The sequence below is a fragment of the Stegostoma tigrinum genome, chromosome 24, assembly GCF_030684315.1.
Source record: "Stegostoma tigrinum isolate sSteTig4 chromosome 24, sSteTig4.hap1, whole genome shotgun sequence".
In the NCBI taxonomy this organism is placed as follows: domain Eukaryota; kingdom Metazoa; phylum Chordata; class Chondrichthyes; order Orectolobiformes; family Stegostomatidae; genus Stegostoma; species Stegostoma tigrinum.
The window spans coordinates 30239061-30354405 of NC_081377.1; the positions used below are offsets into that span (position 1 = coordinate 30239061).

Sequence of the window (115345 nt, forward strand, 5' to 3'; positions counted from 1 at the left end):
ATTGTCAGTCCATGGTATGCAGGTGTATGCGCCTTTCCACCAGGTCCTGAAAGTGTTGGACCTGGCTCTCCATGGCAATGTACTCGGATGGTCCCATGATGTGGCCTCTGGGTGATGAGGGCCATAAATGTCCCAGGTGCCTGTCTGCTACTGCTGCTCTGCTTTGTGCATTGAGTTGGTGGACTGGAGGTTGGGAGTGGTGAGAGTGGTGGAGGGGATGGTACAGTCTAGGAGTAGCAGAGCATGAGCATTGACAGGAGGTGGGTACAGAAGTGGGGATAAAGTAAGTGTGTGAGATAGAGAGAAGAATATGGCCCTTGCCCTGGAGAAGCAGAGAAGGCCACTGCTAGCTGCTCTTCAATCCACGGTGACTATACTGATCCAGACGGCCAGATTCAGGTGGTGCCAGTCGTCTGGGAGGAGGGCTCCTCTCCCTTGCACCATTCCCTTGAACAGGTTTTCAGGTCTCTGTCAGAGAATGACTGTGTCCCATTCTCCTTTTTCGCTGTATTTTCGGGGAGGTGATGGCATAGTGGTATTATTGCTGGACTGTTAATCCAGAGAACCAGATAACATTCTGCAGATCTGGGTTCAAATCCCACCAGGGCAGATGGTGGAGAGATAATGGGAACTGCAGATGCTGGAGAATTCAAGATAACAAAGTGTGAAGCTGGATGAACACAGCAGGCCAAGCAGTATCTCAGGAGCACAAAAGCTGACGTTTCGGGCCAAGACCCTTCATCAGAGAGGGGGATGGGGAGAGGGTTCTGAAATAAATAGGGAGAGAGGGGGAGGTGGACCGAAGATGGATAGAGGAGAAGATAGGTGGAGAGGAGAGTATAGGTGGGGAGTTGTGAAGGTGATAGGTCTGTCCGGGAAGGACGGACTGGTCAAGGAGGCGGGATGAGGTTGGTAGGTGGGAAATGGAGGTGCGGCTTGAGGTGGGAGGAGAAGATAGGTAAGAGGAAGAACAGGTTAGGGAGGCAGGGACAAGCTGGGCTGGTTTTGTGGTGTAGTGAGGGCAGAGGATGAGACGGGGTTGGGGTGTGAGGGATGTGTTGCAGGAAATGCGGGAGACACGGTCAAGGGTGTTCTCGACCACTGCGGGGGGGATGTTGCGGTTCTTGAAGAACGTGGACATCTGGGATGTGCAGGAGTGGAATGCTTCATCCTGGGAGCAGATGCGGCGGCAGCAAAGGAATTGGGAATAGGGGATGGAATTTTTGCCGGGGGGTTGGGTGGAGGAGGTGTATTCTCGGTCGCTGTGGGAGTCAGCGGACTTGAAGTGGGCTTGAAGCCACACCTCCATTCCCCACCTACACTCTCCTCTCCACCTATCTTCTTTTCTCTCCATCTTCGGTCCGCCTCCCCCTCTCTCCCTATTTATTTCAGAACCCTCTCCCCATCCCCCTCTCTGATGAAGGGTCAAGGGCCAAAACGTCAGCTTTTGCACTCCTGAGATGCTGCTTGGCCTGCTGTGTTCATCCAGCTTCACACTTTGTTATCAGGGCAGATGGTGGAATTTGAATTCAATAACATACTACCAATCTAATGATGACCATGTACCCTTTGTCACTTGTCGGGAAAATCCATCTGATTCGGGAATGTCCTTTACAGAAGGAAGCTGCTTTCCTTACCTGGTCTGGCCTACATATGACTCCAGACCCACAGCAATGTGGCTGACTCTCGGCTGCCCTGTGGGTAGTTACTGATGGGCAATAAATGCTGCTTAGCTAGTGACGCCGTCGTCCCGTTAATAGAATAAGAATATTCTCATAGATAATGGGAACTGCAGATGCTGGAGAATTCCAAGATAATAAAATGTGAGGCTGGATGAACACAGCTTGGCCTGCTGTGTTCATCCAGCCTCACATTTTATTATCTAAGAATATTTTCATTGTCGTTCCATGTGCGGGCCAGCTTTGGAATACCAGTGTTCATCAGGGTGCGTGGCGGGCTTTTAAACATGGTGCGGATGTAAGATATGTCCTTTTTGGAAGATATTCAGGTATGGTGTGTGGTGAGACGGGTTGCAAATCCGGCGTGACAGGCAGCCATAGACACTGGGTCGGTAATTAATACCGTGAGCGTTGTAAAATACAGCAACACAACAGGCTTGGTCTCGATCTAAGAAGAAACCCTTCAAAATATTCGATGCAACTCAATCTTAAGAGAGAAAAAGACATTCAGCCCGATGTGTTTCATAGCCTCAGAACTTCCCAAAAGCACGCCATAATCCATAAGAACCTTTTTATTCTGAAATGCTATTACACTTGTTATTACATTAGAGTTTGGGAGACATACAACTGGTACATGTTGCCTGTAGATAGGATATCGGATCACATGACCTCAGTCATCTGACATCTCCAAATTAAGGTCCGTAAACATGAACAGAAATTGCTGGAGAACCCCAGCAGGTTTTGGCAGCGTCTGTGGGCAGAAAGCGGAGATAACATTCCGAGTCAGCGACTCTTCATCAGCATGTTCAGAATTAATTAACTGTCACTGGACTCGAAACGTTAACCTTCTGCTTTTCTCTCTCCACAGATGCTGCCAGACCTGCTGGGTTTCTCCAAACAAAAAATTCTACTTATGTCGGGGAAAACCAACGGCAACCTGGGATCTGGATGAGGGAAAACTGAGTTGGGAAGAAAGTTGATTTTTTCCAATAACTAATAGTCACGCACTGGAATTAAATCGAGAATTAATAAGACCGGGAACATTCAGATTTCCTTCAGCAATAGCACGATAGCCCACTGTTACTCTAAATGTTATTCAGAAGTAGTTGTATTGCATTTCTAACAATTGGTGGTCCGAGAACCCATTGTTCACGCTGAAACTACCGCCGCTTTTGACAGATCCGATCTCATTCCCGGTCTCAGTGGATCTGGTTTGAACTGTGACTGTGAAAGACCACGACTCTGAGCTGGGAATCCCAAACCCCAAACCAATCTGAGAGATTAGACAAAATTGGACTTGATGCTTGGGCCATTTCTCACAGTATCCTAACCTCAGATCAGCATCAACATGTCTAACGTAATCCCTGATGTCAGACTAAATAAAAGCTAATTTTTACAAAATGATAAGAGTAACAATACAGTTGACCCCCTAGCGCCTTTGACGGCGCCATCATTCACTGCAGTGTACCCCGTTTCCCCGCCAGATCCGTTTATATTCCTTCTTTCGTAGGACATTAATCCTTTTAAATTATGTACAGGATTATTGCTTAACGTTTGTGCTGGGCTGGGCAGTGGAATTTAAAGCAATCACTGTTTTACATTCCCCCGGGTGTTTTCCGGTGATCCCTGCTGGAAAGCACATGCGCTTGTCTGAACTTTCATTGACAACAGCAGCGAATGAGGAGCATCTGTGGAACTTGGAGAACACGCACAAAAACGAGAGTGGGGATCCGCCCGTGTCCCCGACCCTCCCCCGACAGAGATCTGCTCCTCAGCCAGGCTAATGTGAGAGAGGGAGAGAGAACGACTGGCGTTGAACTAGACTGAACAACAGATGAAGTGCCCATTCTCAGTCCCACCACTTCAAGTGATATCTGATCGTTATAAATCTCATCATTCTCCGTCGTAAGACTGGCCAAAATGCAAATTCGGCTGTGAACAAAAAAAGTTTTGAATAAAAAAAATCTTTCGGAAGCATTTTAGCTTTTCATCCTACTCCCCTACGTTCTCCTACAGTCTTCCCACTCAGCCGTTCTGCGGCTCTTAAACCACTCCGGTGTTCTCTTACCCCCTTACTCTTCCCACCCGCTCCTCTACCTCCAGTCTCTCTTTCTTCTCCACTCCTTCCCCCTCCTCCCCACTTTAGTCCATTGATCTCTGTCTCTCATTTGCTTTCATTTTCACTCCCCCACCCCCCCCACCCCGCTTCCGTCCAACTCAGATGCCAAGCTTGCTTCCCACCAGGTCTATGGACTCGTCAATTTTACACCTTGTCTGTTATTATTCCAACAGTCACGATGGAGAAAGGCAATTCCTACCTAACTTGAGAACTCTTATTGGGTCTGTGTTCTGTTTTCAAAGAGGTTTCCTTACCTCAGTCCTTACTTGGATCCAATGTGTGCAGACAATGATTACAGCTGGCTGCAATATGACGACGAGAAATCTAGTACTTCCGGAAGTGTACTGGTGAAGGTCTGTTCTGCCCATCTAACAAGTCTTGTGATCAGTAACAAAATAGAAAGAGAAACTGCCCATCAGATTATGGGACATGAGACAAACACGATAAATTATATATTGTTGGATTCATTGAGAAAATTTGTTTCAAACACTGACAGCAACTGTCCATAAAAATGCAACCCCTGCCGTGGAGCTGAGTACACCTGGAATAGTACACATCTCAGTTCCAGACCTGTGCCCAGTTGATTCATCTGTTTATGCCTCAGCTTTCCAGTATCCACAGTTCTTCGGCTTTTTGTCACTATACTTTGATGCATTTGTCTTTTCCAAATAACGTGGACCTTATCATTGCCAATTGCAAGGATAATCATCCCACCAGTCAGTTCTGTCTGCAGAAACACAACAGAGGAACGTAACGCATGAGAAAGAACGACTTTTTACAATCTCTGCACTGATAAAAGCAGGTAAAACCTGCTAAGGATTAGACATCCTGCATTTTCTTTATAACCACAATTAGGTCATTCACACCACGTGAATTGGTTTCCGTTCTGTCTGGGAACCAACTATCGAGCATTACACAGACTTGAAAGCAACTTTCTCACATGTAAACATCAAGAAGTGATATGTTATAGAAAGTCTAAGGGTGCCTTTTCAACTTATTGTTAAACAGACATTAAAAACAGGGAATGGTCAAATTAAAAATGAATTGGAATATATTGTAATGAGAGATAATGGGAACTGCAGATGCTGGAGAATCCAAGATAACAAAGTGTGGAGCTAGATAAACACAGCAGGCCAAGCAGCATCTCAGGAGCACAAAAGCTGACGTTTCGGACCCAGACGCTTCATCAGAAGTGGGGCTTAGACGCTTCATCGGAAGGGAGAGGATTCTGAAATAAATAGGGAGAAAGGGGGAGACGGCCTTAAGATGGATAGAGGAGAAGATAGGTGGAGGAGAGTATGGGTAGGGAGGTAGGGAGGGGATAGGTCAGTCCGGTGAGGTCGGACAGGGCAAGGAGGTGGGATGATGTTACTACGTAGGAAATGGAGGTGTGGCTTGAGGTTGGAGGAGGGGATAGTGAGAGGAAGAACAGGTTAGGCAGGCAGGGATGAGCTGGGCTGGTTTTGGGATGCAGTGGGAGAAGGGTAGATTTTGAAGCTGGTGAAATCCACATTGATACCATTGGGCTGCAGGACTCCCAAGCGGAATATGAGTTGCTGTTCCTGCAACCTACGGGTGGCATCATTATGGCACTGCAGGAGCCCCGGGATGGACATGTCATCTAAGGAATGAGAGGGGGAGTTGAAATGGTTTGCAACTGGGAGGTGCAGTTGTTTACTGCGAACCAAGCATAGGTGTTCTGTAAAGCAGTCCCCAAGCCTCCGCTTGGTTTCTCCAATGTAGAGGAAGCCACACTGTGTATAGCAGATGCAGTATATCACATTGGTGGATGTGCAGGTGAACATCTGCTTGATATGGAAAGTCATCTTGGGGCCTGGGATGGGGGTGAGGGAGGAGGTGTGGGGGCAGGTATAGCACTTCCTTCTCCTCTATCCATCTTCGGTCCGCCTCCCCCTCTTTCCCTATTTATTCCAGTTCCCTCTCCCCATCCCCCATTTCTGATGAAGGGTCTACGCCCGAAACGTCAGCTTTTGTTCTCCTAAGATGCTGCTTGGCCTGCTGTGTTCATCCAGCCCCACACTTTGTTAATTGGAATATATTGACCTGGAACTGAACAACTTTACATGAATTGAGAGCAGTAATGTGTAGTGTCACAGACAAAAGGGAGAGATAAAAGAAAGTGTTATTGCTGTTTTCTTTTCCGACCTGTAACACGTTTTTTTTTAGAAAAAGTTAATAAATCCTTTTCTCTTTTAAAATGAGATGAGTGGTGGTGGCTTCTGGTGGGTGGAGAAGGTGGGTGACAATGGGGATTATAGGGAGAAGTGTTTCCCTAAATGTTGTACCTGAAGCACAATTTTAAAAACTGACTCTTAGCCAATTCTTCAGGTTTACTGAAGCATTCAAAACCTGGAAGAATTGTTCGCTACACACATGCATGAAAGAAACAAGATAAAGTGAAAGAAAAGAAGAGGAGTTTTGAGCCCATGTCCCCAAAGGTTCTGGATTTCTACCTGTGTGTCCTCCTTCGCTGAAATAGGCTGTAATGAAGATACATCATACATCATAATCCCAGCAATGGGCATTGCTTCAATTACAACAAAATAGCAACCAGTGGAGACCTGAAGAACCTTCCGACACACAGTCTTATGAAGGCTGATTTTGCAACAGAGAGCAGCTGAAAGAGTGGAACTTTCCAGAACATCACAGAAGAGAAGCTTGTGGCAAGATTCTACAAGGCAGATTCTATAGGTAATCAACCTTTATTTGCATCTTAAACTGGCTGGTGGGGGGTAGGTCTCAGCTTAAACATGAGTTACAAATTGTTTCTGGTACTAATCATTTTTAAGAAACAGCAACGAGTCTAGGTTCAGCTGAAGAGCAAACTAACATTGGAGAATCCATGATTAAAGTTGAATTCTCTAATGGCAATGGACAAATATTTTTAAAATGTGTGCAGTTACTGGATAGAAAAGATAAAAATCACACAAAGTGTCACAATTCAGATTGAATGTCACTTCTGCTGTTAGGAGACTCAAGGCATAACTATGCTCAGGGAAACTGAGGACTACAAAGACATTTAAAGTAAGTTCACAGGAAGATTTAATTTCAGAGCCAAATAAAAGACAGGGCTGAGTTTTTTGGATAAAACAATTCGTAATTTATACAATAGCTTTCAAACAACAGCAAATTCCTTCAGCTGTATGCAACAAGCAAGGTGCTGACCATACACAATAATGATGCGGAGGTGCTGGTGTTGGACTGGGATGGACAAAGTCAAAAACCACAGGACACCAAGTTACAGTCCAACAGTTTATTTGAAGACACAAGCTTCTGGAGCCTCACTCCTTCTTCAGGTGTCAGTGAGAAAGGCGGCATCGGACACAGAATTTATAAGCAAAAGATGAAAGGGTCAAAGAACTGATGCAGTATTGAATAAACCTAAGATGGCTGCTAAATCTTTAATCAGTTAGAAAGGATTAATATGCAAACTCCTGACTTACGTTCAAGTCACTGCATTGAATCCTTTCTAACTGATTAAAGATTTACTGGTCATCTTAGGTTTATTCCACACTGCATCAATGCTGTGATCTTTTGATCTTTTGCTCATAAATTCTATGTCCAATATCTCCCCTCTCACTGATACCTGAAGAAGGAGCGAGACTCTGGAAGATTGTGTCTTCAGATAAACCTGTTGGGCTATAACCTAGTGTTGTGTGATTTTTGACCTCATATACAACAAGGCTGTCCTTGCAAATCTCTTAACGTTCTCCAACATTAGGTGTGATTGTTCAGGATTATTGAGCAAATATTGTCAAACTGTGTATGTGAAGAATTATGCTGATGACCAATTTAGAATTATCAGTTTGGCTTACAGAGTGGTACACTTGTATGTACTGGAAGCTGCATATATTAAGGTTAAAGTGCCCTGTTCTTTTCAGGCAGACAGGAAATGTACACACATTGTGCCTGTTTCAATCCAATAAAATACTTGGCAGCTATTTGCCTTTCTATTTCTCAAGGCAATGCCCTGACCATATAGAGTGAATGTGCCTGCAATTTTTTAAATTGGCAGGGAACTGTCAATAATCATAAATTGGTGCATTCTCCATGACAGCACTGCTACCAATCAGAGCCTACCTTCTAAATAATCTGCACATTCTTCTCATGCAGTGTAAAGTGTTAGTTTTCCCTTGAATTGATATTGAAAATTGTCCGAATGAATGCAAGATGAAAATGTTCAACAAAATGTACAATTTTTCAAGAGTGCATAAATTTATTAAAAAACAGAATGGATGTTAGATTTGCTGACAATATTTTATTATAGTAGTCAAATAAAGATTTGACTTTATAGGAAGCCATTAATTTGCAGAGTGAAACAAAGCTAAAAAAAAACACGAATACTGAAAGAGAAGGATCAGCTATATCACAAATGATCTGCAGAATCCATTCAGCTTATAAGATATAAAAACCCTAAAGATATATGTGAACATTCAACACAGAATAAGCCAGACAGTGGATACTAAGAGTCAGTGCTAGTGTTGCAGCGCCAGGAAAACACATAGGCGCAAGCAGTGCTCAAATGTTTTACAGCGAAAGCATATTAAAACAAATGTCATTTTGAGTAGAGGTGCTGAATTAGCAGAATAGCAGGAAGTCAAATAGCTACTAACACAAAGATGTTCATGAGGTAAAACAGGGTACAATAAAAAGAACAGCCAAAGATATTCCTGGAGAAAATAGGAAACAAAGACTCCACCTTTTGACAAAATGATATTTATGTGAATGGACATGTGTTTAATTTTAAATGTGATACAGGAGCAAGCGTCACCAAATTATCAGATAGTGTACCACGTATGAAAAAGTTGTTATCAGTCTACAGTATTGTAATCACATGATCCAGGAAGTATAACTGGTGCTAGATGGTATACCACTTAAAGGTATACTAGAAGCAACTCTGCTCTACAAGGGATGTCACGTAGTAGAGAATGTCCAAATAATCCTCACTCTTCTGGATGCCTTCATCTTTATTCAAATGATATTAGGTGTTAAACTAGTTCAAGTCAAAAAGCTATTGGTCAAGGAATACTATGGTAAGCTAAAACTGCTTGAGGAACAGCCAGTCATGGAATAACTGGTCAAATAACTTTTTAAGGGATAATTAGTGGGCAATTTTATAGTGCTTCCTAGATTCATAGCAGGAGTCAAACAGAATACAACATTGACTGAGATTAGGCATGTTGGCAGGAGAGAACTCTTTTTACTAAAAACAGGATAGAAATGTATACACACAAATTTTATAGGGTTGGCATATACGTTTCCACACTTATCAATACAAAAATGTAATCAAACTGCAAGAATCAGTAAAATTTTTAAGTGAACTTAAATTGTATGAGTGAAAATGAGCAGTACCCCACCTGAGCCCATTCTTGAATCTTCAGTTGACATAATTCTGACTGCAAAACAGCTTAGTAAACAATTAGTAATGTAAATTCAAATCTGATGTCAGATGCTTAAAGTCACTCAAGATCAAACAGAACATTTAATTCCTTTTTCTTCCCATGAGCCAGCGACTGAGATCATGCCAAGAAGGAAGAAATAGTCAAGTAGTATGACTGAGCAAGTGAACATGTTAATTTCAGCAGTCAGGTGGATCACCTATTTCCTAAGGGAAAATGAAAATGTCCAATCCAATGAACAAGTTGAAATAAAACATCTACATACTTCAGAACAGATTTTCCAGCAGTTCGATAAAAAAAATTCTGTTCATATTAATTGAAGATGTTCTGTATATTCCTCCGCAGAATTTACCTCTTAGATGGGACCACCAATTGCTTGGCCTGGAGATCCAGTACAATGCAAAAACAGAAAGATTAGCAGGATATTCATCTCCCACATAGGAAATCCAAGAGATAAACATCCTCCAGTTTTGAGGGATTTATAGACATCACACTGTCAAGAGCAGAATCAAATTCAACAGTCATCAACTTTTGGAATACTGTGTACCATTCTAGCTTGCCTACTATCGGAAGGGTGTTCTGAAACTAAAAGGGTTTAGAAAAAATTGTTGCCAGGGTTGGAGGGTTTGAGCTATAGGGAGAAGCTGAATAGGCTGGGGCAGTTTTCCCTGTAGTGTCAGATGCTGAGGGTTGACCTCTATAGATTTATAAGATCATGAGGGGCATGGATAGAGTAAGTAGGGAAGGCCTTTTCCAAGGGTCTGTTTCCATGCAAAATAATTCTAAGTGTTCCAGAGCCTGTGGGCTATCCCTCTCTGTCAAGAGTCTAAGATAACTTGGAATGTGAGTCTCAAAAAGATCAGCCATGATCTTATTAAATGGCAGGGCAGGCTCGAGGAGCCAAATGGCCTCCTCCTGCTCCCAGTTCTTATGATTGTGAGATGGACACAACGGATGTTGCCACCTCAACATCATCTCCGCCTGAAGAGGAGAATGAATTAATTTCTTTGGAGATGCTCTTGGCATAAGGGGCAAGCTACTGTGTGTTACATGCCACCAGTATCGACGGAGTTGGAGATAACATTCTCTCACATTCATGTGATACAGCCACAAGTGCTAAATCCCAAAAGGGATTGCATAGTCCCCAAGCTAATCACCACCAACCGACACTTGTGGGAGCAGTGAGGATAAATGGTGCAGCAGGATAGAGGATGGGGTTGGTATGGTTAAGGATTGTGGAGATGTGTGAGCACTGCAGGGGTTTGGTAAGGTTTCACTGGGGGTCAAGGTCACAGGAGTTTTAAATCACAGAGCGATGAGGATTGTGGGAGAGGGGTAAGTTGGGCTTGTAAGTGATAGGGTAGGTGTGCGTGTTACACCCATGGACTGAAGTAATTTCAAGTCTATAAGCAATGTGTACCTTTAACATAGACATGCTCTTTATAACCAACACTCTGCAAGATAACCCACACACAATGTGTCTGTAGTTTACATGATGTTTATGCATCCATATTCAGCATTGTATCTATAACCCACAAGCACAAGTAGGCAGAATCTTATAGGGGTCTGAGCAGTATGTATGACGGTGTGATTTGTATTGGATTCAGATGAGAAGTCCAGTGCGGCCCATCTCAAAAGCAGAGCATCTCGCTCCATCTTTGTTGCTTTTCATAGGCAACCTGGCATCTTTCTCTATAGACAGTGGCTTGTCGCCAATGAAGGCATATTTTTCCTTGTGAAATACTTTGTTCATGGCATAACTCACCTCAATGATAATCAAACTCCAATCATGCAAACTCAACAAGAAAGCGAGTTGTTGAGAATGCTTATCCTAGAAACTGGAGCATGCACCCTGTGAATTCAGTTTGCTGCTTCCTTAAAGAGCCTCCATGCTGCCTATGGACAAACTGCATTGCAGAGCACAGTCCATAGGCAATAGTTGCACGCACCCCTTGTCCATGGTAATTGCCAACTCCTCACAAACCATCATGGCACCTCTCTAATCCACTAGCCACTCAAGCGCAGACTTGCATTGCTGGGAACATCAACAAATGGCATTGAAAGACTGTAGCAGGGACACTTTGTGCAGACAAATTGGCACCCAGCTCAAGTTTTGGACAAGGTCGCATTGCTGAGCTGCTCATCTTCTCTCTAAGCACTTGTACAATTAATACTCACCTGCATGCTCACATCATTCATGTCTTGGATTGTCATGTTATGCCTGTGCGTGTACTGGTGCTTCAAACAGAGCCAAAGGCTTTCGGGGTTGGTGTTTGAACGTGCTCTTTGTGGACAGTGATTTGTCTGTCATGCCAGTAGCATCTGCCGGCTGCCTAGATGGCAAACATGCTGCTGATGTATTCAACTAAATGTCTGTGTTTGAAACTTGTGGGAGCTAAGCAAGAATAGGTTGCTGTTAGTCAGGTGAACACCAGATCAGTCATAGGCACAGTCTGCACAGCATCCAGGGGATCACCATAGTCAACCATCTACTTTGGGATGCTCAGTCAAGGGAACGGCCTGGCTCCAGTCTGAAGTATTCTGCAGTCTGTTCTGTTGGACCAGACTAAGGAGTCAGTGGAATCATCTATTGTCATAGAGGGAGCTACAAAGACAGCAGTCAGGTCGATTATAGCTGGGGATTGATCGTCAACATCAGAATTCTGGGGTAAATACAATCCTCTGTGTCCATCCATCCGGCATTAGGGAGGTTTGATGGGGATCCTGTCAGGGCAGCAGGCGATCACTACCAGAATAGAAAGGAACGTTAAGGTTTGTGAGGAAAGCAAAATGTTTGTAGAAATGTGTATGAGGACAGCAATGCAGGAGAAGGTCAAAGTAATGGCGTGTTTATTGACAGTGGCATTCACAGGGTGAATGTAAAGTAGCAGGGCTGGCATCATTAGTGTGAAAAGCTGGGGTTAAGGAGGCAGCAATAATTTGTCAGTGAAGTTCAGTGGAATAGGTCACGATAGTGGAAGGATGGGGTGAAATGGGTTGTCAGGGTAGTACAAAGTAGAGGGAAAATGGAGAATCTAGGGAGGGTGTGGGTTATCTGGCACCTGGGGCAGGAGGAATGTTTGGCACAATTCATTCCCATCACAAGCTGTGTTTCTTGCCATCACTACCTTTTCTCTAGATGGTAAGTGCAGCTTGAAATTGGCTGGGATGAGAATCAGTTTAATTGGAAAAAGTGTCTGTTTGCTGGACTCAATGAATTTGTGGCAACAAACACAAAGTGGCTATTCGCACTGTGCAGCTACATTTAGTCTGCACACATCCAGTCATCCATTTGCTATGCATGCTGACTGAAGGTGGTTAGATTAGATGTTGGTCAAAGACAATTTGTGACATGCCATTGGTGCTTGCAAATTGAACTGGGGCATCTCAATTATGTGATGGTAGCATTAATAATGATTCAAAAGGTCACTGCTACAAAGCCATTGCTGGCTGGGGGGCAAATTAGTATTTGCCCAACTTCTAGGGGTCCTGTGTGAGCCACACAACACCACAACCTTACCTATCATGCAAGTGTAATTCTGGTCTGTACTGAATACAGTGAGAAGTTGAGCATTTGGCGTATCTTCAAGGTAAGATTTTGGAGCTCTGCATGAGCTCCCTTCCCATGGACATTGGGTGGTCACACAGATAATGCAGCACTTTCACTTAGTTGCTGCACAGTCCTAACCTGAATACAGATGGATGAAATGGATACGTCTCTTGTACCTGAATGCAGCATGTTGCTGTATAAAGTGAAGTGTGCTCAGCCTTCATCTGCAGACGTGGAAGATCATCTCCCAGTGGCTGTGAAGATGATGACAGTTCTAAAATCTTGGAAACTCTTGTGCTGTTTCTATCCAAATTCAGGAGCTTTCCACCAAGAGACATGGGCCATGCTACAGGTGGGATGTTACAGAAGGTGAAGACTGATGCAGGAGGACCACAGCTGATAGCAACACACTAGCGTAAGGACAAGGAGCACCCAGTTCAGTGAGAGGGCACAGCCATAGGGTGTCTCAGGAGACATGGGCCTAAGCAGAGGTGTGGAGGTATCTGATCCTTGCTCCATTTTGTGGGGACAAACGAAGCACTGTCCCATCTGTCCCAGGACACTCTCTTGGAATTATACAGATGCTGGAGCAAGGCCTGATGGCTGCAGGAATGGAAGATCCTCTCCCAGTGGCTGTGAAAGCAACTGCTGTGATAAAATTTGATGTAACTGGCTCATTCCAGGCAGTTTTGGGTGACCTATGTGGCATCTGTCCTGCATTTTCAAATGAACCAGGACAGTGACTGATCCCATCTGTGGAATGTCACACCAATTCATTTTGTTCCCCTATGATGTGGCCAGTGCTGCAACCTGAGCAGGAGGATTCAGAAACAAAGCTGATGTAGGGTTCCAGTGACTACACATTCAGCTCTGAGAGGCCTGTGTCACAAGGCAGGAATTTGTTCTGTTTAATTAAAATCAGGGCATCTGTGGTCACTGTTATCACTTCCTAGAGGAGTGTGCCCACAATGCTGACAGCTGCCAAGACTAGTTCATTCTGGAGTACTCTCATGTATCTATTTTGAGAGTGGGTACCTTTGGCTGATAAGAGCCACTTGTGGACATGGATGACAGTGTTGCATAACTCCGAGACTTATGTGGAGTACATATTTACTGTTTCTATGCTTCGACCAAGGCCACGGTGGAGTAAATGATAGACATCATGAATCTTAAGTTTCTTTTGTCTAAACTCAAGTTGCCTTGAGGGTTTTTTTGGAGGGTTTCCTGGTTAACTTTTGTTGTTACTCAAAAAAACTTTGAAATGGGAACTAAGTTACATCTGTTTCCCTGGTCCAATTGTTCCTGCCCCCTTTTCCTGCTTCTCCTTTCAATGCATTACATAACAGAATGCAGTGAAACCCAGGAAACAGGTACAGACATCATTACCATGACATATCTCTTGCAGTGGTTGCAATCACCATCTCCCTCAGCAAACACCTGCCTCTTCCTACAACCATCCATTTGTACTTTTGACCCTTGCCACTCCACAGTCCTGATGCAAAAGAGGAAGGTTTTCCCCATGCTAACCATCCTTCTTGTCATTCATATTTACAATCACCAAAAGCCTTCCTACAGCCTGCCTTTCCATTTCACTCCTGGCATCTGATACCTTCAATACATTCTTTCCACTGTCATATCCCATGCTCCAAGTGCAACACCAACCCCAAAAAATTTCCCTTCCTTTATTACCTACTAGTCTGTTTTCAAGAGTCTTCAATTCTGCAGTCTGTATACTGCAGGATAGTTTCACATTCATGGGACAGATCTTGAATCAGCCAGCAGAAATACTAATGAGATCTCCTGACACCCCTTAATGACTTTTCCTACATTATATCAGTAACCTTCCTGCTAACGCTCTTCAGGGCATCCTGAAATCATGCAAAGTGTCACTTCCCATCTTTCTATAAATCTTAAGCAGCAAAAGTGCCGACTGCTCATGGTTCTGATTCAATTTCAAGTTTGTTAGACTTCCTGATCTCAGGCTTCAGTTGAGTTGCTATAATTGGTTTCAGTGGCCTTGGCTTGATGAAAGGGTAGAACTTAAACCATGGAACTCCCATTAGAAATTGCACATGTGCAGGCATCAGTTCATGGCAGAGCTAAGCTTGGTAAGTGTATTCAAATGCCAAACAGTTGACATTCATTGTCAATCTAGATGTAAGTGAGAACATAAACAAAGTTGCTGGAAAAGCTCAGCAGGTCTGGCAGCATCTATGAAGGAGAAAACAGAGTTAATGTTTCGGGTCTGGTGACCCTTCCTCAGAATTGATGGTGGCTGGGAAAGTGTCAGTTTATAAGCAGAAAATATAGAGGTGGGGGGTGTAGGGAGTAAACATTAGGACAGAGCCCAAAGAAAGAGAAGAATATTTTTTAACATTTGAATTATTGTTAGCTAGAATGCACTTCCTGAAAGAGTGGCTGAAACAGACTCAAATTTAACTCTTAAAAGGTAACTGGATATACACTTTACAAGGAAGGATTTACAAGCCCTCAGACAGCAGGAAATTCAGCCTTATTGGGTAGTTCTTTTAGAGAACTGGAAAAATTGCCAGGATAAAAATTACAAAAGTAAAAGTACAAGTGTAAATACACGGGCCAATTTGCTGATTAATTGTCTGCTATTGTATCACTGTTTAAAATGCAAACACCTGCTCTCTAGTATCTAATTAACCTCCCAATTAGATCCTTTTGAAAGAACATTTCATGCCCCTGTCTCCTGAGAGTTTGATTCACAAAGCTGCTGACAAATTAGTACCACATTTTGCAGTTCTTTCCATTTTTATTTCCATTGAACTCTGTGAATAAAAGTCAAAGAGGCTGTGTTAAAGACTGGAGCTGAATCTTATGTTTTCCCAACCAGTGGCTTTGATGGTGGGGACCAGATAAAATCCAGCAGGTAGCCTGTCCACTGTATATCTCCCTAAACCCTGTCTCACAGCGATCATACCAGTGGCAAGGGTTAGGGTCATGCAGTCTGTGCACTTGTAGAACTATTCAGCCCTTGCGTGGACAATTAATGCTGGTGGAATATAACTTGCATCAGGGCCCTCTTGTGGCATGGTGGTAGTATCCCTACCCCTAGACTTGGAGGCCCAAGTTCAAGTCCCACCTGCTCTGGAGATGTTTAATGACATCTCTGAATAGGTTGGTTAGAAAAATAGATTTAAACTGCATCAGGAAGGTTGATGCTAGGAGGCCAGCCCAAAAGGTTCCACTGTGCTAGGTCATAGATGGATGGAAGGCAGGCTTCTTAATTGGACCATCATTGGCAGTCTCAGAGTTACCTTCCCTACAAGCCCTCTCAAAAAGGCTAATGGCACCTATCCCAAAGCAGCCAAAAAGTTCTGATTGATGGCAGCCCACCTCACAATAACAAGAGTGTAGTAATGACCGCAGTTCTCTCTTGGGGGACACACAATAGATGTTTTACCTTCGGTGGGATGGGAGAGGCAGGGATCACGGTGTTCCATAAAATCCAGTCCATGGAGTGAGGATCAAACTCATGATTTTCTCATAGAAAGAATGAAGGTCATTTGATTAAGTTGTAATCAAATCTTAATTATATTTATTCCCCTGACTTCTGAAACCGTTAACATGCCTGCCCAGAAATATATCACTGTCAGTTCTGAAATTTAGAAACAAGGAAAATAGGAACAGAAGTAGTCCATTCAGCCCTTCAAGCCTGTTCTGCCATTCAATATGATAATCATCATGATCAACTTTCTGAAGAAAGGTCTGGGGCCAAAACATCAGCTTTCCTACTCCTCTGATGCTGCTTGGCCTGTTGTGTTCATCCAGCTCTACACCTTATTATCTCAGCTTCCTTGGGGAGCGAAGTTTAGATTTCAATTGCACTTTGTGTAGACTCAGCTACAACATCACCCCTTTACCTTTTCAAACCCTTTATCTTAAACAGCTCAAGTAGATCATCTTCACTCTCCCTAAACTCAGGGAAATACAAGCCTCATTTAGAGAATGTTGCTGGTCTAGTAATCCAGAACCCCACGTTTATGTTCAAGGGATGTGGGTTCAAATCTACAATGGCAGGTGGTGAAAAGGGAATTCAATAAAACTAGAATAAAACCAAGCTCAATGGCAAACATATAAGCACTGCCAGTCATCTTACATACCTATCTGGTTCACTAATATGCTTCAGGGAAAAAAATCTGCCTGGTCTGGTCTACATGTGACTTCACTTCCAAAATAATGTGGTTGACTCTTAATTGTCCTATGGGTCATTAGGGATAGGAAATAAATGCTGGCCTAGCCAGTGACATCCACATCCTGTGAACAACTTATTTTAAAAAAACTATCCTTTAAATTTAACCCATTAAGCTTCGCTTTCCCTCCGCAAGAATGGTTCCAGTGAAAGATCACAGCAACACAGCTCTCTGTTACACAGAATCAGGAAATTGCTGGAGAAACTCAACAGATCTGGCAGTTCTTTTTCAGGACCCAGTTTTGACAAAGGGTCACTGGACATGAAATGTTAACTCTGCAATTTCTGTTTTTGTTTCAGATTTCCAGCATCTGCAATTTTTTATTTTATTTGTGTAACACAGAGACAACTTTGAAAAGGCAATGGCCGTGTTCATTTTTAAATAGATTAGGTAATAAAGAAGACCGCATGAAAGTATGGCACCTTGAGCATTTCAAGGCAAACCTCTTGGATGTGAATAACACGTACATTTTCTCTTTCTCCAAGAGAAACAAATTGATGAGCACTTTGCAGAAAGTCATTTAACCTTTAAAATTACTTTGACTTCCCCAATCCTGCTATCCTGTGAATTTTATTGGGTTTCAAAAATATCTTTGTTTACACAGTTGTGACCCTGTCAAAAGATTGAGTCAAGTTATTAAACCGACTGTGCAAAGGAACTATGTTAGAATCAAATCACCAACAGTGTCTGAGTCAGCACAAAGTTTTTACAGCATGGGAACAAGCTCATTCAGCCCAACAGGTTAATGCTGGTAGATAAGCTCCACAGAAACCTCCAGAGATTCTATTTCATCATACTCCATCAATATATCCTATTCCTGTCTCATTCATCTGCTGAAATAAATTCCTCTTGAATGGAAGAATGGATGAGGTTTTATAGGACCTGAGCAACATGGTGAGATATGTGCCACAAAATGAGTGGTCGGTTGACGCCTACCTTCACTTTGGGTCCAACTTGCTGCATCACTTCCATATTTGAGGAATGGCATGGTAGGTTTTATCCACTTTAAACGAACAAAATTAGATGAATCAGAACGTAATGGGGCACACTGTAACAAAAATCCAAACTAACGGTGAATGGAAGCAAATGGAAGGAAATGGAGAAAGGTGAGATTCTCCTAGACAGTGGTGAGTTGCCAAGTAAGGGTTGTTAAATGCCTTATTAACTCCACATCCCGCCTCATTAATATTCAGCTTTGTATATTGTCAATTGCACCAAACAAGTTAAATGTCAAGGATTCCTGATATGGAAGTTAGAGTGGGTGACTTCAGCTTATTGTCGACTGTGAGGAGCATTCACGTGCCTCAGCACAACAGCACCTCACACAACCCATTGGTACCAGCCACAAGCACCTCTCATCCACAGACATTGATTCACATTCAGGACTCTCGGGAAGCACAGAGCTGCACTGCAGGCTGCACAGGCAATTAACATTGAATGGCTGCTCCATGAACAGTTTGCACACAGGAACAGGCAACCAGCTTATGGACTGGACCAGGCTGCATCTTATCTACATTAGTGCTCAATCACCTGGACATTTACAGGATCCCTGCCTTGCCTTGCCAATTAGTCACACACCAGGCAACTTGCCTTGCCATTCAGCAGGTCTCAGTCAAGGGTTACATGTCTTGATCTATGGTAGTGTGTCATGCCAATGTCACAGGTGCCCCATGTGCCAGCAGCTTATGCCGCAAACACAGTGCATGTGCAGTAAGCAGACAACTATGTCTCAATGACTTAGGGGAGTAGTCCTTGCCACAGTCCTTGGGGGTATCCATCGTTTGGCGGTCCTGGCACACTAGGACAAGGGTAAAGCCCCCATGTCAGTGCAGGGGTTTGCCCATGGTCAGGCATTATGAGTGAGGTAGAGAAATATGTGACATTTATCCTGGTGGAGCGGAGAAGATCACCGGCCTTCTAATAGCATTGCTGGCCATTCCACCAAACTGTGCATATGTCACTGACCCAGGTAGCAACTTAGGGCCAGGCTGGCAGGATCGAGTGGACTCCTCCACCATATACAGTGGAAGCCACAGAAGACTGCAAATTGATCAAATCTGTACTGGTTGTTTTCTAAAAGGACCTGAATGGAGACATCTGCCCTCACCACCTGCTAATAAGATTGAACTCCAACACTCGCCTCACAAACTGACTTGGGTTAGAATTGCCAATTCTGGTTTACTTCTGAAGATTTTATTACAAAACTTTGTGCCTTGAACTGCACACCCTCACACTACTGTCCATTCCCTGGGAGCACTCCTTTCCCTCAACCAACTGGAAATAGAATAAACACTTTGTTCCCATTGGATGATTCTTGACTGTTAATCAAACAGGCTATCTCGTCATCTGCAATATTTTTATAGCTAATAAGTTGTGCATTGAAAATGAATGAAAAAGGTATTTTTTATGGTCTGATGATTTTTCTGCTCGAGTGGTGCTCTCAACACGTAGCCTAATCTTCAGTTGCTGGGAGGTTGGATAACCTTTCTTTCAATGCTTGCTGTTACCTCATCCTTTTCAACCTTTGTTTACATCTCTGATACTGTACAGCCTGCTGGATAAACAAGACTCAGTCAGGGAAATATTACTCCCCTCAGTATCAGGTCCCATGGGGTGCCAATCACAATGACTGCTTAACTTCTAACCCTCCCCACCCCCACTCAGTTCCACAGTAAGCAAAGTCATGAGATGTTTACGACTCTTGGCAGGTGAATGCTGAAATGCAACTTTCACCATGGGGCACCCATCAGCTTGCCATGCTAATACTCTAACCTGCAATGAGCAGACTATACTGATCTTGATTTGGATAGATCATTTTCACTCTGGTTTTACCTTAGTTTCAGATCCTTCTCATCAAAATACAGTAAATCTTTTTAATTAAAAACAGGTCAAACAGCAGCAATAATTCATCTAGTGATACTTGAGATTTGTACATATTATTTAGGTCTGCAATTCTGGTTTGGCATTTTCCTGGAGGTTTCATCACATGACCTCAACACCACACATTGCCATCTATAGGCTGTCTGACACGCCTATCCTTGAGATATATGCTTTCCTGTAGCCAATTAGTAAACAAAGAAAGTTTTCATAAATTAGTTGATTCTTAACTGTCAAACATATGTCCAATTTTTTTCAATAAATAAAAATTATTCTGGTTTTAAAAATTTGTTCACAAGATGTGGATAGCTAGGCCAGAATTCATTGTCCAAAGAACCAACAATATGTTATCAGTTTGGAGTCACATGTAGGTCAGAATGCAGTTTGCTTTCCTAAATGATTTAGTGAGCTAGATGGGTTTTAATGACATTTGGCAGTGCTTATACGGTCACCATCAGGACTGCTCTGTATTCCAGATGTCTTTTTATTGAATTCAAATTTCCCCATCAGCACTAATGGGATTTGAACCGCAAACATTGGCCTGGGTTTCTAGTCTCTGATATAGCAACATTACAACAAAACCATTGCTTTCCTTTTGAGCTGTCGCTGGGGTCTTCAAGACTAATCTTTCATTTCTGGAACTTCTGCAGAAATTTTACGACATACCAAAAATTCTTTTAAAGTGCATTCCCTTTCATTTATACTATTTTATTCATTCTCAGGATGTGGGCACCACTGGCAAGGTGAGTATTTATTGTCCATCCCTGTAGAAACCGGTGATATGCCCTTTCTTGAACTTCTGCAAGTAGTGGTTTGATATAACTGAGCACCTTGCTGCACCTGTTCAGGAAGCATATGAGATAGCCTTAGGTGTGGGATTAGGCTTGCATATAGGCTGGGGTTGGTTAAAGAGGGCACAATTCTTTCCCTAACGAACACTAGCGAATCATGTATTTTTATAATAATTCATCGCTTTTATGGATACCACGTTGGTATTTCCCACTTTTCTAATCTGAATTTTTATTCTGAAATTTCAATGGTGAGACATGGTCACAAGCTTAAATCTCTCGGTAAATAGCCAAGTGGCAAATCGTTACACTAACCAGAAATTTGGCTTCAACCTCTACTGCAAGATTTGGAACGTGATGTGAATCAGATGAACAATCAATACTGAGTAGTTGCTATGTGTCTAAAGTAACAAATTTCAGATAAAATATTATTTAAAAATGGCTCTAGAATTTCAGGTAGATATTGACAAGCCCATGACACAATTTGAAGAGTATGGCTTAGTTGAAATTCTTCCCTCAGCCTCAAACCATGGTCACTTATCTAACTGTTTTATATGGGACTTTGATGTACGCAACATATTAGTCTTTCCTTTCACAGGAATATAAGATATTGTTTATATTCTAAGCACTTTCATACGCTTTTGAGAGATTCAATACAAGACCACAAAAATATAAGACCTTTTTAACCAAGATGGGGAATATCAATTTCAAGAAATTGGATATTTTTCTACTTTTTGTAAGTAAGTATTTTGTTCTTTCCATGTTAAATATTTCATTCATTATTTGTAAAGTTTTATTATATAACAGGTCAAATTCGACATGACAAGTGCAATAAGATCAGTTACTTCAGTTCAGTATTAGAGGTCCTCGCTACCCTTGGCGTTGCAGGCTATACTTACAGTGTACACTTGCATTTAAAATCAAACATGTTGTGGTGAATAGAGCTCAGTTGCTTTTTGGCCCATGGTATAGTGTAGTGGAAGAGTGTTAGTCAGTGACCTTCCTTAATGAAATGAGCAATGGCTATCCGAAGCATTAGTGCATCCTTTGGCATGTACCAATCATCCTGAAGGTCTGTCTGTAGCACTCACTTTTCAATAAATGTTTGCACGGCGAGAGCAGCAAGGTTCAGTCAAACTGAAAAGCAAATTTCACCAAGTCAATTGTCCTACTGGAGCAGTTGATCTTTATCTTAGTACGTGCATTTTTATAAGCAACATGAACAACCCTTAGTCACTTGTTTCAGAGCTACTTGGGATGAATCGCGATGAAAATCCCTTCTTTCTTTCCAGACCTACTTTGCAAAGGCACTTTCAGAGGAAGTGGATATTAAGCACTCCCTGGGTATATTTTTAAAAAGCAACAGATGTAGAAAATATTGATCTCTACATTGCCCCAGTATTTCTTTATTCCTTCATGGAATGTCATCAGATTTTCATTGGTGATGCCTAACTCCCCTTGAAATGAACTGTTTGCTAAGGCCATTTCAGAGCACAGTTAAGAGTCAATGACATCACTGTGAGTCGAGTCATGCATTGGCCAGACTTGTTGACGATGGCAGATTTCCTTCTCCAAAGGACATTAGTGAACCAAATAGACTTTCACAACAAATGATAGCTTTTGGTCGCCATGACTGAGATTAGAAACAAAAACAGAAATTGCTGAAAAAAACCCAGCAGGTCTGGTAACATCAATGGGATAGAAAGCAGAGTTAATATTTCAGGTCCAGTGACCGTTCTTCAGAACTGATTTTAGCTAGGAAATGATTGGCATATGTGCCAAAGTTGGGGTGAAGGCAGCTGGCAGGAGCAAACGCTAGGTGGAAATGGCAGAAAAGAAAAAGGTGAAAAAGGCAGAAAGAGCGTTGCAAGGACAAACGAATGGGTAAAGATCACTTTGGGGAATCAATACTTGCTAATGGGTCGTCTGTGGTAGCAGTCCATGTGATAACAAAGTCTGGTGTGTGGAGTTTGGGGTAAGGACATGAGAGAAGATGCCTTAAAATTATTCAACTTGATATTGACTCCTGCATGCTACATGGTCGCCAAGCAGAAAATTAGGTGTTGTTCTTCCAGCTTGCGCTAAGCTTTGCAGGAGCCCTGCAGCAAGCCAAAGTCACAGATGTTGGCGAGGGAACATGGTGGTCTGTTGAAATTGCAAGCTCATTTTTGCAGAGAGAATGTGGAAAGTAGTCACCCAGTCTTCATCTTATCTCCCCATTGTACAACAGGTGACATTGTGAGTAGCGAATACAGTAGACTAGATTAAATGAAGTGCAAGTAAATTGCTGCTTCCTCTGATAGGGTGTCTGGAGCTTTGGATAGTGAGGAGGGAGGGAGTAAATAGGCAGGTGTTGCACTTTCTGCAACTGTGTGGGAAAGTGCTGTGGGGGTGTGGGGAGGTTTTGGTAGTGGAGGAGAAGTGGGACAAGGTGTCCTGGAGGAATGGTCTTGCAGAAGGCTAACAAGGGAGGAAAGGGAAATACATTGGCATCTCACTGAAGGTAGCAGAAATGGCATTGAATGATCCTTTAGATGTGGATGCTGGTGAGGTGATAGGTGAGAACCTGTCACTGTTGTGGAAGGGAATAGAAAGAGTGATGGAAGAGGTGAGGGCCCTATCAATTATGTGCTGGGGATTCCTCAGTTGAGGAAGATGGTGGATATTAAAGAAGTTGGCATCTTCAAAACAAAAGCAAATTAAATGGAGAAACTGGGAGAATGGAATAGAGACTTTACAAGAAGCAAAGTGTAAGGATGTATAGTGAAGGGAACTGTGGGAGTTAGTCGGTCTGTTTCCATTCCTGGGGAGAGGCTACAAATGTCAAGGAAGGGAAGGGAAGAGTCGAGATGGAACAAGTAAAAGTGAAAGCGAAGTGGAAATTGGGAGCAGAATTGATCATTTTTTCCAATTCCAGATGAGAGAGGGCAGTAGCACCCATGATGTCATCAATATACCAAAGTAAGAGTAACAGGTGGCACCCAGAGTAGGATTGGATCAAGGAATGTTCCACAAAGCCCACAAAGAGACTGGCATAACTGAGGACCGTGTGGGTACCCATGGCCATCCCATGACCTGACAAAAGTGAGAGGAATTAAAGGAGAAGTTATTCAAAGTGAAGGCAAGTTCAGCCAGACAGAGAATAACAATTCAGTCTTTTCTTATCCAGGAAGAATTGGAGAGCCCTGAGACCATTCTGAAGGGGGATGGACATGTAAACAGTTTGCAGGTTCATGGTGAAGAGGAGACAGCTGGACCCCATGTACTGGAAATTCTGGAATGAATGTAAAGCTTGGGAAGACACAGGACAAGGGAAGAAAAAATAAAGTTGAGATAGGAAGTGGTGAGTTCTACGGGGCAGGAGCAAGAGCAGGTAAAAACAATGGCTCAGCCTGGGCAGCCCTGTTTATGGATTTTGGGAAGGAGGTAGAAACGGGCTATGCAGAGTTGGGGGACTATGAACTTAGAGACAGTGGGGTTGAGGTCATCAAAAGAAATGAGATTAGTGACAATAGCCTGGTGCGCCATCGTGAGGTCATCATCCAGGGGTGGTAGCATGAGGTGTCTAAGAACTGGTGCTCAGCTTCTGCAACACAGAAGTCAGTACACCAGACAACAGCATCCTTGTCAGCAGGCTTGGTTACAAAGTCAGGATTGTGTCTCAGAGCTTGGAGTGCAGTCAGTTTAGAGAGAGAGAGGTTCAAATGGGTAAAGGGGGCAGAGAAGTTAAGGTGACTAAGGGGTGGCGTGCTGGCTCACAACAGCAGTGTCCTGTGTTTGATTCCAGCCTTGGGCAACTGTCTGCATGAAGTTTGCACATTCTCACTATGTCTGTGGATTTCCTCTGTATGCTCCGATTTCCTCCCACAGTCCAAAGACATGCAGGTTAAATGGATAGCCCAAGGTAAAATGCAGGGTTACAGGGATAGGGTGAGGGCTGAGTCTGGCTGGTACGCTCTTTAGAGGGCTAGTGCAGAGTCTTTGGCCAAAATGGCCTCTTTCCATACTGTAGCGATTCTACAAATGTCACATAAACTGCTCTTGCTGAACAGGTCGAGTGCAAGTAGAAGGCTTAAATTCTAATCCTGTTCTAAACTCCCTCTACGGCCTTGCACCTCACTCTTTCTGTAACTTTCTACCCTTCGAGATATCTTCACTTTTCCAATTCTGGTCTGTTGTTTGTCCATAGTTTTAATTGCTCCACCATAGCCATCAAGTATTTAGGCCCTAAGATCTGGAACATTCTTCTCACTCCCTCTCTCTCTTTCCTCTTTTAACGCACTCCTCAAAACCTATGTATTTGGCAGAATTTTAAACCATGTGTTACCCTAATATTTCTTCATGCGACTTAGGTGTCAAATTTTGTTTGACAGCATTCAGGCAAAGGCGAAGGCAAAGGTGCGATATAAATACAAGTTGATGTTGCTAGGGTGGAAATGTTTGCTAACGGTCATCCTTAATTTAAGTGCTGTTCTTTTTTCCCTCAGTGGTAGGTTTCCAGAAATTGCAACAGCAGGAACTATGTCAGAGTCTAGTTGTTGATTCACTGTTTGCCTCCAGTTGCTATCAGAACACCTGTTATTTTGTGTTGTCTCGATGTTTGTGTTTGCGCTATTTAAAACATTCATGGGCAAGAGCCCTGGTTTGAAGAAGAAGTTGGTGAACAGCAGATTGAAACGAGACACCAAATGTGCCATATCACTTCCTTACCACATTGCAGCCCGAGACACTAAGAAGAACAATTATGTTTTTCTGTATCAGTCCGATGAAATTCTATTAGTTTATTTCAGGATTTTTTAACAGCAGTCCGAAAGCTACTAAATGGGGCACGATTTTGTCTTACTCACATTCTCGGTCTAACAACTTCTTTAAAATGCTGACTTGTACTAAAGATGTGGAAATTCCATCTCTGGCAAAACAACTTGCATTCACATAGTGCCCTTTACACAGTAAAAACATCCCAGGGTATTTCACAGGAGGCACATTAGCAGCTATTATTGACAGGTGACCAAAAGGCCTGGCTAAAGAGGTAAGTTTGAGGAAGGAACAGCTCTGACGCCAGGAAATAGAGCCGAAACACTGGGTGGAATTGGTAGACAATAGAGATTTTAGTCACTAGCAAGTGCCCCCGCATTGCCCTTTTCCAGCAAGGCTCAGCACTAGTATATGTGCAAATCGTGCAACTGATAGTTGGACAATTAGAAGGCCTTTTTCAATCAGGACCCTGCAGCAGAATCCTAGCTAACTTAAAAATATTGGCTAATCAGAGACTAGCAGCTCTTTTGAACAAATGACAATAATTCACAGCTCCGGACCCAGGCCTGGGTTTCAGATATCAGGAAGTCATTCCCGGGATGGTGTCTATATTTTGGGATTTGGCAACATTTGTATTGTGTATGTCTCTCTAGGGTGGGGAGGGGGGTAAAGAGTAAACGTTAGGGTGGGGATAGAGCCTAGAGAGAGAGAAGAACAGTTTGACGGACAAAGGAACGGATGACGATCTGGCAAGGAGGATGAACAGCTATTGATTGGAATGTTAAGTGGCTAACAATAGACTAACAAAACCTGATATTTTAGTGCTGCACTGATGGAGTGCCACATTGCCAGCGGAGTCACTGTTCCAAACAGATTTCTGTTCAAGTGGCGAGAAGGATGTTTGACATTATTCACAAAGATAGGGTAGTTCTCCCAGAGCACTGACTTCCTAACTAATGAAAAACAGACCCATCTTGTTCTTGTCAGTGAGAAAATGAAATGAGAAAACGGTCAGCACACTGTCCTACAAAACAACTTTTGTACTTTAATGCAGTTCACTGTGTTTCAGTTCCTGCCAAACATTTCTGACAGAAATAAAAACAAAGTTGCTAGAAATGTTCAGCAGCTCTGGCAGCATCTGTGAGGGAAAAAACAGAGCTAATGTTTCAGGTCCGGTGACTCTTCCTCAGAAGGGTTCTGAGTTCAGAGGAGGAGTCACCGGACCCGAAACATTAACTCTGTTTTTTCTTTCACAGATGCTGCCAGACCTGCTGAGTTCTTCCAGCAACTTTGTTTACCCCTGATTTACAACATCCACTGTTTTTGCAGTTTTTATTTCTGACAGAAATGCTGTATGAATCGTTTCTATTATACATCCTTCACACGTTGTGAAATGTTACCAATGTGAAATGAAGAAGTACCCCCCTGTAACAGTACTAAAAACTGCATTTTGTGACCTCAGGATTTCCAAAAGCAATTTATAACCAATGAACTTCTTTCAAAATGTGGTCACTGCAGTAAAACACAGCTGCTAGTCAGTTCTGAAGAGTCATGGGACTTGAAACATTAACTCTGTTTCTGTCTCTACTGATGCTTCCAGGCTTGCTGAGTTTCTCCAGCATCTTCTGTTTTTATTAACACAGCAGCCAACCTCTTTCCAGCAAGGTCTTACAAACAGCAATGCAACAACAACTAGATCATCAGATTTGGATGTTGATTGAGGAATAAATATTGGACAGGGCATTGGGGAGATTCTGCTGCACTTCTTCAAAATAGTGCCAAGGGACTTTTTCTCATGCCCACCTTAGAGACCAATGGATGATCTCAAATAATCATCTCAGCTAAAAGATGGCAATTCTGATTGTGCAGTGTCCTCAATACAGAGCTGAAGTGTGAGCCTAGGTTATGTGGTGCGGTCTCTGATTTGAGAATTGACCCTTGAACCTTTGACTTTGAGGGCTATCTAATGAGCCTGGACTAAAATCTTGTAGGTATTTTTCAAATTGAGGACCCTAGGTATTTGGCAGGATTTGTATTTTTGAAGCCAAGCTGATTTGGTTGAAGTTACAAATAAAACATTTCATTAATTCTGCAACACATTCAGTGGTTGGTAACGAGCATACAGCACTCCAATTTTCTAAGTAATGGCACAACTGTTACCTGGGAGGCTTCTACCAAACATGAGGCCTAGGATGATTTATCCAGTGTCATCGTGTGTGATCCTTTTATGCTGCTGAGCGTCTCGCTCTGATTTTCTGGTTGCCAGCAGTGCCAATCTTGAATTAGGTATAGGAAGGTATTGATAATCAATAATGATCCCAGTAAACCCTGATAAACTGGAAGTAGCCCCTGGTGCCTATCAGTCAAGTACAGGACAGGTCTAGCTTTGATGTATTCTCCCATCAGCTATCTTGGCTCACTCTCACACTGACGAACTCAGTGAGTTACCTCAAGAAAGGCAAGGATCTCTGGAACAGGAACTTCGGAGTCAATGTGTGTGAAGGGAAGAGGGGTAAAATATCCTAACGCTAAAGTTTAAAATGTATCCAGTGAGCAGCTGCAGAGCTATGTTAAACACATGGCAGTCAATTTATTTTATTTTGATGGTCCTTGGCTATGGTTGTCCAGCTGCTCACTCAGGCAATTTTTAAACAGGCAGTATACTCCAAAGAAACATAAATGGGAATAATGCAGTCTCATCTGGTCACTCAAATAGAGAGGGACGGAAAGCTTACTGGAGATTTAAGCCTTTTTTAAACCATGTCTCAAAGAGCCATCTGCTCCAGTGATACAGTATTCCCCCTTGGCTGCAAGCCAGTTTAGGTAGATTTTAAACTCTCAAATAAACAGGCAGCTCCATTTATAGGGATGAGATTTGACTCACTCTTAGATGACCTTACAAGTTTCTAAAGTCAGTTTGACAACACCAGTTACTGTAACAGCTGTTACACTTCTTTTATTGAGGAAATAGGGGGTGGAATTGTCCCAGGCCCTGTTTGACATGGGCATTGGTGAATCATTTGGGAAAATAGGATGAGATTGACAAATTCTCGACAGCAAGGGGAAGCAAAGTCCAATTCTCTGACCAGGTATTGAACGGTGAAGCCAGGATCTCATTCATGAAGGGCAAAGGACTAAGTTACATCCATTTGAATGCATTAGAATGCCATTTTAACTAATTCCAACTCCCTGAATTACAGTTTCCAATCGTCCCACCCACCTGTTAGAAACTAATCATCAACATGTACGTCAGAGCGATTCCGGCTCATTGTTTCCACCGCCAGACCTCCAACTCAGCAGTTCTCAACATCTCATGGCACATTTCATGGACAATAGCCACAAACTTTGGTTTTGGACACCTCCCAGTTTCACCACATCTCTGAGCCAACTACTTCGGCACTTGAATGCTGTTCTCTGGAATGCTCCAGCACCTCTTCCTAGAATGCTGCTGCCAGGACTTTTTAATGCACAGGTACAGGCACCCAGCTCATGGATTTGACCAGGTTGATTCTTGCTTGTTTTCTCACTTGATCTCATAACACTCACTTACTATGAGCCTACTTGGATCCTCACAGTATGTCTGCCTTTTTGTGTCTTGACCCCTTAGCCAGAGCTTGAAGGCTTACTTCTGTCTAGTGCAGAGATAAAACCAAACAGCTTGTCATGATTGTCAGCAGTCATCTGTCAAGGGTAAAGACATCTTGTTGTATGGCATTGAGCTATATCAATCTCACTAAGTCTCAGCAGCTTATGTGCCAAACACATTGCAGATGCATCAACCAAATGGCTATATCTAAAACTCTGTGGGGAGTAGTCTTCAGCCAGGGCAAAGGAGACAGCTTTCAGACAGGAGGTGCCAGCACAGTAAGTCAAAAGCAATGTGCAACATCACTTCGGTGATTCGGATCTGCCTTCGACTGCTTAGAGCAGTAAATGTTGGAGTCCTTATCACTACAGTCCAGGGAGAGGGACATGGTCAGTCCTGCAGGTTCAATACAACTATTCTAGGCTTTAGTGGTAAATCAGGGGGGAGGTTCCATCAAGGCTGTCAAATCATTTGGTCAAAAGCCCAGTTTGCATTGTGGGATGTTGTGTGTGTATCTTCTACAACATTTCCTACGTTACAACGATGAAAAAAATTCATATAAAGAATAATAAGATATTTATGGGAAGTCATGCAAGGTTCTATAGCAATGCAAGTCTTTTTGATTTAGAATGGGGAGAGATAAAGACTGGGTTTTAGGGATTATCAGTGCAATGCAGTTCTACAGTCAGTAGCTGCTGCCACTCCACTGGTCAGTCCACAGGACACACCGTCAGTGTTGACAAACCATATATAGAGTGAATGCAATTAGTCTTCCTCAAAAGTCAGCCTAATATTCTTGGGCTTTACAATCCAGTGAGGGGCTTTCAGTTATTTTTCTTTAATTGGCTTGACAGTAGACTCAACAATTAGATTGTATCTGTTATGGACTAAAAGCTGTGATTTTTATTGCTCTCCTCTGCTGAAGTGTGTAAACTATGTCTAAAATTAATCTAAATCATGGATGTGTCAGCTATGGCTCAGTGGACAGTACAACTGTCTGCAGTTCAAAAGTACATGAGTTCAAATTCCAACTTAGACGCTTGAGCACAAAATCCAGACTGATGTCCCTTGTACAGGACCATTAGAATGGTGCTATTGGAGGTGCAATTGTTCAGACATGGTCTTGTGTGAAAGCTCTGCCAGCTACCAAGTTCAATTTAAAAGATCCCATTGAATTATTGTCACAGGAATTTGGGATGTGGCTAAACAATAAATTTGCCAATTACCTGCAGAAGGTTCATCCATTGCTTTGCAGATGATAAACTGTAATATATATCCCAGCAAGCTGAAGCAAAGGGCCCAGCAGATGATCAAAGGAGCTAAATAATGTACAAGTGATTTAATCATCCAAGAACATTAAGTAGATGTTGTAACACAGATGGTGGAGCTATCAACTCTAATGTCATGACTGACATGGATGGTTCAAATGTCTGTTAGACTTGTCACTGGACTAAAATGCTTTGAGCTGAGAGCAATTGGCTTACAAGTTTACAAGGTTGAAAGGACAACTCAGTTTTTAAAAATAATCCCCAAACACTTTCTTCCAATGTCCCCATGATCCTGGGATGAGGAGTAAACCGTGCCACATGATTTCCATTTTTTAACTGACTTCGGATGATACTTCAGTGCAATTGTTCTGTCAAAACCATCAATCTGTTCTGAAGCACTAACTCCACAAGTTAGGTATTGTATCTGTAGAGAGGAATTGCCTATCTGCTTCTTTTAGTATTCTTTTAGAATATGTTAAAGTCCAGGCCAGCAGTATGAAGGCTACACTCATTGTTCTAACGATTAGATTTGTGATAACAAGTGAGAACTAGTTCTTATTCAATACCAATTATAATACCTCAAGTGAAATCTGCTATAAAGCAAAGAATAGTAATCAGCAGATGTGCAAAGTGATGTAAAATGTATGCTTTTTACAGGCTTGTGAATGGCTCAATTTAAAGCCAATATCAATTGTGCCCTTAACCACTTGACAGACTTCAAATTTACAATATAATATTTAGACTGTGAAGTTGTCAGCTTCAATATTGTACACAGTGCATTTTATTCATTAAATCCTATTTGGGGCAGCATTGGTTCATGGAGACCCTAGTCAACAAAATTAGTGCCAAATGTTTCCACGGTTACAAATTGCACAAAACATCATCTTATTTAATTACTATTTTCCCATAATTCCTAAATATCCACGTGGTTTTCTGTTTTTAAGAATGCCCTTAATTCCACAATGCAGAGGAAGACAAATTTCACTCCAAGTGTTCCACTCTGATAACTAGTTACAGAGCACAGCAATATCAGGTCAGGTGCATGGGCTGAGCGTGATGCCAGGGGAGCATTGCAAATGGGGAATGTTACAAATTTCAAAGGGTTAGTGGAACAATTTTGGCACATGGATATTGAACAGTAGGAAGGATAATGTGCGATAGGAAGTAGGGATGACACTTGGGACCATTTTGATGGCCTTCTCCAATCTGATACCTTCATTTTCCTTTGACTCTTCACTAATGAGATAATAATGGAATTAGGGATTGATTGACTGGCAGTGAAGGGGAGAGGATCATGAATCTACCCTGGCTCTGCCACTGTTAAGGAAAGTGAGACATAGCACCATCTAATGCCATTTTTTAAAATCACTATTGAAGCTTAAGTGAATAACCATCTAACAACTTTACATTTTCACCCTTTTCTGTAGCGAGAATGGTGAGAATGTCCAAATCCATTTCATATGGAGTGCATAAAAAAGAGAATATTGATGCATGAAGCTTAATGTACACAGAAGGGATGAGGGAATATATTGAGATGGGCAGGTTGGGAACAGGCTATTGGAGGGATGGTGGCTTGTGTCAAGCATTAATTCTGGCATAGACCAACTGAGCCAAAAGGTCTTGCTGTAGATTTTACTGCAATATTTTGGGAAGGTTATGGAGTTTTTTTCAAGTGGTGCATTATGTTTTAGCCATATTCCTTGGAATTTGCTTGATTAACCTAGGAAATTAAGAAGGAAATTCCCACAGATTTACTTTTCCAGAATTTGGCTCATGGTTTGTTTCTTCAAGGAAGGTTGAAGTATAAGGTTTACTTGACAGAGGGAGCACGTTTATACCTTTTCACATATAATTCGGTATGAAACAGAGAGGCAAAGCAGAGTGTGCAGCAATTAAACTCCCTTCTGTGCCATAAACATATGAAAGTAATGACTTATTTTGAAAGTTCTACTAAGTCTTCAAGACGTTGAATTGGGCTGTAATATCCACTGAAAGCAAATGTCTCAAATCTCCTTATTTAACTGTGTTGTAGCGGCTATCATACTCCTGGTTTAATGGACTGTTTTCAGTATATATGGTGTATGGCTGATCCAAGATAGGGTTTGAATCATCTGAAACAGAAAATAGATGTAAAGTTCAAGATAAACATATTAAAACAATAAAGATTTCTCAGTAGGTAGTACTTTACCCTTGATGCAGAGATTGAGAGTTCAACTTCCACCCAATAAACTTGAGCATATAATACAAGGCTAATCCTTACAATGCTGTAGTAAGGGAGTGTTGATTAATATGTTAAATTTCAGTGCCACAATGATATACAAATTAGTTGATCCCTTTTCCATTTGAACAATGACTACACCTTGTAAGTATTTCATGAGGTGTGAAGTTCTTCGGGTCATCCAGAGGTGTGAAAGGTGTTATCTAATGCAGGTCTTTCTTTCATTCAGTTAGGAATTTATACTGTACAAGTGTTTAATGCTACCATCTGTGTAGCACTATTCCTCAGAGACTGGATTGTTATTGGTTCAATTTTTTGCTGAATTAGCTCATTTCAGCTGGGGAATTGGTTAAAATTACAGTGACAGAAAAATAAGTGAAAAGAAAAAAACCATTTGTCTCATCAAGGCCAATTCCTGTAGCGTGCAAACTCCCTTCGCTACCTCAACTCTCTACTAGAATCCAGAATGCTTCTGGCAAAATTGTCTACATTTTCTCTTTAAATATCCTAACTCCAGTGCTCATCAACAACTATCTGGCTCTCTAGTATTAAAACACTGCAATCACCATCCCTCAAGTGACCTCATCCTTGCATTGAATACCATCCCTTCAGTACTTTAACTCCCCATAGAAATCCTTTCTTTGTTTGTTCAACTCTGATAAAAGATCGCCCCATCAATAACAACTTTCCCAATTAAACCGTTCCTCCCATATCTTTTCACTCAAACCCCATTCTTCCAGTACTCTAACCAACCCATCAAAACACATTCCTCCTATATCCTTAACCTTCCATTAAACCCACTCCTCCAGTATCCTAACCCTCCTATTGAATCCTATTTCTTCAGTATCCTAACTCTCCGATTGAAACTCATTGTTATCTGTGCTATTATTCTGATGTACTTATGTAATATGATTTATTATATATATTTCACTGTATCTTGATACATGTGACAATAATAAATCAAATCAAAGATTTGTTAATCTATTATTCACCTCAGCAGCAACCTGTAGACTAGGGAAGTGTAAGTTCCTGCTTCTAATCATATCTTATTCACTGTTTGTTTTATTTGCTCATGAGATGTGGGTATTACTAGCTGGCCTGAAATTTGTTGCTCATCCCTAACTGCTCTGGAGAAAGTAATAGTGAGCTGCTTTCTTGAAACACAGCAGTCCATTGGGTCCAAATGCACCCACACTGCTGTCAGGGAAGGCGTTCCGGAGATTGACTGTGACAATGCAGCAGTCCTCTCATTATGACCAGCTCCCTTCTTGAGTCCATTCACACGTCAATTTGTACAGCTCAGAGCACAATGGAGGACAATATTAAGTTATCATTCATAAGTACAGGAGTTTTTCAGATATCATGTCTTTAACACTTACACCCCATATGTGACCATGTTAGTAAATTGGGGGTCCCCTGTAGTTCTAAATCAGGGTGGCATGTGGCTTGGAGGGGAACATGCAGATGTTGGTTTTCCCATATGCCATTTTAGCTAACAAAGTCCCAGTTTGGAAACTTCTCCTAACAGACCCTTGTTGAATTGCCGCATTGCATCTTGTAGATAATGTATACTGTTGCCACTGTGCATCTCTCGTGAAAGCAGGGGTGCTTGGAGAATGCATAAGACCATGTCACGTTCAGCTATAATAGGCCATTCAGGGGTGATGTCAGGAAGCAGATCTTCACACAACGGATAGTGGAAATAGGGAACTGTCTCCCAAAAGGTGATGTCTTAATGGAATAAAACATGGACTATTAATTATCTAATTCCATTGTCCAATTTAAAGTTGGGACTTTTGTGGATTGAAATGATGTTTTATAAAAGGCACCAAAAACACAGACTCAAAATGACCACAGCAATCACCTATCCACGTAGGTTGGCTAAGTTTCATGAGATCAATGTGGGTTAAACAAAGGACAGACAAGCTGAAATTAGCATATCTTCCTAACGGTAATGAAATCAGCCAGGAAGCCCCTTGAGGAAGTGTTAAAAAGTTGCCATTAACCAGTTTGATTCATTCTTTTTGAAAATGTTCGTGTGCAACCTCACCTCCAGTTAATAAATGTGAGAGCATAATGTCTACAAAGATGTAACAAAACCAAGCTGTGTCTCAAAGAGTTGTTTTTGACTGAGAGAGAAGATGAAACTAAGGAATCAGCACTGAACGTGGGCTATGGACACTTTTTTTTCAGAAGGAATAAGTACCTAGATTGGAGAGAAATATCAGGACACTGAGAACTCAAAGGATAACTACATTATACGTTATTGTTAATCCTGCTAGATACCAATAATCAACTATAGTGTTAAGTTAAAACTTCTACCTCAAACACTCCCTAATGATTTTAAATTGTATATTCTTTTATCTTACTTCATACTGGACCCCATCTCCTTTCAACTTTCTTTTGTGTGTGTCTCCCTGTGTGATTTCATTTGAAGTTCTATGATGAATTTGGCAACTATTATTTTTCTCAAGGTTAGTAGGTAGTTGCTTTTCCTTTCACTCAAGAAAGCTTTGTAATTGCCTCCTTACTGTTTACAGTAAAAAAAGTCAGCTACATTTTGATTGGAGAAAAAGTGTACCCACATGCTAAAAAAGAACATAAATCTTTGTTGCAACCAACAGGGAAATTAAAAAGAAGGAAAACATTTCACCCATCTGTACTTGGTCAGAATGAAATCAGAAGCTCAGTGTCTGGGACAGCACTACAAACTAGTGAAAGAATTAGATAGGGAAACTAAACTTTTCCTTCACAATCTATTTTAAAAATGTTTAAAAAAAATCTTCAGTCTGTAGCACTACAAGGTGACAACATTTAGTGTCAATGTTTTCATAGAACAGGCTGAAATAACTTATGAACCTGGAAGCAAATTACTTCCTGGTTTCCTAGTTAAAGGGCTTGTGGGAAAATGTATGGAGGGGCCACGGGTTAAAGTTTACTAGGAGAGTGAATTTAAGCCTCTGGTAACAGTGGGGATAGTCCCAAGTCTATTATGTTTCTGAGTCAGCAGGCAAGAAAATTGCTCTTTCTTTCCCTCAAGAAGACCTTTGTAATTGTCTCCATTTTGATCCCGATGAAAAAAATTAATGACATTTTAATTGAGGAAATGAATAGCCACATGCTGCAAAGAACTTAAAAACTAGAGAACTGCAGTTGTTGGGAATCAGAAATTGCTGAAAAAACTCAGCAGGTCTGTGGAGAGAAAGTAGAGTTCATGTTTCGGGGCCAAATCTGTTATGACCAATTAGCAAGGCTGGAAAGAAGGGAGCTGATTCGCACTCACACTTTTTTGTAACTATGCTGGTGAGAAAATTGGAGCTTTAAAGATGAAAATTGATAGAATTTTGGTGAGTAGGGATTGTCAGCAAATAAACAATAGGAGTATGATACAAATGAAATGTGGAACAAGCTTGAGGGGCTCATGGTCTCCTGTTGGAGAGATCTCTGTACCCCGGCAGGAATCAACTTTGGAAGGGCAGGATGAAAATCAGAAGGATAAATACAGGAGTTAGCATTTTCATATGGGTCTGATGGATGTTTAACTTGCAAATCCATTACCATGTGTTCCTCACCTGTGGGAATGTCCTCAGAGCTTTCTGCGGTTTGATCAGCCTTCGGTAAACACTTGCCACAGCAGAAACAACAACACAAACAGCAGCAACAGCAAGTGATAATTGTACAGAAATAGGCCAAAAACTGCAAGAGAAGCAAAGCTTTCAGTACACAATAGGGGAGAAAAAAATGAGTCATATAAACAATGAGACCAGATATTACAACTGCCCTACATTGAAACCCAAGGACATTAGTCCTAATGGTAAGAGCCTGAACAGCAGTGCCAATATTGGATAAGATGTATTCAATTCCTTTTACTGAAGCCACTACCAACAACTTCCCTTTTGTATTCATTTCTTTACTTAAATTATCCAAGAACATTTTTGCCAGTACCTGATCTCATTAAAGTTTGATCAACCCTTTGATGGAAGCAAGTCCTGTAACTTGCAACAAATCCTCGGGAGATTAACAGCCCCAGTGTAGACTACATAACATAATGTAGGGCTATCCACCTTCTGATTGCAGGTGGTCACAGGAGAGTTTGACATCTTCAAATAGTTAGATAAATGTGATAGGAAAGAGCTATATTGTTCAGATGTGAGGGTTACCAGGCAAAATGAAATTGTGCAAAGTGATGGAGAGATAACATCCTGCCTAATGGTTCAATGGCGTTTGTTATTTCAGTAACTGCCTTCTGCATAAAATTTGATGGACAGACGAATCAGAATGTGTAATCAGCAAATTTATTGGTAAGGGAATGAAAAATATTAAAGGAATGCTGAAACAATATGAAGTTAGGAAAGGACATAAAAGATTGGATGCAAGGGAAGAGAAATAAAAATTAATTTGAGGTCTGTTCGACCCTTAACTTGGGACTGTTAATGTGCATGGACTTTCCTGTGAATTTGCAATGTTTAGCTGTATTTAATTAATGTCAAGAATAGTTATTGCCATTTAGCAAATAAATCTGTCCATAATGACCTGGAATACTATAAATACTACTACTTTGACTAATTTGAGAAAGAACACCCATTTCCCTCCCCCTCATTTAAATAATCAGAATAATATTGCATGATAAGAGGCCATTCAACCCATATTGCACCCAATTAGCCATACTGCCTTTCCATTTCCCACGATACTGAAAAAAAATTCATTTCATGGTTTTATCCAATTCCCTTTTGAAAGTTGATACTAAATCTGCTCCCACCCTAGTTAACTTAAAAATATAAATAGAAAGCGTATCAAAAACCATTTTTCTAAAATATTTTTCATCTGACTTTGTGTTATGAAATTGTTAGTTATTCAAGTTTTCATTTAACTTTTATTAGCTGCAAGGAAAATATCAGGCAAATCTCCAGCACATTCTGCAGTAGTCCTGGTGGAATCAGAAGGGCCGAACTTTATCTAAGATTACAAAGGGAACTTGAAAAATTAGACCAATGGACCGAGGAATGGCAGATGAAGTTTAAATAAAAGCAAGATATTGTACTTTGGTAAGATGATCAAGGGCAAACTTGATATCATTAATGGTACGGCCCTGAGTGATGTTGAACTGAGAGACAGGGGTTCAGAGTACGTAGTTCATTGAAAGTTGCATCATGGTTAGACAGGGTGGTAAAGAAGGCATTTGGCATGCTCGCCTTCATTGTTCAGACCACTGAGTATAGGAGTTGGGATGTCATGTACAGAATGTTGGTGAGGCCACTTTTGGAGCACTGCGTGCAGTTGTCGTTCCCCTGCTATAGGAAGGTTATTATTAAATTGGAGATGCTAAAAAAACAAAGACGTTACAGGACTGGAGGGTCTGAGTTATAAGGCATGGTAGCTCAGTGGTTAGCACTGCTGCCCACAGCGCCAGGGACCCAGATTCGATTCTATCCTCAGGTTACTGTCTGTGTGGACGTTGCACACTCTCCCCATGCCTGCATGGGTTTTGTTCGGGTGTTCCAGTTTCCTCCCACAGTCTGAAGGTGTGCAAGTTAGGTGGATTGGCTGTGCTAAATTGCCCTGCAGTGTTCAGAGATGTGTAGGTTAGGTGAGTTAGCCATGGGAAATGCATGGTCACAGGGATAAGGTAGTGAGTTGGGTCTGGGTGGGATGATCTTTGGAGGGTCAGTTCAACTTGATGGGCCAAATGGCCTGCTTCCATACTGTAGGGATTCTATGATAGTTTTAGGATATTTTAAACTGGAGCATAGGAGGTTGAGGGCTGATCTTATAGAGGTTTTTAAAATCATGAGGCACATAGATAAAATGAACAGCAAATATCTTTTCTCTAGGGTTGGGAAGTTCAAAATTAGAGGGCCTAATTTTAAGGTGAGCAGAGAAAGATTGAAAAGGGACCTGAGGGGCAACATTTTCACATAGAGGGTCATTCATATGTGAAATGAACTGCCAGAGGAAGTGGTAGACGTAAGTACAGTTACACCATTTAAAATACATTTGAACAGGTACATGAATAGAAAAGGGTTAGATGGATGTAGGCCAAACACAGGCAAATAGGATGCATTTAGCTGGGAAACTTGGAAAGCATGGATGAGTTGGACCGAAATATCTGTTTCCATGCTGTATGGCTCTATGACTGTATTCCCTCAGCATTACATAAGAAATCAGCCTGGATTCCCTTGTCTCCGAAGGTGGATGTGCTATCACACTGCCAAGTTTCCATGAAACCTAAGTAAGAGATGGAGAATGTGTAAGATAGAGGATTTAAGGTTGAACTGAACAGGAGAGGGAGGTTCCTCCTCCAATATTAAGGGGAGGACAGGACTGTGTTAGACTGTGATCGTATATTTGTGAATAAACTACCAATCGGCCTATATAATATAGTAACATGACTAAGGTGCTGGAAGGCACCCAATGACCATGGATAGTTAACTAATTTAGGAAAGAGAAGGGGAGGAGAGAGACACAATTGGGAACATGATTATCATTCACTCCATGCCAAATCATAGCACTGTGCCCAAAACAAGCACAATCATGGTCTCAAGTATCAACCGGTTGGAATTCAAGTTGCATCTCCCAGACACAGAAGATGCAAGAGGGGACAAAAAAATTGGAATGTTAACATAAAATGGTGTATTATTTTAATTTATTTTGAACACATTTATTTAATCCTTACAAAAATATCTTGTAGGTTTTGGATAAGAGAGATTCCATAGGCTACCAGTCAAGAATCACCAAATCAGATCATCAAGATTGGATGGAAAGGTTGGGCAAAGCTAGGAATGACGTGTCATGTGACCAATAATGGAAGTGTGAGGGCAGAGTAATTAGGTGATGAGAAATGGAGGAAGGGCAGAGTTCAAGAGACAAAATCTCCTGGAATGTGTCCAACAAATGTTGATAATGGGAGATGCAGTGCACGAGCAACATAGCTTACCTTTATGCAGCAGTTATTCTTTGAGGCTAGGATGTTTTCCCCATCGTCCCCAAGCATGGAGGCCATTTGCAGCCCGACTGAGCCATATGAGTCATAGATACGCTTCTTCTTTTCATCAGACAGTATGGCATTGGCTCTGTTTATTTCTTTGAACAGCTCAGCAGCTGTAGGGTCATCTGGATTTTTATCTGGGTGATATCTCAGTGCCAGCTTTCTACATTACAATCAGACACAGAATCAGTGGCAGTCAAGAACAACTGACAGAGGCAGCAATTATCCTTCTTAAAATATTCTTTCTGGAACTAGTTCTTCTGGATGGTTTCCCATTTTCCTCCCTCCATAAATTTAAACTCACATAAACCCTGCTGCTCTGATTCACTGTAAGACCAAGCCCCATCTCTCAACTCATGCTATTTCCTGATCTGCATTGATTCTCTGTCTGTCTATACCTGAATTTAAATATTCTGCATCTTTATCTTCAAATCCTTCCATAGCTTCACCCACTTCCTTCCTTTGTAACTTGCTCCAGTCCTATTATATTCCAAGGTTTCAGCACACCTTCAATTCTCATTTGCATCACTGCTCTGCCAAGTGTTGGCAATTCTTTTAAGCTGTCCAGACCCTAAGCTCTGAAATTCCCTCCATGAACTTTGTGGCCTCTTTAGCTCTTTTTCTTTCTACAAGATGCTGCTTAAAATCTAACTCCTTGGCAAGCTTTTTGATCACTTGTCTTAACATGTCTTTATGTGACTGTCAAATTTTGTTTGATAATCGTTGCTGTGAAATGCCTTATGATGTTTATCAATGTTAAAGGTGCTTTATAAATGAAAGTTGATGTTAATTTCAATTAGCTGGTGAATGTGGCATGCAGTGTTGGCCACAATCTTTCAGATGGTGGCTCATCCCAGATATTCAGTCTGTAATGAATGAATGGTTTACCAAGTCACCCAATAGTGAAATTATCAGCATCTAATTTAACAAGACTAATCTCATAAAACTCATAAGGTGGTACATGCTACCCACTTGTCTGTGTGCCTCAAACAATGTTAAAAACCTATAGAAGAAAATAAGTATTTGAAATGTAGATGCTAAGATCTACGCTAAAAATTACACACAAGAGAAAATGACAAGGCAATTGAAATTATAAGACCAAAAGGACTGAAATGTTCAAAACAAGCCAGTGTTAGGATTTAGGCCATGTGCCCCAAGGTCTCTTTTGAGAGGTCAAAGTAGAGGGCTGTAGAATGAGGGGTCAGTCTAAATGTCGCTAGGTGACATGGACTGGTGGCAATAGCCATGTGAGCATGCTAAAGAGCAGGTGAGTGTGGCACACCATGAAAGCAGATCTCTTGGCAGGAGTGATTACAAACAGCAGCAAGAAATTGATGACTGGGGCAATCTGAACCAGAGGTTCAAGGCAACAAAGTGGAGGGATGGTCAACTAGGGAGAAATTATTCCCTTTGGCAGGCACAATGTCAAAATTCAAGATGGACCCTTTGAGAGGATGATCGCAAAGACTGGAGTTTACATTTTTCATTGGGATGTCATATATGAGTATCAAAGATAATGGGGCAATGCCAGAAAATAGAGGGAAGACATAGATCAATTATGGTACAATTTAATGATAGAACAAACTCGCGGACCTTAAAAGCCAACTTCCATTGCTGTGTTTCTACCTGTACGCTGCTTTAACCTCTTCTGGCGTAGATTTTCTTGGCAAATGTAGAATCCTATAGAGAGTTTCGCCACTTGTTGAATTTGCTCGCTCCCGTCTATAGGCCATTATAGTTACCTTTGAAAAGTGAAGACAATGAGATAGTTAACAGTTGGTTATCAAAGTCCCATCTGTCCAGAGGACTTCTGTGAAGGCCGACCATACATTTCACAGTTGCTGCTGTCTGCCTGCCTACCAAGAGCAAATGTACATAAATCCTTAGCTGACCCTAATCTACAGTTTAGAAGAGCACAGGCAACGGTTTTTGTCTCAGCTTCTACTGCACAGCTTTAAAGAAAATCTGACAGCCAGGGCATGAACGTATCGAAATTTCCTTCCGCTTCCTACCACTGTCACTTTACTGGATATGCATTGTTGGAAGATGGGGAACGAGTGTGGTTGTTGAATCCAACTTAAGGGCAGCAGCACTGGTGCAGCATCAATTATGATCATTGCCCCGAAAGAGCAGGTCCAAGAGCTAATCTTCCTTCTTTAGTTTTCTAGTGAAAATCCTCCTTTTTACCAACAGCATGGTCTCTGGCTGCTTCTTACTCAGTGACAATCCCACTCATCACTTTGCTGCTTCTGTAGCTGCTGCTATTCTCTGCTCTTCAGAAAATGTCAGCATCCATTCTCCAGTATTTTTTTCTTCCCAAATAAAAACATGAAATTCTCAGTAGGTCATGCAGTAGAGAGAAACAGAGTTAGTGTTTTAGATTGATGACCTTTTTTCTCCATTCTCCAGCCTTCCCTTCCAACAATTCTCCAGTCTATCTCATTCTCTCCCACGATCCTTTCTTAAAATCCTGATCTTCAGCATCCTCTCCACCCTTAATGTAACTATAACTTGGCAAAAGCTATAGAATTGATAAATCAATTCTTTAATTGCCTGTTCCACAATATCAAACAAACTCAAAATTACTGCCAGGCTGTCTAAAATTGTTTTGAAAATAATTTGTAAAAACTGTTTTTCAAATTTTCAAATTCCTTCACTATTGTTCGCAGTTAACTAATCTTTGTGTACATATTGAAAATACTTAAGCTATAGTTTTTTTAAAAAAGCTTTTGATGCTTTTGTTGTATTTACAGTTTCCCACTTAAATTATGAAAATTGTTATGAAAATTTTAAAAAAACATTCTAGGACTTGAGAACATAATCCAGACTGAAACTCCTGTGCTAGTGCAGAGGAAATGCCCCATCAAAGATGCTGTCTTTCAGATGAGACATATTCTGGACTCTCATTTTTCCTCCCAGGTAGAAGGAAACGATTCCATAATCTGATTTTTGGAAAGGAACATTGATGTTCTCCTGGCCAGTATATGTCCCTAAATCAACATCAACTAAGCTAAATGATACTATTATTGCTTTGCTGTTTCTGTGACTTTACTATACACAAAATCGCTGCTCCTTTTTCTATATTTCAACAATGACTATATTTCAAAAGTACATTACGAGTATAAAGTGCTTTGAGAAGTTTGTGTTGAATGGCACTGCAGAAGTCCATACTTATATTTCCATTTACAAACTTTTGGGCTAGAATCTCCGACACAGCACAGCAATAGTGATCATCAATGACTGAAGTGCAGATTTCTAATGGTATCCGAAGTAGGGCATTTCTAGGTGGTGAGCGCACTTGAACTTGGTCCTTTTTTTATCATGGAAACTGGAAAGCAATTAAGAGATTTTTTTCCCTGAAGTCTTTCCTATGCCCTCTGCTGGGAGGTGTGTGTGATTACAGGAACATTCAGAGACCACACAGTTCCCTTTTCAACCACCCACCACAGACACTGACCACCCTGAGCCACACTTGAAGGACAGCAACAAGAGGAGTACACAACTGGTGAATGTGGACCATAAAACAGATGAAATGGGAATGGGGGGCAGCGCCAGAAAAGAAGTCATCCTAAAATAGTGATAACAAAGTGTGGAGCTGGATGAACACAGCAGGCCAAGAAGCATCTTAGGAGCACAAAAGCTGATGTTTCGGGCCTAGACCCTTCTCTCATCCTAAATTAGTGTTGGGAGAAGTTGAAGGTAACTGCAGTTGTTACAGAACTCAATGTAAAATGTCCATTCTGTCATACCACATCCAGTGCACCATTGTGTGATCCTTGCCAATTTCACCCAAAGGTTGGATAGTTCATCATTTCTAACATTTGAATGCCGCTGTTAAAAATCATGGGGTGGCACAGTGGCTCAGTGGTTAGCCCTGCTGCCTCACAGCACCAGGGACCTGGATTTGATTCCAGCCTCAGGCCACAGTCTGTGTGGAGTTTGCATATTCTTCCCGTGTCTGCCTGGGTTTCCTCTCGGTGCTCCGGTTTCCTCCCACATGCTACGTTACCTACAGTGTTCAGGGATGTGTAAATTAGGTTGTTAGCCATGGGAAACACAAGGATATGGCAGGGGCAATGTGTCTATGCAGGATGCTGTTCGGAGGGTTAGTGTGAACTTGTTGGGCTGAATGGCCTATTTCCATACCGTTAGGATTCCATGTAATATGTTGACTAAGATGCGGTCTGTGTTTTTTTTCCCATACTGATTTATGATGTGGGAAAAAACAACTATTAAATTTTTAATCCCACTCCTCTGCTTTCTCTCTCCTCTCCTTCCTCTCCCAACCCTCCTTCTTTGCATTCTACATTCCCTTCTTATACATAATTCCCTTACTTACTCCACAGCTGTCCCACTCAGCTCCTCTGCTGTTCTTCGTCTATCCCACTCCATCTGCATATACCCCTTTTCCTCCACTCTCCCTCTCCCTTCCTTCCTGACTATTCCTTTTCCAATCTTCCACTTCCCCATTCCATTTCTTCCCCTTTACTTCTGCTTCCTTGCTGTCTTCCCCTCTCTCTCCCACCTGTCTGTAATACTGCTTCTTATCCACTCTACTCTCCTATCCCTGTTCACTTGCCCCCTTTTCCTTCTCTCCCTTGCTCTGGAATTATCCTTCTACTGTACCTTCCAGGTTTGCCACTCTTTATGTTTTATAAATTGTCAGGTTTATGCCTTAACTGTTAATACCGCAGCAAACATAAGCTGATTATGGCCCACAAAGCAGCTCCAGCTCAACGCATTTGTAAGGAGGCGTAACTGAGAGCTCTCACTGGGGCTGTTCTGTATTTTCAAAGTTGTTTCCTTACCTCAGTCTTTGCTTGGATCCGTGTGCAGGCAATTATTCTGCTGGCTAGAATATGAATTGGTAAGAAACCTTGTACAAGTACTTCCTGAAATCTGCTGTTGAAGTTCTGTTATGTACATGTAACAAGTCTTGTGATCAGTAAGAAATAGAAAGAAACTGCGTTTTGGATTAGGAGCATAAGACACACCCTCCTGAAAATCAGATGCTATAGCAACTGCTTTACTATCAGAACCATTGAGAAAACCTATTTCACCGCCCTACAGCGGCTGTGCTTACATGCACCACTCATTGTGGATTTGAGATAAACCCGACAAAGCACGAATCTCAATTCCTGACCTGTGTCCATTTAATTCAACAGAACTCATAGGGGTACATATTTTTATTCAATCTGGGCAGGCATGTTATGACACACCTCTGGAGCAGTTGGGACTTAAACCCAGTCCTTCTTGCCCAGAGGTAGGGGCACTAGCTCTGCATAATGACAGCTCTCGATTCTTGAGGTACTAGCAGTGCACAATTGATCACAGTGGGTTTTGGAATCCATGAGGAATCAATCAACCTAGGCTCCACACATGTAATCAGTATCCATGAGGTAAGTGTGTGATTGTCAGGTGGCTTAGCTTGTGATGCTCCTGTTGAATAGCCGTGAAGAACATCTGGCCTCTCAAAAGGATCACGGTTAATTGGGCAAGCTACCACTAGGTTGGAATATCATATAGCTACATTATTCTTTAGTTTAAGCATTCAATTAAACTATCTAAAATCAATAGGTTAAAATAGAAGGCAAATGAATTTCATATGAAATCCAGAGTTGCATTTCAACTTACAAATCTTTACAGTTTAAAAATTACTTCAAAGCAAATAAAACCAGAGCATTCTATCGCTATGGACTCATTGAGAATGTAACTATGATGTCAGCATATTCTATCACCGTGATTTCATGTATCGAGTCAAATGGGCTTCATTGAGTCTAATGGAGAGCGGGGTCTTGTGGCACAGTCAATGGTGCCCCTGCTGCTGATCCAGAACTTCCAGAAAAGCGCACTGATGGTGCATCCAAAGACGTTTGAGCAAATGGCACGTTAAGAACAGAACAGTTTTCTTTTGTTCATGGGACATGGTTATCACTGGCTGGTCTAGCATTTATTGTCCATCCCTAATTGCCCAGACAGCTATTAAAAGTCAACGACACTGTTGTGGGTCTGGAGTCACGTACAGGCAAGACCACGTAAGGACAGCAGATAATCTTCCCTTAAGAACATTAGTGAACTAAATGAGTTTTACAACAATAGGCAGTGGTTTCATGGTTGCAATTAGGATAGACTTTTATTGAATTCTAAACTTGACATTTGCCATGGTGAGATAGGAACCCTGGTCCCAAAAATATGGTCAGCTATGTGATTGAAAGAGATTGGAATCTCTAACATCACCGACTATTGTTCCAGGGTATAATATGCATGTTAAAGTCTAAGTTGTCAGAGCAACTTGGATTGCAGGATAGGACGCCCTGTTGGCACACGACCTGTCTGTTTCAGTTTGGTGCCAACAGCACAGAGTTCAATCTCATTTTGGCTGGATGGATGAACGAATTGCCTGCTTCCAACCCAGGGTGGAGATTGTGGTGCTATAGGTCTGATCTACCTTCAAACAGAGAATTCAAGAAGGTTTTTTTTATAGACTTGTGAGACATGGATGTCCCTGGTTGGCCAGCATTTATTGCCCAACCCTAGTTGCCTTTGAACTGAGTGGCTTACTAAGCCATTTCTGAGGATAGTTGAGAGTCAAACACATTGCTGTCGATCTGGAGTCACATATAGGCCAGACCAGAATGACAGATTTCCTTCCCCGAAGGACATTAGTGAACACTGGTGACATTAAGGTTTATTAGGAAGGTGCTATGGTTGTTTTTAAAACAAGCATGAGATAAAATGGATTGCAAGACTTCTCTTATGTATTAAACTCATAAATAACCAGCAAAGATTATTAATTGCTAGAGTGTAGATTAGTACCTGTGGACATGCTCTGCAAAATTAATTATCATCTTTAGGAGGGGTTGTGGAGAGAATTTTGTGAGAAACATGAATAAATGTCCGAAGTGGCAGAATTGGACAAAGTGTGGCTCAGTGGTTAGCACTGTGCCTCAGAGGGCCAGGAACCTAGGTTCAATTACACCCTTAGATGATTGTCTGGGTGGTGTTTGCACATTCTCCGTGTCTGCGTGGGTTTCCTCCGGATGCTCCGGTTTCCTCCCGCAGACCAAAGATGGGCAGGCTAGGTGGATTGGCCATGCTAAATTGCCCCTAGTGTTCAGGGATGTGTAGATTAGGTGGGTTATAGGGGGATGGGTCTGGGTGGGATGCTCTGAGTGTTGGTGTGGACTTGTTGGGCCGAAGGACCTGTTTCCACACTGCAGGGACTCTATGATCTATGATCACTGATTAGTGTTCTGGACACTAATAATCTCATTCACAATTACTCTTGTGCTCATTTAATTAACATTGGCCCACAGATATCAAAGTCCTGATTTCAAAATGGTCCTCATCTTTGTTACCAAACCTCTGTACAGTCTTTCCTCCACTCCATCCCTATTTCTGTAAGCTACTTCAAGACCTACAACTTTCTAAGTTCTCTCATTCTGTCATCTTGAAATCCTTGATTTTAAGCTCTTCACTTTTGGCATCTAAACCTTCAGATATCCAGAGTCTAAGCTCCAGAATTCCCTCCTTTTGCATCTCCACTGCTCCATCCTCATTTAAGACACGTCTTAAAGTCTCTGTGATCAATTTTAGGTCATCGGTTACGTCAGCACAATGTTTTGTACATGTCTCAAAGTAAAAATTTGTTTGATTATCACTTTTATGAAGTGCCTTAGTAAAATATCCTATGTTAAATGCACCACATAAAGGGGGGTTGTTTTTATTGTTACAGCTGATAAAAATACATCAATTCTGGGTGATCCTACCAAAAACCAAGCTGAAAATGTGGAAAAATGTTTACTGATAATTTTTCAAGTAAATTTGCATTTAGGCAACACCATATCATATCCACGGAACATCCTGAACATCCTTCCGGCCAAAGATATACTTTTAAAATCTGTTAATGCTGGAAATGCAGCAACCTATTTCCATACTGGCCCCACAAACAAGTCAATCATCTGTTTTTAGGGATGTTAGCTCAGGGTTAAATATTGGACAGGACACTGGGCTTGTTTTTCAGAAGAGCACTAGGAGATATTTAACATCCAGCTAACATAGCAGACTGGGGCACAGTTTAATGTTTAAGCTGAAAGGGAACCTCCAATAGTATGGTACACCTTCAGTACTTCATTGGGGGGTATAAGCCTAGATTTTGTGCCTGAATCTCTAGAATGGGAGAAATTCTGAACCTTCTGATTCCAAGACAAGAATGTTATTGATGAATGGTAGCGGACACCCCCGAAGTATGGTGCACAGATATATTTGCTGACACCAACTTTCCAATAATGATCACTGACCACACATGTTCACTGCCAACTATTTCCATGGTATTAAGTCAGTTTTTAAAATTTAAAATGAAAGTTCTACATTGTTTAACACTCTTCCTTTACCTGATATACTGTTCCATTATAAGTTATGTTATTATTAAATATCATCACTATTTGTTAAACCATCTTTAGGGGCAACATTGCTGCTAACGCACATTCTCCTGGGTATCAGCAAGTGCAGACACAGTGCAAAGAGTTCCACAGTACATTCTAAAATTACATTGCAGCAATTAAGGCATCTAAGAAAAGGACTAGATAGGGCTACATAGATTGAACATGTTGTGCACATATTAAGTATTGGATCATAATAAGCTGTGTGGGCGTGAGAACATGTTTCTTGTGCTGGATTTGATTTATGAGTGGGATAGTGACCCCTAATGTATGCAAGTGGTATGTGACAAGGAACAAGAATTTTTTTACACATCCACATCCAGGGCTCCCAACCTGTGGTTAGTTGTATTCCTTGAGGTTTCATCACATAAATTGCCTTAAGCACCATTCATTTGTCAACCAACACATTTTGACTTTCCTGTACCGATTAGAAAGCGCAAGACTCATCACCTAATTAGATGATGTTTGATCACTAGCCAAGATAGTGCCTATTTTCAATATTTTCATTTCTGACATGAAGAAATGTACAAAGAAAATGATTTTAAAAAGTCTCTTCTTCTGCAGACAGCAGTGACCTGGACATAGAACTTCAATTCCTGGAGCACTGGAATAGAACGCTATCTGCAACATTTGGGCCTGCCACATTTTTGCTAAATGATATCCAAGAATAGTAAACTGACAGCAAGCAGGAATCAGCATCATATATTGAGCTGTTGCTAAAATTCCCAACATCTGTGGGATTTTCACAACATTATATTCACAAGACAAAGCTGAACATTTGAATATACATTCAATGTTGGAAGCACAAACATTAAAGTAATGCAAAGAGTGGCGGTGATGAATAACTCCCAAGTGAAATTTTGATACTAATGATGGTAAGATAACGGAAAGCCTCCCCAAGTGTCTTCACATCACTAAGGATCAATGTAGAAGTAATTTCTTTTAATTTAAAAAACAGAGTTCTGTCTGGTGTATGGATTCTATTTTAGAAATTCAAGACAAAAGTCATTATTTTCCATTCAGCAATGAGTGTAAAGCATTAAATATATATTCAAATTCATTCAATACGCATATAATTTCATTCAATAAAAGCAAATTTCAGCGGCTGTTGGAATTCTGAAAGTCTTATGAAGTCATACCAGAGTCGTCACATTAACTCTTTTTCTCCACTGCTGCCAGATCTGCTGAGTTTCTCCAGTATCTGTTTATAATTTCCTTTAATGCAGTTTATATGCAAAAAAATTGATTAAAAAGTTTCGAAGACTTGTTCCTTCTGTGGTCCACAAGGAGAATTTAGTTAAGTGCAAATGTCCCGAGCATAGAGGAAATGAAAATAAAAGCCATTTCTGTTGCGTTTTGCACACTGGCCAAAACGCTCGCCGCAAATTAAATATTTTTTGGAGTGTAATTGTTACTTATTCTGGTTCCCGGGAGTTAGAAATAATCGTATTTTAGACTCAAGGCTGGAATTTCATATTTCTTGCTGCTCTCGGTGTAATTGATTGCTTGATACATTGTTATTAGGCACGTGGGGCCGTGAATACGACACCCAGGATACATAATATGTAACATTTAGTTCCCATCCCATGACGTGTACTATACTGTAACAGTATAGCAGAAAATTACTGTTAGAAAATAGGAAATATGGCTGGCATCGTGGGAGCAATCAGATAATCTACTGAGTAGATTTTTTTGGGAACATACAATAATCAGACAAGCAACAAAATAGTCCTAAAGTAGCTTTTTAAGGCACCAACTTGGGCAGATTCTGTGTTTCTTACACATTTTACTCATTCTTTCCAGCATTAGAACTTAGAATTGGAGAATTAGAGTTCTACAGTGAATCCAAAACTGAAAAGATTGGGAGAATATGTTTAAAAATAACAGATTGCGGATGCTGGATATCTGAAGTATATAAAAAACTTCATCTGTGAAGAAAGAAAGTTATGTTTCAAATCCAGTCTGACTCTTCTTTAGAATGTGACTTTAAAAAAAGTATTTTCTTGCCAGACGTAAAAGAAGTCTGATTTAAGGATATTAAAATATTTCGAAACAAATGTTTAACAGGCGATCTCAAATTATTAAAGCGTGAATTACGTATCACAATAAATAATTAAAATATGGAGAACCAAGGAAAAGTGGATGTTGGAAAACTTATGCAAAAACAGAATTAGAAATTTCTGGAGAAACTCAGCACGCCTGGCAGCATCTGTGGTAAGAGAGAGAAACGTCTCGAGTCCACTGACCTTTTTACAGATCCGCTAAATTTCTTTAGCAATTTCTAATTTCATCGCACGACGGTAAGCCCTTGCCAGTATTAAAAATGGCGACGCCAGGATAGACACGATCTAAAACGGGCCGGAAGGCGGTGCTGTGCACGTGATGATGACGTGACGCCGTGAACGTGATGGCGTAAGGTCGCGTCGACGCTGGCAGGGAGACGTTGGTGACGGAAAAGCGCCGAAGTAGCGACCGCGGGGCCTCGGCCATTTCTCGGTTTGTTCAGCGGCGCCTAGAGCCCGCGGGTGGGCCTCTCGGCCCCGCAGGCCCCCTTGGAGAAGCTAGCGCGTAGGCGGGTGATTGTTCGGAGCGAGGTAGGAGGAGGGAGAGACGGTGAAGATGGCGAACGCGGCGGAGGTGAACGCGGTGCCTGTCGGGGATGTGGTGGTGGTGAAGGCCGAGCCTGCAAGCCTGGAGGGGGAGAGCTCGGAGGAGAGCAAGACCCAAGTTATCTTGCAGCTGCAGCCGGTCCAGCACGGGTAAGCATCCCGCGCTGGCGATGGGCTGTTGAGGGGTTGGGGCGCGGAAGGTGTGAGGCCGATCAGTTTGAAATGCCAACATTGGACTAGACAGAGCTTAATACTCCACATTATCTTCACATATCTCAAACGGAACCATTACACTGAACAAACTGAATCAACGCCAAAAGCGCAGGGGTTGAGGCGTCGCCTCTTTTGCGCTCCACGGCCCCGATCGGAAATCCTGACGAGATCAAGCGCAGCCTCCCAACAGGACATTTTAAACTTGCTTCAGGGCTGATTTGCCTCTTTCCTTATTTGCCTCTTTCCTTCCTCCCCACTCCCCAGCCAGGTTTTATACATTGACCTCCGTGTTGGAGTCTTGGGGTGCAGTCTGAAGATGCTGACCCCTGCAAAGTATGGTGTGACGCGGTGATTTTTTTTTTGGTAGCGAAACGCACCCCCCCCCCCAACCAGGCCTGTGGGCAAACCCCACCACCTCCAACCAGGTCCCCTGTGTGCGAACGCCCCCACCTCCCAAACCAGGTCCCCTGTGTGCGACCCCACCAAAAACCAGGTCCCCTGTGTGTGAACTGCCATCCGCCAGGTCCCCTGTGGGGTGTGCAGGGCCGCTTCCTCTTTCACCAGGAGACCCGTGCTCTCCTCCCCCCTGCCCTTTTCTCACATGTCCTCTGATGACCCTATGACCCCTGCCCCAGTTTCCATGCATCCCCTCAACAGCCGCAAAGGTTGGGGGACACCAATAATTACCTCTTGTTTTGGCTAATGTATGTTGAACTAATTTTTAGTAGGCCTAAAGCATTAGAAATTAACAATGAACAATAAATATTAAATGAATACATCTAAAGATTAATTTGAGCTCAATAGAATGTATTAGAATCTATTAACACCAATGCAAGCGCATAAATATTGTGCTTTCCAGGCATATTCCTTCTGACACTTTTTTCCAGACTTTGAAATTTGTCATTACCCTTTGCTGAGAATTGTTAAAGTGGGAGTACAACTGTTATATCCTGACATTAACTCCACAGCGGCTAATGCTGTGTCAGCTCACCAAGCCCCTTTTAGGTCTTGACTGTTCAGATACCAGCCCTAAACTGTTTTACATACAGATTTTAAAAAAAAATTCATATGAAGATTAAATTCCCACTATTTGTGGGTGCACACCTGTCTCTTCAGTGACTTGATCACAAAAACCAGTTTGTTAACCCAGTGCATTACTGTGAACTTTGCAAGGTCAGGGTTGAAAAGTTAAGCCAATGGCCTATCTAACCCCTTCAGATGGGTATAAAGGTTCAACTGGCAAGATTAGAATATGTATAGGGAGTTCTGTGTCCTAGGCAATGTTTGCCATTCTACAAATATTGCTCTTTTACAAATCTGCTCATTATCCCGTCTGTGAGTGAATTGCTGCTGTTACCTATATTACAATGGTGAGCTACACTTCAAAAAAAATCTCACAGTAAAGCACATGGGGGGGAAAAACAAAATCCTGGAAATAAAAAAAAAGGAAATGAGATAACATTTCAAACCAGTGACCATTCAGAAACAAAACTGTATGGCAGCGCAGGATGTTCACCCTCATGTGCTCATGTAATAACCAGACCTTCGTTTGGAGCTACTACTCAAATTTTATTTCCTTTATCATTCCATTTATATTTCTTTTAATTCTCAAATGCCATATTCCCTGTTGCTTGATGTTATGGTCTGTTCTTCCTAAATTAAAATTCATGTTGATTTGAATGCATGGTATTCTTTTCAGACAATGCTTTTGGTGAGTGTTTGCGAAAGTACTTGGAACAACTGGGAGATGGTGGCATAGTGGTAAAGCTACTGATATAGGAATCTAGAAGTGCTGGCTGATGATCGGGGACGCAAGTTCAAATTACTGCAGCTGTGGAATTTGAATACAGTTTAACATATCTGAAATGTACAGGTAGTCTCAATGGTGACCATGAAACTCATTGGCGAGCCCACTGAGCTTTTACAGCAATGTCCTGTGCAGAAGGCAATTTACTCTCCTTATCCAGTCTGGCCCATGTGTGACTCCAGATCCTGAACAATATGGTTGACTCTTAGCTGCCCTCTGCAATGGCCTAGCAACCTTGCAGTTCAAGGGTACTTGGGGATGAGTAACAAAATTTGGCTTACTCTTGGTATACCACATTACAAAGAATACAGAACAAAGAGTGAGAAATTTCAAGTGGAGGTAACTGAGCAGGTGATGGGCAATGGATAGCCAAGAGTCCAATTTTTGACTTTGATAATACTAGAGCCTGAGATTTGGCAATTATAAATATATAAATTATTATTCCAGTGGATCGGGTGGGAAGCAATTCAGTTATTTGTAGAAAAATGCTGAGCAGCTGTATACTTTTAGTGCTTACACATGTCCTGTCCTGTGCTTTTGTGTATGGGATGATAGGACTCTTTTTTTTGTTTTTAAATAGATACCTTTTTAATCAAACTGTCCAGAGATTTTAAGGCACCTCTGGAGCAGGTGAAACTTAAACCCAGTTCTTCTGACCCAGTATTAGAGAAACTGCCACTGTGCTGTAAAATCCCCAAAGAATCTTTTAATGCACTTATTGCAAGGGTATGGATGATGCTGACATGGTCAGAATTTGTGGCTGAGTGTGCTGAGAATGAAGTCTAGTGTGGGACCAAAAGCACACGGGCCCAAGCAAGCAGACTTAAGCCATCTACCCTGACTGCCATGAGTGAACCAGTTGGGTATTTTAAAACACTTGTACCAGTTTTGTTTTACCCGGTATCGTCGCACAAACTACCATATTTTGCTTTATCTTTTCCAACCCTGCCATGATGAGAGTTGAACTCTGGTTCGAGATTGCTAGTTTACCAAAACAACTACAAGACTGTCATACCAAAAACTAAATTTCATAATAATAGTTTTCTGCATTTGGTATGATGATAATCCATTCTGGCAAGTGAAAGTGTCATTTCTACATTTTTAGGTGGATTTTTACTGTTCAAACAGGACTCTGTCATTACAAGCTCCTTTTCTCCTGGGTCATATTCTGTGATAGTATGCCCTGCTAGTGCACTGGGTCATATGTGGTAGATGCTGTTATTTTCTTGGCCTTCTCTTTAACATTGGCAAGGATGGAGTGGCAGCTTCTAAGAAGCCATTCTGTTTCTCATTGGAATTCTTCTGCTTTTTAAAAAGGAAATGTAAATGACTGATCTCATTCTGGTTCTACCCATGACCCTTCATCCCAATTCCAGACTTCTTTGATCACAAATCTAGAAATTTTGGAGCTGTGCTGCTGAGAAAATAAATTAGGGTACATCTGTACAGTGACAGCATTTGTCTAACTCACCTTTTTTTAAAACGTAGGTACAAGCAGAGTGTGGATCATTGACTGGATTATCCCAGAGATTGAGCTGGTTTTTGCAATTTAAGATTTTCTGGGAGGTCCATATTTCTACCATGAACCCCTGCCAAGAGTTCACACCTGGTGAAATCCGGCACTGCTGTATATTTGATTATTAAGCCAGGGCCTGCAGTGCAAGTAACTGAGCTGATTGTGAGAGTGAGAATGAGAAGATGGTTAACTGTGAATCTAAGAAAGATTAGTGATTCTGTAAAGTTGGAAATGTTGGTGTATGGTTGCTGCAGATACGATGAGTCAATGGCCTCCTCCAGAATGCTGCTTGCTATCATTTAAACCTTCCATCCTGTATTTAAATCATTTTCAGAGCAGTTTAGGAGCGAGGACAGTTGAGATATTATAATGAGGGTGCTTTTAATTGGAAGGCAAATGTATATTACTCCTTATATGGACAATGTTCTCTGTTCTGAAACAAGGAATCTGAATAGTGTTGATGTTGGTGATACACCATTTTCACTTTGCGTGAGATGTTGGATGTTTCCATCTAAATCAGCAGATGATGGGGTGGAATTTTGTTGCCTCTACCCCAACATTCAGCATCTTAGCCAAAACAGGAAAAGAAGGAAATTGAAGGATATCACAAGATTGAACTGTGAAGCTGTAACATTAGTATATTCTGATATTAATCACATCTTGCTTGCTACAGTGCAAAGTCAGGAGACACTGGATATAGTTCTTATTATGCTGATTTAGTCATCAGAGACAGAAGTACTGCAGTTCATCTATATCTTCAAGTCTGTCTTCTGATATGTTGATCCATCGCTAGAAAACATGAGCATTATGTGGAAGAAGGTGGTATCAAACTGAGCTCTGTAATGGTCAAATAACTAGCTTAGACTTCATTAAGATCCAGATATGAACGTAGTCATGTGGATAAAGTACTGAAGATCTTATTCTACGTGAGTATACCGCAGAACTATGTTGCAACAAAACTCTCTTTTGCGGGGTGCAAAGGAGAACATATTGAAGTTTCTTGAGCAAAACTCTTAAACCCAAACATCTACTTTGGTGTATTGCTGACAGTTGAGCACCAGTGTATTAACTTGTTATTTGGCATCTGAGCTTGTTGATATCAGCATAGTTATCAACAGTGTTAAATACATACATAATACACATTGGTTTGTCTGAGTTTTAACTTTTTCACTTCTGTGTTAGGAGGCTGAGAATTTATTATCAGGATGTGAGCGTTTAATCTAAGTTGACGCTAGAGTGCAGTACAACTTTTAATTTGACATTGAACAGTAATCTCAAGTGTTATGACATCAAAACACCTGTGACACTCTTTCAAAGCAGTGAATGCAGCAAAATGTAATTCATTGTGTACATCACAATGTGCTGAAATGTAATGTAAATGTTAGTTTTTGATGTGCCCCTGTCTTTTTGATGTGATCTTCATTGATTTATCATTTTTGCATTGCTTCCATGATATCAACGTGTTTTCCATAGACTTTGTTAGAAAATCATAGAAGCAAAGCTATTTGTCTTGCACTCGCTAGGAGTGATATGCAAGAAATCAATCTTACAAAGCGAGCATCAATTTTTACATCATAAGGCAAGGGTGCTAATTAGTTGGACCATGCTAGGAGTGGAAATATAGCAGAATATGTTGATTATCATGCTTAGTTCACTGAAAAGCTTGAGACTAGGCAGAAGTCCTCTTGTTATGATATGAAGAATATAGTTGAGTTGGCAACAAAATTCCTTTCAATTTTGTTTTTCATCGCACGCACAGCAGCAATGTCCAAACCCAGAAGTCAATCAAAGCAGCCGCACAACTTAGAGGAAACCCTGGTTGGCAGTCTTTGTGGCCCTTTCCTCTGAAAAGTGTGAATGACTTTCTTTCCCCTAGGTAAAATTGAACCCTGTGTGATGTATTAGTTCCTAACCTGTGCAAGTGCATCACACTGCAAGACAGATAATCTTAAATTAGTTTTCTGTATAATTTTTGGCATTAATGGGGTTATTTATTCCAAGCAGTTATTCCTTCTCTGAAAATACTTCTTTTAGAGACAGTCTCAATTTGGTTGGAGAGAACTCCAAAGTTGTTGGTTCTCTTTTCTACATAATTGCACAGAGTTGGAGGAAATGTTTCAAACACTAAAGGTTGCACTAAGTGTTACGTGCAGTAAATGTGACATTTCACAGAAGTACCTATTATATACCAAATTCTCAATAAACCAGCACCACATTTTGATAGTGCGTTTCACTGAACTCCCAGTGGCAGCACTGTATTTTGTTTTGACTGGACAACTTTCTATTTATCTTTGTGCAGTTGTTGATTCCTGTACTGTGGACTGACCTTCGTTTGAAATTATTCCAATAGCATGTGTGAAGAAGGAGCAGAATCGAATTGCAATGCTTCGGTCGTGACCGTGGAGACGCACACTTTACAGAAGCTAGCAGATGGGGAAGGTAAGAGATTAGGCTTCGTAACATAAAGCATTGGATATTGTCTGAGTTCTGGTTACTTAAATTTAAACACCTAATCAAACATTGCCACGTAAAATGAGGTAACAAAAATTCTGATTTTTTTTTAGTATTATTGTCTGTTAAATGCCTGCAACTTGCAGTTTTAAACACTATCAAAACCATGATGCATCCTGGGCACGTGCAGAAATTAGGAATAGACATAGGTCAGGCTGCTCCTTTAGCCTGCTCCACTATTTAATAAGGTCATAAGATCTGATCATCCAATGGTCCTGCCTATCCCCAATACCTTTCCCTTTTTTATAAAGAATCTGTGCACCTCCTGAATTAATTATATTCAAATACCCTGCTTCCACAGTTTGAGGAAGAATTTCAAAAATTTGTGACCTTTAGAGAAAAATTCTCCCAATGAGCCTTTAATAGACAACCCTTCTTTTGAAATACTCACCTTTGATTCTAGATTATCCAACAAGAGGAAACGTTATTTCCACATCTCCCTGTCAAGATTTTGCAGGGGCTTATAGTTTCAATCGAGCCGTCTCTTGCTGTTCTAAACTCTAGTGAATATAAATTGAGCCTGTCAAATCTTTTCTCATAACACGGCCTACTCGTTGCAGGTATTAGTCCAAGTAAATATTCTGAACTGCTTCCAGTACATGTACGGCCTCCCCTCAGTAAGGAGGCCAGTGTTATCCACAGCTCTCCAAATGTGGCCTCTCTGTACCCTGTATAACTGAAGCAGAATCACCTTTGTTTTGACTTTAGTTCCCTTTCTTCTAAATAAGAGTCTATTAGCTCTTAGTTACGTGCTGTACCTGCATACACTAATCTTTTGTGATTCATGTCTTAGAACACATCTGAGAGGCCTTCAATCTCTCACTATGTGGGTAATGTGCTTTTTTTGATTGAGTCATATCAGAGTTCAAGGGACGTTATGGAAATCATAGAACATATAGCATGCAAGGAGGCTGTTCAACTCTGCAGCTAGTTTTTGGAACAATCTAATTAACTGAGTTTTCCAGCGCAGAAACATTTTTTTTTAGTCCAGCTGGTATGTACTAGTGAGTATGCTCCAAAAGAGCTTCTGTTCGCTCCCTGTTCTTCATCTAACCCTATCGGCACATCCTTCCATTTCTTTTTCCCTTGTGCATGAATCTGTTTTGTTCTTAAATGTATCTATTTCATTTACCATTATTCCATATGGTGGCATGTTCCACACTGTAAACACACTCTGGTAAAGTAGTTTGTCATGAACTCGTTGTTGGAATTAAGTGTTTTTCTAATGGTCCCTGGCTTTGGACTTGCCTACAGAAAGGAACAGGCAAGCTTTTAATTCATTCCAAACATACCCATTTACACAATTAAAATTTTTCTACCTATCCTCAAGGCAGTGCTGACTCAGCTCCACTCTTTGCAGGGGTTTTATTAGCTTACTAATAGTAGTACTTTGTGCAATGTTGCTCTGACTTGTGTTCCTTTGTCTTTCAGACATTGGCACCTAGTATTGACTGTGCTGGTGTTTGTCTCTTTAAATGTTTGCTCGGGCCAGTATTTGGTCAGTTTGGCCAGTGGTATGGGCCAGTATTTGTTGCTCGTCTCAAATTGCAGAAATTGAGATGTCTTCTTGCACTGTTGCGGTCCTTAAGTTGTAAAAACATCAGGATAATCATTGCTATAAGGAAGGGAGTTGCAAGATTTTGACCTAGCAACAGTGTAGAAAAAGTTAGTTGCAACTCCGGGCGGAATGTGGAATGGAAGGAACCTTCAGGTTCCCGTGCATCATCTGCCTTTGTTCTTCCAGGTTATAGAGGTTTTGGTCTTTGAAGGTGCTATCAGGCGAACCTTAGTAAGTTGATGTAGTATGTATAATTTCCACTGTGCATCACTGGTGAAGTGCATGAATGTTGAAGATGTTTATTAGGGTGCCAATCAAGCAAACTGCTTTGTCCTGGGTTGTATCAAGCTTCCTGAGTATTGTTAGAGCTGCACTCATCGAAGCAAGTGGAGATTATTCCATCACTACACTATTTTTGATTGTGCTTTGCATATGATCAAGCACCAGGGAGACAGGAGATGAGTTACTTGCTGCAAAATTCCCAACCACTAACCCTCTCTTACAGCCATTGTATATTTTGCTGATCCAGCTCTGTTTCTGGTCATCAGTAACTGCAGGATATTGATAGTGGGGGATGTTTAGTGATGGTTGTGTCATTCAATGTTTTGGGGGAAATGTTTAAATTCCATTGATTTGGGCATAGGCATTGCCACTTAAATGTCAGGCAAATAACATTCTGACCACATCAGCCCAAGCCCTGATGTCCATGATGTGTTGCTTATGGGCATGAACTACTTCAGAATTAGACTTTGATGTCAAGCATTGTGCAATCGTCAGCTAACATCCTCACTTCTGACTTTATTTCTGTGGTGGTCACAAATGAAACAGCTGAAGATGGTTGGCCCAAGGGCACTGTGCTGAGGACTTCGTAAGTGATGTCCTTGGGCTGGCAATATTGGTCTTATTCGACCACCGCCATCGTGGAACAATCCCTCTTCCATACCTTAAACCCCACCTCTTCCTCCATTACATTGACTGTATCGGCGCCGCCTCTTGCTCCTATATGGGGCTTGAACAGTTCATCCACTTCACCAACACCTTCCACCCCAACCATAAGTTCACCTGGACCATCTCTAATACCTCTGTCTTCTTCCTGGATCTGTGTCTCCATCTCAGGCAACCACCTACAAACTGATACCCATTTCAAGCCCACTGACTCCCACTGCTACCTAGAATACACCACCTCCCGCCCACCTTCCTGCAAAAATGCCATCCCCTATTCCCAATTCCTTCGCCTCTGCTGCATCTGCTCCCATGATGAGACATTCCACTCCCATACCTCTCAGATGTCCTCGTTTTTGAAGGACCGCAACTTTCTTTTTCGCCCCCCACCTGAGTAGTCGAGAACTCCCTCAACCGTGTCTCCCGCATTTCTCGCAACTCATCCCTCACACCTCTTCCCCGACATAAAAAAAAACCAAAACAGCATCCCCCTCGTCCTCGCGTACCACCCCACCAACCTCTAGATCCAGCGCATCATCCTCTGACACTTCCGCCATCTGCAATCCGACCCCACCACCAAAGACATTTTTCTCTCGCCACTCTTACCTGCCTTCCAGCGGGACCACTCTGTCCGTGACTTCCTTGTCCACTCCTCGCTCCCCTCCAGCCCCACCACGCCCAGCACTTTACCCTGCAACAGCAGGAAGTGCTACACCTGCCCCCACACCTCCCCCTTCACCCCAGCCCCAAGCCCAAAGCAGACTTTCCGCATCAAGCAGATGTTCATCTGCACATCTGCTAATGTGGCATACTGCATCCGCTGTTCTGGTTGTGGCCTCCTGTATATTGGGGAAACCAAGCAGAGGCTTGGGGACAGCTTTGCAGAACATCTACACTCGGTTCGCACTAAACAACTGCACCTCTAATTGTCAACCATTTCAACTCCCCCTCTCATTTCTTAGATGACATGTCCATCCTCCTGCAGTGCCACAACGATGCTACCTGACGGTTGCAGGAACAGCAACTCATACTCTGCTTGGGAACCCTACAGCCTAATGGTATCAATGTGGACTTCACAAGCTTCAAAATTCCCCCCCACTGCGTCCCAAAACCAGCCCAACTCGTCCCTGCCTCCTGAACCTGTCTTTCCACCTATCCCCTCTTCCCACCTCAAGCCCCACCTCCATCTCCTACCTACTAACCTCATCCTGCCCCCCCTTTACTTGCCTGCCCTTCCTGGACTGACCTATTTCCTCTCTACTTGCCCACCTACACGCACCTTTACTGGCTCCATCCCCACCTCTTTGACCTGTCTGTCTCCTCCCACCTGTCTTCTCCTCTATGTTCTATCCGCCTCCCCCATCTCCCTATTTATTTCAGAACTTCCTTCCCCTCCCCCAGTTCTGAAGAAGGGTCTAGGCCCAAAACGTTAGCTTTCTTGCTTCTCTGATGCTGCTTGACCTGTTGTGTTCATCCAGCTCTACACCTCGTTATCTCAGGTTCTCCAGCATCTGCAGTTCCAACTATCTTTCACAGCCATCTTCCTTTGGTCCAGAATGACTCCATTCGATGGATTTCTCTCTTCCCCCACAATGGTTCCCACTGATTCCAGAGCTCTTTAAGGCTGCTTTGATATTAAGGGTGGTCCGGACCTTAAGGGCTTCATGACCTTCATGACCTAGTGTATCTGGACCTTGTTGATCACTTAATGTAACAACTTGATTTTGATTAGCTGCCACAAAGTAAGGATGGTTTCAGAAAAAGTTGGTGCGTGATATGATATGCTGTTTGTGGTTAGATAACTCCAAGGAACAAAATATGAATCTCCACCATATTTATTGATCTGACCAAGACCAGTCAGCCATTAGGGCTTTGAACACGTCATAAAGAAATTTAGCTGACCTGAGAGATGTGGCACGATGGTTGAATAGCTTGTCCTAAATGCTGGTGAATTTTTTTTGACCCATTCCCAGTCAGGAGGAGTTAACAGGGAGACATGCTAATGCCAACCTTTTGTGTTTTCCATTGTTTTAATGATGGTGATCATCAAAGAGGTTTCTGACTGTGTCAACTTCTGCCTTACAATTAGCATAAATAAAACTAAGTAATATACTCGCCTGCTCGGAGAAAACCCTAACTTAAGTCCAGGGTTTCAGTCCTTGGACAGACCCTGTTAACAGTGGATAAGTTCATTTGTTCTAGCAGGACACTGTCTCTTGAGCCTTGCATGGTGAATATGTAACACAGAAGAATTGTCAAAGTCAGTATAACCTGTTGGCAGATTTTGAATATCAGTCTGTGAACAAAGAGTAAGTCACTGAGTTAGATAAGACTGAAATAGGTTCTTGATGAGTAGAGAGATCAAAGGTTTTGGGGAGAAGGCAGGAGGATAGGGTTGAGAAATGTATCGGCCATGATCAAATGGCAGAGCAGATTTGATGGGCTGAATGACCTAATTCAACTCCTGTAAGTAATGATCTTACAGTCTTAGTCTGCTGACCAAACTAAGTCTCTTGATCAATGGACCTGTCCACTTTGGTCTATGCATACAAGACTTGTACTGTGTGCCACTGTCATGTCAAGAAGCTCAACTGACTTTCTTTTGAGCTGTTTTTGGAATCTTCTGAAAGTCAGACGGTGTGGCTAAATACCAGTTATTGAGGTACTCGCATGAACTTGCAACCATACTTCCACACTGTACTGAGGCAGTTGTAACTGATTTGGGCTGGCCATGTGGCCAGAATGTGAAATACTCGCTTGCCAAAATGAATATTCCATGGAGACCTTGAGCCTGAGATGCACAGTTATGAAGATCAAAGGGGGGAGGGGTCCAGGTACATCCGAAGGTTTCACTTAAGAGTTTTGAAATTAACTTCAAGTCCTGAAAGAAGCGTTGCCAGTAGCAGCATGGTGGCTCGGTGATTAGCACTGCTGCCTTAGACAAGAGGGTCTCGGCTGACTCTGTGTGGCATTTGCACATTCTCCCCATGTCTATGTGGGTTTTCACTGGATGCTCCAGTTCCCTTCCACAGTCCAAAAATATGCAGGTTAAGTAGATTAGCCATGCTAAAAGTTAGGTGGGAAATAGAGTTACAAGGAAAAAGGAGTGTTTGGTCTGGGTGAGATGCTTTTTGGAGGGTTGGTGGACTCGGTGTGCCAAATGGCCTGTTTCCATACTGTAGGGATTCTATGATCACTACAGCTAGCTAAACCATATAAAAACAAAGTATGAGTTTCTTAGACAAGAGCATATATTAAGCCGAGGAAATCCCAAGTCAGCAACCCAACCAAAATAGAGAACATCTCCTGTCCTAATTCTGCAGAATCTTCCAGGCTCGGGTAAGCTTTAGCACTCACCTGTATACCCACCTGAACCATACATATATGATAAGTCATTTGCATCTTGAAGAACAAAGCAGAAGTGGATCTAGAACATAGAACATAGAACAGTACAGCACAGAACAGGCCCTTCAGCCCACAATGTTGTGCCGACCATTGATCCTCATGTATGCACCCTCAAATTTCTGTGACCATATGCATGTCCAGCAGTCTCTTAAATGACCCCAATGACCTTGCTTCCACAACTGCTGCTGGCAACGCATTCCATGCTCTCACAACTCTCTGCGTAAAGAACCTGCCTCTGACATCCCCTCTATACTTTCCACCAACCAGCTTAAAACTATGACCCCTCGTGCTAGCCATTTCTGCCCTGGGAAATAGTCTCTGGCTATCAACTCTATCCATGCCTCTCATTATCTTGTATACCTCAATTAGGTAATTTCTATTGGAAAGTTTTGATGTGTTCACAGTTTAAATACATCATTGCATATATCTGTATATATCTGATGCCAACCGATCCTGGTGTTCTGATTTGGGATTTACTCAGCAATGAGGCAACAATATTAGAAACAGCACTTGCCAAATCTTCTGACTCTTAGCAAATCAGACAGGATAAGTCAATGATTATCAACACCAGGTGTAAATCTGAGCAAGTTTCCTGCCATTTAGGCCCAGATTGAGATGCGGGAAATAGAAGCAAGCATAGGTAATGCTGATTCTCAAGCCTGCTTTGCATTTAAAAAGATTATGACTGAATTATTCAGATCCATTATTCTGTCCTAGGCAGGGCATTGCACACACTAATCAACATGGACATCCCTTCGTTGGCTGATATGAATCTGACTTGATCTTTAACACTTGCCATCAATCCCTACAGAGCAGAATGAGGCTATTCAGCCTGTCAAGTTTGAACCAACCAACCCACCCCGCCCCTTAAATTCATCTCTGTAATCTCCACAGTTTGTTTTGCCATGGCCAATCCTCCTAACTTGTGCATTCTTGGACTGTGGAAGGAAACTGAAGCACCCGGAGGAAATCCACTCAGACATTCGAATATGTAAGCCGTCTGCCAAGGCAGGTGAACCCAGCTGCCTTGTGCTCTGCCGCCCCAGCCACTTCATCCAGCCTAAATTTACTAGATGTATTCTTTTTCTTAGCACTGCGCAGCACCAGTGTTCCAAAAACTTACAATCCCCTCGGTGGATAGCCAAAGGGGTGGGGAATTTTGGCAGAAAGATATTATCAAGCAGTGGAACCTTCACTTACAATCCTATTCAGATGAAATCACAAGTTATTCACTGATATTTATCTTGTTTATCTTGATCCAGTGTGCATCACAAGATGTGACTTAGAAGCTTGCGGATTCAAGGCCAGCTCCAGAGAGTTGAACAAAAAATCCAGCTGACACCCCAGTACAGTACAAAAGGAATGCTTTGTCAGAAGTGTTGACCCTTGAATGAAACATTTAACCATGGCTCCATCTGTACCATCAGATTAAAGTAATATATCCAATCACACTTTTTGAAAGAAGACCAGGAGAGTTGTTATCAGTATCATCACCAGTGTTTATCCCGCATTCATCATAATTGAAACATATTATCTGTTTGTGAGACCTTGTTTTGCACAATTGGCTACTGTATCTCTTGCATCACTATGACTTTCCAAAATAATAATGCCTGGAAACTTTTTGAGGTGGTGAAAAGTCATCCATTATGTCCTCTAATTCAAATTTTTTTAAACATGGCAGCTAATCTATCTAAAAGGATTTCAGACTACCTCCACCAGTCACAATCCTGAATGATATAAGTTAGTCTCTCAAGTGCATTATTCTCAGCAGGCAGACGAAGCTGACTAACAGTGTCAGACATCAGACCTACCTGACAAACTGAGATTGTTGATGATCTCTGAGGTAATGACTAACCTGTCTAATAGCTTTCAGATCTCATGTTGCAAGGTACAGGCATATCTCCCTGCCACTTATTGTGAAGATGTTGATGATCTTTGGAAATGAAAAAGACAAGGGGGTTGAAGATGAGAGAATGGAAAAGAACAAGGAGGCTGGGGGGATAAAATTTGGCATTTGATTTGGTTTGACTTTATTCAAAGTTACTGAGACTATGCATTATTGAATGCCTTGCCCACCAAGAGCCTATTCGAACTGTTTAAAGTGCACAGATCTTCGTGTCCTGCCCCAGTTAGTGAAATCGCTGCCTAAAACTGAGCCATGTTACACAGAAGACCATGGGTTTGATTCTCAGTTCCTACTGATTCCAGGCTGATTGTTCAGTTGGGCCTCATCCTCATAAGTCAACAAGGCAAAATCCAGCATGATTCCTGCTACTGATCACTGTCAGAAATGCAATCAGAAAGTTTGCATATGCTCTTTCATGTCTGTAATGCCATCTTGCCAGGACTCTTCAGCTACACTTGAAGCATTTATCAGAATCTGTTACCTGTCGCTCAGTAACTCAGCAACTACCACATGTATGTACTATCACATTGAATTGTAGTTTTTCCTGTTTGTTCTTGTATGGGGTATGGATGTTACTGACAATACTGATATTTGTTGCCTGTCCTCAGTTGTCTTTGAACTGAGTATCTGTGTTGGCCATTTGAGAAGGCAATTCGGATTCAACTACATTGCTGTGGGTCTGGAGTCACAGGTTGGCCAGACCAGAAAGGGGCAACAAAGTTCTTTCCCTGAAAGCCAATAGTAAACCAGATAGACTTTTATGACAAGTTGACAATGGTTGTATGGTTGCTGTGAGTCTTTTCTTTAATATCATTGAACTGTTGAATGCCAGTTGCCTTGTTGGAAAGCAAAGCCATGTTCTAGGAAAGCGAGCGTTAGTTTATTAGCCCAATGATGTGACTATTGTACCATTGTCTCTCGAATCATTGGGATGGAATAGTGGTGGGAAACCTTAGAATTAATTTGATTAATGAATATAAATTACACCAAGAGACTGGATTTTTTTTTTTAATAAATCATTTGATGTAACTGATGTATTAAAATCAAGTAACATAGACCTTTTTGTTAATATTAACAATCTCCTCTGAATAGGAATGGCTTTGCGCTCCTGATGATTTCTTCCTTTTAATCTTGTGGGTATGGTTATTGCTCTTCTTGCAGTGGTTAAACTCAGACGTTTGTAGGTAACTTTTCATATGTTTAGGCGACAATTGCAACCCTTCAGATCGGCTTGTTGCCATCTCTTGAGTGGAGTGTTTTACTGCATACTGCATTAGTTTTCTGGGCACTCGTTTACATCCGTTTCCATTCCCTCACCCATATACATTAAATTCCCAATACTGGCCCAGAACAGCATTACCCATGAGAAATAGAGAGGGGGGAAATTGTCAGCGGAATGGCTAGAGTGGTTGTTTGGACATGGGATGCCTCGCCATTTTGAAAACTGGATAATGGGGGATACAGGACATTAAGAAACTTGGATGTTTAATTTTTTTGACTAGTACTGTATTTGTAAATTATGATTGAGACACTTTTTTCCAGTAAATTTCTCAGGTATCCTTGAAGGTGCTGCCCTTGGGTGGAAGACCAGTTTCTTAATAATAGGCTTTCTTGTTATTTTACTGAAATAAATATTCTTTAAATGCATTTATTAGGCAGCGTTCTCCAAATTTTTTTTCAGTTGCACGTCCTAAATATTTCCTTTATATGACTTGATCTCAGATTTTCATCAAGCACTCCCATAAAGGAGACTTCTTTAAAACATTGTCAGCCACTATATAAATACAATTGTTCTGTTAGATGGACGGAATGGGACTTGGTGGGAGTGGAGCACCTGTTCTACCATAAAGTGCATTACAAGTTAAGTTGAATTTGACACTTGTAAGTCTTATTATTCAGTCTCTGGTTGTAATCTAAGATCTGAAGGGAATCAGATGGTGAACAGGAAGCATGTTAAGATAACAACGTGTGGAGCTGGATGAATACAGGAGGCCAAGCAGCATCTCGGGAGCACAAAAGCTGATGTTTCGGGCCTAGACCCCATGAAGGGTCACTATATAAATACAATTGTTCTGTTAGATGGACGGAATGGGACTTGGTGGGAGCTTTTGTGCTCCCGAGATGCTGCTTGGCCTGCTGTGTTCATCCAGCTCCACACTTTGTTATCTTGGATTCTCCAGCATCTGCAGTTCCCATTATCTCTGAAGCACGTTAACTTGTTTTTCTGACTGGCCAGTTGTACTGAAGCCTGTCAAATCCTTACCAACAGAAAATCTCAGATATTAGGCACAGACATTAAAAATGATACAGTCTATTATTGTGCCCTTTCTGTTCTGCATGGTTCCGTAGCATTCTTTGATGTACTTTGTGATCAAACTATTCTGGAGCAGCTAACGTGGAGCATTTCTGACAACCTCCCTATCCTAAAGTAAGTTGGGTTCTTCTGTATAACAATGTTAGTTACATAAAAGCAATAGATTAATATTTGATTCGATTTTGAGAAATTACTTGGTGTATTTAATTCTGTACTTATTTCTGCTTGCAGTTATTTGGAGTTGGCTGGCTAACTACAAGTTCAATGTTCTGATCTTTTGATACCTTTTCTAGCCATGTTCCCAGTTATGGTGTTGGTGTAACAGTTATTTTAAACTGAATCCATTTCATCGCTCTTTTGCTGAAGTGATGTTTATATGCTGGAAATTGGCAATTACTGGCTAAATATAACTTTCAAGAACTCCATAACTGTGCATGGAAAGGGCTGAATGGTAAAATCCACTCTCATTTCAAATCTAGACCAGACTGATGGGAAGAAAGTCGTCATTCAGTTGTGAAATGCTGTGTGAAGTGAATTTGAGATTGCAAGCCAGTTGCAGGTGAATGAAAGTTCATATCACCAGCCTCTTACTAGAGTCTCTCAAACTGCAGGATACCTATTGTGCTGAGCCATGCTATCAAAATGACACTGGTGCATGCAGTGGATGGCAGATTTTGGATCTTTTCAGTGCTGTGCTTAGTTCTTGCTATGCCTGAAGTGTCAAAGGGAACTTTACACTGCATATTAATTCATATTTACCTGGAAGTACTTGAATAAGGCAGCGTCGAAGCAGCGGCTCCTTACATCTAGCCTATCTTTACCAAGGAATGCTTTGTGCTTATTTTAGGTGGTTTTATTTCACTTCTGTAAATTCAGGTTATTGTACCCTTACCAATACTGCTCTAATATAAATCTAAAATACTGCTGCACACTCCACCTTGCTTTTTCAAAACCTGCCACCTGCCTGTAATTTGTGCTGTCCCTAAAGCACTGGATCTCTGTACCCCTATTTCTGACCTTTGCTTTCTGGACACTATGCTCTGGAATTCCTTTCGCAACTTTCCCTGCTTCTCTATCTCCATTGCATTTTAAGGTACTCCTTAAAAGCGGCGTTGTCACCTGTCCGTTTCCTTTTGCGACCAGGTGGCGGCTTTTATTTGCTAATGCTCTCTTGAAGTGTTTTGGGCATTTTGCCAAGTTAAAGGTGTAACACATATTTAATTGTTGCAAATTTACCAGTGAGAGAACTGCATACAGCTTGTTTGCATTGTAGGGGTTGAAAGAGGCAGATAACTTTGGCAATGGTTTTCACCAGATAAGACCTCGCCAACTCTCAGATTTTTTTATCCCCAGTCATTTTTCAAAAATAAAACTGAAATTGTTTGAGGCTATGAAAAATTAATTTTTTTTAAATTTCAGATATCTGCAATGAGATCAATGAGGAAGTTGAAATTGCTTATCCCATTACTTGTGGCGAGAGTAAAGCTATTCTCTTGTGGAAGAAATTTGTTTGTCCGGGTATTAATGTGAAATGTGTAAAGGTAAGAGAACAGCTAAAGCTAAAACATTGTTAGCTTTATGACATTTCTTGTTAAACTTGCTGCTTATTATCTTGTTGAGTCAAGCAGGCCACTGAAGTCTCATTATGATTTCTGGCTGATGCAGTGTTGGCAGACATCAAATGAGTTGGCAATAGGGGCCCTTCAGTTGATCTAAGACCCCTCTGATCAGGAGGGCTAACACAATCAGATTGGGCTGCTACTTCTGGCTGTTAATCCTCCTCCATGTGTCTGAGGTATGGTTTTGTTGTACTGTGTTTAAGGGTAGAATATTCTACTGTTATCGAGGTACACAAATCCCTCTTGAATCCCTTATCCCTTGTGCAGCATACAGAGGAATACACACATTCCCCAGCATGAGACTGCCTTAGTTCCAGAAGGTGCTTCAGCTGCATTGTGTTAGTGTGGGATATCTCTATATTTTTGTATTTGAGTACACGCGTGCATGTGGTATCCTGGTGCTTGTATGGAAATCTCTTTGTCTCTTAGTATGTGACCAAAGATATCTATATTTTCAGCTCTGGTTGACTGAATTATTGGATTTTAATTTTTCTTTCAGTTTAATGATCAGCTTATAAGCCCAAAGCAGTTTGTACATTTGGCAGGGAAGTCTACACTGAAAGACTGGAAGCGGGCAATTCGAATAGGCGGTATAATGTTGAGGTTGGTACCTTTTTTTTCAGGATTGCTTTTTGTAATCTCCTTTGTATGATCTTGAACCCAGGATAATGCTGTCTTTGTGCTTTGTTTATTAAATACTTCTGTACCTTGACATCAGCTTTCTTGATTCCTTTTCTCTTAATCATAGCAAGCTTCTTAATTCTCTTCAAAATCGTTGTCATCTCCCTACGTTAAATTATTCAATCCATTCTTTTGTTGTCCCATTTCTAATGAATTAGTAAATCCGAGGCCATGAAATCCCAAGTTTGATTCCTAATCAGTGGTTGATGAGCTGAGCTTCCTCTTTGGCCACTCTGCAGATTTTATAGTCATTTCGATCCCTGCTGTCTGCAAGTCATATCGAAGTGCACAATCTTAGCTAACACACCAGCCTGGCACTTGGAGTGCTGAGCTTTAGTTGTGCTGAATATCAGATGAGATGTTGAAGTCAGGCCCTGTCTGTCTTTGCTGATGGGCACAAAAGATCCAATGAAACTGTTTTGCAGAAAAGCAAGGTGTTTCCCCAGTGTCCTTGTCAATACTTATCCCTTGACCGACACCATGGAAGGCAGATTTTATTCCTTACCTTGTGTGCAAATTGGCTATCCAAATTTCTGTCTAACATCAATGGCAGGAGTTCAGAAATGTTGATCCTATATCCTAATCTTTTAACATTGATGCTTTCTGTAATATTTAACCTATTCAACTAGGTTTATTTTATTTAAAATATTTAAATTTATCAGTTTTGTCTGTTTGTAATTGAGGTAATGACTCCTCCCTATGCACCTAGGTGTTTGTACTTGGATTGTATGCTTATAATTTTTTTTGAGTGAGTGCGTGAAAGATGCCTGTGGGAGCCTTGGCTATGTCTTTCTAAAATTCTGTCTGTCAGCTTTTCTTGCCATCTCCCACATTCATTTAATAAACACTATTTTGTATCCTGTTTAATTGGGAGTGGCCACCACCAAGAATGTTACACTGAACTACTGACAAACACGTTAGTATGCAGCATTATAGAGTCAGTCTTACAGTATCAAAGCAGACCCTTTGGTCCAACTCATCTGAACTAATTAGGCATCCCAATCTGACCTAGTCCCATTTGCCAGCATTTAGCCATATTCCTCTCAACCCTTCCTATTCATGTACCCCCCCCCCCCCCGATACCTTTTTAAATATTGCAATTGTACCTGCCCCCACCCCTTACACTGGCATTTCATTCCATATATGCATCCAGTTTGTGTGAAAAGGTTATGCTTAGATCCTTTTTTAATCTTTCATCTTTCATCTGGTGGTCCTAGTTTTGGACTCCCCACCCTAAGAAAAAAGACTTTAGCTATTAACCCTCTCCATGTCTCTCATGATTTTAAAAATCTGTACAATGCCATCCCTCAGTCTTCAGCACTGCAGGGATGAAAGCCCTAGCCTATTCAAATCACCCCCAGCTCAAATCCTGCAGTCCTTGCCACATCCTTAAATCTTTTCTGTACCCTTTCAGATTTAGCAACATCTATGCTATATAGAGACAACCAGAATTGTACACACTGTATCCTGTAGAGTAGCAACATGACACATTTGATGTTCTGCCCAATGAAGGCAAGCTTACCAAACGACACCTTCACTTTCCTGTCTACCTGTGACTCCACTTTCAAGGAAATATGCGTTTCCACCCCAGGCCTCTTTGTTCAGCAGCACTCTCCGTGTCCTTGCCATTAACTGTATAAGTCCTGCCCTGGTTTCCTTTACTAAAATGGAACAGCTTACATTTATATAAATTAAACTTCATCTGTCACTCCTCGCTGCTTTGCCCCATCTGATCAAGGTCCTGTTGTACTCCGAGATGATCAATTTCAGTGTACACTGCACCACCTTCTTTAGTGCCATCTGCAAACTTACTAACTTTCCTTCTATATTCACAACCAAATCATTTAAATAAATGACAGAAAGCAGTATACCCAACACTGATCTTTGAGGCACGTCACTGGTCACAGGCCTCCAGCATTTTCAAAAAAAAACAGACAACCTTCCACTGCCACCTCTGTTTCCTACCTTCAAGTCAATTTGTATTCACTTGGCTAGTTCGCTGGATCCCATGTGATCTAACCTTGCTAACGAGTCTATGATGTGGAACTTTGTCAAACATTTTGCTGAAGTCCATACAGACAATGTCAACCATTCTGCATTCATCAATTTTCTTTGTCACCTCTTCAAAAAAACTCAATCAAGTTAGAGAGACCTGACTCCCTACCTACAAGAGATAATGGGAACTGCAGATGCTGGAGAATCCAAGACAACAAAATGTGAGGCTGGATGAACACAGCAGGCCAAGCAGCATCTCAGGAGCACAAAAGCTGACGTTTCGGGCCTAGACCCTCTCTGATGAAGGGTCTAAGCCCGAAACATCAGCTTTTGTGCTCCTGAGATGCTGCTTGGCCTGCTGTGTTCATCCAGCCTCACATTTTGTTGTCCCTACCTACAAGCCATGTTTACTATCCCTGATGAGCCCATGCCTTTTCAAATGCATGTAAATCCTGTCCCTCAGAGCTGCCTCCAGCAACTTACTCCACTGACATAAAAGGCCCACCCGTCTATAGTCCCTTGACCTTTTCTTGCAGCTTTTCTTAAATAATGGCATCACATTAGCCACCCTCCAGTTTTCCAGCATCTCTCACACGGCTATCAATGATTCAAATACCTCAAACTGGGTCTGTTTTCTTGACAGGCATCATGAATGAGAGGTGATCTCTTTGAAGCTTGCAAAATACTTTATAGGATATGTATAGTATGCAGCTAAGATATTTCCCCTGGTTGGGGAGTCCAGAACCAAAACACAATTCTAAAAATTAGGAGGATGCCATTTAGGCCGAAGACAAGAATCTTTTAAATCAGTGGTGAGCCTTTAACATAAACGTAGAACGTCTGTGCTTCCACAAGATGTCAGATTCTGGTTACCAGTGGCCTACAGGGTTTTGGGCATGGTGTGAGTAAAAGGGATTGATCTCACTAAGCATGCCCTGCTGTTCAATGGGTTGAATGGCCAACAGTTCCCCTATACAGGAGCAGAAGCTCTCTATTTGAAGCAACCAGTGCACTATTAGCTATGAAATACATTTAAATTTGAGGTTCACTTCCAGTATTCATGATACAGTGCTAAGCTACAATAGTCCTAACGCTAATGACTATCTTGGCTCACACTTGGAACAATGAGGCACTGCCACTGCGACATATTTTAGGTAACAGTACCTTCAGACAACAGGACTTGGGAGAACCTTAAAGAAAAAATTCCAGTGGACATCACAGGTTGCTGAAGTGATGTCTGTGTGAACTGGAAACACTTGGATTTGTATCTTATTCTCTGCTGTATTTTAAATTGAGGATTGAGGCTAAGATACACAGTGCAGGGCACTCCTAACGTTGTTAATATTTTTTAAAAGTTGGGGAGTTTGTAATTGAGTGCCATTTTTTTTTTAAAAACTGAATTTTCAGAAGAATACTAAGGGAATTCCACAGTGTTGAAGCCGTGGGAAAGTTTGGGAGATAACCAGAGCCATCTGCTTTCAAAAAAAAATTCAATTGAAGAATACCCTTCCTGTTTGTGTGGAAGCTAGGATAGCTAACTGTCCTTTTATAAAAAGCAAAGGAAACCATTTGGCATGTCCTGCCGATGCTAGCTCATTGAAAAAAGACAAAAAATGAAACTAAATTCTTTGCATGTGTACAGCATTCATAAAACAAATTAATTGACTCTGCACATTGAAGTGAATAAATATATAGTATCAGAGCCATTGTGGAAGCATGGATGCTGATGATGTAGATTGAGTTTAGAATATTGAAGGGCATATGACATTCAAAAGGAAAAGGAAACTAGATAAATGTGAATGGGTAGCACACCAAATCAAAGATACTTGATGCTGTAGTTAAGGGTGACCTTGGTTCAGCATATCAGGATATTGAATCTGGTTGGGTGAAGGTGATCAAACTTTGGGAAGTGCAAGTTATCTGCAGACTGGATGGTAACAGTGACGTAGGAAGAAGGGTACAAGAAGAAATCTTAGATGCTTTTGATAAAGAGATGGCATTAATCATGGTATTCAGACTAACGCAAGCTCTTAAAAAAAAATTAGATAGGCAATCAGAGTCTCAATGACAAGTTCATAAAGTGCTTTTCAGAGTTTCTTGGAGCAGAATGTTCTGGATCTGATCATAGAACAAACTATACTAGATCTGATTGTATAATGTTACAGAATTAATTATCCCAAAGTAAAAGCATGTCTGTAACAGTGACCACAACATTCAATTATACTTCCTTTCAGCAGGGCAAAGGATGGGTCTAAGGTTAGTACAAAACCTGAGCAAACTGAAGTGATTTGACTTTTAAGTAGAAATAGCTCTGTAGAAAAGCAGTGACAGACATTTAAAGGGATATTTTAGAGTACTCTCAATAAGTACATTCCTGCTGTAAAGATCCATGAGAGATCCTACTATATGTAGATAATCAAAGAAGTTGAGGTATAAAGCATGTAATGTGTAAAGATGCATGGCTGGTCAGAATACAAAGAAAGGGCGAATGACTAAAAGGTTAATCAAGATGAATAGAGCGTGAGAGGAAACTAGCTGGAAATGTAGAAGCAAATAACTTCTACAAGTATCTGAAAAGGACAGGAGTAGATACAGTGAGTGGTCCTCTAGAGGGGTGAGAATGGGGAGTTAATGTAATAAAGAAATGGTGTATGTAATAAATATTTGGATTCCGTCTTTGATTGAAGATGAAGTCGTTGATTTTATTAAGTACTTAATATAAAGGGTTTTTATTAAATGAAAATGCATTGTAGATTCTGGAAAGTTGTAAATAAGCCACTGTGTTCAAAAAGGGAGGGAGACACAACGGAAGGCAAGTTAGCTTAAAGTCTGATGTTAGTCAGTCTTGGTGGAAATTCTAACTGCGTACTTGAAAACCTCATGGCAATTGGGAAGATTTGGCAGGATTTTGTGAAAGGGAAAATGTCGAATTGATTCATTACTCCTCATTAAATGGATTACCATGTGTACTGTTGGTAAGGAGATCCTGCTGATGTACTATATTTGGATTTCCAGAAGTCATTAGACAAGGAACTGCATAAAGCAATATTGTATTAAGTGTAAGGGGTAATATATCAACATGGATAGAAGTTTGATTGGCTGATAGAAAATCAGGTGTGTAAATGGGCTATTTTCAGATTAGCACAGTGTGATGAGTGTGATCCTATGTGAGTCTGAGCTGGACCCTTGACTTCTTACAACTTATCAACAATGAGGTGAAAGAAAGGCATGGAGGTTAAATTTGCAGATGACACAAAGATAGGTAAGAAAGATTTTTGTGAAGAATGACATAATAAGAAAGGTTGAGTAAATAGGTAGAAATTTGGCAGATGGACGACAGTTTGGGAAAGAAAAAGTTGTTCACTCTGGCCAGCAAGATTTTAAAAATCTATTGTGTAAATAGAGAAAGACTGTTATATTCAAAGGTGCAGTGGGAGTTTAGGCATTCTCGTCATGCATGAACTTCGAGGTGTTAATATGCAGGTACACTAGGCAAACGTGGAGATTAATGGAATGCTGTCCTTTATTACAAAAGGAATTTCACACAAAAGTCAAGTGTGATGCTTTGGTTAGATAGGGCATTGATGGATATTGTGTGCATCTTTGCTCTCTCCATTTGAGGAAGGATTTAAGTGCATGGAAATGGTTCAGAGGTTTACTAGATAGACAACCACTGATTTCAGGTGTCATAGAAGGTAATATTGGACAGACTGGACTGGTTTCCTCCAGAGCTGAGAAAAGGTGAGAGGGGACTTGATTGAAATGTGCAAGATACTGATTGGTTTTGAGAACGTAGGTTGAAAACGTTATTTCCTCGTAAGGTACTGTCCAGAACTCAGGGATACTGTTTTAAAATTTAAATCTTGCCCTTTCAGAGCGGAGATAGTGGGAATTTGGAATTTTCTGCCTTAGGTGATGGTCATGGGGTCATTCAATATCTTTAAGGCAGAAGTAGATGGTTCCCCTTGTCTAACAACAATCTAAGACTGACTGGGGTAGGTAGAAATTTGGAATCACAAACAGAACAAACATGGCATTATTGAATGGTGGACAAGGTCATCGTCTCCAAACTAATATGTTCAGTTAGTCTCACTCTTGCAGCTATTTCCCTACAGCTCTACGTGGACTTCAAGTTTTCTTTTGAAAGTTACAATTCAACTGCTTCCGTCATCCATTCATTTATTTTCCTGGATTGAAAAACAATAAATCATAGCCCAGTCCAAAGCCTGTAGCAGGGAAAACTGCTGTGGAATTCTAGCTGCACATACTTCACCCAGTTTACAAGAGTAATAGATTATGGTATAGTACCAAGTAGCCTTGGAGTGTATTATATAATAACTATTAACTTTGGATGTACTTATTTGCAGGAAAATGATGGACTCTGGGCAGTTAGACTTCTATCAACATGATAAAGTTTGTACCAATACCTGCCGTAGCACCAAGTTTGATCTTCTAATCAGCAGTGCCAGGGCTCCGGTTCCAAGTCAGCAGAGCAATGTGATACAGACCCCTACCTCCATAGATGGTGAGTGCAATGTCACTGATGGAGGGAGAATATTGAAAGAGGCAGAGTGGGAGTGGGAGTGAGGGTGTATCCAAAGATGTGAAGACTTGTGGTTTCATAACTGTGGCATCTAGGAGAATTGAAGTTTGCACTTTATGCCTGTTGTATTTATTTGAGTTTACTGTAACGGCAGAGTTTGTAGATTGGCGCAGAAAATGCCTCTGAAATAGGCACAAAGTTCAGTAAATGTTTCAGGCAAAATTCTTCACACAATTTTCATGGAATGCTAATTTACTGATGTGTGCATTATTGTACTTCAGATTTTTGACATGAGTGGTTTATCTTTATTTCTCTATCATGGTATAGCTTAATGTTTTTATTACTGGGCTAATCAATGGAACGTGTAAAAATCTAGCAAGGTAGGTTGAAAAATTGAATTCTCTTTATAAAATTTGGTCATTAACTATGAAGCTGACGGATTGTTGTTTCCCTACAATGCGCCAACTGGCGCATTGCTATATTTTTGGGGAAGGAAACCTTGACCCCGTCCAGCTTACAAATAAATTCACTCTAGCACTAACTTTGACTGTAACTGGTTTCTGACCTAACAATTCAGCCAGGGGCAACTGGAGATGGATAATAATTGCAGAAGTTGTCAGACAATGAACTTGTGAGAAAGACTGTTTACTGAACCCCCAACAGGGATGGGAGACATGTTGAAGATTTTGTTTTCCTGTGATTCATTTCATGGGATGTGGGTGTCACTACTTAGACTGTTTTGTTGCCTGAACATAATTGTCTTCGGAAAGGTGGTGGTGAACCTTGAATTATTGTCCTGCATGTTGTGAAGTTAGATGCATTGTTGGTAAAGAAAAGATTTCTTGGCCCAGCAGTGACAAAGGAGCAGCAAGATTTCTAAAATGGAGACTTGGGTAACTTGAATATGGCAGTGTTCTCAGGCTTCTGCTGTCTTTGTCCTTCGAGATGTTAGATATCACTGGTTTGGGAAGTTGCTGTGTGCGTGTTGTAAGTCTACACGCTTGCCACTCGTGGAGAATGGAATGTATGGGATGGTGGATAGATTAGTGATCAGGTTGCTTTGTCCCAAACGGTGTCAAGCTGTTCAATGTTGTTGGCGCTGAATTCATCCTACCAAGTAGAAAATATTCCAAATAATGCCATATGACAAATACAAAGACTTGGGTACTCTAGTTGTTGGTCACTGCGGAATACTAAGTGTTTGACCTGCTCTTGTAACCAAAGTATTTATGTGACAGGTTCAGTTCTCATCACTGGTGGCCCCACTACTAGATAGCTCTGTTGATTAAACCTCCAATCACTCGAATGATTAAGAGTAGACTGGGGCAGTAACTGGCCAGATTTGTCATCCTCTTTGAGGACAGAGCACAGCTAGGCATTTTCCCCCTTGGTCAGGGAATTGTTAGTATTGTAACTCTAAGACTAGCTTGGCTAAGAATGCAGCTAATCCTGGAGCACAAATGCTCATCATTACAGCAGGAATGTTGTCACCACACAGAGCCTTGATAAATCCAGTATGTTCATATTACTTTGTCACATGGACTAAATTGGCTGAAAAATGTGATCTATGATTCTGGAAACTTCAACTGAAATGCTAAGAGAAATCATTCATTTAATAGCTTTAGTTGAAGATGGTTATTGTGTCTTCAGCCTTATCTCCTCTACTTATAGTGGGCTTGGCTGTCAGTAAGGATGGGGTGCTCACAAAGCTGTCTCCTCTGGTTAGTTAATTTATCCACCCCCATCCAGAACAGATGTGGCAGATTATCCAATCCCTTTGGATGATAGTGTAGTGCTCTCTGTTTTTGCTGTTTAATGTGTATGTAATCTTGTGCTGTAGCTTCACCAGATTGCAGATTAATTTTAGGAATGTTTGATACTGTACCATATGACATAGGAGTGGAAGTAAGGCCATTCGGCCCATCAAGTCCACTCTGCCATTTAAATCAACACTACTTCCCTGCACTCTCCCCGTAGCCCTTGATTCCTTCTGAGATCAAGAATTTGTCGATCTCTGCCTTGAAGGCATCCAACATCCCGGCCTCCACTGCACTCTGCAGCAATGAATTCCACAAGCCCACCACTCTCTCTGGCTGAAGAAATGTCATCTCTTTTCAGTTTTAAATTTACTCCCTCTAATTTTAAGGCTGTGCCCACGGGCCCTAGTCTCCCCGCCTAATGGAAACAACTTCCTGGCGTCCACCCCTTCTAAACCATACATTATCTTGTAAGTTTCTATTAGATCTCCCCTCAACCTTCTAAACTCTAATGAGTACAATCCAAGGATCCTTAGCCGTTCATCATACGTTAAACCTACCATTCCAGGGATCATCCGTGTGAATCTCCGCTGGACACGCTTCAGGGCTAGTATGTCTTTCCTGAGCTGTGGGGCCCAAAATTGGACACAGTATTCTAAATGGGCCTAATTAGAGCCTTATAAAGCCTCAGAATGTATTTCGTATGTTCTTTATTACTCCTGTTGAAAACAGGTCACTCCCTTTGCCTGATAGTGGTAAAGTGAGAGCTGATAGTTTAGAGATTATGGTGAAATGACGTCCTCCTACTGATGGCATATAGCAACTCTAACAATTCCCAATTTTTCTGCTTTTTCTGAATCTATTCCGTGTATTTTGATGGTAGTGATAATCAGCACTGGGGTAAGTTTCATTGTGAAAGATTTTTTTAATCTCAACAAGGACTGTGCTTGTTCCCACCAATACTGTGTTGGACAGATACATAAATAAGAGCTATGAGGATGAAGTCACTAGATTTTCCTTTTTTGGCTTTATTAGCATCTGCCACAGGACTCGTCTGGCAAGCTTTGTCCTTTAAGATTGAACAGTAATGTAGCAGTAATGCTACTGACCATTTTTCTTGATGTATGAAGCTGGTTGTGGAGCCTCTAGAATCATTTAATATCAGATTGCGTTAAGGTAACAGATCTTTCTTCCTAAAAGAACATTAGTGAACCAGCTGGATATTTATGGAATTCTAGTAGTTTCAGATTGTTTCTAACTTTTACAAGTGTCTTATTCCAGATTTGTTTTGTAAATTAAATTTAAATCCCTTAGTTATTGTAATGAAATTCGAACTTGTCTCATCCTCATCAATTTAGCCTACTGAATGATTGATTATACCCATTAAAGTAACCAGTCTGCCACCATGCCCCTCTGGTGAAGCCACAGCACAATCAGGTTTTCTTTATCTGGCATTATTGGGCAGGTTATATTGCTTCAGCACAGAGCTGCCCCTCAGATTTTGAAGGCACTTCTGTTTCCATCTTGCTGACCTTGCATCAAGTGAAGTCAGTATGTTTTAAGTCTTTCCCTGGGCTGGAATATTTAACCCAGCATTTATCAAAGGGCTACTTGGTCTTTTTAATTCAAGCACTTTGAAGCACAGTGACACCCAGCTCTCCCCAGGAGCTTTAATGAAGCCAGAAATTTAGTGTGCTCTAACTGAACAAAAAAAAAGTTTTTGCTCGAGGACTGTTATGGACTAGACCAAATCCCCTCAAGATACATTAAGATAGACTAAGAAAAAAAGTTAGACTAAAGGTAAGGCATTGCCTCCCAGATACAACTTGATTGGTTAAGCTACGTGAAGTTAAGCAAAACAGTTTATTTTTATACCACAGTTGAAATACAGACAAAAAAGATTTGGCTTAACTGTAACTACCAATGCTTAGTGAAATAACATATGTATTAACTAACTGTTCCAATAAAGTAACGTCACATAAACAACCTTTGCAAAGGCAAATTCAGTAAAATAGATTTTCATGTGCAATTTCAGCAGCAAGAGAAGTCCAGCTTTTAGCTGTAACAGAGGGGAATACGAGATTCCAAGCCCAGCGACTGTATTTAAAAAAAAACTCAAACTCAAACTCAAAATTCTGGTTTTGTGGGAGCTTGACCCCACCCATTCAAGCTGTTTCTATTGTTCCAACTTTTAAGACACAAACTCCAGGCCCCTCAAACCATCTATTTTATTGGCTTTGGGGCAGACCTTTCAGCAAATCTGTCTCAACCTTTCTTCATAAGAAAACAAACCAAATACACCTCTTAAGATCTATCACAGGTCTGTATTAATTTTATAGGCAATGGGACCCACATAACTGTGTCTGAAGAAAACACTGAAGAATGCATTGAATGGAGTCCAGCTCTGACTACCGTTGCTGTTACTACAGAGGACTTGAACAGGAAAGATGGCGAAGAAATCTCTGGTGAGTTCAGTGAGCCTCTTTTTTTCCTTCTTCTTCGCCCCGAGCTACAGTTAAACAAAGCTCTGCCAGAATGTTGGGACTTCTAGCTGACATCCAGCTGCCTGTAACCTACGCAGAATGAGTGCAAACACATTGTTGTTCTTTAACATTAAAACTTGGTACAATAAAATATTTGACAACCTTTTCTGTTTGTGTCCCAGTGAGGAAGAAGGATTCTAGGAAGAGGATAAACCAACCACAGTTAACTGAAAGTTATTTATTAGATCAAATTGGAAAAATAAGCATAAAATGCAGTTACGAATACTGTCAAGTCAGAGGTTTCGGAAAGGTTTTAAAAATAAACAAAAGATGACTTAAAGTAGAGGAGAGAATAAAGTTTGAGAGTGAAGAACTAACAGGAGTTGAATAAATACTTCACATTAGTCTTCAAGGCAGAAGACAGTATTCCAAAATACTAGCAAAAGGGGAAAAGGAACCAAGTACACTAACTATCACAGAAGAAAAATGTACTTGTGAAACAATTGGTTCTAAAGATTGGTGTCATCAAGACCTGGTTGGTTATATCTGAGGATTTTAAAGGAAGTGGCTGTAGAGATAGTGGATGCCCTGGTACTGATCTTCTGGATATCTGTGGACTCCGGAAAATTCCCAGAGGATTGGAAAGCTGCCGAAGTAACATTCTTCAAGAAGAGAAGTAGTGACAATAAACAACTAACAATATGCTAGTTAGTCAAACATTTGTCATTGGGAAAATGTTGGTCATAGAGCACGGAAACAGACTCTTCGGTCCAACCAGTTCATGCCGAACACAATCCCAAACCAAACTAATCCCACCTGCCGCCTCCTGGCCCTTAACCCTCCAAACCTTTCCTATTCGTGTATCCATCCAATTGTCTTTTAAACATTGTAATAGTACCCGCATCTGCCACTTCTTCAGGAAGTTCATTGTACGTGCAAACCACCCTCTGTAAAATATTTGCATCTTATATCTGCCCAAAAAGCTCTCAGCTTAAAAATGTGCCCCAGTCTTGAAATGTCCCATTTTAGAGTTGATGGTAGTTGTCTTTTCCCTATCTATAACTCTCATTATTTTATAAACTTCTATCAGGTCACCTAGAAACCGCCTATGCTCCTGTGAAAAACTTCCCAACCTATCTTTATAACTCAAACCTTCCATACCCAGCAATATTCTGGTAAAGCTCTTCTGAAACCACTCCAGCTTGATAATAACCTTCCTCTAACTGGGCAGCCAGAACTGGACACAGTATTCCAGAAGAGGTCTCACCCATGTCTTCTACGACCTCAAGATAACATCCCAACTCTATACTCAAAAGGACTGAGCAATGAAGGCAAGCATGCCAAACTTTTTTTAATGTAAACCATCCCATGTATATATAATGCCAGCTTTAAAGAATTACGTACCTGCACCCCTAGATCCCTCTGTCCTACAACACTGGCCAAGGCCCTACAATTAATTGTGTAAGCCCTTCCCTTTGATCTACCAAAATGCAATACCTTGCATTTATCCAGATTGAACTCCATCTGCCATTTTTCAGCCCATTGACTCACTTGATCAAAATCTCTTCGTAATCTTAAAAAAACCTTCTTCACTGTCTACAATGCCGTTAATTTTGTTATCTGCTGCAAACCTGTTAATGATGCCACTGTATTCTCATCCAAATCATTTATCTAAATGATGAACAAAAGAGGACCCAGAACTTGTCAATAGACAATAGGTGCTGGAGAAGGACGTTCGGCCCTTCAAGCCAGCACCACCATTCATTATGATCATGGCTGATCATCCACAATCAGTATCCTGTTCCTGCCTTATCCCCATAACCCTTGATTCCACTATCATTAAGAGCTCTATCCATCTCTCTCTTGAAAGTATCCAGAGAGCTGGCCTCCACTGTCTTCTGGGGCAGAGCATTCCATCTATCCACCTCTCTCTGGGTGAAGCCATTTTTCCACAACTCTGTTCTAAATAGCCTAGCCCTTATTTTTAAACTGTGCCCTCTAGTTCTGGACTCACCCATCAGCGGAAACATGCTTCCTGCCTCCAGAGTGTCCAACCCCTTAATAATCTTATACGCCTCAAACAGATCCCCTGTCATCCTTCTAAACTCAATATCCTAGTGGAGCTCGCGCTCTCTCTTCTCCCCCACCCCACATTAAGCCAATTACATATCCAATTGGCAAGGTCACTGAATCCCATGTGACCTAACTTTACTAATTAGTCTACCATGCGGAACCTTTACGAAAATCAAAGTAAACAATGTCTACTGTACTGCCATCATAAATCTTTTTGGTAACTTGTTCGAAAATACTAAATCAAATTTGAGACACGATTTTCCTCGCACAAAACCATGCTGGTTATCCCTAATTAATTGTCCCCACCTCTAAATGTCCATAAATCCTATCATTTATAATCGCCTCCAACGATTTACCCACAACCGAGATCAGGCTTAGAGGTCTGCAGTTCCCTGGTTTCTCCTTACAAACTTTCTGAATCAAAGATATGTTAGCCTCTCTCCAGTCATCAAGTATCTCACCTGTTGTTGTAGATGTTGCATATATTTGTGCAAGGTGTCTCAGTTTCTTCCCTTGCTTCCCACAATGTTTTAGGATACTTTAGATTAGGCCCAGAAGATTTATCCAACTTCGTATTCTCCAAGAGCTCCTGAACTTCCTCTTCTGTAATGTGAACTGTTTTTAAAACATCAAAGTTTGTTTCTCTGCATTCTCTTGACTCCATTTCTTTTTCCATATAAAAACTATTCAATTAGTATCTCCCATAGGGTTTAACGCAAAGACGACTTGCTTAATCTTTGAGGCCCAATTGTGTCTCTAGTTACCCTCTTGCTCTTAATGTATTTGTAGAATCTTGTTGGCAGATATGGTTAAGGATACTCCAATGCTATCCTGTGTCCCCTCTTTGCCTTCCTGAATTCTTCTTAAGAATGCCCCTTTACTGTTTACATTGAAGAGATTGAATTGAACCAAGTTGTCTTTATCTTAAAAATAGATTTCTTTTATTCTTGATCAGAACATCAATATCTTTATTCATCCATTGTTCCTTCATCTTAGCAGCCTTATCCTTCACTCTAACAGGAATAAAATGCCTCTAAACTCTCGCCATCACACTGACTATCTCCCACTTGTCAGATGTTCTTTTACCTGCGAGCAGTCTACTGCGATCTACTTTGGAAAGTTCTTGTCTTATACTATTAAAATTTGCCTTACTCCAATTAAAAACTTTTTAACTTTGATGGAAGACTTACCCTTTTCCAAAACCATTTTGAAACTTATAGAATTATGATCTCAAGACTCTGGACCCAGTGTTCCCCCACTGTTACTTCAGTCACCTGCCCTGCCTTAACACTCAAAGAAGGTCTAGGTTTGCTCCTTTTCTAGTAAGAGCATCCACATATTGATGAAGAAAGTTTTCTTGAGCACGTTTGACGTTCTTCACCAACCAAACCTTCAACACTATGGTATGCTCAGTCAATGTTTGTAAAATGAAATCCTCATGTGTTACAATCTTATGCTTACATATATCTCTAGAATCTCCCTATACAGGTGCTTCTCGACTTCTGTCTTACTTTTAGGGGCCTATAGTACAATCCCATCAAGTGATCTTTCATTTCTTATTTGTAATTTCTGCCCGTATATTTTTACTGGAGATTTTTCAGATGCCTTGCCTATTTACAGCAGCAATGTATTCCTTAATCAGAAATGCACCCCACCTCCTTTTCTATCCATTCTACAGCATCTAAAACTAAGAACATCGAGCTGCCAGTCTCATCCGTGTCTCAGCCAAGTTTCTATGACAGCTATGACATCCCAATCCCATGTCCTTAAACATGCCCTGAGTTCATCAGCCTTACCTGTAAGACCTTGTATTGGAATAAATGCAGTTTGTTTTGAGTTGCTACATACTGACTCTCTCTTGGCTTTCGTTTCTGACTGACATGCTCTCCTCACGTTCAGAACCTACCCCATCAAACCTTCCACTTACGCTGCTACTTAGAGAAAGCGAGTGGAGGAATTCTTTCAGTATAAAGTCTCCTTTAATAGAATGAGCAAATATTCCCTGATCCCTTTCCAGTTTGGGTGAGATCCATCCTTTTTGAACAGAGATGTTGAAATGATGTTCCATTTTACTTACTGAGGAGAATTTATTGGATCCCATGGCAGTAAACAAATGAGAGCGGTATTTTCTCTGTGTCCTGTCCAACATTCTCCTCGCAGGTATGACCAGGTTAATGTGTCATTCATTGCATTGCTATATAAGATCTTGCTGTACACAAACTGGCTGTTGCATTTACCTCCAGAATGACAGTATACTTTACAAGTAGCTATTTGGCTCTGAAATGCATTAGAGTATTTTAGGTTTGAAGAGAACTTTGTTGAGAGATTTCTGGACTTCTCAATGATAGTGCTGTTGGAAACAGGAAATAACTCATTCTCCAGCTATCACCAGACAAGGACATTTGTAACCTTTAGAGTTAGGTGCAGGAGAAACTCATTTCGCCCCACAAATCTACTCTGCCATTTGATAAGATTACAGCTGATCTGACTGACTGGAACCTGCTTTCCTGGCCACTGCTATATGTTTTGACTTCCTGGTTGGATCTATCTTGCCTCATTAAAAATGTTCCATGCCCTACTGCTACACCTCTGGGGAAGAAAATTTCACAGACACATTACCCTTAGGAAAAAAAAATCTCATCTCCATTTAAGAGTCTTAGTTTTAAGCAGTGTCCCTCAGTTTGAGCTGTGAGTGGTTGTATGTCTGGACCTTGACTCTGGTATGGTTAACAACATACATGTTTTGACAAAACTGGAAAGGACTGTGTTTGGGGCAGATACCACATTGTCATTTATTTGCTTCAAAATGCCTTTTGTTAATTCTTCCAGTTTGTTACCAGGCCTACATCCAGTGAATTTGCTGTTCACTCTCCATCCTCATAGATTGTAGTTATGTCCCTGATTAAACTCTGATGCTCCCTTTCCCTCTGGGGCGCCTTCAACCTCTGAATCTCAATACATATTCAACAAAGCATCTGGACACCATTCGGGGACCTGGGTCCCACTGAGATGCAGAATAACCGGGACCAGTTCATGATGTGCAATCTCATACAAGACTTTACCCATGTCTCTCAAACTATTCCTCCATTCAGGTTTCCTGTTCCACAGGGCACTGTATAGGTTCGTTAGAGGGGGTCTTTGTGGAGTATCTATGGGTACTTTTAAATCATCCTCCACTATTAACATACTCTTAGCCTCGCCTCAACACCCAAGGATCACACATGGTTATCAGGTGTTACCCTTTGTAGTTGTATATTGATTAGATCAGTCATTACGCTTCCCCCATCATTCTGACACAGTAGTATATTTACTGTTATACAAACAAAGTCCCTTGTAAAGATCTAGTCTTGGTTTGCTGTTATTAGTGCCCCGTAATCATTACATTCTTCAGTTTGATGTGTGCTTGCAGTTGGACCTTCAACCATTCACTCTTGTCCCTTGTATCTGTACCACCCCGCTCCACACTCCATGCATGAGAGTCAACACTGCAATCCAAACAATTATCTTTCCAATTGTGCAAATTCTACAGCAAAGATAATTTCACGGTAATTTCTCCTCTTACTTAGTTCACACATCTGATCTGTGGTTGTAATTGAATAAATTGAGATTTTTTTCCATTTCTCAGCTATTTTTTCCAAACCCAGTCCTGTCTCCCATTTCCCACCTGGGGTAGTTTGTTTTTAGCCCGCTCTTTCCTTTTTCTTTTTTCTTTAAGATCTTCTTTCTGTTAGGGTTATGTTCCCTGTAGGTGTGTGACTGAGTTTCTTGTTCTGTTTAGGTTCAGTCAGATTTGAACAGGCTCATCAACTCCTGGCATGTCTGATATGTGATATTGGTGGCAGTTATTCTGTGCCCCACAAGACATTAATTGGTTTACATAATACCATCCAATTTTTCCTGTAATTAAGAGTTTTGTGTACTGAGGGACTGGCATTCCTATCACTGAATAGGGGTCTGCATACCTTGGAGCAGGAAGGTCCCAACCTGGAAGTGTTATAATTTCACTCGTTGCACTATCCAAATGTCAGTAAATTTGGCTTTTACCTCTTCCTGTAAATCTGCTTAGTGATTTCCATGCATCTGCCAATTAATACGCAATTTGGTCAATGTTTACAGTAGTGAGAGAACCTCCTGTGTCCATTGAAAACTTGATGAGCCAGCCTCCGGCCTTGCCCTGTACAGGGAGTCTTCCTGCTCCGTTCCATTAGCATGAGGTCTAATACTATCCCGTTTGGGGGCATTGTCCCATTGGTAGCTATCATGCTGCCTGCCTGTAAACCGGTCAGTGTCAAGGCTCCTTCAAGAGGCAATGGGACAGCAATGGGGATGGTCAGTCGCAAGCAAAATGTCCCGCTCCTCCACAGTTAAAACACTTCTAGCAGTGGCCACAATCCCAGGGTCAAGTGGGGGTGTCCCCTCTTTCCCTGCCTATAACTCATTCTTAACCTCCATTTCTTGGGGCTTTTTCTGTCTCCATCTCCCTTCTAACTCTCTTTTTTGCTTTTACAGGTAGCTTTTTCACACTGATTTTCAAACTGTCAAGTGAACCATTTGGAGCTGGTTTTGTGCCTCCAGATCTCTAAGTTTCCTCTTCAAATTCTCAATTTTCTTGTCTTGCTGCAAGACTTTAGGTTTAAAATCAGCACATCTCTTTACCTCTAAATTTCCATTTCAAACTATAGTTTTCTGTGTACACATAACAAATTGAAACTGCCTTCTGTTTGGGTGTGTGGCTGTCCCATATTCTCCTGGGCATTATCCCAGAGTGTCTGTGCCACTGATCCAGCAACCACCTGCTCGATGAAGTCTGACCCATCATGGAAAACAGCCCACTGCAGCCATTTCTTACTAAGATAATTCTTTAAAACTCCTTCCCATACTGGCTGACTGTTTGCCTGTCATGATCTCTATTTAGGCTGCTGCCAGCAGACCTAGAAACTCCAACTGTCAGGTTCAATGCAGTTTGTCAGACCCTGTCTGTTAATGCTTCAAAATTTCAAGTTAAGTGATTTTTTTTTCCTGTAAAGTTTATGAAAGTTTGTCATGCAGGAAATGGGGGGTGAATTCTTATCTCACAGTTAGTGTCATTATTGGTTTCTAACATACTCTCTGAATCTTCAACCTGAAGTTACTGATGTTGATGGAATATCTCGCCTCTAAAGAGGTTTTATTTCTTGTTGCAGAAGACACTCTGGCCTTCTGGAAAGGAATAGCAGACGTGGGTTTGCTGGGAGAAGTTGTCACTAACATTCAGAAGGAGCTGATGGAGATGTTGGCAGGTGTTCAGCAGAGGATGTGTCAGACTCCATTGCAAATCACCGGTAGATGACGGAACATCTTGCAGTACTTTGTATTTGGCTGTTGGCTATCAAATAATGTTTCCATGAAGTTGAATATTTGTTCTGTGTCTGATGCCCCTTCACTTGAAGATCCTGCAGACTCGCGTCTGAGAGGTTTATGTTGTGATGCCCTATCTTGTCATTCCACTATGCAACTAGCCAACTCTGATTTGGAAAGAGAGTTGAAAGTTAATTCCAGTTGATAGCATTAAAGCAATCTGTGCTGAACTCTCAGCCTCCACTTTTTATACACTTTAATTTGTCCAAGGACCTTTTGCCCATAACCTACTGAACTAATCCAGCTTACCAGCCATTCTCATTGACCTTTCTGGACACAGGTGCCTCAAGTTCAACCTGTGCCGCCCTCCTTAGTGTCTTTGTGGCTTCCTTTCCCCATCCACAACTCTTTCCGTCCCCACCAGATCCCCTCTGTTCCCCAAATCCCACAGTATTCTCTTGGTAAATGCTGCTGCTTCCTCTCCACCTTGCCTTCACCTCCCATGGCTTTATCTTCATCTGTCTCTGTGCAACCCCTCAAATTAACACCCACTGTCTCTTGCAGCACGCTCCTTTAAAATTATCCTTAAAATGCATTTCTTTGGCCATCTCCTCAAAATCCCTTGGACTTGGCATTAATTTTCTCATAATCTTGTAAAGAGGTATACTATTCTCAGTAAATACTTATAAATGCTCTTGAATGTCAATTACTTTTGTTATTTGATTAATGAATTCCTTTTTCTCTGCACCACCACCCGACCTCTTCACTGCAGTGTTATTCAGGCTGCTGCTGGTGGACTCTCTAATGCCCTTGAGACTTGCCAGTACTGTCCTCAATGATCAGACAACTCAGACTAATTGACAGAAATACACCTTCTCCCCTTGTTTTCCCAATTTGTGTTTGGAGTTCCTGGAGATTTGCAGAGGGCTACTTTTGGCATTTGTTGCCTTTTGATGAATAGAACCTAAATAGCAACCTAGAATCTTTGTAGAATCCCTTTGGGGCGGCACAGTGGTTAGCACTGCTGCTTCACAGTGCCAGGGACCTGGTTTCAATTCCAGCCTCGGGCAACTGTCTGTGTGGAGTTTGCACGTTCTCCCTTTGTCTGCATGGGTTTCGCCGGGTGCTCCGATTTCCTCCCACAGTCCAAAGATGTGCAGGGTAGGTGCGTTGGCCATGCTAAATTGCCCATAGTGTTCAGGGAGGTGTAGATTAGGTGGGTTGTGGGTTATAGGTCTAGGTGGGATGCTCCTGAGGTTCGGTGTGGACTTGTTGGGCCAAGGGCCTGCTTCCATACTGTACGGATTCTAATTCTAGAATCTGTTAATATGATCTAAGCATATAAGTGTAGGGACAGGAGTAGGTCACTTAGCCCTTCAAACCTGTTCCATTGTCGAATGAGATCATAGCTGATCTGTAAATTTGAATGTAATGATCATGGTTAATGCCTGTGACTAGGATGGTAGTGTGGAAGCTCAACTGATAGTTTTAGGAAATGGTGTCATGTCTAACTGTGGCAGTGGGTGGAATTTAAAACATCAGTTGAATTTGTTTTTTATGAGCAAGCAAATGCTGACTTTGCTAGCAATATTCTCATCAAAAAAAATAATGATTCTACATTAAATTAATTGTTGATAGAGCTATAGCTGTGATGACATTAATGCGGAAAGAGAAAAACAACCAGAATTCAACTCTTGATTATTACCATCACCGCCTGCGATTAGGTAAATACTTGATAATTTCAGCTCTCCTGTAATGCCCTTCACCACCATTAAATTAGCCTGTTAACAAAGTCTTCATTTGCCCATTAATGAACACTCTTGTGAGATACTGGAGGATTCCAGAGTTAACCCAGCAATGGTTTCTGATTTCGGGATGCTTGGTTGGACAGGAAGGCTGAGTATGTGATCAGTAATGCCTGTTCTGGATTGGAGATATTGCAAATATTTGTGCTTGGTTTTCAGATGCTGCTGTCCTAAACAATATGGCGCACACTTTCGGCCTCCTGGAGACTGTGAAGAAAGTTTTGGACAAAAGGAAGAGTCAGACTGATCAAAGTCAAGAACAAATTCACAGCGACCTTGCAGGTAAGTTGTCTCACTCCTTCCTCCAGTGAAGGTGACAGTTCACCCAGGACACTAGCTCCAGGGCCAAAGGAGCAAGTATGGCTGTCCCATCCAGGAAAGTATCTGTTCATCGTTCCACTCCTCCCACAATTCAGTTCTCCATTTAATCCAAATAATGATGTATACTGCCAATTTAAAAATTAACCACAGGCTCCAGGCACTTGTGTTTTAATCAGTAATAGACATTCCTGTTGTTGCAGGTAGGGTTTCAGCTAATTCAGCTGGCTTATGATGGACTGGTACCAACAATGCAGATTCGATTTCTATGTTGTTTGAAGTCACCCTGAAGGCCTCACCTGAAGCATGGTGACTCTTAATCTAACTCATCACTGCCCAATAAAAGAGCAGCCTATGGTCCCCTGGGACTCTGCAACTTTCACTTCTTATTCAAGGTGTGCAGGAGAATGAGGTTTTTCAATAATTGTATTCCTCTTGCTGATAGGAGCCTATTGTCTTTAGATGACCTTGCCTTGTTTGCTGCTGTTGGAAACCCTATATAAAGAATACGGAATCTGGGTGCCCTCCATCTGATTCTCTTCCTTAGGCAACATCTGACTCCTTTATCTCAAAGGCCTTGATGCCGTATAACATCTAGCATCTATTGTTAAGGTAGCTACCTTAACAATAGTGGGTTTGGTTGTGTTGTTGTTGTTGTCGTCATCGTCGTCCCCCCATATCTCATTCTTTGCCTGGAATTGTACATTGATATCTATTGTTAAAAATAATTCCTACCTTGCCTCAAACTCAAATCATGTTGTGGAATTTAAAGTCTACTGCATTTTTCTAGTAGTATCTCTAGTTTGTGCCTCCTGGTAAGATTAGACCAGATGCCAGTCTGTTTAAGTTTTTAGCACTGTTAGAGTTCCTGACATTTTACTAAATGTCAATGGTGCATCTTCATGGTGCAGCAACAAGTTCCATATATTCACTTTCATTTGTGCAATAAACCATCCTAAAGCACCTCACAGGTTGTCCACAAACCAAATTTGGCACTCGGCTGGATAAAGTAATATCAGGATAAATGACCAAAACCTTGGTAAGAGGTCTTGTATTTTTAAGGAACTTAATGGAGATAGAGTGGGCGAAATGGACTGATTTATGGATGGTATGAACTCGAGGCCCAGGCAGCTGAAAGTGTTGTGTAAAAAGCCAGAGCCGAAAGAACCCCAAGATCTTGGAGTTGGAGGAGATTAAGAGATGGGGAGGGATAAAGGATACTGAAATTGCGGGGAGAGGGGCAAGAGTTGTTTGGTTGCAGTCAGTGCCATTCATTTTTACGTCTGTGAATGGTTGCAGAGTTTATTTTTCTTCAGTAATACTCATACCTTTTCATTGTCTTCCTTTAAAGATCCGTGCATGTACATGCCATGTCATAATCTTTAATATTGATTACTTTTCATTCCTTATAATTCCATATTTACTGACTAAGGAATGTAGCACAAACATATGAAGTATCATTATTAATGTCATAAATTAAGTACTTTGTCCATTATTTTCTTGCCCCTCGCTAATTTTCTGTACTTTCCAACAACAGAACTAGAACGTCAGCTGGAAGAGCAGAGAAGACGTGCCAAGGAGCAGAAACTGAAAAACCAAACTCTGCAAAACGTAGTGCTGATGCCGATTGCTACTCCTAAACCCAACAAGCGCCCCCGACTGCAGCGACCTGCCTCAGCCACCATTCTCACCCCAACCACACCTGTCCAAACACCCCAGTTCACCGTCATATCACCGATTGCTATCACTCCAATAGGAACAAACTTCTCTGTCGCCAATGTCACAACTATGCCGGTGGCTATTGGCCAACAGTCCAGTCCTGTCACCGTACACACGTTGTCAGGTGGGACCCAGCTGTTCACCAGGTATGCTGGCGTGGTCACTGCAGCCAAGACGACTGCCTCTGACACAGTCACCATTCATCCCACCTCCAGCCTTGCCCTACTGAGCACAGCTGCCATCCAAGATAGCAACACCATCACGACCGTGGCAGGCATGAACATGGGCCCTGTGGAACTGGTCACTGTGGACTCTGGTCTTGTGTCTGTTGTTCAGAGTCACAGCGTTGACCATTCAACATCAGAATCACAAACTGTGATTGAGATTCACCCTGGGCCAGAGATGGACTCAGACCCAGATGGAACAGCAGAAGCAGAGTGTGATGACAAGGTGCCGGACACAGACAACGAAACCCAAATACAAGCCATTGAAGTTGTGACCCAGGAGGAACAGCAGAATGAACAAAATGAGAAAAATTAATTATAAACAAGTTATTGAAGCACTTGCTTGGCTGTATCTGAATGTACTGTTACCAAAACATAGTTATGTGTAAAAGGTATGAATTTCAACCTGAAGATTTTTTAAAGGAAGGAATGTGATATTATAACGCATTCTGTACGCTGTGTTCTGCCTGTTCAGCTGGACCTTCAACCTTGGATCAGAATTTACTTCAGTTTGCCTTGTTGTGCAAGCTGCTAACAACCAAGAAGTGTTTGGGTAGCATGTTAGCATCTTGACCTTAGCGATCTCGCATTGTCTGTCGCCTTCCCTGCCCAGAATAACTCGTAAAGAGGATGCAAGCTCAGGTTCACTGATGTATATAAAGAAAAGTTAAATACCTGACCCTCATACTTCAAGTTGGTCGCCACATATTGGCCAACACTGGATGGATTGATTCAATCTTAATAACCTGAGGTGGCTGATAGCATTCAATTTTGATTTCTATCCATGGAAGAAATGGGGTATTTTTGCAGTGTGAAACGAAGCAAAAGCATAAAGAATTGTTGATGGTGACAATTCTGTGTTCATAGCAATGCTGCATTGGGTATTTGGAAACAGTTCTGGGAGGCAGTCACTACACGTATAGTTTAGCAAGAAATGACAGCTGCTGTAAGTCTGAAGTAAAAGTACAAATTTGCTGGAAATGCACGGCAAAAATGTCAGAATCTGAAAAATTAAAATGCGATTTTGCATCTTACAATTTAAAAAAAAATTCCCTTGTAAAACATTTACCTGTCTTCTCTTTTCAGATGCTGCCGAACCTTGCTGTGTGCTTTTATTTTCACTGTTGTGTAACCCTCTTGCATATCCTTGCCAAAATTTGAACAAGCCTCATTTGTGTAAGGGCAGCTTCAGTGTCTCCTTTCCAATGATGTTTTCAAAAGTTTCTTAATGTGAATCTGTACTGTTTTCATTTGCTTCTTATTATGAATCCACACTATGTACATTTTTTTACTAAACCAACAAAAATGCATAGCGTTCCTGTATAACAATTAAATGCATGTGACAAGGTAGCTGAAAATATTCCAATTCTTTTATTTCCGCGTCATGTCTGAAACTACTTTTTCTTTAATTACTGTACATCCTGCACTGTTGGTAGATGGGTAACAAAACCTTATTTTCACCAATGTTAAGAGATTTCAAATTTCTGATACTGATCTTAGATAAGGCTACAGTAAGGATCGCTGCAACTGGAATGACCCTGAACTTGGAGGTGATGCAGAGTGTGGTGGCTTTGGTCAGTAGGCGTGGATGTTTTGCTGATGTTTACTGCACCTTGCTGGAAAATCTGTTCAAGCCTCTAGACCACAGTAACTTTTTAATGGTTACTTCGAGTTCACTTAGTTTTTTTTTCCATTCTTTTCTAAAAATGCTGGAAATACTCAGTGGGTCAGTCAGCTACTGTGCAGAGAAACAGTTAACATTTCAATTCAATTACTTTTCATCAAGACACATGAGAGTTTGACTTGTCTCTGCTTGTTTCCTTGTGGTAATAAAATGTGTTTACAACTTTAAAAAAGAACTCACTTGTAAAACATTTACCTGACTTCCCTTTTCAAATGTTGCCAAACCTTGCTATGTGCTTTTATTTTCACTTTTGTGGAACCCTCTTGCATAATCTTGCCTTTAATGTAGTAGAACACCAGGCTCTTCACAGAACCTGATCAGATAATGACAAAGCCAAAGAAATAGACAGCTGACTGAAGCTTATTCAAAGAAGTTTTGAATATAAATTACAAGTCTTCCAAATTATATAGTGTTACACTTTATTACTTATTTATCTATAATGTGTGTGACGTGCTACAGTTACACAAGATATTATATGCATTTGCATATTTAAGGGAAGAGAATTTAGTAAAGGAATCTCATAGCTTAACATCTAGGTATCTGACAGTGTGGCTGCAAGGAATAAATGAAAGATAGTGTAAAATGTCCAAGTTAGAGAAAACAAACAAGGCCCTGTGTGAGAAAAGTTCCTTGCTTTCCATATTTTGTTTATAAATCTTCAAAATATTGGTAAAGCATTGGAAAATAACAAACATTTAGAGTTGTAGAGATGTATAGTATGGAAACAAATCCTTTTGGGTCCAATTTGTCCTTGCCAACCAGATATCTTAAATGTAAACTATGCCCATTTGTCAAGTCTTTGGCCCATACCCCTCTAAACCTATCCTATTCGTGTACCCATCCAGATGCCTTTTTAAATGGTGTAATTATATCAGCCTCCACCACTTCCTCCGGCAGTTCATTCCATATCTGCACCACCCTCTGCATGGGAAAGTTGCCTGTTGAGTCCTTTTTAAATCTTTCCCCTCTCACCGTAAACCTATGCCCTTTTAGTTTTAGACTTCCCTATCCTAGGAAAAAGACATTGGCTATTCACCATATCCACCACCCTAATGATTTTATAAACTTCTGTAAGGTCACCTGTCAGCCTCTGCACCAGGCAAGTAGCCCCAACCTATCTAGCTTCTCCCTATAGCTCAAGCCCTCCAATCCCTGCAACATCCTTCTAAATCTTTTCTGCACCCTTTCAAGTTTCACAACATCTTTCCTTCAGCCAGGAGATCAGAATCGAATACAGTAATTCCAGATGTGGCCTCATCAATGCTCTATATAGCCACGTGACATCCCAACTCCTCTACTCAGTGCACTGACAAATAAAGGCAAGTGTATCAAACATCTTTTTCACTACCATGTCTACCTGTGACTCCTCTTCCAAGGAACTATAAACCTTCACTCCAAGGTCTCTTTGTTTGGCAAACTCCACAGGACTTTACCATTAAGTGTATAAGTCCTGCCCTGATTTGCCTTTCCAAACTGCAACACTTCTCATTTATCTAAATTAAACTCCATCTGCCACTTCTGGGCCTGTCTAATCTAATTTTGGTGTCATCTGCAAACTTACTAACAAATCCTTCTATATTTTCATCCATATCATTTATATAAATGACCAAAAGCAGTGGGCCCAGCACTGATCATGGCAGAATTCTGCTGGTCAAACATCCAGTCCATATAAACAACTCTCCTACCTTCGGGCTAACTTGTACTGTGAGGGAATGCTTTCTGAGGTTAAGGTACCTTGTTGGGCTGTAGCAAAAGCAGTTTGAATCGACTGACCCTTCCTCTGATCCAGAAGTAGAAAATGTGTTCTGTTCTCTATCCCGAAATTTAAAACATAAGACAGTGATTATAATTTTGTGGTGATATAATTCTGTTGAATTATTGCATGAATTTGGAGTGTAAATTACTTATTCTCATTTAACAATTACCCTGGCTATGCAATATCCTCGAATCTTCCTTGTCCTATATCTTTTCAGTCATCTGATTCTGGGCTTCTGAACTCAGCAGTTCAAGATAAGTAATAGAGCCTCAACTCTCTTGAATGTACTTTTTGTACTTAGAGCTCTCATTAACCATCAGCCCTTTCATCACCTTTTGAAAGTTATCTTAAGATTGAATTGCCCACTATGTTTTTGGTCACATTATTTCCTAAATATTGCGTGCACCTTGGTGTATGTCTTGGATTGATAATTAATGGTTATCAAATTGTGCCTGTGGTCCTGCCTGTTCTTCAACCTCCAGTTTTGTGCTGCTGCCCTATGTAGTTTTATAATGTGTTTTCTAAGGCACATATTCTTTTTAAGTTTATCTCATTTATAGTTTCTAATTCAATAGTCAATTGTGGTAGAGTTACCACTTTATGTTCTACCAACTTCTTTTGTGAAAATCATTCCCAGTTCGGTTTTGTTGCTAACTCAACCCATGTCATGTATGAGTTTACTACTTTCCGGAAATTATTTCTGAAGACAGACTGATACAGTTGAGGTACAAATCATTTGCGATCTAATTGGTGGATGAGGGTTATGACTAGAAGTTTTTGAAATTAAATTTGTATTGAAAATCTCTAGGTCATTTACGGTCTAAAGGAATGAAACTCCAAATACAGTTTGTGCCAGAGAAATTGATTGATCATTGCTAAAGAATAATATGACAGTTGTTAGTCATGACATTGCAAACTACATTTTCTGCAGGGGGACTAATGGGTAACTTCTGCAGAATTGCAGCAGCTTCCTGACTCAGGGACAATAAGGGAGATATGCTGATTTACAACAGTGCTATAGGGTAGCACAAGCCATGTAGCAACTTGATGTTTGCAGGGTATATTTTCCTCGCAGGTTGTTGCCTGATTTGTGCATTTACAAGTGCTAGCATTGTTTTCCCAAAGTCTGATCCTATATTAAATGTGAGTTGTGCAGAGGTAGCTAATTATCCTGATAAATAGCTTTCCAGATTTTAGCCCAAAACCTCTTGGCAGTTTCCAATAGCCCCATTAGTTAACTGCCCTCCCAAATACAGCATGAGGCTAAAGTGTACAGCGAATCCAAGTTTTTTTGTTTTCCCCTGAGCTAATGGTTACTTTAGCTAGACCAGTAGGTCCGATTTACTGAATTGACTTCAATGGCCTGGGTTAGCCAAACAGAACCATCAGTAAGGTTGTTTTAGCCTTTTGTAGCTAGGCTAGAATACAAAAAGGGCGTTTTGCTGCATCTTAACAAAAGCCTATTTAGATCACATGATTCAAAGCTCTACATACTTTGGAAAAGATATTTTATTTGGCGTGTAAGGAGTGCAGCACAGATTCACTTGTTAACGACTCCAGGGAATAGATTGCGGGAGGATCATATGAACTAGGCTTGTTGTCCATTGAATAGAAAAGATAAAGCGGCTGTTTGATTTAACTTTTCACAACCTTGGAAATCTGTTGGTAGGGAGATACTGCTGACAGACGAAATGCAGAGTATGGGGAGTGAAACTTATAATCAAAATGAGGAAAATCTGAAGAAACGCATATTTGCAATAGGCAGTAGACGTTAGAACTCCTACAAAAGTAAGTCCCAGCAATTTTTTTTTTTGGATCCAAAATGGAGATTTTTGCTAGCCTCGGATACTAAGAGCTCGTCTTGTTGCATGCTACACGTCCCTGCCTCAGAGTTAGAAGCTCCCAATTAGAATCCACTCCAGGGCTTGATGACTGCATGAGTAGGTTGAAAAGGTAGTCATACTGATTAATCATCAACCTGTAAATTCTTCCAGTATGTCTCACAGTAAGTGATTCTTCTGGTCAGCCATTGTATAGAATGAAACGACAAGACAAAATTGTAGGTAAGCATATATTAAATGATTGTGATCAATGCTGCCTTAAGTTATAGTACCTGGAAAAAGGGGAGATGGCAGTGTGATATTAAGCTGTAGTGGCTGGATGCCATTAGGATTCAGTCATATCATCATCAAGCATAATGGAATGGGTAGGAGGAGGTGAGTGATCTACTTTCGTATCTATGTGCCCACTTCTGCTGACTATCCTTTTTTTAACCATTTGCGTATTCATGTCGTGGGATGCAAGTCGTTCATGTTGTTTTGATGATTGATTAGTCTGCTTTTAGTCTCTCTTAGCCACTGGGTTGAGATCAACATGTTTAGCAAAGGGGTAGAGTAAATTTGGAAATAACATTGAAAGAGAAAAAGAATATAATTTCATGGTCAGGCTACTTTAGATTATATACGTTTACCCATGATCATGGATTTTTTAGCCTATGCTATTGTGCAATTTGCAACTTCTCTCGCAATGCAGTGCCACTTGAATGAATTTGTTTGAATGTTGTGTTCATGGAGATTTGGAAAGGCCATCATGATGTTTCAGCAGATGAGAATGTGAAAAAAACACTACCACAAACCTTTGTGATTTAATGGTCAGATGTTTTAACACTAGCAAAGGATGAACTTTTTTTTTAAATGTTGAGAGATAAAAGGTCAGAAAGTAATATAAGAATGCTAAAATGTTTTTCAAGTATTTAAGTAGGAAATGAGTAACTAAAGCTAGTGTTGGTCCTCTAGAGACAGTGCCTGGGGAATTTAAGAGGAAAAACAAGGAAATTGCAGAGGTGTTGAATAGGTGTTTGTTTCCTTTTTATTCCCCCACTGTAGAAAATCTAGAAAAACTTCCTGAAAATACCTAAAAAAAGTGGAAGGAAACTAGAACAATCACTGTTACCAGGGAGAACGTGGTGGGAAAATCATTTGACCAAAAGACTCTTGAATCCCAAGCCTGCATCTGAGGTCTTAAACGTGGTTGCTGGCAAGATAGTAGAAGCGTTGGTTGCAAAGATCCAAGATATCTGAATGTGGAAGAGTTCCAACAGATGTGTTACTTTCCAAGATGACACATTTGTTCAAAAAAGTAGGGAGATGATAGTGAACTATGGTCTGTTAGCATACAGAAATTGCTAGAATCCATTGTTAAGAAGGTTACACCATGTATATTTGCAAAGTAAATGAATGAAATATGCTCCCTAAATACCGTTTTAAAAAGGCTAAATCTCACCTAATAAAAAAAAATTCATTTCCTTTAACTCCCTTAAACCTGACAATAGTAATGGGTCATGAAAACTTTGGCGAATATTTTTAAGTGACACTTACTGCAAGAAAGACAAAATGATTGACAAATTAATGCCTTACATTAGAATCTATCTGTTGCTTTCCTCCAGGGACTCACATCAAATACTTACTCCTCCTGCCTCTCTAAAAGTCTGTAAAACAAAAATTGTTTTATGAGTCCCCTGCCCTCTTGGTGATGCTTTTGTAATATTTCTTGAATTTGAGTCCAACAAATACAGTTTGCATCTGATAATGGACTCCTGGCTTACGTTTGCCTTCAACATTTCTCTTCCTGTTATTACCATCTATGACAATTGTTCCCCTGAATTATGCATCCTTTGACTTCTTTGTTATGTATACAGAAAAAGCATGGATTTATACAGCATATTATATTTGTTTTTATTGTGAGTGTTGAGAGGACTAGTGAGAATAAAGAACTGCAAACCTATTAGGGTCATAGTAGGGAGTGTAGGCAAGTTCTGGACTGCTATAAAAGATGCCTTCCTGTATGTATGAAGGGTTAACATTCACTATAGGTTAATGGGAACCTGCCAACATTTCTGAATAAGGGTCTAGGCCCAAAACATCAGCTTTCCTGCTCCTCTGCTGCTTGGTCTGCTGTGTTCATACAGCTCTTCACCTTATCTCTGACATACTGAACTTGGATTTCCTGAAAATAATGAACAATGTGCCACAAGTTTATTGCACAAAATAGCATTTCTCCACATAAAACAATTCCACTATTCTAAGGATTAATCTGCTGCACTCTCTCTCTATGGCAAATATATTCTTAATTAGAGAAGGTGACCAGAACTGTAAAAGAAAACGTCAAGTGAATTGCACCAAGGCTCCTTACAATTGCAGCAAGGTACCTTTATTCATGCACTCAAAACCTCTTGCGATTAGGTCTAACATACCACCCACCTTCCTAATTGTACATGCATGCACTATAAATGAATTGTGGAGGAGGATAAATGTAGACTATTTGTCCCCCAAGCCCCAAGAGATAATGTGGGTGAGAGATTGGCTGGCTTGCAAAAAAATAGTGTGTGCATAAATAAGTGTTTTTCTGAATGGCAGGATGTGATAGCTGGAGTCCAGAGGGATCTATGTTGGGCCCTCAGCTTTTTTACCATTTATATCAATAATTTAGATGAAGGGAATGATGGCGTGGTAACTAAACTTGCAGCCAATGCAAAGATTGGAAGGACTACATCTTAATTCTGTGTACAGTTTTGGTCTTTTTGTTTAAGAAAGGATGTTTAATGCTTTGGAAGTGATCTGGTGGAAGTTTAGTCAAGTGATACCGAGAATACGGAGGTTGGCTTGTGAGGAAAACATTGTAAAGACTTAGTTTGTTGTCACTGGAGCTTAGAAGAATGAAAGGTGACTTGATTTAAGAATATTAGATCCTGAATAGTCTTGCCAAAATTAATGTTCTGGGTAGTCATGAATTAGGTGGTACTGTTTTAAAAATTAGACCACCATTTTAGAGTTGAGATTCTTTTTATCTTAGAGATTGACTTTTGAGTTCTCTGCCTAGGAAGGCAATAGAAGTGGAATCATTGTTTTTAAGATGGCTGTAGGTAGATTCTTAAAAGGCAAAGGGACTGAAGGATATGGAGATTCCTGGGATATTCAAAGCCACAGAGGTTAGTAGAACAGGCTTGGGGGACAAATAGTCTACATTTATCCTCCTCCACGATTCATTTATAGTGCATGCATGTACAATTAGGAAGGTGGGTGGTATGTTAGATCTAATTGCAAGAGGTTTTGAGTGCATGAGTAAAGATACCTTGCTGCAATTGTAAGGAGCCTTGGTGCAATTCACTTGAAGTTTTCTTATACAGTTCTGGTCACCTTCTCTAATTAAGAATATATTTGCCATAGAGGGAGTGCACCAGATTAATCCTTAGAACAGTGGAATTGTTTTATGTGGAGAAATGGATAACAGCCTTTACTTACTAGGATCTTGAATGAGGGATGATCTCAATGAAACTTAGAAAATCTCACAGGGTTTGACAGGGTGGATGTAGATGTTTCCCTTGGCTGGTGAGGCTAAGACCAGGAGCAAATTCTGTAGCTAATGGGTAGGAAATTATGATTGAGATGTGTAGGAATTGTTCACTCAGAAGATGATGAATCTTTGGAATTCTCCACCTCCATGGATTATGGAAGATCAATAACTGAGCATGTTTTAAGACAAGAATCAGTAGATTTTAGCAAACTACTGTCATCAAACCATATGAAGAAAGCACTGAAAAGTGACATCAAGATAGATGATCAGCCATGATCTTTGTGAATGGCAGAGTGGATTTGATAGGCTGTTCCTGTGTTCAAAACACTTCAAAGCCGATTAAGTATTTCTCAAAATATTGTAATTGTTCTTCTATAGGATATGTCACAGAGTACCATCCCACAAGTGGCAAATTATTGATTTTTACATAGGACAGCAGGTTTATATTTCACATGAGCACAAACTGTTGATTTTCAATGTCTAGTTAATCTGTGTTGGTTTCAAGCAACATTTTGATTGGGAGATTAGTGCAATAGGTTCACTCATTTCTTAAATTAGAACAGAGGATCATTTTGGTGTGATTCAGCGGTGGTAATTTTGCGTCATGAGATTGTTGACTGTTCAGATCTTACTCCAGGGATTCATCTAGATAATTTAAGCTCATTCTTCAGTGCAGTACTGAGAAGGTGATGCATATTGGAGCTGCAGCCTTTCAGTTGTGAAATTTTATACTGAGGTCCCATCAGCTCTCTATGTCACCATTTTGAAGATGAATTGCAGAGTTCTTCCTGGTGACTTGGTCAATATCTATCCTTCAACAAACATAACCAGATCATCAGGTTTCTGTCTTTTTTTCATTGTTGTTTAGTGGGAGTTAGCTGTGTATAAATTGACTACCACATTTTGAACAAACTTCAAAAGTAGTTAATTGACAGTAAAGTAGTTTGAGACATTCTAATGCTGAAAAGGTGCTGGATAAATACAACTTTGTTTATTTCTACTTGATTGCTGCTCTGGTGGTAGTGTTAATTTTGCTATGTCTCAATGCTGCAGTGAAGGACAACTAGAGATTGTACAAATGAAATGTTGATACCAGAATCTCCTAACTTCATAAGCTAGAGGATGTCTATTGGAGCCAAGTTGACAGAATGCCACCAATGTTACAAATTTATCCCAGTTATTCTCCTCGGTTCCATATAATCTCAAAATGTACTGCAATGGTATGAAACCTGACTTACATGATCTAACATGATCTTCAACCCTCAGACCTCCCCGATTAGTAACAAATCTCTCTCTAGGTCTGTAAACTAATACGAAAGAACTGATGAAAGGAGGAGAACACCCCCATCTACATCAACAGACTAAGTTCAAATGCAAAAATCAAGCAGGCACAACACTATCTCTCTTCCTCAGGCAATTTGGCATGTCCATAAGGTCCCTCACCATCTTCTACAGATGCACCATTGCAATCATACTGTCCACATGTGTAAGAGCCTGGCATGGCAACTACTCTGCCCAGGACTGTAAAAAAGCTATGGAAGGTGGCATGCACAGTTCAGACTATCACACAAGCCAACCTTCCAGCCATGGATTCTATTTACAGGGCTAGCTGCCATGGAAAGACAAACAGCCTCGAAGACCCATCACACCCTGGTGGTAATCTCCTACAACCTCTTCCATCAGCCAGAATATATAGAAGCCTGAACACACAAATAAGCAGGTTCAGGAACAGTTTCTTTCCAGCCCTTATCAGGCTGTTGAAAGGGCTGTAGACTCAAATAATGTAACCAGCACTATAACCTCTAAGCTTTTTTTTTGATCTGTACACCCATCCTTTGCTTGCTGTGATCTTCCTGGAACCACTCGTAAACAAAGCTTTTCACTGCATTTCAGTATATGTGACAATAAAATCAATTTTTTTTTTAGAAAGCCCTCTCTTCATGGCTACAAGTATTAGAAACACCACCCCTGTATTGGCAATCGCCAAGGTCTCTAACCCAGTTTTCTTGGAATGCCACACATTCTGAAGGGCAGACTATTTCACTTCTGGTGTTGTGAATAATGGAGAGAAAGGTGGGAAAATGTGGAATTGAAAAAAAATCAGAATCTTGATGCGAAGAAGAGCTTATGCAATGTTACCTTCAGATATTAAATAGGGACTTCAAAATCTTGCCATCGTGTGGCGACGGCCTTATGTCCATGTAGTTGCATCTTATTAAAGTCCTAACATTTTTTTTTCCTTTGATATCCTCATCCCATGAATGAATACTGACCAGGCAATTATTATCCATCCCTAATTGCTCAGAGGGCAGCTCAGAGTCAATCACATTGCTGTGGGTCTGGAGTCACATGTAGACCAGACCAGGTAAGGATGGCAGTTTCCTTAAAGGACATTAGTGAACCAGATGTGTTTTTCCCAGCCATCAGCAATGGATTCATGGTCATTATTGCATTCTTAATTCTAGATATTTTTATTGAAGTCAAATTCTACCATCTGCTGTGGCAGCATGCAAACCTGGGTTTCCAGAATGGTAGATAATGAGGTGAAGAGCTGGATAAACACAGCAGGCCAAGCAGCATCAGAAGAGCAGGAAAGCTGACGTTTTGGGCCTAGAACCTTCTTCAGAACGGTCCTCTCACAGACGTTATTGTAGCGAAAATTTTTGGTTTGACATCAAAACTTGGTAGATGGTAAAATCAAATGGTGAATTCTTCAGAATAAGGGTCTAGCCCAAAATGTCAGCCTTCCTGCTCCTCTGATGCTGCTTGTGTTCATCCAACTCTACACCTTGTTAGTGCAGATTCTCCTTCATCTGCAGTTCTTACTATCTCTCCCCAGAATGTTATCCGGGTCTCTGGATTAACAACCCAGTGATCGTACCACTAGGCCATCGCCTCCCCTTACTGTCTTTATCAATACAGTGGTCTCAATTCTAACCCTCTCAATTAACCAGACAGTGTAAATTCCTGACATATGAATCATATGACTGCGACTTGCTGAATACTTGTCCTTGCTCAAACTGGATCATCAATATATACTTTTGCCAGGTCACTGTGTATATAGGAAAAACCCGCGTTTCGTATATCCTATGGGATGTATCTTGAATTCATCTTGTTTTCTTAGCACTCGTTCACTTTTCACTTACTTAGAGGCTGCCAACATCTGTATAGTTCGCATTGCTTTCTTGGCACACAATTCACTGACTTTGGCACAGACCTGTAGGCTGCCAATCTACTTGGGTGATATCGCTTTCCTAATGCCCAAGGCTTTCAGTGCTTGGTTACAGGCTTATGGCTTCTGTAGTTTCCATTTATATAATCATAGAATCCCTACAGTGTGGAAACAGGCCCTTTGGCCCAACAAATCCACACTGACCCTTGCAGCACCCGCTCAGACCCATTCCCCTCTATCACCCACCTAATCTACACTACAGACAATTTAGCATGGCCAATCCACCTAGCCTGCGCATCTTTCGACTGTGGGAGGAAATACGGAGCACCTGGAGAAAATCCACGTAGACAAGGGGAGAATGTGCAAATGTTGCCTGAAGGTCAAATCAAACCCAGGTCCTGGTGCTGTGAGGCAGCAGTGCTAACAACTTTATTAAAAATCAAAGAGGGAGAGGCAGACATTTATCACTGTGGGGTGCATTCCACAGTCAAGAAGCTGAACATATCACTCTTCAACATTTGTACCTCATCAACATCATGGTTGCAACATGTGCTATTTGTGTATACATTTCCTTTGCTTCACTTTGGAGATAAAAGATCCTCTCTCAGAAGTTCTCTTGGTGAAAGTTTGGTTTGACGTCAAAACTTGGTAGATGGCAAAATCAAATGGTGAATTCAGTAAAAATTTTGATTTCAAGTTCACCTAAAGGTGATCAACTAACTACTGTCAATTATTGTAAACCCCATCTGGTTCACCAACAGCATTCCTTGTAATTTTGTTTTTCTTCTGCACAGACCTCCAATGTTTGTACGTAGCAGTAACTTCCACAACTGGAAGTCAATGCTGCAATCAACATCAGCATGCTGATCACAGTGTGTGGAAGGTTGGGGAGCTACATGACTGTGCACATCCACAACTTCCAGGGAACGTTGTTCACTAATGTCTTTTAAGGGAGGAAATCTGCCATCTTTCCCTAGTTTGGCCGACATGTGACTGCAGATTGACCGCTTTGAAGTAAACTTTTACCAGGCTATGACACAACTTTGCAAGCCTCTCAGTTTTATCAAACTGCTACCCTGTCTAAATAAATGAATGAATCAGGATGGATGGATCATCTGGCATTGACTTAGGCACTGGAAATGATGCAGCCCTGCTGGCCTTATGATAACCTTCCCATCTTCAATGACATTGAGTCAAAATCTTAACTTCTTCCCTCGAGAAATTGAGGATTTATCTATACCAAATGGACTGCAGTGGTTCAACAACGCTTATCACCATGTTCAAGGGCAATTAGGGATGGATAACAAAGGCTGGGCCAGCTAATGATAGGCAGATCCCTTGAATGAAAATAAAAGAAATTAGCAACATCTGAGGTCTTGTTTCAAAATCAGATTGCTATTTTCACAGGCTAATCAAACAACAGTCTGACATAGTCATACTCACAAAATCATACCTTACAGGCAATATCCCATACACCACCATCATCATTCATGAGTATGTCTTGGTCTATCAACAAAATAGACCCAGTAGAGACAGTGACACAAAGATGTAAAATTGGGAGGAAGTTGCCATGGGAGTCTGTTGACTCTAGACCCTATGAAGTCTCATGACATCATGTCAGACATAGGCAAGGAATTCTGCTATTGATAACCACATACAGCTAACATGTCCCCACAAGCCCTCCCCCATCCTACAGCTGTTATTGAACACCACTTGGAAGAAACACTCAATGTGGTTAGGGCACAGTGTACTTTGGCTGCAAGACTTCAATACTTATCACCAAGAGTGATATAGTACTATCACAACTGATGGAGCTGGTCAGTTCCCAAAGGACATGGTTGTAGTCTCGGTCTGCAGAAGGTGGTGAGAGAATTAACTCTTTGATTTTTAATAAAGTTGTTAGCACTGCTACCTCACCTTCTCTTCACCAATCAACTGGTCCCAAAGAGTCCATCCACTGGTAGGAGTGACCACCACACAGTCCTTATACAAACAAATTCACATCTTCATACTGAGGATATTGTTCATCCTATCATATGGCATTAACACCATACTAGATTGGACAGACTTTGAATAGATCTAGCAACCAAAATATTCTCCTTGTACTACTGCTGTGGGTTTAGTGTCTCAGTCCTTTCTTGGTGCCTCATTTTCGAGGAATTCTTTAGAAATTCTTACTACTGCAATCGGCTTTGGTATGTTCAGACTTATTAAAATGGAGGCGTTATTTTCTTTATCACTTTTTTGGTTCTAGCTTTTTACCTTTATTACTTTAGCATCCTTATTATTGTTCTCTAAAACCACTACCTCTTTTATCCACAAATTTTCTACTATTCCAATTTTCTTGTTGATTCCCATATGCTCATCTTCTCATCCTGCAACAGTCTATGTGCGATATAAGCAACTGCCAGAACAGCTGCTTTGTGAATCATTGATCCTTGATGCTCATCTGAATAAGCACTTAGATTTTCCGGAATGATATTTCTGAATTCTTCCATAATCATAATTTCCCTTACATTCTCAATTTTTTTAATCCAACTTCAGTGATGACCTAAGCTAGTGATATAGCATTTCCTTTTCCTCTGCAAGATCTATAAATGTCTAATTAGGTTTCTTTCTTGTAGCCCTAAATCTAAATGGATAAGGTTCTGGAACAAGCTCATAAGCAATGAGTATTTATTATTAATACTTTTATAATCTGCATATTGCTCTTCTGATAAACGAGCATACACAGTTATTGCTGTATCTGTCAAAACATCCTGCAACATTGATGTCCAAACATTTTCTGTCCCGTTACGTTTTCTAATGATGTGAAATATCTTCCAACTCAACCCTTAGTAAATTTAATTTGGAATTTTTTTTAAACTGAATCAAACACCTCACTGGAATCAGAATTATTGTTTGAGTTACTAATTCATCTTTCCTTTTTACTCTAAGATTTTTGATGGCCAAAGCCTGTTGTGTAATTTCCTGAACTGTGTGAGTTCAAGCTTTTTGAATTCCATCTCCTTTTCCATTATTCTGTCTTTTTCTCTCTCTCTTCCCTCTCCATTTCCAGCTTTCTTGTTTACAAGTTTGTCTTTCTTTAATTTTCCTCCTTTTCCAATATTCACTTATCGTCCTTTTCCTTTTCCATTTCTCCTTGTCTTTCTTTCTCCTCCTTTATCTTTTCTCTTTCTCTTTTTCTTCCAATTCAAGTTCTTTTTTCCCTAATTTCCTACTCTATCTTAGCTAGTTTCATCTGTGGCATCATAATTTCAGTTTTCCGTCCTTCAAGTTCTAAATATTGGATAATCAAATTAAACATCTACACCTTACAAGATCCTGTTTTACTTCTAACTTTTATTTGCTAACTGCCTCAGTTTAGCCTGAGTCAAAATTTCAGATAATCCACTGTTATGTCTTCCACTCCCAGAAAATTTTAAGCATCATCTAAAGCCATTTTTAAAAATCAGATCTATGCAATAAAAATTCACAAAGCTTCTGGGCTGCATCCATACTAATTTTATTTTGAAGAAGATACAGATTCCTTTTAATTTCTATAAATACAGCCCCAGAACGAGCCATAACTTTTTATAAGGCCTGCTGTTTTTACTACAGGACAAGTAAATACCAGAATGAAACTCTTGAATTGGGCGTGTATTTAAGGTGAGGGAGAAAGTTCAAAGATGTGAGGGGCACGTTTTTTGCACAGATAGTGGTAGGAGTCTGGAACACACTGTCAGAGGTGGTGGTGGAGGCAGATATGAGAGGGGCGTTTCAGTGACTTTTAGATAAGCACATCAAAATACAAGGAATGGAGGGATATAGACCAAGGGCAGGCAGAAGGGATTAATTGAACTTAGCATCATGTTTGGCACAACACTGTGGGCCGAAGGGCCCGTTCTTGTGCTGTACAGTTCTACGTTCTAAATCTAGCTCGATAGATCATATTAAAAAAAAATTGGAGCATATGTACGCAAGGCTCCAGGTTTTCTTCTAAGGATAACAAAAATGCTCAAGTTTGTATTGTGCATAAAAAGCAGGTCAAATCCATGCCAACTGACAGTGTCATCAAGTGATGCTTAAAAAGAACAAAGACCGTCAACATTCATTCCCTCCCTTTCCATTTAAAGCTTTATTTTTTAAGTACAGATTTCTCTGCCTTTCTTTACGCCCCTTTCCAAACTCTGGGTTCCACCAGGGACATTCAGTTCCAAACCTCATAACAGACTTTGTTCAAACTTAGAGAAAGAGCTGAGGTCCAGAGGTGAGTTTAGAGCGACTGCTCATAAAAGCACATTTGACCAAGTTTGGAATCAATGTACTCTAGAAAAATTGGAATCAATTAGAATCAGGGGATAACACATGGAGTTTGGAGTCATATCTAGCAAAATGGAATATGATTGTGGTTGCTCAAGATCTATCATCTCAGCCTCGGAATATCATTATAAGAGTGACACAGGTTAACGTCCAACGCCCAACTGTCACGAGCTGTTTCTCTCTGTTATAAAGACTGAAGTGCAGATGTTTACCGATGATCACATAAGATTCAGCAACATTCATGAACTCTTAGAAACTGAAGTAGATTGTGTCATATGTATCAAGACCTGGAATACAACCAGATTTGGGCTGATAAGTAAAAAGTAGCACTACGTCACACAAGTGCCAGGCAAAGACCATTGACAAAAAACAGAGAGTATAACTATTGCCCTATTACATTCCATAGCATTCTTATTAGCAGATCCCCAACTATCGACATCTGGTAGCGGGGAGGAGAGGGGGTGTGGGGGTGGGGGTGGGGTGGCGGGGCAGTGTCAGGTGTTGGGTTCTGTTTAGCAGAATTGGAACTGGACCAGCCTTATAAATACTGTGGCTACAAGCATAGATCAGTGTTTAGGAATCTGCAGTGAGTGACTCACCTCCTGTCTTCCCCAGTACCTGTCTAGGACCTACAAGCCACAAGTCATGAGTGTGATGGCATGCTTCCCTTATGCCTAGATTGATCCAACTCCAACAACAAACTAAAAGCTTGACACCATCCAGGACAAAGCAACCCACTTGGTTGGCAGCACCATCAGTCACCATTCCCTCCTTTCAACATTCACTTCCTTCTCCACTGCCATAAGCGGAAGCAGTATGTACCGTCTATAAGAAGCAATGCAATAACTCGCCAAGGCTCCTTAGTATCTTCCAAATCCATGACCCCTGCCACCTCAAAGAACAAGGACTGCAGGTACAAGTTCTCTATGTTCTACATCATACCTCAGGTGGTAGCTTGCTGATGGGGCACTCACAAACCAGTCACCCTGCAACTGAGGGAGGACAATGTTGGCGAAAAAGCTAATTTCTGAAGATTTTAATAATCTGTTTTTCTTTTGCCTGCCTCAAGAGGGAGCTCCAGGTAGGTGGGGGGAGTCCACCTGAGATACATTAGGCATTATGGCAACAACTTACATTTATATAACACCATTGACATGATAACATGTCTCTGTATTTTGCAGGAATGTTACCTGACAAAATGGAGTTCTGAGCCACAGGAGAATTTTAAGCTAGGTGATCAAAGGCATAGTCAAAGAAGTAGGTTTTAAGGAGCCTATAAAGGAACAGAGAGGTTTAGTGTGTGGATCAATCAATAGATCATTTATTCATATTGTATTCTTGAGTTTTCAAATGATGTAGCCAGTAACCATTGAATCTATGAGCAGATAGAATACTGTGACCCAGTAATGGATTTTAATAAAAAAAATACACACAGCACAGGAATAGGCCCTTCAGCCCAGCAAGGCTGCACCTGACTACAATGTCTTCCTAAGCTAAAAACTTTCTGCCTTTATGATGTCCATATCCCTCTGTTCCCTGCCTGCTTATATATCTGTAAAGGTGCCTCTCCAACATAGTTATTGTGTCTACCTCCACCACCTCTGAGATCACATTCTAGGAAATCACTACCCTCTGTGTAAAAGCCTGCCTCTCACATCTCCTCTAAACTTTCCCCCATTTACCTTGAAACTATGTCTCCCTAGTTACTGGCATTTCTACCCTGGGAAAAATAAACTCTGACTATCCACCCTGTCTCTGCCTCTCATAGTTCTGTAAACGTCTATCAGGTTGCCCTTTAGCCTCTGATATTCAAGTGAAAACAGATCATGTTTGTCCAATCTGTCCTCATAGTTATTACCCTCCAAACCAGGGAACATCTCTTCAAGTCTTTATAGCCTTCTGGTAGTGTGGTGACCAGAACGACACAATATTCCAAATATGGTCCAACTAAAATTCTATACAGCTGTAATTGGGTTTCATCCAGCTACTCCCACTTCTTTCACTATTTCTCCATATGTTAAAAATCTTGGACTGAACTTTCCCATATTTTGGCTAAGTGTCAGTTTTGGAGTGTTTCCTGGAGGGTTTTCCCTCATAAACACTGGCGCCTTTTCTCACGCAATTGTCTGCTGTTCACCTCGTTATTCCATGGCCGTGCTGGAAATAGTGATCCGCTGTCAACCTCTTCAAAGGCAGGGTGGTGGTGTCTGGTAATAACTCCCCACTGCTACAGTACCTACACCCCTTCTATACAACATTGATTCCCACCCTTGTAGCTGGAGCTGCTTCTGCCCTCCCGCCCTACCCCGACTCTGATTACCATCTCTGCATTCCAGATTAGTGGCTCCAATCTCCACGCTTCACAGCTACAATTACCCCAACACAACACTGCCTTCTGATGACCCCTGCCCCCCAACCGCAACCCCCCCCCCATTCTCCCGCTGATGTTTAGTACCTAAGGCCTCAGGTAGAGCCAAGGGCCACAACCCAATCTATTTGGGGAGTCAGTCCCCGCTGATCTTGTCCTAGCTCCTTGAATGATTTCAGTGCAGCTTTCTGCTGGACATCAGTAATCTCCAAGGTGGTTGAACTGGACCTGGAATCCAATGCCTAGACTGTAAAGACAACATCTCTTTATCCTAATCACACCAACCAGCTGACTGACGCTGGCCAACCCCCTGGGCTGAGGTTGGATGATGACCTTGGCTAACTGTGGCAACGCCCCTAAATAACCATACTGCCCCTTGATCAGACTAAAGTTTATTTCCCTTAGACTTTCAGACAAGGCTAATTTGTTGAAGCTTTTTAGTGTGTTCATTGTGTATGTATCTGGCACTTGCTGTAAATGTGGCATTGACATAATTCAGTGCCATACAGCAACATGTCTGCCCCTTTGACTATGCAACGCTGACTGCACTAAAAGGCAAGGTGAGACAGAACTACTGTCAGCCTGTAAATTGTGGATGAAGCTGCAAGACAAGGCAGTGATTTTGTGAGTGTCCGAGAGAGCATAAAGTGAGTACGTGTGAAGACTGCAAGCTATAAGCCTGAAGACGCACTCTGTTCGGAAGCATAAGATGTGTTCTTTCCCCATGTGCAAGCCTGAGATGTCCCACAATGATGTGGTTAGGCTGATGTTTTACCGATGCTGACGTCCATGGATAGGGATATAGGTGTTCACTGTCCATGGAGTTTTCCCTGAGATATTGGGGAATGCTGGCCAGGGTAGATGCTGGAGAAGATGCTACCAGGTTGCAGCCACCAGGCAAGTGCTCTGACTTTCAAGTCAGGAATATGTCTAGTTTCTTACCAATACCTGGAAGAATAGCTACCTGCATACAAATGAGGCAAGGTTACCTAAAAGTGAGATGTTAATGCATTTGAATAGTGCCCTTGCCATGAACTAGAGAGATTATCATCTAGTCTTTGAAACTTTATGACTCCAGTGTGTCAAAAGCCCAAAGGAAGTCTGAAGGATAAATAAATGTCAATGCAGATTTATTAGAGGCAAATCGCATTTGACTAATTTGATCAAATCATATGGTCATTCATTTGGTGTGTAAATACATTTTTAAAAGGCATTTGACAGAACAGACTTATTAGCTAATTTTAAACCATGGTAAGGAACAAGAGCAGCACAGACACACAACCTACAAGGGACAGAAAATAAGATAACAAAGTGTGGAACTGGATGAACACAGCAGGCCAAACAGCATCTCAGGAGCACAAAAGCTGACGTTTCGGGCCTAGACCCTTCATCAGAGATGGGGATGGGGAGAGGGAACTGGAATAAATAGGGAGAGAGGGGGAGGCGGACCGAAGATGGAGAGAAACAAGATAGGTAGAGAGGAGAGTATAGGTGAGGAGGTAGGGAGGGGATCGGTCAATCCAGGGAAGATGGACAGGTCAAGGAGGCGGGATGAGGTGGTAGGTAGGGAATGGAGGTGCGGCTTGAGGTGGGAGGAAGGGATGGGTGAGAGGAAGAACAGGTTAGGGAAGCAGAGACAGGCTGGGCTGGTTTTGTGATGCAGTGGGGGGAGGGGAAGAACTGGGCTGGTTTTGAGATGCAGTGGGGGAAGGGAAGATTTTGAAGCTTGTGAAGTCCACATTGATACCATTGGGCTGCAGGGTTCCCAAGCGGAATATGAGTTGCTGTTCCTACAACCTTCGGGTGGCATCATTGTGGCACTGCAGGAGGCCCATGATGGACATGTCGTCTGAGGAATGGGAGGGGGAGGTGCAGTTGTTTGTTGTCAATCATTTCCACTCCCCCTCCCATTCTTTAGATGACATGTCCATCATGGGCCTCCTGCAGTGCCACAATGATGCCACCTGAAGGTTGCAGGAACAGCAACTGATATTCCACTTGGGAACCCTGCAGCCCAATGGTATCAATGTGGACTTCACAAGCTTCAAAATCTCCCCTTCCCCCACTGCATCTCAAAACCAGCCCAGTTCTTCCCCACCCCCCACTGCATCACAAAACCAGCCCAGCTCGTCCCCTGCCCCCACTGCATCCCAAAACCAGCCCAGCCTGTCTCTGCTTCCCTAGCCTGTTCTTCCTCTCACCCATCCCTTCCTCCCACCTCAAGCCGCACCTCCATTCCCTACCTACCACCTCATCCCGCCTCCTTGACCTGTCCATCTTCCCTGGACTGACCTATCCCCTCCCTACCTCCTCACCTATACTCTCCTCTCTACCTATCTTGTTTCTCTCCATCTTCGGTCCGCCTCCCCCTCTCTCCCTATTTAGTCCAGTTCCCTCTCCCCATCCCCCTCTCTGATGAAGGGTCTAGGCCCGAAACGTCAGCTTTTGTGCTCCTGAGATGTTGCTTGGCCTGCTGTGTTCATCCAGCTCCACACTTTGTTATCTTGGATTCTCCAGAATCTGCAGTTCCCGTTATCACAGGGACAGAAAATAGAGTGTAGTGGTAAACTGTTCATTTTTCAGACTTTCCTTTTCCATTGTTATTTCTTTCGCTGATTGGAGCAGAATAGATAATGGTGTTCCTCAGGAATTGGTTTTTGGAATTCTGTACTTTTGATGAATAATAATAATTTGGACCAGGGCATATTTTCAATATTTTCAGATTAAACAAAACTCATAGTAATCAATGATAACTGACATCAGGGAAACAGGAGGACTAATTAAATGACTAGTCACAAGTAACTGAAATTCAACACAGAAAGTGTGAAGTGATCCATTATGGTAGGAAGAGTAAGGAGATGCATTTTAAAAAATATACAGTTGAGAGGTGGTAGAAAAAGAACCACTAGGATAAATACACAAACCACTAATGGTATCAGGGTAGGTCAAGAAAGTAGTTCATAAAGCAAGTAGAATTCTAGGCTTTATAAATGGAGGCATAGAGTACAAAAACAAAGTTTTGCTAAATCAGTAGGAAATACTGGCTTTGTTTCAACTGGTATATTGTTTCCAGTTCTGGATATCATGGTTTGTCAAGGATGGGAACCTATTAAACAGTGCGTAGAAAAGATTCACCAAAATGGTTACAGCATGAGAAACTTCAGCTACATTCACAGTTTGGCAATGTTTCTTCAGTTTTTACTTTAATTATGTCAATTTCTCAGCCTAATATCTGTGTGCTACAATGTGTGTAGTGTGAGGCATTCAAGCATGGCCTGTGAGATTATTGTCCTGATAATGACATAATGACAAAGGTTCAATGTAATATGGCCACTGGGGCACCTCTGTATTTTGTTCTCTAGTGCTATGCAACACTTGCAGAGGTAGGCAAGCATTGATCCTCCCTATTTGCTAATTTCTACTTCTGCTCATACACGACCGTAAGAGTAACCAAGTAATTGCCACTTTTTGCGATCCTGCTTATTAACATTCTCCACAGCTTCTGAAAATCTGAGCATAGGACTTCTGTACCTGCCCTGTCTATGTTATTTACCGAGATGCACTACATCTTCTGGTTCACTTTCATTCCTCCGCTTTGTAAATGCAAGCTTTAGTAGCATGGTTTGAAGGATTTTTCAGTAGACATATGAGAAGTGTAACTACAGTGCTTGGAAACAAAAAAAGAAATTGCAGGAAAAACTCAGCGGGTCCAGCAGCATCTGTGGAAAGGAAGCAGAATCAGCGTTCGGGTCCAATGTCTCTATACCTTTGGGTTACTGGACCTGAAATGTTAACTCTGCTTTCTCTCCACAGATGCTGCCAGACCTTGTGAGTTTTCCCAGCAATTTCTATTTTTTTTTCTGATTTTCAGCATCAGCAGTTCTTTTTTGTTGACTACAGTACTTGGCATTGGACCTGGGAATTACAACATTGTCTCTATGGATCCACACAATTTGGCTCACCATGATGGCTGCAGAAATACTCACCTGTTCTCCAAACTGTAGAATCTGCTACAATGACTGCTTTCTACTATTTGCTGTTCCCTCCTGCACAGTCCAATGTGTCCATAGTGTGGACAGCACTTCTTTGAGATTTTGTCACTCCCTGGTGTCTCCAAAGTTCATATCCGATAGCAGATATGAGTGGACTGTCATAGGAGGAGAGTTTGAGTAGATCGGGACTGTACTCATTGGAATATAGAAGAATGAAAAACAACTATTGAAAGATACAATATTCTTAGAGCATTGATGGGGTAGACATGCAGAGGTTGTTTCCCTTTGTGGGTGAGTCTAGGACAAGAAGGCATCAACTCAGAATAATGGGTCACACATCTAAAACCCAGATGATGGGGTTGTGAGTCTGTGGAATTCATTACCACAGAGTGCTATTGAGGCTGGTTCATTCAGCATATTCAAGGCTGAGATAGATTTTTAATCAGTAAGGAAATCAAGGGTTATGGGATAAAGTCAAGGAAATGGAGTTGAGGATTATCAGATCAGCCATGAACTCACTCAATGGTGGAACAGGCTTGAGGAGCTGAATGGCCTACTTCTGCTAGGACATTTGGCCTATGAAAAGCTTTTCAATGGAAATAAATTGGAATTGATCTTGAAAATTTCAAGAGGTGGACTTGTGATTATTTCATTTAGCAGCTTATTCCAATAAGAATTGTACTAGGGAAAGAAAAACAGTTGATACACTTATTTGAAAACAAATTATCTTTGCTAGTATCTATGTGAATGGCTATTTTGTATTTTTTCAATTGCTGGAGTGTGCCAGGCACTTCTTTCTGATATTTCTCACTAAATGTTTTGGAACTCATTTTGTAGAATGTGGTAAACCTACTTTCTTCCTCTCAATCTCTGATCAGCAATAGGACGTTGGTATATTTCCTATACTGATTTGTGATGAATTGTGAAAAATGCCTTCAATTTTATTTATACCTCTTAACCAAATTAAGGATCCCACACACATACTGCGTTCACCAGTGGTAAGCTATGACTTTAATATTTTGTCACAACACCAAATGTTCCTCTTCAGAAATTCAAGAACTCTAGTTTGGGTGTTAGGTGCTGAATGTGGAATTCCCTTTGCGAATTGTGTTTTAAGATGAACTCTATTGTATAGTTGCGTGTCTATCCATTGGCGAATTTGATTGCAGAACTTAAAGCAATCTATTGTTTCGTCCTTTTTTGTTGGCAAAGCATTTGACGTAATTTTTTGGCATTGAGCGCCATCTCTCATTAAGTTTTTCAAATTTTGCGAATCCAGGAGATCATCTTGCAGTGGATGATATGATCTTGTGTTTTCCCTGGTGCGTAAAGCATGCGGTCATGTGCAAATAGCAGCGCCGTGTTTAAGTTATCGAGAAGGTCATTTATGTACGGAGTTGTTTTCCTTGAAAAGAAGATCAAAAGGCGATTTCACTGAGTTTTCCAAAATCGAGTAATATGACTTTCTGTGACACATT

At 41.1% G+C, this 115345-nt stretch overlaps 3 protein-coding genes across 8 annotated transcripts in view; 1 reads left to right on the forward strand and 2 right to left on the reverse strand.

Moving 5' to 3' along the window:
* The window catches only part of LOC125465041 (dnaJ homolog subfamily C member 5-like), a 19255-nt gene extending 11953 nt beyond the window's left edge, over positions 1–7302 (reverse strand). Inside the window, exons 1-2 of one of the 3 annotated variants that reach the window (XM_048558099.2) lie at positions 7263–7302; positions 4053–4525 (exon numbers count right to left, since the gene is read on the reverse strand). In XM_048558099.2, the coding sequence (XP_048414056.1) occupies positions 4053–4166 (114 nt within the window). In that variant the 5' untranslated portion in view covers positions 4167–4525; positions 7263–7302. Of the gene's footprint in view, positions 1–3997; positions 4559–7262 lie in introns of those variants that run through there. The other 2 variants (XM_059654440.1, XM_059654441.1) reach the window with 2 other exon arrangements.
* Positions 7303–31025: 23723 nt separating this feature from the next.
* On the reverse strand, positions 31026–50285 carry LOC125464976 (dnaJ homolog subfamily C member 5-like). 2 transcript variants are annotated; one of them, XM_048557969.2, is made up of 5 exons: positions 50153–50285; positions 41092–41207; positions 39415–39628; positions 36053–36176; positions 31026–32373 (listed from the first exon to the last, which is right to left on the reverse strand). In XM_048557969.2, exons 2-5 carry the CDS (start codon positions 41196–41198, stop codon positions 32276–32278), a joined length of 543 nt encoding a protein of 180 aa, XP_048413926.1. In that variant the 5' UTR covers positions 41199–41207; positions 50153–50285; the 3' UTR covers positions 31026–32275. The 2 variants fall into 2 exon arrangements, with proteins under 2 accessions (XP_048413926.1, XP_048413927.1); XM_048557970.2 differs by lacking the exon at positions 50153–50285 and adding an exon at positions 44274–44469.
* A 32-nt stretch (positions 50286–50317) lies between these two features.
* LOC125464975 (glucocorticoid modulatory element-binding protein 1-like) lies at positions 50318–93049 on the forward strand. Of its 3 annotated transcripts, none has more exons than XM_048557965.2 (9): positions 50319–50665; positions 56402–56490; positions 68107–68228; positions 68806–68909; positions 75350–75507; positions 79622–79747; positions 87022–87159; positions 89140–89262; positions 90836–93048. In XM_048557965.2, exons 1-9 carry the CDS (start codon positions 50526–50528, stop codon positions 91555–91557), a joined length of 1722 nt encoding a protein of 573 aa, XP_048413922.1. In that variant the 5' UTR covers positions 50319–50525; the 3' UTR covers positions 91558–93048. The 3 variants fall into 3 exon arrangements, with proteins under 3 accessions (XP_048413923.1, XP_048413922.1, XP_048413925.1); XM_048557968.2 differs by having other exon boundaries at positions 50552–50665; positions 56351–56490; XM_048557966.2 differs by lacking the exon at positions 87022–87159 and having other exon boundaries at positions 50318–50665; positions 90836–93049.
* The last annotated feature ends 22296 nt before the right edge of the window (positions 93050–115345 follow it).

Bases quoted from the DNA above. Each gene is read 5' to 3' on its own strand.
- LOC125464976 (XM_048557969.2), bottom strand. From the start codon at position 41,198: ATGGCCTATAGACGGGAGCGAGCAAATTCAACAAGTGGCGAAACTCTC. The intron at 39,629-41,091 runs GTAGAAACACAG...ATTGTAATGTAG, and splicing joins GAGGTTAAAGCAGCGTACAG to AAAGCTGGCACTGAGATATC. The intron at 32,374-36,052 runs GTGAGGAACACA...TTTCTGTTTCAG, and splicing joins CTCTGAGGACATTCCCACAG to ATGATTCAAACCCTATCTTG.
- LOC125464975 (XM_048557965.2), top strand. From the start codon at position 50,526: ATGGCGAACGCGGCGGAGGTGAACGCGGTGCCTGTCGGGGATGTGGTG. The intron at 68,229-68,805 runs GTAAGAGAACAG...TTTTTCTTTCAG, and splicing joins TTAATGTGAAATGTGTAAAG to TTTAATGATCAGCTTATAAG. The intron at 79,748-87,021 runs GTGAGTTCAGTG...TTCTTGTTGCAG, and splicing joins AGATGGCGAAGAAATCTCTG to AAGACACTCTGGCCTTCTGG.